This window comes from Semicossyphus pulcher, unplaced genomic scaffold (assembly GCF_022749685.1).
Source record: "Semicossyphus pulcher isolate SPU_LCO1_2020_fin unplaced genomic scaffold, fSemPul1.0.p SCAF_5, whole genome shotgun sequence".
NCBI classification, from domain to species: Eukaryota; Metazoa; Chordata; class Actinopteri; order Labriformes; family Labridae; genus Semicossyphus; species Semicossyphus pulcher.
The window spans coordinates 11,566,026-11,706,982 of NW_027211726.1; the positions used below are offsets into that span (position 1 = coordinate 11,566,026).

At 43.3% G+C, this 140,957-nt stretch overlaps 9 protein-coding genes, 1 long non-coding RNA gene and 1 other non-coding gene across 14 annotated transcripts; 7 read left to right on the forward strand and 4 right to left on the reverse strand.

Moving 5' to 3' along the window:
- The first annotated feature begins 405 nt into the window (after positions 1-405).
- On the forward strand, positions 406-32,579 carry ash1l (ash1 (absent, small, or homeotic)-like (Drosophila)). Of its 3 annotated transcripts, none has more exons than XM_069680899.1 (27): positions 406-620; positions 1,520-1,616; positions 4,766-5,544; positions 6,431-10,841; positions 14,017-14,680; positions 14,852-15,025; positions 15,142-15,236; positions 15,630-15,703; positions 15,853-15,898; positions 16,131-16,239; positions 16,431-16,637; positions 16,779-16,925; positions 20,244-20,352; positions 20,451-20,600; positions 21,096-21,163; positions 22,286-22,452; positions 22,611-22,763; positions 22,967-23,021; positions 23,372-23,504; positions 25,204-25,476; positions 25,879-25,965; positions 26,051-26,141; positions 26,446-26,584; positions 26,688-26,860; positions 26,974-27,140; positions 27,699-28,185; positions 30,102-32,579. In XM_069680899.1, the coding sequence occupies exons 3-27, from the start codon at positions 4,960-4,962 to the stop codon at positions 30,191-30,193; spliced, it is 8,856 nt and encodes a 2,951-aa protein (XP_069537000.1). In that variant the 5' UTR covers positions 406-620; positions 1,520-1,616; positions 4,766-4,959; the 3' UTR covers positions 30,194-32,579. The 3 variants fall into 3 exon arrangements, with proteins under 3 accessions (XP_069537000.1, XP_069537002.1, XP_069537001.1); XM_069680901.1 differs by having other exon boundaries at positions 27,699-28,158; XM_069680900.1 differs by having other exon boundaries at positions 406-524.
- An 832-nt stretch (positions 32,580-33,411) lies between these two features.
- Positions 33,412-38,902, forward strand: lrrc71 (leucine rich repeat containing 71). The gene is made up of 16 exons (XM_069682171.1): positions 33,412-33,481; positions 34,074-34,208; positions 34,476-34,583; positions 34,675-34,750; positions 34,831-34,917; positions 35,060-35,128; positions 36,009-36,168; positions 36,247-36,330; positions 36,473-36,547; positions 36,742-36,810; positions 36,895-36,958; positions 37,046-37,119; positions 37,224-37,250; positions 37,353-37,458; positions 38,468-38,559; positions 38,783-38,902. Exons 1-16 carry the CDS (start codon positions 33,412-33,414, stop codon positions 38,900-38,902), a joined length of 1,416 nt encoding a protein of 471 aa, XP_069538272.1.
- Positions 38,903-39,956: 1,054 nt separating this feature from the next.
- Positions 39,957-42,420, forward strand: rps27.1 (ribosomal protein S27, isoform 1). The gene is made up of 4 exons (XM_069681815.1): positions 39,957-39,997; positions 40,639-40,747; positions 40,874-40,984; positions 42,182-42,420. Exons 1-4 carry the CDS (start codon positions 39,992-39,994, stop codon positions 42,208-42,210), a joined length of 255 nt encoding a protein of 84 aa, XP_069537916.1. The 5' UTR covers positions 39,957-39,991; the 3' UTR covers positions 42,211-42,420.
- On the forward strand, positions 41,755-41,884 carry LOC138609571 (small nucleolar RNA SNORA35). Its single transcript, XR_011309496.1, has one exon. It is a non-coding gene; the product is annotated as a small nucleolar RNA SNORA35 (small nucleolar RNA).
- Positions 42,421-44,048: 1,628 nt separating the features above from the next.
- LOC138608807 (small conductance calcium-activated potassium channel protein 1-like) lies at positions 44,049-51,639 on the reverse strand. Its single transcript, XM_069681381.1, has 8 exons — positions 50,770-51,639; positions 50,349-50,444; positions 48,436-48,735; positions 47,440-47,561; positions 47,157-47,298; positions 46,961-47,071; positions 46,540-46,667; positions 44,049-44,187 (listed from the first exon to the last, which is right to left on the reverse strand). The coding sequence occupies exons 1-8, from the start codon at positions 51,637-51,639 to the stop codon at positions 44,049-44,051; spliced, it is 1,908 nt and encodes a 635-aa protein (XP_069537482.1).
- Positions 51,640-57,238: 5,599 nt separating this feature from the next.
- Positions 57,239-72,974, forward strand: chrna11 (cholinergic receptor, nicotinic, alpha 11). The gene is made up of 10 exons (XM_069681317.1): positions 57,239-57,290; positions 58,963-59,102; positions 59,555-59,599; positions 60,480-60,589; positions 60,685-60,764; positions 62,889-63,056; positions 63,134-63,328; positions 67,093-67,179; positions 69,169-69,278; positions 70,756-72,974. The coding sequence occupies exons 1-10, from the start codon at positions 57,239-57,241 to the stop codon at positions 71,491-71,493; spliced, it is 1,725 nt and encodes a 574-aa protein (XP_069537418.1). The 3' UTR covers positions 71,494-72,974.
- An 11,349-nt stretch (positions 72,975-84,323) lies between these two features.
- snx27a (sorting nexin 27a) lies at positions 84,324-99,726 on the reverse strand. Its single transcript, XM_069681464.1, has 13 exons — positions 99,318-99,726; positions 95,865-96,090; positions 95,505-95,697; positions 95,184-95,248; positions 94,365-94,469; positions 94,060-94,138; positions 93,594-93,757; positions 91,850-91,939; positions 90,969-91,118; positions 89,723-89,851; positions 89,479-89,538; positions 89,288-89,336; positions 84,324-88,412 (listed from the first exon to the last, which is right to left on the reverse strand). Exons 1-13 carry the CDS (start codon positions 99,626-99,628, stop codon positions 88,342-88,344), a joined length of 1,692 nt encoding a protein of 563 aa, XP_069537565.1. The 5' UTR covers positions 99,629-99,726; the 3' UTR covers positions 84,324-88,341.
- Positions 99,727-102,080: 2,354 nt separating this feature from the next.
- LOC138608816 (ictacalcin-like) lies at positions 102,081-104,116 on the reverse strand. The gene is made up of 3 exons (XM_069681393.1): positions 104,037-104,116; positions 102,584-102,729; positions 102,081-102,406 (listed from the first exon to the last, which is right to left on the reverse strand). The coding sequence occupies exons 2-3, from the start codon at positions 102,719-102,721 to the stop codon at positions 102,263-102,265; spliced, it is 282 nt and encodes a 93-aa protein (XP_069537494.1). The 5' UTR covers positions 102,722-102,729; positions 104,037-104,116; the 3' UTR covers positions 102,081-102,262.
- A 3,892-nt stretch (positions 104,117-108,008) lies between these two features.
- Positions 108,009-109,802, reverse strand: LOC138608520 (protein S100-Z-like). The gene is made up of 3 exons (XM_069681126.1): positions 109,718-109,802; positions 108,456-108,617; positions 108,009-108,248 (listed from the first exon to the last, which is right to left on the reverse strand). Exons 2-3 carry the CDS (start codon positions 108,594-108,596, stop codon positions 108,087-108,089), a joined length of 303 nt encoding a protein of 100 aa, XP_069537227.1. The 5' UTR covers positions 108,597-108,617; positions 109,718-109,802; the 3' UTR covers positions 108,009-108,086.
- A 7,943-nt stretch (positions 109,803-117,745) lies between these two features.
- LOC138608870 (uncharacterized) lies at positions 117,746-118,709 on the forward strand. The gene is made up of 4 exons (XR_011309458.1): positions 117,746-117,785; positions 117,930-117,966; positions 118,058-118,221; positions 118,456-118,709. It is a non-coding gene; the product is annotated as an uncharacterized lncRNA (long non-coding RNA).
- A 3,271-nt stretch (positions 118,710-121,980) lies between these two features.
- On the forward strand, positions 121,981-135,566 carry trim46b (tripartite motif containing 46b). 2 transcript variants are annotated; one of them, XM_069681453.1, is made up of 12 exons: positions 121,981-122,320; positions 124,540-124,801; positions 125,010-125,199; positions 125,660-125,858; positions 126,379-126,525; positions 126,791-126,886; positions 128,625-128,878; positions 129,426-129,547; positions 129,774-130,112; positions 132,881-133,110; positions 133,859-133,926; positions 134,174-135,566. In XM_069681453.1, the coding sequence occupies exons 1-12, from the start codon at positions 122,228-122,230 to the stop codon at positions 134,616-134,618; spliced, it is 2,445 nt and encodes an 814-aa protein (XP_069537554.1). In that variant the 5' UTR covers positions 121,981-122,227; the 3' UTR covers positions 134,619-135,566. The 2 variants fall into 2 exon arrangements, with proteins under 2 accessions (XP_069537554.1, XP_069537555.1); XM_069681454.1 differs by lacking the exon at positions 121,981-122,320 and adding an exon at positions 123,106-123,153.
- The last annotated feature ends 5,391 nt before the right edge of the window (positions 135,567-140,957 follow it).

Below are 140,957 nucleotides of genomic sequence, written 5' to 3' on the forward strand. Positions count from 1 at the left end.
TTATAGGTTAAAGGGCTCCCGTTGCCTGCTGCTGTCTCTACTGTTCCTGTACTGTAACGTTATGTTGACACTGGTCTCTGTAGCAGCTGAACGCAGGCAGCACCGGCGGTTTGACAGTTGACCGTTGCATACCAGTGAACACACCCTCGACCTGCCTTAAACACAGCTTTCAACGGCTAACGAAAATGGTAAAACAATGAAACACAGTCATTTATTTCAACGACGAGCGACCGCAACAAACGCGTACAACCGACATTTGCTCTCCTCTGCTCTCCCCTCTTCTCTCCTCCTCTCCCTTCCGCCCTCCTCCCCTCCCTCCTCTCCTCTGCTCTCCTCTCCTCTCCCTCCCCTCCTCTCTGGGACTGAGAATGCCCGTGTTGTACTGACACAGTAGCGATACGGGCTGAGCAGACATGGAGGCCCGATTAACGAGCGAGGCCCGTGCTGACACATCCAGGCCCAGCTAACGGTGTCTCGGAACGGATTTCGGAGAGTCTTGGGAGATATTACGGATACCAGTTGCTGTAAGGAAAAAAGGATTTAAGCACCGAAGAAGAAGAAATAGAGGGAGATCCATTTCGGGTCTCTGTTGATTCAACGCAGCCGCCATTTTGTTGACAGTTAGTGTTTTTTTTAATAACCTACACGGCGCTGCATCTGTTATTCTATACCACTGGAATATATTTCGCCACATTTTTTTGCGCGTGTATCTCAGTCGATTTAAATTGCGCGTTTGCAGTTGAACCGACCGTTGGAATATTTTCCTGGTTTAGCTGACTTGCTCGCGCATCGTTAGCCGTTGTAGCTGAGATGTAGTAACACGAGCGCCTACGAGAATGTGACGGAGATGTAAGATTATGTGCATCACTTGTCCGGGGTTGTCTCATATATTCACTCGGTTTACACAAATAGTTTAAAAGGTGTAGGTGTTTGCTAATGTTTTGCTGCCTAAATGCGGTATAAGGAAGATGAAATTAGCCTGAAATCGTCCTCAAACTGGCTCCTGATAGATGCTAGTTAGCCGCTGCCAGTGCCATTGATACAAAATGTTACGTTAGCAGAAGCTGTCTATTATTGGACAAATGGTAGCTTGTTACAAAATAAACAAAACCCCTTTGCAATGTATGGGTTATATTAAGCGCCAACTCCTTCCCCATTACTTTGTAGTTAACCTTACACAACAGAAGTATAATTTGGGGGATGCTTTATATGCTGGCATTTCGCTTACACCATTGCAACTTAGTGTTTTGGTTGTGGCAAGGTTACCAATCACATGTTATCTGTAGTCAAAAGCTGCGCGTGCATTCACACTGATTTCTGTAACGCTGCGTTCAAGATTATTACCTTGTCACAACAGCTCAAATATTTGTTATGTAATTTGAATACTAGGGATTGACTATTCTTTTCAGATTGACGCTCAAGCTAATGGCACATGCACTGTATTTGTATCTTATATCAACAATGTTAATACAGTCCGAGTTTGACATTTTCCCCTCATGTTTTGGTTTTGGCAATCCAGCGCTTGGAAGATAAAAAAAATGTGGCCACCACGTTGATACACACGCAGGGAGGACCCAGCCAAATAATGTGAGCACCGTTTCTGGACATTTACAGAGGTGAGTGAATAGGATATAAATAGATTTCTTGTTGCTGTTGACATATCAGTGTAGACTCACTGAATCAGTTTGCTCACTGCCGATTTGTCAGTCCCTTCAGGAAATGTTTACACACGAGTACATGCTTGAAAAATTATTTATCGACTGCACGCATTGCCGTTTAGAAACTGCAAGCATGTCTCTGAAGGCCGGATTTCCTTTCGATTTAGACATGACTAAACAACAGGGATGAATTTGCTGACTCAATTTGAACACTTGAAGTGAAAATTAAAGGTGATGCGTTCACAGACTCATGAGTTATTCCCATGAGGGGCAGTGTTGACTGTACAGGAAACCGAAAGCAGACAACGTTATTTGGTTTGTTCAGCCATCCGTTAGTCAACCACTTTTTTCTGCATAACTTGAGGGAAAGTGTACTTAATTAAAACTGTATATTCAAATTGTGTGTACTGTATTTAAGGCGGTTAAAAACACTTCCCTGGTCTGCTGCAGAATGAGGATGTTTGCATGGTACTACTGGTCTGAATGACACCTGTCGTTCCCGTCCGGTCTATTGCACTCCTCTCCTGCAGTTCGTTAAATCTTCGGGGTTTAAACATTACAGCCTCTTTCGTTTAAAGACGCTGTTATATTTCAGTACTTCCGCTATTGGATGATACTACTACTAAAGGAATTTGGCTGCTACCCCCCGATCACGGCTCCACACTAATACCGATGGAGTAAAAGCCCTGGAAATGACACGGTGCTCATAGGGCAGACGCCAGCCCTCATGTGAATGAGGGGGGGGTGGGCGGGTTGGATAGTATTGCTATGGCCAAGGGGAAATCAGCAGTTATGAACAACGTGTGCAAAAGTGAGGAGGGAGTGAAAGGAGGGAGGGAGTAAGGGGAAAGAAATGGGAGGGGGCGCGGGAAGTTGTTTACTACGTTCCTGCCTGCTCTGCCTCGTCTTAGCTCGCTGGCCTGATATTGATTATTGATTTCTCTGTTTTTCATTTTAATTTCTAACATTTGCTCTCACTTTATATACCTGTCTCTTTGGTTTAACTCTTAGTTATCACTCTGAAAGTAAAAGCAATGAACAGGAATGACTGATAGCTGTCTACGACACCTTAAGTGCTCTTATTCTGTTTTGCAATATGACTTTAAAACTTAAATGACTGCAGTGTAGGGTGCTGTTTAAGAAAAGTATCTCAACTTATACAAACACATTTAAAAATGAGAATAATAATGAAAAATAAAAGGCACACTGTGTAGGATTGTCTTGAAAAATTATGTATAAACTGATACAACAATAATCCCTGTCAACTATCACTGATGACCCACAAGATGTGTGTACCTGCAGATAATCGGTTCTCTGTCTCTATTGTCGTAAAGCTTTATTACTTTTGGAAACTATTTAATGTAAAATGAACAGAGATTTTATGGTTTTTAAAGACCTGGAATCAAAACAAAGTAGGAGAAGATGTATCGATAGATGGTCGTTTTAACTGCTTGGTTAATGAATTACTTCAAAACAGAACATGAAAATGATATTCTTAAGTGATAAGGCTTTTCAAGCACAAATCATAAAGCAATTCCCGGATCATTTACAAGAGAACAAGTGTCAGTAAATGAGCTGGCTTCACTTGTTAGAGTTGAGAGGAATGTTTTGACACTCCAGGAGGTTTTTCTCTAGACTTGTGTCAGCAGCCTCTAACAGAGTTAGGTACTACAGTGGCTTATTTTTGGCATAGCTGCTGTCAGGCAGCGGAAGCGGCTTGTGTATCTGTAAGTGTTTAGTATAAAAGAATGAGGGGAACATTTGTCACCGCGAGAGAAGGACACAGGGAGCAGAGTTGGGGGGGTGGCGGTGGATGAAATGTGTTTTGGATTAAAGCAGGAACACAGTGACTTTAGTTTGTGTGCTGTTACTACTGCTTTCCAAGTTTGCGAAATAGAGACAGGAAGAGGACGGAAAAGCTCTAAGAAAATGGTGAAAGCACACAGAGATTGATGGAGTGTTAAAGAAAAGAGGGAGGTGTGATTTGAGTGTGGTATGTGTAGCGAGGGGGAGTCTGCAGTTTTGAGGCGAAATGGAGTGAGTAATTGAAGTAAACATGGAGAAGAGGGCGTGGGGGAATGACGGTCCAGACTCCAAAAATCAGGCTGTGATTATTGTGTGGTTCAACAAAAAATCTCTACTACTGTTTTCCAGAGTCATAATCCAAAACAAACATGGTCTAAGACTCTGTGCAGGGCAGATATGTTTTTTTCTCTTCCTCCGACACTTTACTGATGTGACGACTTGTATGACTTTCCTGAGGCTCCATTAAGTGGCTCCTTTAGTGCTCTCCGCTAATGTAGGGCGCAGAGAAACCGCCGGCACGTTGACGCTCTATCACTCACTCTCAGTTGCTGCTGGCGGAGGCTGGGAAAGGCAGTCGGATCCTCTGTCTACTCCCAGAGGGCCCAATGTGCTGAGGTCACAGTTCTGAATTGCCTCCAAATGACTTCACCCGGAGAAAGCACCTGCTTGGGGGCGAATCCGCATTAAATCACTCAGTGGCCACGGGGAGCTGTAGACAACTTCATTGAATCGGGGTTGTCCTCTAAGGAGCACAATTAAGAAACATGCTGCTCTCGGCTGCTGTGCAAACGTCAAGTACGAGCAGTCTGCCACTATCACAGGTTGCACTGCAACTAATGAGGGAAGTTAAGGGATTGCTCATTTGGCATCTTATCCCGTAACACCTCGGAAGGATGTGGCTGCACTGTGGGATTAACTATTGATTCTGGACTTTGTGGGCTTTGTAGTTCTCAGGTGGACAATTCAGAGTCCTTGAGCCTAAGGTTACTTTTCTCGGGCAGAAGATCCTTGGCTGTGTAAATAGGTCACACATTGTTATAGCCAGTGAGGACGAACACACCATAAAAAGTCACCCAGACAGAATGAAGGACAGCCTCTAACCAAATAGATGATAAAAATTGTTGCCCTCTGTCTGCTTTCCACCATCATTCATTAAAAGACATTTTTACACTTCTCAGTTGCGGGGTACTCTTTAAAACTGTCAATGTATGGTTGATGTTCTGTGTGGAGGTGACTAATGTGGAATTGTTTGCCCTCTCCTCTCCTCTCTCCTTTTCTTTACTCTCTCTTTACTCCTACAGTTGAAGGACGGAGAAAGAGGGCTGGACAGCCGAGGAAGGGACAGAAGCCACCTGAACACAAGGAGAGCTTCACCCACACCGTTATCCCCCTCCCCCTTTTCCCCCTTCACCCCCAACCCATCCCCTTACAAAAACTCTACCTGGTATCCACAACTCCATCGCTCAAATAAACCTGCACACCCCCTACATTTCTGATGGATCCGAAGATTCAGGGGGGGACTGCAACTCCACCCCCTCTTCTCTCAAGTAACCCCACAGGGGAGCGAGAGAAGGAGGGAGGGGGTGGCAAGAAAGATGAAGAGGAGGAAAAGAAGAGGGACAGAGAGAAGGAAGGAGCTGCCGCCGTTTCTGCTGGTGCAGGAGCGAATGGGCCAGCAGAAGGCGGTGACCAGTCCCATTTCTCCATCAAAGAGAGCAGCCTGTCTGAGGGCAACGTCAAGCTTAGAATTGGCCTTCAGGCAAAACGCATGAAGAAGCCCCCTAAGATCTTGGAGAATTACGTGTGTCCACCAGCCATCAGGGCCACTGTGAGGCACACGGGGCGCGGAGGAGGCGGTGCCCGTGGCAACCGGACAGGAGCTACAGGTGATGGGCCGGGCATTCAGAGCCAGAGTCCATCACAAGGCAGGGAAAAAGAGAAGGAGAAGAGTCCCAGCATCAACAAACCAGCCCCATCAACCCCCTCTGCTAAAGCTCCTACACCACCTCCTTCTGCTCCTCCTCCCAACAGCACTACTACCACACCATCACAAGTGAATGGGAGCACTCCATCAAAAAGGGTAAGGAGGAAAACATGGTCAATTTATGTATTTTTACAGCCGGCATGTTTACAATTTTATTAGTTTGTATTATTTTAGTTTGTGTTCATACTCGAGTCATCTACCTCAGTTCTTCAAAATGTTATTAGTCTTTCATCAGTAATGACATGGTCCACTAACGTTAACCCAGTAATCACCATGTTATTGCTCAGATAAAGAGCAGAGCATAAATTGTTTTTTGTCTTTGTGCTCTGTGTTGGCCTGTCTCTATTCATCATGCACCGCCCCCTGCAATCTCCCTCTGTCTGTGTCATCTATCCTCTGTCTTCGCTCGGCCATATCCTCTCCATCCCCCTCCCCTGCACAACCTCCCTCTCTCTCTCGCTCTCCCGCTCTGTCCCCAATCTGACCCTGATCTGAAGTGTTATTGAGTTGAAAGTAACTTCCCCCATGGGCATGGCCAGGAGGCAGCATTGAACAGAAAATCCCATCAATGAATTGCAGTTTATAAAGGGGAATAAAAACCCATTTCTGATTGATTGTTTGTACTTTTAGCTGGGGCTGTCTCTGGTCTGTTGTTGTAGTGGTAAGGTTCAGTGGCATTAGCACTGCACTGTTGCTGCTCTTAATTTTGTCACATTTCATTTTCAAATGCGTGTTAATATCAATGTATGACTTTAATACAAACCTTAAAATTTGCTTTGTCAGAAACTGAGCTATATGCGTGATTTAGAATTAAAGCTGCATTGATTAATTGATCGAAAGAAAAGGAATCCAAATATTTTGATCTTAGATTAGATCATTTTTAAGCAAGAATGCTGGCAGTGTGTGGCTTAAACCTAATGATAAATTTTTGTTACTACCCATCAGGTCTTATTAATAACTTGGCTTCTTTTTTTTTTTGCAGGGTCCACCAAAGACAGATAGCAAGTCTGATACAAAGTCAGACACAAAAGCATCCACAAACACATCTGAGAGACCCCTCAACCTTCACCGCCCTCCACCAGACAGCAAAACGCATGCCTCTGGGAAGAAAACACCAACTCCACAACCCAACCCCCGGACGTCGTCTCCACCGCTACCTGCGTCAAAGGAACCCAGCTTTGACGGTCTAAAACCTCCTCAATACACCTACAACGCTGAGAGTCAGAGAGACAAGGACAAGGGTGTACAAAATTGGGGCGCACCCACAGTCACTGAGAAATTAGCTCAACTCATAGCAATTTGTCCACCTTCAAAGACCCCTAAACCAGCCAAATCTGCAAAGATTGACCCTGCTCCTCCTCTCCCAAACTCAGGCTTTATGGCACCCACGGCCAAGCAACGAGACAGGGCTATGGCCAATAGGAATACATACTCAAGAATGGTACACCTGTCTCCTCCACCTCCTGTATCAAGACCACCTGGTCGGCCCTATGGCTCTAGGAACAAAGACAGTCTTATGGAAAATTCACCCAACATGACTCCACTGAGGAAGGAGGAAACAGAAGGGTCAGGGAAAGCAAGTAGCAGCAGCGGTAATAACATCAGCAACAACACAAACAGCAGCAACAGCAACAGCAGTAGTCGCAGCAGCAGCCCCGCACTAACCTTTGGCAATAATCGCCTGTCAGCAATGTCAAAGGACAGCAGCAGCGACAACAGTAGCATTTCTAAGACACAGTCACGTCATTGCCCGCCCCATACCACATCTTCATCATCATGTCCCATTTTATCCAGTTCCACCGCCTCAGCTGAGCAGAGGACGGTGAGTGCAGTAAGTCACATGGGCTCCCCTGCTCCATCACTAGGACACCATGCACGAGAGAGTCCAGCCTTGGCAGACGAAAGCAGTGCGAGTGAGGTGGAGCAGGACAGAGACAGCCCCAGAGACTTAACCAAATGTCCCCCTCCAACAGGAACTGGAAAGTCAGAGGGAAAAGACAAGGGGGGCAGTACTCAGTCAATGAGAGGAGAGAGGGGGAAGAGCTCTAGTCCCAGTAAGCGCAGTCCCAACCAGGATGGTAGTCGACCTGGTCGGACTAGCAGCCCCCCTGAACCTGTAAGACAAAGGGCGTCGTCTTCACCAGAGCCAGATGGTGAAGAAGGCCCAGCAACGCCTCTAAGAGATGATTCTCCTGATTCATCCTTGGACTCTCCAGAAGAGCAGGACAGCAAACCCCTTAAAAAACGAAGGGGAAGGAAACCCCGCTGGTCCCGTGTTATGAAGGCGCAGAGTCAAAGAACAGGTCAAGACAGTCCCTTTGACCAGAGCAATACCATCTTGCCTTTATCTTCAAGCTTGGAAACGCCATCGCTGCCAGTTAAAAGACCTGTTGGCAGGCCTCCCAACCCAAATAAGGTCAAACCAAATCCTGTGCCACAAAGTCCAGCGTCACAGCTTTTCCCACCCCAGCCTCGGAAAAGGGGAAGGCCAAAGTCTAAAATGCCAACACTTGACGCCCCAGCCCGTGGGTGCCTACCTAATAAGCTTGCCCCCTCAAAGGTCTTTTCATCTTTAATGAAGTCCAAAGAAGAGCAGGACCCCCCTGTTCTTCACCCAGAGGTGGACCTGAACCCCCCTAAACCTATGCCTAGAAAACGCGGACGTCCCAAGCGCCTTCCTCCTACTTTGCCCCAGGAGGGTCAACCTCCCACGTTGGCTCCAGAGGCGGGAGACATGGGAGACAAACGATTTCGCAACAGAGGAAATGGGCAGCTTATCATGAAAACTATTATAGGCAAGATCAATAAGATGAAGAGTGTGAAAAGGAAGCGTATTCTCAGTCAAATCTTGTTAGGCCCGGCAAGAGAGGAACCCCCTAAAAGCACCTCCAGTGGGGTTGTTGGCCCTTCAGAAGCTGCAACCCAATCATTATCCTCCTTGGCTGCTTCTTTTGGGGGAAAATTAGGGCCTCAAATAAACGTCAGTAAAAAGGGCACAATATATATGGGTAAAAGGAGAGGCCGTAAGCCAAAATCAACTAGTGCTACAACACCACCACCTGACCCCTTTCTATCCCCAAACACCACGTCCCCTCTCCATCATCATCAGTTACAGTCCCAGCAACACCACCAGCTCTCCTCCTCGGAGGTATTTCCCTCCCCCTCCCTCTCTCAGTCTAGTGGAGGCCATAGTCCCATCAGCGATGCCAGCTTTGTGGAGCCCGGCTCAGTGCACTTTGCAGGTCACTCTCACTATTCTAACCCCCATCATGGCCACAACACATTCTCCTTCCCTCCCCCAACGTTTTCGGCCCCTAATCCTCGCAACCACGGACTGGGCTCAACATCATCGTCTATGGCCGCAGCAGCTTCCCAGAAAAAGTCATCTTGCCGTGGATACCATCACCACCACCATCATTACAGGCAGCACTACCATTATCATAAGCTCTCCCCTCCCAGGCCACTCCATCCCACCTCCCCTGCCCCCCTCAGTGAGCTTAAAGAAGCCACTCCGTCACCAGTCAGTGAGTCACACAGTGAGGAGACTGTGCCCAGCGACAGCGGTATTGGAACGGACAATAACAGCACCTCTGACCGTGGTGAGAAAGCTGGAGGTGCAGGTGGCTTGGGCGCAATCGGGATGCCACACGGGATGGGCAGTGGGTTATTAATGCCAGGGGTCATCGGTTCAGCCATGGGTCCAGGGGTGGGCCTTAATTCCAGAGGCAGGCGGCGACACTCTGCTGTGCTCTTGGAACATCCCTCACCCTCTCCATCACCACATGGGGCAAGGTCATCACCTGATCCTCGGAGACCTCACCCAGCAGCCCCCGCCTCCTCCTTACTGGGACACAAGGAGAAACATAAGCACAAGTGTAAACGCCGCAGCCATGGGTGTCCCGGCTACGACAAACTAAAGAGACAGAAAAGGAAACGCAAGAAGAAGTACTTGCAACTGCGTTCCCGGCGGCTTGACCCCGACTTTCTCGCAGAGCTGGATGAGATTGTTGTGAGACTAAGTGAAATACGGATAGCGCACCGTACCACAGGGCACCGGCTCGGCAGCGGAATAGGCATAGCAGGAACAAGTAGAGTGCCAGGGGTTGGAAGTAGGGCTGGTGGTGGCATAGGTGGCACAGGTGGCCCTCCTCCGCATCATTATGTACACAGGGACCTCCTGCCTACAATCTTCAGGGTTAACTTTGGCAGCTTCTACTCCCACCCTGCTTACTCCTGTGACCCATTGCACTATGTTCGTAAGCCAGACATGAAGAAGAAACGGGGGCGGCCTCCCAAACTGAGGGAGTCCATGTCTGAGGTTCCTTTTGTACCTGGGCTTGGATTCCCACTCCCAAGTGGAGGCTTCTACCACCCCTCCTACGGCGTTCCCTACTCCTCTGGGCCCCTGGGGTTGGGCTATTACAGAGGCTTTCCTCCAGCTAGTGCTCTTTATCCCCATCCACACCACCAGTCACCCCACACAGCCCCATCTCACCACTCTCATCACTCACCCTCTTTTCCCCCTCCTCCCCCCACGTCTTACATGCATCATCACCACCCTTCACATCTCCTTCTGAACCCCTCCAAATTTCACAAGAAAAAACACAAGCTGCTCAGACAGGAGTATTTGGGAGGAGGAAGGTCGCCTGTCTTGTTCCCACCCATGTCCTCTGAGCTTTCCTTCAACTGGCACCACAAACACAAACACAGACACAAACATAGAGAGCGTTGTGCCGAGGAAGACAGGGAGGAAGCAGCTAGAGGAGCATCAGGGAGCCGGTCTACTGCAGGGATTTCTGACAGCGGAGCACCAGGGAAAGGAGAACGAGTGGGCAGTTTAGGAATGGCAGAGTCTTTACAACGATGCCGCTTTGGACGAGATAACTCCAGCGCCAGTGCCAGCAAGCCACCGGCTACCACTTCTGCCAACTCCCCTTCTTCTTCCTCCTCCTCGTCTGCAGAAAGGTACAAGCGCAAAGAGAGCTCCATGTCCTGTCTAGGCCCCTCCAGGCTCGCACTGGGTAGCAGCTCAAAAGGCCACCACCCAGTAGAGTCCTGGTTCAGGATGGGAAGCTCTAAGGCAGACTACTCTAAGCTTTCACGGGGTCATGTTGCACCTGGCCAGGGTCCCTTCACAGATGGACGGGCAGAAGACCCAGCAGGCTGCTCAGACAGTGAGGATGAGGAGCCTCTCACACCCACGGACGATGTAGAGCCCGGAGCCCACGATACTCCGAATCTTACAAATCTTTTTGCCTCGGCTCTTACACGCACTACGCTGAAGGGGGGCAGGAGCAGAAAGACTGAGGTAGTCGCAGAAAGCTCCAACTTCTCCCGCATAGACAGACCAATGAGGAAGGACCGCTCAACATCAGCTGAAAGGAGAGAATTAGGTAAGTCAAATGTGTTTGAGTTAAATTAAGAATTGATCTGTGTGAATGGGCTACCCACGGCATTGATTGCAGTGATATTTAGATTAAGAGAGGAACTGCATAGTTTATTTCTATCTGACTTTATCGTAACGAGTTACAATAGCAGCATGTAGCTCTATAAGCTTTTAAGATTGATGTGCTACTCATCACAGAAACCCAAATCAAGCATTTGTAAAGGTTATTGGAGTCAATTGTGCACCAAATTCATTTTCTAAAAATAGTTCTGATGCAGTTTCATCCAAAACCCTGTAGCTCAGTATGATTGGCTGATGTCTGATGAGCTTTATGGCTCGGCACAGTTTTGGTGAAACTGGCACAGTGTGCAATCAATTAGATCCAGCACTGAATCCAGGACTATGTATTTGAGCGATAACTCTTTTCGACATTGCCATGTGGCACAGCGAGGGAGCTCTCAAATCTTGTTTGATCTCTGCTCAGTGAAGCCTGTTAGAAATCCCTCATAGTTCTCAGAAATGGTGAAGTGGTGACTGAACTAACTGAAACCATCTACACCTCAGTTGTAGATGGATCAAAAACACTTGAAAGTGATCTGTTCTGTCTTTGTAGCCCTCTCAGCTATCCCTCCTCTGTACAAAGAAAATACTAAGTGGAACGGGCTACTCGTTTTATTGAAAAAAGTCCTCTTGATGCACACGCTGTCTGACATTTGGTAGCTCTTACTAGTGGTTATGGGCTTGGCAAAAAAAGCATGTGTAATGATTTAAACTGGCTGCTGTGTGAGTGTGGATGGCTGCAGTTTGCCACAGTTGATATAGCATTCCTGCCAGAGCCAAAGGGGTGGAGTGTTTTGTTAACATGCTATATTTAGTAGACCTTTCCCTCAAAAGCCCACAATGTGAGGCCTAGTCCTCTCCTTCAGTACACCCTGCACCTGGGCTGAGCTAACGATGCTGATGTAAGAAGCAGTGCCCAGCAGTGGTGTTGCTTTGTCTGTATGAGGGGAACGAAATGACCAACCTGTGCATGTGCTGGTCACTGGAGTCACTTGACTCAGACAAACACATCTGTGATAAAAGACATAATTTGCCCTCTGTCTCTGATTTTTAATTTTCTTATGCTTTTGCTCTGATTTGTACATTTCTGGGCGTCAATCATTGGGCAGATGTGTGTAGCCCAAAGCGAACAGAAAGCCTAGCGCCACACAAAACAGAACGGCCACACAATGCAGGCAGGATGAAGTGCGGCTTTGGCTGCATGCAAACAAATTTCTGCACCTTCCTGCAGGGTTGTGTGGTAGTGTGTGTTTTGAAGTGTTCCTTAGAACATAATCACTGTGAAACAATCAGAAAATAACCTGTTACTTCTCGGATTAACAGAATTTGTGGTACCAAGCGCCACTTGTTATCTTCACTTCTTCTTTAGGGCAACCGACCACTGCTGCTCTCGCTCTCTAAGTCACGCCAGCTTTGGGTTTAAAATCAGATTGCAGATCTGTTTTTTAAGCTTTGGTAATTTTGGATATAATCAAATGTAAAATCGACTGTAATTTTTAAACACATGGTATCAAAGCCTCGATACTTTTGACCACCTTGCTATCTAATATTTATGTGCAGCATGTTACTAAGTGAGACAGGAGGCTGTAAGGTCCCTGTTGAGGCATCATGGTGCAGTTCAAACAACGCCAGGGTAATCCTGGATTAGAGCTCAGGACATGGGGTCACCCAGCGGTCACAGACAGCACCATTAAGGTAGAGGAGGCCAAGGGTGGGGACTGGGCTCCCACACAAGACAAGTGGGGACTGATGGAAGTAGATGTATGCATGCTGACAGAGGAGTAAAAGAGAGTGATGGAAAGGGGAGCAAAGTAGGCCAAAGATAAGTTGTAACATAAAAGAGAAGGTGTAGTACAAGCAAAGAAAATACAGTTTGTTTCTGTTACTTGCGTAAGCCATGTTCACACACCATGTATGATACTCCATCATGTACATGTATCAACCTGTTCACACACGGGACTAGGAATATGGAAGGGCAATGATTAAATCAGTTGCCCTCACTGATTAGCTACTTAATTAGTTTAATTGTCCCACTCTGACACTGTGACTCAGGTTACATGTGTGGCTCCCTCATCTCACTGTGGCTAGTCTTTGGACATGAGGCCACCCTGTTTTTACTGAGCCTGGACTCATGTCGGACATATAAGTAGGTTGTTGGTCGACTTTGTACAGTTATAAAACTAGTTTTTAAAACAAAGAATATAATTTTTAATTAAAACTCTCTTAATTAGTACCAAAGAAAGTGTAATATTTAACAGTAGGGTTAAGGAATAACACTTCCTTTATCAACTGAAAGCGGAGCAAATTGAAGGATGATCAATGCAGCCTAAATTAAGTGAAATCACAAGTTTTCATTTAGTTGGTCAAGGTTCTGAGAACACTGGGATGCGTATGAGATGACTTAAAAGAGATCGGAATCCAGAGGGAAGATGAGGGTTTCTGAGGACGGGTGAATGGAGGAAGGAGGGAGAGGATGAGGAGGAGGGATGAAAAGGCACAGGATAACAATTTTAATGAGGAAAAAAGACAGGCGGAAGAGAGAGTAAGATTTGTGGAAAGTGAAGCAGAGAATCGTGGTGTCACAGGATAGGGAGTAGGGAGGGGAACGTATGGAAGACGAGGGTGAAATGTAGGTTTAAGAATAATGTGGAAGAGGAAAATGGAGAGGTTAGAAGATGTTTGAGAATTGACTGTGTTTAAATAGCAAAGAGACTTACAAATACATGCATTCAAGGGATATTATTGTGTGTTAACTAAATACTTATTGTTAGAGGGGTGAAGCTGAGGGGAGACCCTGCCTGATTCATCAGCTTGTGTTCTTCACTGTATGCTTACCTCTTCCTGCCTACAGTGTTTTTGAAGATTGATACAGTATCGCAGTACTCAAGTGTATCGATATTGTCTTACACCCCTAATGTCTACCTGTGGACCTGTCTTTGCCTCAGCTCTAAAGTGTAATTTGCCACTGATGTTATTGAACTACAGACTACGACTACTACTTTAGACATTCATGTTAATATTTGGAATGAATTATCAAAAAGATAGCAGGTTCACATGTCTCATTATCTTACCAAACAGTGTCTGTGTGATTTGATACTTAGCATTCATTTTTCTTTGACTAGGGTCATCAGGTATCCAGACGAGAGGTGTCGCCCTCTCGACCCCTGAAGGGCCTGAGGGATCCCTTCACCATCGACAGCAGCACCATCACCAACCTTCCCTGTTTCACTCCCACGGCTCTGCCTCCTCCTGCCTCTCCCCCTCGCTGGACTGTGTCCTCGATGCTTCCCTGCCCCATCACTCCCACCGGGCACAGCCATCCAAGCACAGCCTGCACCACGTCAACAAAATCCTGCGTGCCAAGAAGCTGCAGAGACAGGCCCGCACAGGAAACAACGTGGTGAAGAAGAGGGGCCCCGGACGTCCCAGGAAACACCCTTTACCTTCCCCGCCGCCATCCCCACCACCAGTGGTCGAGTTGAATCCAACCCGGCACAAGGACAGAGGGGGAGAGCGGCCAGCGGGGGGCAGAGGTTGGGAGGGGGACACTGTAACGGATGCTATTGAGTCGGTAGTCCAGGGCCAGCGTAGAAAAGGTCAGAAGAGGAAGCACTGGGAGAGAGATGGGGAAGAGGAAGAGGAGGAGGAAGAAGAGGACGGGGAGGTAGAGGAGACTGAGGAGCGATTGCCGGACAGAGAGGAGAACCTGGGCAACCTGCCGGCCAGGCCCAAAGCTGCGACAGGAAGAATCTGGCTTACCCAGGACGAGCTCCAGCAATTTCACGGGTAAGCACATTTTCACTACACTATTACAGTCAGTCTTGTCACAGGTCTCAGGTGTAGAACACCGACAAACATTAATTGGGAATATTAATTTTAGTATTCAATGCTGATATATAAAGGTATATTTATTAAGTCCAGTCCTCAGGAAAAACCAAATCATGCTTCTATTTTTAGCTCGATGGAAAGCAAGCCAGATGGCCACTGCTCCCCTGAACTCCCAGGCACCGCCCCCCGGGAAGAAGCCCCGCCCATGCCCATACCAAGCCAACGGGAGAAGAGACCAGCTAGACCTCCAAAGAAGAAGTTTCAGAAGGCGGGACTTTACTCTGATGTGTACAAGACTGAAGAGTAAGTCCCAAAGAAAATGTTGTGTTGTTTGTGTTTACCTCAGACAATAATGCATCACATACATCTGGTGTGCTTGTACATTAACTTTTTACCATTTCTGTGCCCCCCCTTTGTAGCCCCAGGAGTCAGCTTCTGCAGCTAAAGAAAGAGAAGCTTGAATACATCCCTGGGGAACATGAGTATGGATTGTTTCCAGCTCCGATACATGTCGGTGAGTCTTTATTTTGCACCTTATATATTTAAAACAAAGAATTTAAACAGGCATTCATTGACCAGTCACAAGTTTATTAACATGGGGAAAGTTTCTTTAGCGTGGCAGCCCCAGTTTCTATTTGATATCAGCCACTTCAGTCTGACTTGAAGGGCTCCTGGGTTTACTCATCAAAATTATCCAGATAACTCAGTCAGCCTGTTTCTAGGAACAGGACCCTTGTTTTTTCAGTTACCACAAGCGTTTTATTTTCAGCTATGACAAGCTGATAAACACTAATTGAGTCATCAAGAGCTCCAACTTCTCATCTACAGCTATTAAATAACTGATGAATGAAAAAGTACATCTTTCTTATAACTGTGTGTGTTTCCCCCTGCATTGTTTTCTTTTCAGGGAAGTACCTGAGACAGAAGCGCATTGATTTCCAGTTGCCTTACGACATCTTATGGCTGTGGAAACACGATCAGGTGATCGATCATATTGACCACTATGTGTTTGTACACCTTTTCAATACTTAAGTAGTAAATTACTGTGGGTAATTAGAAAAAGTACAACCCCAGTGGAGGCTCACATTAGCATTTGTTTATGTATTTACCATTGTGTTTATGTGTTTCAGCTTTACAAGAGGCCTGATGTCCCCCTTTATAAAAAGATCAGATCAAGTAAGTATCAAGCCTTGTCCCATTGGTCCAGCCGTTCATTTGAAGCCGGATTAATAAATGTGCTTTCATTTCTTTGTTTTTTTTTGGTTGCCTGGACTGTTGTAGACTTTATTGTAGCTTAAATGCAAAAGGGAATTAAAAATATGTCCTGCTCTCACTGCTGGTCACACTTTATATGAGTTTCAAGAACTGGAAATGTAAAACGGTAATCCCCCCCGTGTGTGTTTCACAGATGTCTACGTGGATGTGAAGCCTCTCTCTGGTTATGAAACAACTACATGCAACTGTAGACCTCGTGAGGACCAGACTGAAAAACGCTGCCTGGATGATTGCCTGAATAGGTAAAGACAAATCACAAGTTTTTACATTCAAGAATAAAAGGTTATTATACTTAAAAAATCAGTAGGTTTAGGCTTGTATAAGAATGTTGTTCATTTAGTAATGAAACTCTTGTATATAAAAGGTAATTATGGTGTCAAGAGAAAAGTATAGCAGCCTCATGTTACATTGTTTTGATCGTTTGTTTACCTAGGATGAGTTTTGCTGAATGCTCTCCAAGCACCTGCCCCTGTGGTGATCACTGTGACAACCAGCACATCCAGAGACATGAGTGGGTCCAGTGTCTGGAGCGGTTCCGTGCTGAGGGAAAGGGCTGGGGCATCCGCACCAAGGAGTCGCTACGCTCTGGACAGTTCATCATCGAGTACCTAGGAGAGGTGGTTAGCGAGCAGGAGTTTAGGTAAGTCAGTTGGGTCAAGTATTATGAAGGAAGTGCATGGATGTCAGAAAATTAAGAACATGCCTCTTGCCGTCCTAAGTTCAGGACTGTATCTTGAAATGGAAATTAAATGTTCCCCTCCCTTTCTCTTACCACGTTTAGGAGCCGTATGATGGAGCAGTACTTCTCCCACAGTGGCCACTACTGTCTCAACCTGGATAGCGGCATGGTGATTGACAGCTACCGAATGGGCAATGAGGCACGCTTCATAAACCACAGCTGCGAACCCAACTGTGAGATGCAGAAGTGGTGGGTGTCATGGCAGCTTTAAACCTCCTAATGTCCTTGTGTGGCTTTTGGGTTCTCACCAAAGCCCAGATTTGGCTAAGCCCTCTCAGGCGCGAGCCTGAGCAGTTTCCACAAGTTGTCAGGGAGGGATAGTTGAGCCAGACACAATTAGAAGTACAACAGGAGATGGTTTCACATTTACAGGGGCGCCTCTCAGGTTTGGTTTGTTTACAAACAAACATAATTAGTGTTATTAAACAAATCGCATTATGTGTCTCCTTGAGGTTTTCATGTTTCAACATGTAAAAGTCTATTTATGAACTGAAATCAAATTATTAACCTTTTATAGCCCTTTAAGGGAAACATGTCAATGACTTTTAATGCATTGTTAATAGTTACTTATGATTTAAATAGTAAGTAAGTAAGATATGCTTTATTTATAGAGCACTTTTTTAAAACACCAGGTTACAAAGTGCTTCACAAACACAGGAATAAAAGCATACAAACAAAAGGCAAAAAATCACAAAATCAAACAAGGCAAAAAAACAAAAAACAAATAAGCAAAACGAGAACAAACTTAAACACAACAAATGTGTCTATACAAATTAATTTTTAGCAACTTCTTGAGACTGTCCAAATATTCAGCTGATCTGATGGATTACGGAAGATGGTTCCAGAGAGTCGGGCTAAAACAGCAAATGCACGATCACCTTTTGTGGGATTGATAGCAGGCTGGGATTAGAGGACATACACTGGTCAAATATGATTCAGAGGTTCTTAGCGGTAGGTTTGATATTCGTGGATATTAAATTGGGCCAATAAACTGCAGAGTTTAAGTTATCAGGTGCGATTAAAAGTATTTCAGTTTTTTCAGGATTTAAATGGAGAAAATTTAGAGAGACATCCACTCATGTATAGTGGCTGTGAAGGGAAGACAGTTGGTTTCGCAGAGAAGTAGATTTGTGTATCATCAGCATAACAGTGGTAAGATATATCATGAAATCGGCTAAACAAGTTAAAAAGAGGTAGCATGTGTAGTGAAAAAAGGATTGGTCCAAGGACTGAACCCTGTGGAACTCCACACAGCAGAGGAGCAGGGGATGACACATGGTTTTTGATGCAGACTTTAAAATATCAGAGCAAAAAAGTTTTTTGTGGGAAATATCAGGAATGCTACGTTTTGTCTCAGCTGGCTGCACAGACAGTATCAGCCACTGACTGTTACAACATAGTGAACAAGACACAAAGTAAACAAAGTTGTAACCAATAAATGGAGTTGCTAAATAGTCGCCTAACCTGTAAATTGATGTTAGCAGTGCACTTTTCCAAAGTAAATGTTTGTCTGGTTGCTTGTTCAACATGCTATGGTTGCTGACGAAGCGTTTGTTCATGTCTGTTAGTAAGATAAAAAGGAGGCCTAAGCAGGAAAGCTAATGCGGTTGTTGTCGAAAGTTTGTGGCTCTTGTGTTGTGTAGCAGGCTGCTGTCTGTGTTCTCTGCCTATGACTCAACGCTATCATTACTTTTAAAAGCAAGGGTTGATTGGCTGTATGGAAATAGGTTAAGTGATTATCAGAGGAGTATGTATGCTCAGACTGTTTAGCTTCCAGCCTTCTTCTACCTCATCTTTGTTGGCGCATTGCAGCATATTTTGGTGTGTTACCGCCACCTGTAGATCAGTGGAATAGTGTGACACAAATGGTAGAGGCGGGTATCGTATCATCTGCATGCGCTCCCGTGTATGTGTGTCCTCTAAAAAAACTCCTCAGGGAGCCTTAAAGGACTGTCGGGTAAATTGACAGTCAGAGTTTATTAAAGAGGCAGACAGTTTTAAACAACTAAAGCTGGGAGTCTCACCGGATTGTTGCGAGAGGAGAGTGGGAGAAGCTGATTGGAAAATGTTCCAGCTAGATAATTCGGTATTTTGTTTTCTAAATGCTTCCGTCATTTATGCTTAACGAACTGGAAAATACCAGCCTATTACCGAAATGGTTTCAGTTAATTGCTATCTCTTTGTGCGCCTGACGATTGGGGTGGGCTGGGTAATGTCTTGCTCGCTCTCTAAGAGGCAAACTGGGTACAATAAAAGTACCAGAAAGGAGAGGAAGATTTTCAGCTTATATTGAATTTGATATGGTGCGATATGAAGCGAGACACAAGGCCAGACGAGCCTCAAAAAGAGCTGCTATTGCTGTTTAATTAATGACTCCTTACGCATGTTATCACCACACTAGTGGTGACCACACGTTGTTATAAATGTTGTAGCCGTAAGCCACTCTGTGTTTCCTTTAATTCCTGTAAATGTGTGATTGATTGTAGTAGATTATTTAGTCATAGTTATATTTAGAAGTTTTTGAGGTAGTACTCACACAGCACAGTTTTTTCAGCGGTATTGTCTTGCCCTAATTTGGGTATTAAAGCGACACATTGTAGCAGGTGCACTTCATTGTAAATGAGAAAGCTCTGCGTCCAAACCCCAGCCTCCTTAATGTGGTTGTGTGGTGGTAATCTGATGAGATCACCTCAGTCAGTCCCTGCCAGTGTTCAGAGACCTAAATGGCTTAAAGGCCTTGCACCACGCCAAAAACAATTCACTGGTTTCCTGGGGGACTGTTCTCACAGCATGCCTAAATCCGATGCAACGGGAGACTTGGCCTGAGCTGGCCTCGCTGTGCCAGACTTATATCATTGAACACTTTCTTTAATTTTCATTCGTCACCACAGTTTAACCCTGCGAAAAACCTGATGAGAGTGGACCGTCAAACAGCCCTACCCTCTGCCCTCCAGCTCATAATCTAGGGCACTGGACGGGGCGTACGTGTGTGTGTGTGTGTGTGTATAATATAGAGCGGCTGGACTGAAATAAAAGACTCTGCAAGGATGGAGGATTTTCAGCACAAAGCCTGACGAGTCATCCATCTTGTCACAGAAGAGAGATTACATGCAGCCGGGCCTTAGATACAGCTGTAGTGGCTGAAGACAATGCGCTGAACCAGCTTTTTACCCCTATAGAAGGAATAAATTATCAAGCGGCTGGCAAACAGAATAGAGCGCTTTATTCTTAGAAGAATGGTGAAAAGCTGGAGCACTGCTTCGCTTGGAGCGGGGAGAGAAAGGAGTGACAACGTGTAAAAAAACAGGACGTTTTTTCTTGTCTTAATTTAAATTCTAAAAGGGCTTGTTGCACATTGTTTTCAGTCAAATTGGATCATCATTTATCCTTTAACTTTACCTTTACTTTTAGTCACTTTTAAAAAATGTGCTTTGTTATCAAAAGTAATATTCCTCTTGTGAATTCTGCACATGCTCACTCCTCCTCCCTGTGACTTCTCTCTCTCAGGTCGGTGAATGGGGTTTACAGAATCGGTCTCTTTGCTCTAAAGGAGATCAGCAGCGGCACTGAGCTCACCTATGACTACAACTTCCATTCCTTCAACACAGAAGAGCAGGTGAAGCGCCAGCGACCATGTTTGATCTCCTCATTGAATAGCACCTTTAATATAAATAACTTTGATAACTGTACTTTCTGTTTCTCCACTCTCTACAGCAAGTGTGTAAATGTGGCTCCGAGAGCTGCCGGGGCATCATCGGAGGGAAGAGCCAGCGTATCAACGGTCTGCCCGGGAAGACGGGAGGGACTCGGCGGCTGGGTCGACTCAAGGAGAAGAGGAAGTCCAAACACCAGCTCAAGAAACGAGTGAGTGATGCATGCGGATAACAATACAAAGAACTTATGTTAGCATCAGTTCACTCATACTTTTTATCGCATGATATATTTGTCAGAGAAATGCTTTTTTTTTTTTTTTTAGAAAATACACTGCAGAAAATGAGTCCTTGAGCTTTTTCTTCTTGTTTTTGAATAGATAACATGATGTTTTGTTTATGGTTTACTTGTAATGAAAAGTAAAGCTGGTTGTTATCTAGCAGAAGCTGTTGATCAAAGATGTGTCCCACTCTGTCAGGCTCTTATTAAATATCAGGTGCAGTGTCTATGTAGGGCATGAACGTATCTGTGTCTCTGAGGTACTCTTTAGTGGGCCACAAAGTGCCTAAAAAAGTAACTCAGAATACCTTAAAGCGTGTACTCTTAAATGACCTTGTCTGTTATTGTATATTTTTGATAAAGGCTCGCACAATATACAGAAGTGTTTTCGGAGGCTCTTTTGATAAATTCTGATTGATTTATCTTTAGGAGGAGGAGTCGAGTGACAGCAACAAGTTTTACCCTCATCTCATGAAGCCCATGTCCAACAGGGAGAGGTAAAAACACGCACCCACACACACACGGGCAATACACCAAACTATCAGAGCAATTGATGAAGCATTTTTAAAACACATAATGATTATCACACTCTGCAAACTTTGTACTGCAACAAATTAAAGTAAATATAAAACTGATTATATATATAATATAAAACAGCATCATTTAAAGAACCAGCTTTGTCAAGTTTGTGTAAACGTAAAATGGTAAACAAGTACTCGCTAAATGAATCATAATCAGTAACAAAAAAAAAAATTGTTTTGTAGTCCTATATTTTTTCTACATTTTATCCCTGTAAGTTCCCTGTGTCATGTAGGCCTATAATTGGTATTTAAAGAGCGATAATTTTTGTTGCTGTCTGTGTTTTAAAAATAATCCCCATGGCAACTCATAATTCAGCAATGATGTCATAGGAACCGCTTGCAGCCGGCTGTAGCTAAAGACTCCTGTGAAGACTTAGCTCAAAGCTACTGGTGAAACCATGGCTGATAGCGGCAAAGAAAGCTTCACATTGCAATAGTCAGGAGTCTGTCAGCTGCTTGGCCCACACGCTCCAGCTGCCCATCAATGATGGTTTCAAGGCTGTCCCTAATCTAGAGCGCATCGGGCGCTGGTTTAGCTCAGTTGGTGGAGCAGGCGCCCCGTGTACAGAGGCTACAGTCCTTGACGCACTGATCGCAGGTCCTGGTCTGCCAATCATTTGGTGCATGTCATCCCCCACTCTCTGCTCCCCACATTTCCTGTCTCTCTCCTGGTAGAAGCCTAAAAAATAATCTTTAAAAAGAAAAAAACCTAGAGCAGCACCCTATCGATGCAGGCTCTCCACCTAAAGCAGGATCAGATGGCCCTCCCAAAGCACAGCCTTATCCAGTGTTGTAAAACACGCTGGAACTCCATCTATGAAATGTTTGTACGCCTTGTTGAACAGAGGTGAGCAATCGTTGCTGTCCTCTCTGACCGCTTTTTCATCAGCCATAGCAACACGCGCACACTGCAGCTCCGGGGGAAAAACTAAAAACTACAGTGATTACCCGAGTAATAAAAAGAAGTGTACGGTTTGAGCTGATGTTTCGTCCCACACACTGTTTTCACACACGTGTCCTCTCCCTCTCAACCATCAGGAACTTTGTGCTGAAGCACCGAGTGTTTCTCCTGAGGAACTGGGAGAAGATGAGGGAGAAACAGGAGCTGCTGAAGAGAGAGGGTGAGAGGGAGCGGGACACCAGCAGCCTGTCGATATACACGCGCTGGGGCGGAGTCATCCGAGACGACGGGAACATTAAGTCAGGTGAGTCTGAAAGCTGAGACACTGTGGCATGTATATGCAGTAGTTGTGATTTTATCATTGTAGCTGCAAACTATTTGCTGAGCATGTAAGTAAAATGTAATGGATTTTAAATAGAAGTGTGTAAAACGTGATGCTTAATACTCGTGCCCTGTTTCCAGATGTGTTCCTGACGCAGTTCTCGGCCCTGCAGACGTCACGGTCGGTTCGCACACGGAGACTCGCTGCTGCTGAGGAGAACACAGAAGTCACACGCACTGCTCGCCTGGCACACATCTTCAAGGAGATTTGTGACATGATCACCAGCTACAAGGGTTCGTGTCTTTACGCAGAAATACAGAGCAGGGGTTAACATCAATAGAACGTGTACCATACCAGTATTTTCTCATTAGTATGACCTCTAGGCCTGTAACACACATCTGTCAGTGTTCTCTGATACTATCTAATATTCACTGAGTGATAAAGCCCTGTGATTGAGACATGATGACAGCAATGTTGTTCTTGTGTCTCACTTCAGATTCAGCTGGCCAGACACTCGCTGCTCCGCTGGTGAACCTCCCGTCGAGGAAGAGGTAAGCATTCTGGTTCATTCATAATGTTTGCACTGTACAGTGTTATCTGCTCTATCAGCGTAGAGCACCCACATAGAGTAACAGTTTTATCTCATTCCGCACTTCTCAGCCGTGACAGCCTTTGTATTGATAGTAACCGCTTTGCATCAAAACAATAACAACTCATTATTGTCATCGGCTACATTCGACTCGCAGTTTCATTGTTGAGAGTTTCCAGCTGGCAGCCCTTAACATCTATAGACTCATAATTTATAATCACCAAATGTTTTTATTTAATCATGGTTGTGGATGTTCTCCGACTTCAAACCAGTTTTGCAGAGACTAATCCTCCTGTTTTTGTGTGCAATCAGGAACAGCCAGTACTATGAGAAGGTGTCTGACCCTCTGGACTTGAGCACCATCGAGAAGCAAATCCTCACCGGCCACTACAAGACGGTTGAAGCGTTCGACACCGACATGCTCAAAGTGTTTCGCAATGCTGAGGTAGGCAGATGTCCCATTGATGATCAGCTGCTATTCACAAAGGATGAACTGTAGTAGGTAGTCATTAAAACTGAACAATAGTAGTTGTGGTCTTGTAAGCATTGCAAAGCCACTGTCAGTCAAGGCTGGTGTTCTCTGTAATCAATAGAAGCAATAATATTTGAAATTGGCGCCATAGCTGTGGAGAAAGTTGTACAAACAGTTTGTGGTTTTGCCCATTCTACATTTCTACAACAGCCAGCATGCATTGCGCCCCTCCCTCTGAAAGGAACGGCCGAGCGAGAGACGCTGGAGTGAAATACTACCGTTTTCGATGCAGGCAATGGCTCAGAGCGGTACAGAATCCGAAATACAACGAGAATATACCGGTGGATCGTCTAAAAAATCTTCAGGTCCACAGTCTACATTTAGAACCTGATGGTTTTGAACGAGGCATGACATCAGAGGCGGGCGTCCTAGATGAGGAAGTGTAGATTACGCGTTTTACGTAGTCTGGCGGAGGTTTTCCAGGGCCCATTGGAGAAGTGGATAGCGTCCTCCAAAGGCACAGAGTGAAATAGCATTTTTTTTCTACCACAATGGCATTAGCTCCCCATAATAGCATGAAAGGACTGAGGTTGAAAACTGGCCCTTTGAAGAGGGGCTGTTTATTTATGAATGTAACTTTTGTGCTGGTCAGGACCTAAATTTAGTCCTTGTTTCCTCCGGTTCTAACACAGGTTTAGATCCCTATTTTTTAAAGGCTTCTTGGTCCCTCGGGAAGCTTACCTCAGTGGAAACGCCCTTTTAGCTGGTGTTGAAGGATAAACCCACTACAAAGAGAGTCAGCTCTGCTTTAGAAAGAATTTTTGCCAGCATCATTATATTAGTCAGAGGTTTAACATCCATCATATTCAAGTTATCTTTCTATCAAACAAAATTCTCATTGGATGTCGCAGATCTTCTCTGCCTGTCAGATTTATGTCAAAAACCATTAGAAAAAGCCGCATGAGGATTGCACGGAGGCTAAGGCAGCTGTAGTATCTGGTCTCTATCATTTAATAACACTGATAACAAGGACACATGAGTCTCTTGTGTTTGATCAAAGCATCTTAGAGCTCAATCAATATCAAAAAGCCTCATCAAAATAATCACCTAAGCTGTTCCTCTGCAGCTCTCCTTCCCTCTCAGTCAGCTCCTTTCCTTTTCGCTGTCTCACATACAAACACCTCCCCAGTGGGGTATAACTTAATGACTGCTGATCCTCTGCACACACATTTCAGGCCCTTTTGATTTACATCTGTATAGCTTAGCAGTTTAAGCAAGTGCCACTTGAAACCTCTCACAGGAGCTTACTATTCCAGTCGAAGAAGTTTGAAGTGGACATCTCAATTAGATTCAGTCTGTGGTCCCAAGACCCTTTTTGTCAGACTGAATAAAAGAGCGTGAGGGGAATGTGGTTATTGTTAAATGGAGAGCTGTTTGGTGTGCGGCATATTCAGCTGCAAAAAAACAAGTTTGGAATGAAATCTGCCTCTTTCAGTGACCTTTGTTCTGCCGCTCAGCGTCTCGTCTGAGTAACTGAATGATGAGGGCATAAATCTGTCGTCAAACCTCCATATATGATGTCTGTCTTGTTGTCCTTGTCCTGCAACTTTATTGTTTTTGGCAAAATAACAAAGCAGCTGATTTTACAACCGTCCTGTTTCTCCCCTACCAGAAATATTACGGCAGGAAGTCATCGGTAGGCAGGGACGTGTGTCGGCTGCGGAAAGCCTACTACAGCGCCCGTCACGAAGCCGCCGTCCAGATTGATGAGATCGTGGGCGAAACCGCCAGCGAGGCCGACAGCTCGGACTCGCTGGAGCGCGACCACGGCCACCACCACGGAGGAGGAGGGCCGGGGTCCCACGACAAGGACGACGATGTCATCCGTTGCATCTGTGGAATGTACAAGGACGAAGGCCTGATGATCCAGTGTGAGAAGTGCATGGTAAGGAGCGAGCCGTCGAACACAAACAAGCGTGAACAAGCAGGTGAAGAGGAGGGAAGATGCTTCTTCCATCACTGGCTGATAGGTTACACCTGTTTTTAGAGAGCGCTTTCTCTGGAGACTTCACCCAACTAAGGAGCACTTTGTCAAGGAGAGCGTACAGACAATTCTTTGTGTATTTTTAGACAAAGAAACAAAGAAGGTTAGAATATTGATTTAAACCTCCACGATAGTGAATGCAGGGGTGTGTCACCGACGTGTTAGTGCGAGTAAAACCGACTCAGAACATCCCTGTTAATCTTTGAAGAATGAGTCACTGTCAATTCTAAATGGGTAGTAATTGATTCAATCCTTTTTCTATTTTGCCTTCCTGTGATTCAACAATTGTTTTTGTCTCTCCAGGTCTGGCAGCACTTTGACTGCATGCGGCTGGAGACGGAGGTGGAGCACTACCTGTGCGAGCAGTGTGACCCTCGGCCTGTAGAGAGGGTACGTCTATCCCCTCAGGTTTATGTCCCCTTAGTTAGCCACTAACTTCTTCTGTCTAGTCTCACTCACACTTTGTTTTTTACAGGAAGTTCCCATGATACCCCAGCCTAGCTACGCCCAGGCTGGCTCCGTCTACTACATCTGCCTACTCAGAGACGACCTGCTGCTACATCAAGGTAAAGAAAGGAGAGAAAACCTGCAGTTGTGAGCTTGCAAAAGCTTGGAAAGGTCCCATTTATGTCCTGAAAACATCAACAATAGTAATGTGAATATTATTACAAAATGTCAGACTTTGACTTGAAGCTTTTCTTTGAACATCAAAAGGCTTATTGTATCACAGGTTGAAGTATGTTGAGACTCAAAAGTGCTCCTGTTCAAAGATGTTATACTCCACCTGTCAGATGACTTTTGTATCACGCTGCCAGTTTCTTGTAAAATGTGTAAAATGTGTAAAATGTCACCATTGTTTCTCGTGTGCAGGCGACTGTGTGTATCTGATGAGAGACAGCAGGCGCACGCCTGAGGGCCAGCCGATCAGACAGTCGTACCGTCTCTTGTCTCACGTCAACCGAGACAAATTGGACATCTTCCGAATTGAGAAACTCTGGAAGAATGAAAAGTAAGTTAATCAGATGTAGTATTTTGAAAAAACGATACTCTGTTCTCTTTAAGTGTCATTGTTTGACTTTCTGCTGATATCTGTATCCGCCTTATCTCCAAAGGGGTGAGAGGTTTGCCTTTGGCCACCATTACTTCCGTCCTCACGAGACGCATCATTCTCCATCACGGCGCTTCTACCAGAACGAGTTATTCCGAATGCCGCTCTACGAGATCATCCCGCTGGAGGCAGTGGTGGGAACCTGCTGTGTCCTCGATCTCTACACTTTCTGCAAAGGTGAGGGAAAGCTCACATGCAAACTCTTAATGAATATGAAGCAGCACAAAGCTAATAAATGAAAGTTGATGATACTTTCAGTTGGCTAATAATAAATGTGTTCCCTCCTCCAGGACGGCCGAAGAACGTTAAAGAGCAGGACGTGTACATCTGTGATTACCGCTTGGACAAGTCTGCTCACCTGTTCTACAAGATCCACCGTAACCGCTACCCAGTCTGCACCAAGCCATATGCCTTCAACCACTTCCCCAAGCGGCTCACGCCCAAAAGGGACTTCTCGGTGAGAGCGATGGGGGTCCTGACAGGGAGGGGGGGTTGCCATGCTCTGGATCTGTTACTGATTTATAAACAGTGAAAGATATTTTAAGAGCGGAGGTTAGATTACAGCCCAGGGAACATTTTGCCTCAGCACCTTGTTGTGCTCACAGCGTTTAGGCAGCCTGCCGCACAATCACAGGTGAAGTCGGGGCTGCACCTGTTGTTTGTCGCTGATTTGAACCACATCCAATTATGTGCTTTCTGATTTGGTCATTGGTGTTAGCCACTATGTATTTGTGTTGCTAATTACCCATGTTGCAATGCTAGATTTGAAGAGAGATCACAATCAGAAGCGTGCCAAGTAGGTTTACATACTCAAGGAATATTTTAAGCCCAAAGGGAATGTAAAAAGCGATTTTCTAGTCGGTTCTTTCTTAGGTTTAAAAGTCTTTCACAGAAACTTAAATTAAGACAATTTTCCAAAACTTTCTAAACTGTGTTGCACCTATTTTATTGTCCATTTACATCCATCAGAAACACTATTGCAAAACACTATCTGAGCCCGGTCTTATTTTTGCAGCCTCACTACGTTCCGGACAACTACAAAAGGAACGGCGGCCGCTCTGCCTGGAAAAGCGAACAACCCAAAGGAGCCGGAGGCTGCGACGACGACGGCTCCTCCTGCGAACGGGGTGACGACTTCCCACCAGAGGGAGAAGACGGGAGAGGAGCCGAGGACGACATGGACATGGCGTCGGAGGATCCCGAACTTCTTTTAGCCAAACCCCGAAGAGCGGAACGGGAAGGGGAAGGAGACGAGGACGAAGACGAGGAGGAGGACGAAGAAGACGGGCAGGACACTGAGGAGCGGAAGGAGCTGGAGGAGAGTTCCGCAGATAGGATAGGGGAAATGCTGGAACTCCCGTCATCCTCTGCCTCCTCGCCGCTACACCACCCGGTGCTGGGCAGGAGGGAAGCCCAGAGGGAACGGCTCAACAAAATCCTGCTGGATCTGCTGCACAGAACTCCAAACAAGAATGGTGAGGGACCGGGAACAAAGCAGGGGGGTAGGTCAACAGATATACATGGGTTAACTATCAGAACACTTGCTCTGACACACACTCAAACATGCTGGATGACATATTGTTTTTATTTCTGAACAGCTTGTTTAAAGATAGAAGATGGGAACATTTCCATTAAAGTTAAATGAAAGAAAAATCTGCTTATCAGTTTTTGTTCTCATTCTCAGTCATCTCCTTTTAGCATCCAACAGATGGAGTCTGCAGTTTTCAGATCTGTTGCTTTGTCCAAGTTACTTCCTCCCATGCAGCGTTACAATCTGTTGTTTCAATTCTTCAATCTGTGACAGTATTACAAATTAGTGTCTAAATCTGGACCAACTTTTTAACACTAACATTCAGTGGCTAAATTCAATGAATTGATCCTACTAATGATTGTTGCCTGTGTAGCCAAATAGCAAATTCAGTCCCCCTCTCCAGTCTCCTTCATCTCGGTTTAACCCGTTTGCATCAGGTTAAATTAACACTTTAATTTCAGCAGATCATCCATACAGTAAATGACCGATGAAGACATCGCTTCTCATTCAAACAGTCTGACTGAAGCAGAAAGCCTGAGTTAACAGAGAAAGTTCACAGCCACCTTCATGTTGCATGTTATCTCCAACCGGGTTACCGAGTTCCAGGAATGAATTGCTTGTATTTTGACAGACAGATTAGGCATTTTAAGTCCGACAGCCACCACTAACATTTTAGTCCCGCCTCGTCTCGTTAACGAAAACAAAACATACCTGTCGTCACAGTTTTTATTATCCAAGATTTTAGCTCGTCATCGTCTCGTCTTCGTCGTGGTTGTTGACGAACATTTTTTGTCATATTTTTGTTAGTTAATGAAATGAACACTGCATGACAATAATGTGTTGATGTGTTTGATAGCGTGCCCAGCTGTTTGAGGAAAGTTACTCAGGTTGTTTTATAGGTAAAAATTTTTGAGAGACAGACTAAGACAGTGGTTCTCAACTGGTCTAGCCTCAGGACCCACCACCCCCTCTTAATGACAAATCGCGACACACATTTCTGAAATTTTTTAACCACTTACTTTTTAAAAAATGGTGCAGTTTTGACGTGGACATCACAAAACACAACAGTATTTTAGTTGCGCAAAATGAAGAGCAAGTGGCAGTGCATAAGAGGAAAATATTTCATCTACAATTTATTCAATAAGCAGCCTTTTTTCAACAGAAACAAACTAAAGTGCAGAATAAATGCTGCTACATTAGTGCTCATTAAACTTTCAAGAATGTAAATGTAACTGTAGCTGGGATTACCCAGATAGTGAATACATGGAGTGTTAATAAACTACAGTTCTACTGCACGCACGTCATGGGAACCCATGTCCTTCAAAAAAAAGCACAGCTTAGACTTTTTGCCACAACTTTGTTTTATTCAAGCACACATCTGCGACCCACTGAAACAGCCCCGCGACCCACTTTTGGGTCCCGACCCACCAGTTGAGAACCATTGGTCTAAGACACAGTTGGTTTTTGTCTCTTTATTGGATTTGTTGACAAATACAGTACTATAGAATATTGCAGGCCTTATCCTGCAGCTGGCTTACAGTTCAATCCCTCCAAAAACACCACCACGTGTTGTCTTAAAGAGCAAACTTAACTTTTTTATCGTGAATTACTAGTAAGAAAAAGAATAAAGGGACTTTAAATGATGTCTCTTAAAAAGGATTGACTTAATTTCCTGCCCAAAGCGCCTCCTCAACACACCTGCAGATGCTTTCAGAGAGCTGCACACACTTTTTCACTCATAAAGGAGCTCTCCTTTTTAACACTTAATTCATCAGGAACAGATGACCTTGCTAACATTTACCGTTGCTGTTTCTTTGATATATCTTTGTCAGCTGTTTCCTTCTAAGCTCCTAACTCCCCCTCTTTCTCTTTGTGTTCTTCTAACAGCCATAGATGTCACTTATCTCCTGGAGGAGGGCGCAGGGCGGCGGCTACGACGGCGGACGCTCGGGTTCGGGGATTTTGTCGGCAGAAAATAACGTCGCCTTGTGCCTGTCAAGCACACCGCCTTTCACTCTTGCGAGCGAGGGGCAGAAAATGGAGAGACAGCAAGAAGGGAAACGAGCATTGTCGGGTATCCGACCATTAAGGACCGCAATGCATCCCTCGGGGTCTCTTCCAGTTTACCTCTTCCAAGACTGGCATCTCAACTGAGAGGGTGGAGGGGGTTTGGAAGCGCTGACTCCATGAAAATTTCAGCTTTCAAGAGTTCTCAAGGAGCACTAGGAGAGAGCTGACCCAGACTTTTTGCTTATTTAAGTAGTATGATGCAAAACCGTTTTTTTTTTTTAAACGAACATAGGAGAAATAACCCATGCACTTAAATGCATTGAATTTTACAGACATGGGCAGATGAATCCCACTAGCAAGCACCAGATATGAAACAAGTGGTACTGAATAGGGACAGGGATGGTTTCAGTCAATGGGGATGTGAATGCTGGAGAACTGCTCCCCCTAGTGGGACCTAGCTGCAATGACAAAATATATGAGATGAGAGAAGAGCTGCGCCGAGAGACCGCTGGGGGAAACAGGCATAGGAGAAATGTAAGTTGAGCAGTGTGCGTGCTCAGATGCTGCTCATTAGAGAGAGAGGACGAGGGCGGTGAACTGCACTTTTGGTACCATGGATATTGTGAAGCTCTGTGTAATGTATCTATTATGAAAACACACTAACACTCTCACAGTATTGGATGATGCAGTCTGAAAAAAGCAAGTTAAAAAGTCTATTATCTTTTTTCCTGTTATACTGTAGTAACTCATGTAGGAACAGAGGAGGATTGGGGTGTGTTTGTTTTAGAGTAAAGGGAGGGGAGGGAAGATTAAGTGTGCGCTTTTTGTCAGTCAAAGTGTCTTGTTGAGGTTTTAATTTAGATTTTTTTTTTCCTCGTGAGGCAGTCAGCTTCGCCCCTCTTTTTTGAAGTAACATGATTCACCAGCTTAACTAAATCAGGCGAGCGGGGGGGGACAGCGGCTTTAACTGTAACGCCTTACGCAGCCGTGCTCTCCTGACTGCCTTGTGTGCGAGTGTGTGCGACGTGCGTACACACTTCTTGTGTGTCTGCCAGATTTCTTGAAGATATACCTTTTTAAAAAAAAATTGAAAAAAAATTAAGGGCTCGATGGCAATTAACAGTTTTAAGAAAACTATGGAAAAACAATACTTAACATGAAATGTATCGTGATGGTCATATTTTCTTATATTCTGTGAGACGGGTGGGGGAGGTGTATACTGTATATCGGGAGGGGGAAGATCTCTTTTTTTGTCTTTAGACGATGTTCCTGGTTGCCATGGAGAATGTTAAAAAAAAAAAAAAAAGAAATTGTGATATTTGATGAGATTTCTTGTTTTTTTTCCCCAAATGCCTCTGCTAAGAAGGGGCAGCCTGCAATGTCCCGGTGTGGTAAACTGACAGAAAAGGAAACGAGACGAGAATGAGACACTGACAGACGGAGAGAAGAAGAGGAGGGGGGGGGGACAGGAAGCTGTACAGTGCCAAGTTATGTAAATATACACACTTTACATTGAGGAGTGTCTCCAAAAGCAATATCTTGAAAAATGGATTTTGTTTATTATTGTACTGTACAGGACTCAGCCCTAAATGTATTATGATTATTATAATAATGATAATATTATAATTTCTTCCGTTTGTATTACTATAATGAAGACACTTAAGCTCGGAGGAAAATGATTTTTTTAATGTCCTTAAAATCTCACCTTAATGTCCTGATGACAGAAAAACTTAAGCTGAGTTTTTCGTTGCCTATAAATGAAATTCATCTATGTACTGCATGAGCGAGAAGAATGTCAAACGGACACAGAAGGCATCGGGACATGACAGTGACTCAGCAACGACACCTTTTGTCACTGAATATTGTTAATAATATAACTTTTAAAGGAGAAATGTACTCCTTGTTTTTTGCTGCAAAGTGTTGAACACTAAAAAAACAAACCAACATAAAAATGTTATGATATTTTTAAACTGCGACAGAAGCAAAAGTCAAGCTGTCGGCCCGATATCATGTTCTTATTTTTTTTTGTTTTTTTTTTCAAATAGGAAATGGTTCCGTTTTGTGATAGCAGTCATTGTATGATGCTTGTACTTGTATTTGTGTGTTTTTTGTGTGATTTGTTTAGTTATTTTTAGACAATCACAAAATAAGATGCAAGCATTGTAAATGGCAGACTGGCGGACATTTTGTGATGTGTACAGTTTGTCAAAAAAAAACTTCTTCCACTCGTTCAAAGTTTGTAATTATGATTCTTAAGTCATGAAAAATGCTGTTGGTTTTTACTTTTTTGTTTTATATTTGTTTTTGTTTGTTTGTTTGTTTGTTTTTTTAATAAAAAGCACTACATTATTGTGAATACAATCTGTGTTGTTATGCTTTCAATATTCCTGAGATAGTTTATAATAATAAGCTTGTCTTCTGCTAGTTTATCACTGATGTGGTTTAAGTCCTTGTGAGATAAGATAGAAAGGCTAAAATCTATCATAGCAGCTATGAAGCTCCAATTTCTCTGCATTGCTTAGCTTATATATAACTACAAGTAATTGAAGGCAGAATGGAATCATATCTTTATATATTGTAGCTGTGTGAACTCTATTAACAGTTCAGGGCTGTGCTAACCTGAAATTACTGTGATGAATGAGTTAACATCCCACTGCGTTATCTCTCAGCTCCCTTTGCAGCTTAAATTTCTTGTGCAAGAGCCTCTTAGAAGAAATCATTTCGGATTCTGACCACCATTAACGTGAATTTAAAATACGGATTAAAATGAGACATCTCACCTTCACATTCATAGTTTCTTGTCTAAAATCAGCAGTTTCACATTTTGTTTCACTTAGTTCAGTAATGTTGAAACTCTCGCGATATTAAGTAAGTCCGATGTTAATAGGTTAAATGATAGCTTACCTTTAATGTTGGTATACTCAGTACATCACATAGGTCACGTACAATGTTAAGATTGGTTCCAATAAATCCTCACTAACGCCAATTTTCTAAAATATCATGAAAAGCGGAAAGGGTCTCTCCTAGTGTCTATCCAGAAGTCTCGCGATAAACACACAGGTTGGACTCGGAGCTGGTTACCATAGTAGCGCCAATGACGCCTAGCCGTGGTATAGTTGGCAGTACATCGTCGTCCAACTCACTTATTGGATTGTTTAACCAAGTAGTTAGGCCTAAAAACACAACAATGTTTAGAAAGAGGCAAAAGGAGAAAACAGAGAAGGCAAATATTGAGGAAGAAACCTCGAAAAACACAGGTTAGATGATGCGTCATAATTCAACATCTCGAAAAAAAACAACGTTAACCCCCACGGCCCCGCCACTGTTTGTAATGCTAACGTTAGCTCACATTGATGAGACTTTTTGTGTTTTATTTATCTGTGAGTAATACGGTGTAGAATGTATAGAACCATATATAACAATAGAAAAGTACTTTACATTTCTTTTACAACTAATTTCTGTAAATATTTAATGTTAGCACTAGGATCTTGACAGCTGTTAATACACACCTTATGCACTACGGTTTGGCTGAAGAAATATTGAGAAAAGTTACCAACACTATAATATACTTTTTTACATATAGGTTACACTATATGTAAAAGTAATTAATAACCACTATAGTACAGAAAAAAGAGTGAGCAAGGAAATGTACTTACGCTATGTTAAAAGTAAACCTCAGTATCAAAAGTATAGTTCTAATAAGTGTTTGCTGTGGCCTATCCTCTGTTTTTAGGTCAGACTCCAAGTGAGAAACTGCCAGTTCAGACCTTTGGTAAGTAACATTATCAGGCTGTCTGTGGTAAGAGATGAGAGTGGTATGGTCAATGCTTTAAACCCTCTATCCCACAGATGAATATCAGTGCACGGGCAACGTCAAGATTGATTTTCCTGGACTTTGTGCTCTCCTGGACATGAAGGATATTCCAGCTGTCAGCACAAAGCAACCAGCCGCAACCAACACTGAAACTGAAGGAGCGGACACGGGTAAGCAAGATCTGCTCCTGATCTGAACAGCTTTGCACTGACAAAGTCTTAATGATTTCATATGTATTAAGACGCCTGAATGACTAATTTAAAGAATAGAAATCAGAGAAAATCTGAAGAACTTAGAGCATTCGGTAAGCTGGAAACATAATTTATGGTACTTTAAAGATCCTTATACAGGAAGTCTGAATGTAAAATAATTTTCTTTTATGTCTTCTCAGCCTGGGTTCACTTATAATTACCCTATATTGTATCTTCTTTTACCAGAGAACAGCCAGACACAGATAAATGCTGAACCTCTCTGGTCTAAGCCCTGCCTCCAAGTGGAGCTGGAGAATGTAGACCCCCTCAGCGCCAAGAGTCTGAAAGTTTCAGGTAGGAAGAAAGACTGTAGCTGTATTTGTTTCTGGCTTGACATTTTTATCTTTTGGAAACTGTCATTTGCCTGAGTCTTAAATATACACAGGATGGAAGATGGATGAGCAGATTGCCAGAGTGCTACAGAAGATGCTTCCCTCCCTGACCAAGCTGCAGAGCCTTCAGTGAGTGAAGATATACAGAGCACATGGAACGGCATTACAGCTTTCACTGTTTTGTTCCCGTATGTTTGTGCAATCTCCCCTTTGTGTTGCAGGTTTTGGCAGGCTGGGCTGACAGATCCAACTGTAAACTCCCTCATGAACACAATATCACTCTGCTCCAACCTCAGGTGAGAGGATTCTGCTGTCATTCACACTTTGAGTCTTTGTTTTGTGGAGAAAATGCTCTAAAGCTGCAGAGAAAATGACACCAAAATATATTGAACTCTGAACATTACTGATCCTTTCCCTCCTTTTTTTGTTTTACATTAGTTCTGTGACATTGGAGGGCAACCCTCTTCCAGAGCGGAGCTATCACCTTCTTCTCTCTGAAGACAGCGCGTGAGTCCCCCAGCAGCTACATGTCTCTCATAGTCTTAGAGAGCACTACACTTCCTCACATCATGCTCGAAACACCAGGCTTTGAGTGTGAATATTTTCAGGAAATATTAAAAATACACTCTAAATTTCGCCAATTATCTGTGCCAATGTTTGGCATTTTGACGCATATCGGCAAAAAAAAATAATAATAATTTTTTATCCGACAGCCGATAAGAGTGCAGAGTGCTCACACACACGGCGGAAGTTCATTTCTTTGCAAATTTTATTTAACTTTGTTTTATTTACTTTATAAAACTTCAGGAAGTTATTTATTTATTTATTTAAATTTTCAGTTAACTTTATAATAGATGCTGCTGACCCTGGGAACTCCCTGCGCTTTTTGTTTGTTTGTTTGATGAACATATGCTTAAAGGCATTTAAACAAAGTTAAGTGTTGGAGTTTGTATTATTCAAAATTTTGGCGCCAATATTTTCACTTTTACTGCAAATGAATATCGGCTCCAAATATCGGTTATCGGCCTCCTTGACTACTAATAATCGGTATCGGCCCTGAAAAAACCATATCGGTCTATCTCTAATATTAACTATGAAAAAAATGTAAGTTTATAGAACAATATTTCTCCCCTCTTGGCATGACCTGAGGACAGCCAGAGGAACCTAAAAAACACACAAACACACCCTAGAAAATGTCACATACACAAAATCAACACTAATATAAACATGTGCCCACACAGTCTCAATATAACTTGACACTTTTTCACGTTAATCAAGCATACTGAATTGAATTGAATCAGAGCTTGTTTAAATAAACCTTAATATACATTCAAACAAAAATAGAAGCACACACATCTGATTGCTGACGTGTGTATCTTTGTTCCAGCCTCACTCACTTGTCCCTGAGAAATAATCGCATCGGAGACGAGGGCGCTCGCCTAATTGGGTCGGCTCTCTCTACAACCACATCTTCCAACAGGAACCTCCTGTCACTCAACCTGTCATTCAATTCTATCGGTGACACAGGTGCAAAACACATCGCACAGGTATAACCAAGCACTGACGCCATATTCCCCCTTTTATATTCCCTTCATGGACACTGAGGTGTTGTCTTTATCTCTCAGGGCCTGCGCTTGAACCGTGCTCTGCTCTTCCTCTCGCTGTCCAACAATCAGATTGGAGACGCAGGAGCTGCTCATCTGGCTGCTGTATCCTTTTACATCATACACTTAAAACTTGGGGGATAATGTGTCTAAATGAGTGGTTGAGTTGTTTTAAATTATATTCTGCTTATTGCATTACATTTTGTGATTTAATAAGGCTCTAACCCTTAACCACGATCATTTACAGATACTCACTGAGTTTGCTTTAAGTCATGAAGAAGTTGTGGAGAGGAGGAAGCTGCTTCTGGAGAGAGCGCAGCCTGTAAATAACACGTTAAAATTTATACTAATCTTAAGCATCAAAGTGTTTTGTTCATCAAGTAAAGACTGACTTACATTACTCTGCAAAAATAACCCAATTTATATGTTTCTAAGATAGATATGAGACAAATATTACACATTGTGGATCTTCTTGCTCAGATTTTGCACTCATCTTTTGTGGTTGATTCTGACCAGTCGCCTGCCGACCCACTTCCCTCAGTGCCCAGCAGCTCTTCGCTGAGCAGCAGCAAAGGCAAGAAAAAGGTAACATACCAAAACACATTGTGAAATGTGCAACAAAAGTTAAACTATGATGTAACTCCAGTGGCATGTGTTGTTTTGTGGCAGGAAACACACAGAAAAGGAGAGAAGCCAGCGGCCACAAAAGAGGCCATGAAGTCAAACAAGAAGTGTAACTGCTTCCACTACAGAAGAGCACTGCCCTTTGACTGAAAGGAATGTTTATCCTTATATTGTTGTCTCTTTGAATCTCTTCTAGCTTCTGATACAAAGGTGCCTCAAAGTAAAGGCAGTAAGCAGGGGGGGAAAGAGAAACATGTAACTGCACAGGAGGTACAAGAGACATGCTTTCTGAATCAGTGTACCATACAGATATAAACATGCACAGAAGAGTGTATTACTTTAAAACACTAAGTTTGCTTGACTTTTTCCTGCAGGATAAATCTAGTACCGCCCTCAGTGAGGTTTGTTTCATACATTTTTTTTATATTTGTGTTAAAGAAATGTTGACCTCCATGATGACCCTGATTGAACATGTGCTTCACTCTTCTCTCCTGCTCCACCAGCAGGCAGAGGAGGCAGTGAGCCCCCTGCTGGACCAGTCAGTGCACTACAGGGACGGAGAGCTTCTTCTGCCTGGAAACACGACTCTCACTTCCCTCAACCTGGCAGGTCAGTAACTGTCGGGGCAGCAGGAATGTAACTAAGTACATTTACTCAAGTGCTGCACTTAAAGTGCCAGGTTGAGGTAGTTTTACTTTACTTGTGGGGCGGCTGTAGCTCAGTGGTAGAGTCGGTCGTCTCTCAATCAGAAGGTTGGGGGTTCGATCCCTGACTGCTACAGTCACATGTCGAGGCAAGACCTAGGGCAAGACACTGAACCCAGAATTGCTCCTAGTGGCATAGCCATCAGGTATGAATGGGCATAGATCTGATTGGAGATTGGCATTTAGGCCTCTGCCATCAGTGTGTGTGAATGGGTGAATGAGACAGTAGTGAAAAGCAGCTTGGCAGTGGTCGTTAAGACTAGAAAGGCAGTACAGTCCATTTACCATTTGTGGTACATGCTACTTTAAAATGTAACTTGGGAATATTTCAGAGGGAAATATTGGGCTTTTTAGTCCACTATAGGACAACTGGAGTTCCTAGTTACTCTACAGATTAAGATTTTTCACCAAAACTTTTATTTTAGTTTTAAAATATGAAATATAGAGGCGCTGGTCTGCGGTTAAATCGCTCATCCCATATACAGAGGCTAAAGTCCTCGATGCGGCGGCCCCGGGCTTGACCCCCTGCTACGTGTCTTCCGCACTCTCTCTTCCCCTGTTCCCGACACGATCCACTGTCCTCTCTCTCTCTCTCTCTCTCTCTTAATAAAGGCATTAAAAGACCCCCAAAAAATTTCAACACACAAACATTGAATTGGAAATATCAAATATTCTGCCAAACATACTAGCTACATATAATAACTGTACCTTCTCTTACTGTCATTAGTTTTATTCAAAGGAGACGCAACCCAAGTCCCATTACATTAATATAATCACTATTTATCCCTCTGCTTCATACAAGCTGTTTGCTAATAACCAGCTCCATCCCTGCGGCTCTTCATGAAACATATAATGAAAGCTTTTAAGGACGATAGAAGATTTAAAAGCAATGTCTTTGTTGTGTGTTCGTGCAGGAAACAGAATCACAGAGAAGTCGCTGCCTCTGTTCCTGAGGTCACTGGAGATGCAGGGTGAGGGAGGAGGCCTGCTTCGTCTCTGTCTGCAGGTGTGATTCTCTCATCACTCACTCAAGCCAACACCCTTAGTGTGTGTATCTGTGTGCGTGTGTGTCCCAGAGTTTGTGTTATTTTAATTGTTCAGTGGTCTTAAATAATTTATTTTTTCTGGTATGTTTAAGCTTATTTTAAATTCCGTTACCATAGATACCATCTTTTGATGAAATCTACAGGGTTGATGATGATGATTATGATTTCTGCTCTCTCTTTCAGAGAAACCGCTTCCCACCAGATTCTGAGTGTTATGTGAAGATTCAGGAGCTGATGAAACTTGCAGATCCACTTGAAAAAAGCAACTCTGATCAGACGGAGGAGGAGGGGCAGGGGGCATAGTGTTGAGAGAATTGGCCTCTGCTTCAACAGACTTTAAATTTTGTATATAACAATAAATATGCACATGCTTTTTCCTCCGTCTTGATTTTTCCAACACGTTAAAAAGGATGTAAAAACATTAAAAGTGTTGCATTACATAAAAGGTTAGTGTCTGAAGAGGAGGAAACATTAAAATCCAGATGCTTTGCACAGGTCCTTTAATTAAAGCCCTGTGTATGGATCAGTTTTACTGCTTTGCTGCAGTCAGGAGGTATACCAAGGACTCCATCTAGATGTAACATACTCATAATATTTAACTGTTGTTAAATATTTAAGTAGTTTTTCAAATTTGGCAGGGCTTTAAAGCATATACATGTCAAAGAAGCTTCTGTCTTTTCATCGTAAAGGCCCCGTTTTGTGTTTTACAGGGTTTCTTTGCTGAGCTGCAGTGAAGGAGTAGTAGCACAAAGAGGGAATTTCATACCCAGATGACCATGACTTCTGACGATATTCAAGTCATTTTTCATATTCAGGCTACTGAAGCCGAATATTGGCTTCAGTTGAATTGAAGAAATAATATTTTCAAAGAAATAGAGATTTTGTCACCCATCTCTTTCTTTGGAGTTCGGCTGTATAGCCAAGTTTAAGAACAAGGAGAAGAATTACATTGAACAAGTACTCTTTCAATACACATATCAGCATCTCTTGAGGAACAATATGGACACATCTTGTATTTTATTTATTCATTTTCTCAAACACTCTATGTACCATAATATGTTTTTGTAATATTTAGGTGTTGTTAATAAAGTTTTTTACATAAAACATTTTGTAACCTTTTTTGTTTGTTTAAAGTGTGTAAAAATCGACACAATATATATATATATATGCAATACGTAATTATTGGAAGTGTGATAACATATTACCTTATTTACCTTATTTAAAAACAAAAGAGTTTGCTTGGTAGTGGGCGCAGGAGTTTGGACCTCTCCAATATGGCCGCCAGTTTGTGTAGAATTCGTCACGTCCGGCTCGTGCTCAAAGGAACAACCGATATGAACCCCTCGCTTCCGGTAATGCCTCCTTTTCGGCAGCGGCTATTTCCTCGCCAACATGCCAGTGAGTATTCGGAGGCCTTTGTAAAATGACATTTTAAACATTTAATCGAGTGTTGGAGAGCCAACACACGGCTCAATATTTACGTAAGAAGTTAGCGATTCGACTCGTATCAGTTTAAGTTGCTTTCGTTGAGGTTTGGTCCCAGTTTAACACAAATAATTGTGCACATTTGAGCGCATTGCGAGCGCATTGTGACACAAGATGGCTGCGCACACACCGCAAACATGGAGCCAGTTTAACGGCGGAGCTGAGCTGATAACTCTTATAACATAACCTAAACAGTTCTAACGTCCTCTTAATTTACATTGAGAGATTGATGACCAAGTTACGTTATCTATTTCCATCATATATAAGAAGAATCGCCCTTGATTGATGGAAATGCGTAGTTACCTAATCCAAGAAATGTAGGCCAGCCGGGAAGCCTGAACGTATAAACGTAGGAGTCGTTAAGCAGAACAAAATGATGCTAACACAACAGCTAACTGATGTGCTTTTTAGACAAATTGTGCATTTGATTGACCACAGTCCAGAATTATATCTTTATTGGAATACGTAGTGCGTTGTCTTTAATCTGATTTTTTGTTGGCGAGTTGAATTATTTCAGAAGTCTATTTTTAATTTCCTCTTTTTTTCTATCTCAGCTCGCAAAAGACTTGTTGCATCCATCCCCTGAGGAGGAGAAGAGGAGGCACAAGAAGAAGCGTCTTGTTCAGAGTCCCAACTCTTACTTTATGGATGTGAAATGTCCAGGTACTATGTGGTTTTTACACTCAAATGCTACCCATCACATGGGCGGAAACTGTCTGCCTTTTAGCATATTTTACCTCAGCTTATGCGTGTCAGTGTGTTAACTGATGTCTTGTGTGTCTTTTCCAGGATGCTACAAGATCACAACAGTGTTCAGCCACGCTCAGACAGTTGTGCTGTGTGTTGGTTGCTCTACAGTCTTGTGTCAGCCCACTGGAGGCAAAGCACGTCTCACAGAGGGTCAGTATGAACAAACGATAAACCCATTATTAGTTAAATTTTGATTCTACGCCAAAGAACTCTTACTAACAGGGTTATCATGTTATGTGCAGCTGTTTCAACTATTGAAACTGGTTTACAAATGAACTCCAGGAAATGTTCTTAACATTGAATTATCAAACTGCAACAGAATCCTCAACATCAAAGCACTCACGGTGGATACAGAACCATTTTGATTGCTAAAATTTAAACTTTAAATTTGCTCAAAGACGACACCAAATTCTCTGCACTAGATTAACCAATAAGTAACTGATGTTTGAAGCCATTCTTGCACTGGAAAGGGTCATTTTTACTAATGGCTTTCAAAATCGGTGAAAAATGTAATGCAGTTTGGTGGCTTACGCTCAAATTAGTGTTTTGCTGGATCTACATGGGACTTAAATGCCTGATTTTTACAGGTATTTTGTGGCATTTTCTGCTGTGAGAATTCAGTAGCCGTAAAATTGCGTAGCACTAAATATCAACCAGTAATTGATTTAATTCACTGTCTTAGCCATAGCAGTGTGAGACGACTAAAAGCGGCTATAAAATGCTGTGCATCAAAATCCAGATGCGTCAACATTTTGCCGAGTAATTTTTTAACTTTGTGCTCGTGATTAGATATTCTAAAAGGAACATAACGTAGACTAAGTTACTGAACCAGCATCTTAACTCGTTATATAATCGAGCTAATGTTCACCTGATTATTTGTGTCTTTTATTGTTCATATGTGAGACATTTAAAGTTGTTGGCCGCACTGCCAAGTGACTGGACTTCCTCTATCGTGGTCTTCCAATCTCATTCCAGTGCCAGATCGACCTCAGTTTGCAGAAGGGTTGAGCTAGACCACTGGCTCCCTCCTTTCGAAGGCTGAGAACAATCATATCTGCTGTATATACAGAACAGTTCAGCTCATTCTGCTTGTAGTGTAGCTCGTTTAATCTCTTTAATTGAGTCAATTTTGCTGTCAAAGTCTCCGATTTTGAGCTGGTGTTGAATTGGCTTCACTTCTTGACTTGCACATTAAAGGAAAGCTGTTGAATCAGTCACACGATGGAAAGAGTCTCCTGTATCAGCACTGTGTAGGACAATAGCCGTGTGCAGCGCCGGCAGTATTTCTGTACTGTAAGGCTTCTGTTTTGTCAGCAGCGCTCTGACTGTCATTGTCTCCTCCGGCAGGGTGCTCATTCAGGAGGAAGCAGCACTAGCTGCCCTCCCCGGAGCTGAAGGGGAGAGGAGGGGATGGACCGGTTGATATCAGCGTCTTCTGCCTCCGGCACGGCGGTCTGATCTGGGAACGAGACCTGAAGACGGACCGGACAGCAGGTGGATGTCCACTGTTCATGTCGGCAGATTGGTTATTGCTGTAACTCCACCCTCCAACCCTGTCTCTCTTAATAAATATTGTTTTGGCTAAATGAATGGTTAGTGTGGTCATTTTGCAGCTTTAGGTTAAGACTTTTCTTTACTTTGAAGGATCCACCAGACATGTTGTACAAAGGTAGTGGGCATATTTTTATTAGAAAATACTACAGGTGAACGTCACAATTCTGCAGGATGGAGGTTTAATACTACAATACCAAACAAAGATTTATGCATTTTAATTTGTCAGCTCAGTGAGGACAGGTGAAGCTTCTCACTGTCATGTGATAAAGGCTCTCAAAACCTTGTTCAGTGTTCATTAGGAGTGTGACTAAACACTATTCACATTATCAACGATTATTTTCTCCTTTAAGAATAAGTTGGTCCAAGGTTAGGAAACCATCATGTTGGTCTAATATACAAATTATATCTGACAAATATGAAATGTACAATAAAGATATAAAGATTTTAGTTTCGTTCTCTTTGGCAGCACCTATGGTGAAAAACGGTGATGGTGGGGGTACACTTCCTGCATATGCAGGCGTCTACGGTTGGATCCGTTTGTTACGGTTGGGTTTTTCCTCACTCTGAGCGTTGAATTTGTTTATTTTTCTTTATATTTTCACTTATTTTTGAAGTTGTATCTGTAGTCATCCATCTTTTCTTTGTTTGTTCAGCCATAGATTACTGTTTACTCGCAACACGGGAAAGCAGCCGCTTAGCTCCGCCTACCCTCTCTGGCAGACCAACCGCTGCTGGGTGATGGAAAACGCGTCACTAACTGGGCACCGCTTGAGATTTTTCCATGAATGTCGCCTAGTAATGCTATATACTGCAAATGCAAAGGCTTTCATCAGTGGGCCATAGGCTCAATCACCGTTGTGTTGCCTCATTTGGCGATGGATAGTGATTTAACAGACATTTATTTACATGAAAATCTTCAAGATTATTACTTAAACTCTGAAAAAACTAAAATTACGTGAACCTTCAAATATTGCATAAAATTGTTAAAAATATAATTCAAAATAGTTCAATACAAATTTCTCAACTGTGCGATCTGCAGCTCCACTACTGACAAATGTTTACAGTGTATTTTTCTCAATCCAGGAAAGATGCAAAAAACCTTCTTTAGTACAGAATTCTGAATTTATATTCTACATTAGTTTTTTGGTATTTCAGTGATAGAAGCTGGTGATTCCTACATTTGAATACAGTTTCACACACTTCTGTACAGCCGCACTTTGTCATTAACTTGTATCTCTCCTGTCCTGTAAGAAAAAAGTCCCAACTTGTTTGTTTTACTGCATTATACTCCTGCTAACTCCTCCAGAAGCACCTGAGAAACCTCCATCTTCTTCCTCGGCCTCCCTCTACCTGTCCACGCTCCCTCCAGCAGCCTCCGACTTCACCTCCCGCTCCCTGAGCAGGTGTCGGATGGAGGAGTTCTGCGTGGACAGGGTGTTGGACAGGAGCGGCATCAGGCTCTTGAAGCCGTCGCTCAGCTCTTCCACGTGCTTCTCCAGGCTGAGGATGTGCGAGTCCAGCTCCCCCCTGCAGCCCTGCACCTCGTACAGCACGTCGTACATCAGGGTCTGCATCTGCGTTGGGGTCCCGCCGTGGAGTACGTGTGTACAGTGTGTAAGTGCGTGCCGAGAGGAGGAAGAGGAAAAGGCATCAGGGTATTTTAGATGCTACTTTGTTGGAGTGTTGTTAGGATGTGGTGTAAAATGATGCGTTTACTTGCCTCTCTCACCTTGCAGAGGTCAACGAGTGTGTTAGCCTGGTCTGCAAGTGTTCTCTTCTCCATCTTCACTCGCCGCAGCCTGAAGTTCAACATGATGAACAGTAAGTCACACGCAAACACAACACAACAGTTGTTAGAGACTAAAAAGACTAGAAAAACACATTAGGTAAAATTTTCCTGTTTTTTGCAAACAAATTGTTCCCATTGTCTCCATGATAGAGGATCCTAAATTACATAAAGTCGATGTTATTGTTGCTAACTGTAGGAAAATGTATACACCTCATACCAGACCAATGCTACGTCCCAACTCCAACTAAAAGCAGGTTTTTATGAAGTCAAACCATTCAGTATGCACTCTTGATAAAGTCCCACAATGCATTGCACAAAGGAAATAGAGGGCTGGAAAACTGATATATAAATAAAAAATCTGAGACCCCCCCCAAAATTAACAACAGACAAGAAAAAACATTGTGATCTCTCTGTGTTAAGTTTACTTGGCGGTTGCTAAGGTAACAGTTCGTGCACAATGATAATTACTCTGTAGTCGATCACCAAGCCAAGGATTTAGATTAAAATGCCTTTTTTTGAATCGGAGCAAAGAAATAAACCGCGACCGGTTTCGCCCCTCATGGGTCTTCCTCAGGGTGTGGATAGGTAGAGTCATGAAACAGAAAGTAAGGTGAGGTTCACTTATATATTGTCGAGTGGCCTGGAGGCTGAGCTACACCAGCATATGAATAAATACATATATTTTAAATAGTCAAAATGAAAAAGTATTACCATAAATAGTAGAACAATGTTACCATAAATATTTGATCTGAGTAGTTATTATGTAAAACAAGTGTTGCTATAAATAGGAAAAAATCCAGATCTGAACCTCATTGAAAACCTCCTGAATGTGATCTAGAGGAAGATGGATGGTCACAAGCCATCGAACAAACAAGAGCTGCTTTAATTTAAGGCGTGATGCAGGGCTTCTCAAAGTTTTTGGGGCCAGGGCCAAGATTTACCAAGGACCGCCTCATAATCGTAACACCGATAACGCATATGCTTCCTACCATTTGTACTCTTAGATGCCAGTGGAACTATTTGTGTTGTAAAACCTGTTGTGTTGAACAGAGAAACATTTCAAATTGAATCATGTTAATACCACTTTAAAACAGACGGTCATTTTACTCAAACTGCTTGTGGACTCAACCTGACAGCATTTAGACTTTTCAACTGATCGATTTTAAAAGCTGTCAGAAAATGAACAGCAGCAAGACGGGCGCAGGAGCGGTTCACTGCGACCTGAGTGAGCTGAGTGATTCATGACAAATTGAAGTGATGTGTCACAATCATGTCAGTTTCTTATTTTTTTTTTTAAGATTATTTTTTTTGGCCTTTTTGCCTTTATTAGATAGTACAGCCGAAGAGAGACAGGAAACATGGGGAGCAGAGAGGGGGATGACATGCACCAAATGACCGGCAGACCGGGAGTCGAGCCTGCGATCAGTGCGTCGAGGACTGTGGCCTCTGTATATGGGGCGCCTGCTCTACCAACTGAGCCAAACCAGCACCCCATCATGTCAGTTTCTATTGGTCCAAAGCAAACGTGGGCGGGAGTAATGGACACAATATGCTTGTTTCATTGGCACAAATGGTCCTCATCAGTTTTTAATGATACAGCACAATTTTATAATTTATTATAAATTTATTATGATTATTTTGCGGACCCCCAGGCTATGGTTTGCGGACCCCCATGGTTCCCCACTTTGAGAACCACTGGCATAATGTCACCCAACAGCACTATGAAAGACTGGTGGAGAGCATGCGACGCATTGAACCTGGTTATTCCCTCAAATATTGATTTCTAAACTCTTCCTACATTAAAACATTTTCATTCTGTTGTTTAAACATGAACGTGATGTTTTCTTTGCATTATTCGAAGTCGTACCAGTCGTCATTTTCTGCAGATAAAAGACCTTAATGACAATGATATGGAAGTAGGAAGAAATATTGTTTACAATAAAACAAACACAAAACCTATAAATAGCAGAACCAGAGAAAAACATAGTTTTGCAGTGATCTCTTAATTTTGTCCTGAGCTGTATGTTTGGTTAAATAGCTTATGAGTTCAACTTTATATTAATAAGAGGAAGAATGAGTTATTTCTTCTCCCTGAAATATCATACTCCAAAAGAAAAGAAAAACAAAATGTTTGGCTACATACTGAAACACTTTAGAGGTCGTTCAATGTTTTTTGGGTGAACTGACCCTTTAAAAGCTTTGAAAAACATACACATAAATATATTTCTTTTCATCATTCAAAAATCATAAATCAATCAAATGTCATCAGATATCAATAAGAAGGAAGTAGGCTAGTACTGCGTGATGTACTGGGGCTACACTGTACACAGAAGCAGCTGTGTCAGAGGACTGAGTGTCTTACTGGTGGATGGCCAGCAGCAGCTTCCTCTGGTGCATGCGGACTCTGGTGTCGTCTCTTTCTCTTGACAGCTTAGTGTGTTTGTAGATAAGCCAAGTCTCTCTCAGCACATTTGCTGCTGCGATTTTTATCTAGTGAAAGGACGGAGATTATCACCCCGGAGAGTTATTTTATGTTCATGCACACAACCAGGAAATAAAAGTTGTTTACCGCCCAGATAAATAACAACATAATGCATTATGAACTTTTTTTTTTTTTACAAGCAAATCCAGATACTTTGAACATATTTGGACACGACTGTCTGCATATTGTTGTCTCTAAGGAGTTGATATTTTTGTCTGATATATGCTGTGCAGAGCCTCACTTACTTTTTATTTTATTAACATGTCAATAAAGAAACACTGAGGGATGTTTTGTTGTTTACCCTCTTGGTGATGTGCGAGTCCATCATGAAGGTGTGAACGTGTTTCTCTGCTCGGGTCAACTCCAGCTTCCTGGCGACCACGGCAACCACCAGGACGGTGCAGCCCGCTCCCTGCAAGAGACATTTTTATAAGTGAGATCTGAACTAATCCTCCTTTCTTTAGAGGGAACTATGAATCAACTCTGCTCTGTCTCACCATTATCCCAGTGAGGAGGCAGATGCTGCGACCGCAGTAGGTGTGAGGCACCACGTCTCCGTAACCGATGGACAAGAAGGTGACGGAGACCATCCACAGGGCCTCCATGTAGTTGCTGCTCAAGTCGCGGTAATTGTGGTGTCTGCGGGGATTTGAAGGCCTCGTTTATCTCTCTGATTTTGTGTGTAGTTTAAGTTTAAGTTGAATTGTTTCACATGAAAATACAACATGCAAAACAACCTAAATATCAGTGTTAAAAAACTCTTTGAAAATCACCACCTACCGCTCGCACACATGTAAGCCCCACGCTGCCACGATCCACAGAGAGACGCTGAATATCATCAGCACCGTCCCGGGGTAAGTGGTCATCAGTGTTTTCCCCACGAACCGGGTGTTGAAGTGAATCTAAAGACCACAAACAGGACGCATTCATACCATAACGTTGACAGTCGGGGCCGACTGAGCCGGTATATTTAGGATAGCACCTGTCAGATTACAGTTATATAATGCAGAGGACATGAGGGATAAGAAAAGTTGTTCTCAATCTGGCTTGATACATGGATAGTAGGTTTGGCATTGCAGAGGGGAGGCAAAGGTCATTTTCGTCACTCTTAAATAGCGTTTATGAGGGAAGGGATTAGCCGCACGGATATTATCGGCTGCGGAAAAGAAAGCAGACAAGCAGAGGAGAGCCAGCAGAGGGACATACACTCACCGGCCACTTCATTAGGTACACCTGAAACATCTAATGCAGTTCAATACAACAGCACCGCCATGGATTCTGCTTGTTGACTTTTGTTTTGTTGAGAGTTGGAAGTGTGTAAATTCAATGATAGTTATTACTGAGGCCGCAGTTAAAGGTTAAATGAGGGTTACCTCTACGACAGCTTAGAGAAGGCCTGTACATTACAGGCAACATAAAAGCAGATCTAATGGCTGAGCTGGTGTATTGGATTACATTCGATTTTTCAGGTGTACCTAATGAAGTGACCGGTGAGTGTACATCAGCATGTGAAACCACTGGGATTCATAAGATTGAAACTGTGATAGTCACACCTCAAGAGTCACACCTTTACAGAACTCTCGGCCCACCTAGACGTGAAACATAAACAGATGTGCATGAAAGAGGAAGCCCAAACCGCTGCCCCAAATAGACTTTCCCATTGTGACAGTTTTAAAAATCATATCAAGCTTAAATGCCACTTTTTGTGAGTGTTGAATGATCTCATCACAGTCCTATCCAAGCCCTAAGCCAGATTCTGTAAGCGTCACCTCCCACCTTGTTGAGCGCGCCGATGCTGCGGGACGCCGTGTCCGTGAAGAGCCGGCTGTGTAGCATCATGGCCCGGCCCAGCAGGTAGAGCCGCAGGAACATGGGCAGGGCCAGGACGATCTCCAGCTCCGTCTCAGACAGCGACAGGCGCGGCGTGATGTGCTGTAAGGTCTGCTGGTAGTACGCCAGCAGACCCACCGGGTAGGGATGGATGGCCACCACCGCCAGCTCCAGGGCGATCAGGGCCACGCGGTCGCTCGTCAGCGCAATCCGCCAATCCTCGGCACCGATATCGTGAACGTAGAGCTGTGAAGAGGTGGGAAGAGTTCATAAAATGTAGCAACTAAGCTAAAGAAAAAGATGATTAAAAGTTAGATCCAACAATTTTACACGTTATGCAGAGCCTGACCGATATGAGGTTTTTGAACCGGGGGAAATATGACAGATTACCGATATGGAGGTTGATATTTTAAGCTGGATTGAAAATACACCTTTTGTAAAGCGTTGTTTTCTGTATGATATGTTAATATGGATGCATTCCCAAAAACAACAGTGTGCAACAGTGCAATATTTGTCATAGGCCCTTATCATAATATCGGCCAAAGATATATCAGTCTTTGGGCGATATGTATATGCTCATGCTACTAGCCTTGGAGAGTCCTCTAGCAAAAGTGTAGTGGAGAACACTCTTGAATTGTGAATTGTGCGACTTAATTCGAGTCAATGTCAGTGGAGATAAGGATAACAATTTTGATAAAGATTAATTTGGTGCTGTGTTGTAAGAAGGACGTGAGTTAACTAGGTCTCTGTAGCCTCCTTCTCATCTGTGCTAGAGGCTAGCAGCTTGAGGCTACATTAGCCGCTACTATTTTGTTGTTTTTGTGTCTTTATTGACAAATGTTGTACACAGTTAAATAAGTATCAAACAAGGAACAGCAATGGCAGGGGGTTTACAAACAGTCACAAGTAAAGCAAATAATGATAAGAAAGAGGTCACAATTTCAGTACATGCATATTTTAAACATTGTGCATAGATTGGAAGCTATCCTTAATAGTTAAGGAGTAGCCAATTGAAGAAATCTAGTGTTTGAATTCATTTTTAAAGCATAAAAAGGATGGTTTATGGTTTGAAAACTTCGATTTGTGGATATGAGATTTTGCAAATAGTAGGATTAGGTTGATAATATAGTATTGATTTGTTTTAGAGGGTGGATAATTAAAAAAAGCCAAACAATACATTTTCATATGAGAGTGAAAAATCTGATTCAACATGTTGACATATGAAAAAGGAGATCTCTTTCCAAAAGAGACAGGAGTGGGAACCACTGTCCAGAATAAATGTTTTAAATCTTCCTGAACGATCAATATCCTTCTTGAATCTTTGTAAGAATGACATTAGCCGCTACTAGCATAACAACAGCCCAATCTCAGGCTGACCTGCTAGTGGTCTAGTTGCATCGTGGGTAATTTTCCCCCCATGTTTTGGAAAGGAATTGATTTTGATACTTCATACTTTTGTTTTAACTCCCACTCTGAGCCAGACAATGAGACCGTAATGCTAAATGCGGGGATTCCACTTTGAAAGGACGTAAGAGGGTTATTTCTGTGAATTGTCTTTTGATTTAATTTCCTCCTGGTAAGATAACGACTTTTAAGTCCTTTCTAATGAAAAGCCTGAGAAGGAAAATCTAAACTCTCTGGTTGAATTGCTGATGTTGCCGGGGCTGGCTGATCACAAGTGGAGATTTTAAACAGGCCGTAATACTTAAAGGTTGGGATCCTCTGATTCAGAAAGTTCCCTTCCTTTTAATAGAACGCGTTTCAACTCCCCGTGGAGTCACTATCAAAGCCACAGATTTCAAGAGAAACCTTTAAATGTGAGAGAATTCTGCCGAGGACATTGCGAAGAGGTGACTCACCTGCACCTCACAGTAGTGGTATGCTATGATGAGGCCCAGCAGGATGATCGTAGACAAACTGATGACCGACTTGAACGCGAGGGAGTAGATGGAGCTCTGTGAGACACACACACACATACACACAGCAGTGTCAGTGATTACAAAGCTCAATCTATATTATGACATCAGTGATCCTTTGTAACCCTATAATCTTACATACATTTACATAATCCACTTCAATGATGTAATGATGACAACGATCTTATGGGTGTACTGTGCATTTTCCTGCAGTCTATGGTGGATCATTAACAGAGAGTGAGATGTGTGCTTTGTTTTAACTATAACATATGATTACACTAGGGTGAAAAACACTCTTATAAGGTTGAATCCAATAGTAATGTTACATTCCTCAAAGTGTGTTGAAGCCTGTTCTCTTTCTGACCTTGCTGTAGACGCTCCAGGAGAGCTCTGTCTCCATCACCATCATCACCACCCCGAATATCCCCACCGCCAGGGCGCAGTCGTTCAGCCGCTGCCTCCTCAGAAACAGAGACCTCCTGCGCAGCAGCCGCCAGCCGATGTTGTGGGTCTTCCAGTATGACTCGTCCTTATCGTCCTTATCGTCCTTATCGTCCTTATCGTCCTCCTTGTGTTTCGGGCTGGTTGGGGGGCTGGGGCTCTGACTGGAGCGCTCTGCTTGGGGCAGCAGGTTCTTGGCCTCCTGCAGCCCCTGGTGATATTGAGTCGCCTCATTGTGTGGCTGGAAGTCGTCGTCTTTGTTTGTGATGATGATCTCTGGGAGGGTCTGCCGATCGAGCATCTCCAAAGAAACGTTGCTGGGCTTGCGGTGCATCCTGCCCCCATCATTAATCTCCAGGTGAGACCTGAAGGGGCCCTTAAAGGGGGACCCGCAGGGAGACATGGGGATGTCAGTGAAAGAGGTGATTTTCTCCTGCAGTCTGTGAGCGCCTGCGTTCCTGCCTTTGCACTGATGATTGTGCTGTTCTGGATTCTGTCTACTCTTCCCTGATTTCTTCTCACACTTCTTCAATTTGCCCTTGTCTCCTCGTTTGCTGGAGCGAGGGGAACACGTGACGTAAATGTGGCCGTTGTACAAAGGTGTGGTGGCCATGGCCTGCGTTCTGTCCAGCCACACGGGCTGATTGGACAATGTTTGGAGGTTTTGGTGGATCCCACATTGTGGAGAGCAGGCCTGAGCTGGAGGGACCATCCTCTGTGGGAGGAGGGGGTGGTGGTCCTCCGCTTCATCGCCATCCACCACAGACAGGTTAATGGAGGGGGAGTGGTCCATGGTGAAATAGGATTCACCAAATCTCTAAAGAAGTTTGGATGGAGAAGGCGAGAGAAAGACGATATGAGACAACTTGAAAGCAGGATACAGCTGGAGAGCTTCAGAAGTCATCAAAGAAGAATTCTCAAATGTTTCCACTCGTAAAGTTTTTATTCTTTAGTGTATTTTGTATAAATCTGTCTATGAAATGGCTTCAAAATGAGAGAATATGTTGGTTTTAATTCACAGTAATCAGGATTTAATCACCGATGTGTCAGCGCAAAAATCCAAACTTTAATCCGAACACAGATTTTCACACAGGTCTCTTTTTTCTTACCTTTTCCGCCACTTTTTCAGTCTACGAGGAAGAAAAGAAGGCCCTCAGTCTTACAACTGCTTTAAATCTGGTAAGCTCAATCTCCTTATGGTCCCTGAAGGTCACATCTGCCTGAATCACAAAAAGATCCTCCAAATAAAATCCTGTTGCGGACTCAAACGCACCACGTTCACTGAGAAGACGTTAACAATACGAAGTTAAACATTAAAAACTGATCCAGCTCCAACACCAACGAGCTCCGGCGTGATCAGATGAAAATATTCCTCCTCACTCTGCATGCATGAACTTCCAGCAATCCATTAGCATCCACAGCCCCTCCCATAGATCCAAGCAGAGGTCATGAACTTTCTCCTGCATATAACGACATATGAGGCAAATACCCGTCGATATCCATTACATTCTCCGGCGTTTGTTCCCCTGTTTGTCCGTGGCTTCTGCTGCACGAATGTCCACCATCTTCCTTAAGGCTGCAGGGGCTTAATGACCGAAGACTTCAAGTTGCAGATGTTGCACCGAGCAAAGGCAAAGAATCATCTGAGAGTCATCTGTCAGAGTTTTTATAGCCCGGATTGGCAGATTTCCTCCTCCCTATATGTGCAGAAGTGCTGGTGAGGACATCTGCTTATACACGGTGTCAAAAATCAGCCTGAAATGATTCTCATACTTTCACTTTTAATTTGAAAATTCACCAATCTGAGTCATTAATGTCACAGGAATATAAACTAGGTTTTTTTTATGAATAAATCTAATCTTCAAAAGAGAATAAAGGTCCTGAATATCAACTCCGCAGATTAGTATGGCAGATTAATCAAGCGAAACAGAGATCTGATACTTATAAGCTTATGAAATATCAAATATGTCACCTCTTAACCAAACAATATGCGCAGAGCGGGGTGGAGTATTAAGCATTAAAGTCATAACAATGACATTCAGCATCATTTATTCATCTAAATCCTTGTGACAGATGGGTCTGCAGATAATAGAGCCCCCTCCGAACGCGCAGACCTAAAGAGGAAGGCAGGGCAGGCGGGCGGGGTGGATCCGGATAGTAGCAGGATAAAGAAAGGCATTATCTAATCTGAAGACAACATGTATTTAAAGGGAGATAGAGGCAGAAGGAAGGCTGTGAGTGTGCACGGGGAGAGCACAAACAGACTGATTTATAAATGTCCCTCCAGATGTAAAATATACTAATTATGCTAAAACTACTGTGCAGTACTCGGAGACTCGGAGCCAGATGCTGCTGTCTGGATTTGTTTGTTTTGACATTCTGCAGACAGGAGGCTCCCGACTGTCTGCGTCTTAGTGCACAACTGTCAACACCAAATCCATGTGGATAAAACCTGGAAAATAAATAAATATCTCACATCTCTGCGGAGACATAGATCCTCAAATATGACTATTTGGTTTTCAGACACAGAGCAAACCCACTCACTCCTCTGCAGTGATAGAGACTTCAAATGTTTTTAAATGATGTTGGCCTTTTGCTAACAAGATGCTGATAGGATATACGCACATCTGCAGGGCTTCAAATTAATTCAAGCCTCCGGCCAAGTGCTTGTAAATCCCGACTGCTATAGCTGCTAGCTAAGTATGTCAATTCGTCTTGCCCCTGTGGCCCGTCTCCAGCAGGTCTTCAATTTGGACTCCTCTATTGCAAATCATCCTTTGGCTGCTAAGAAAGTGAAATTAAACTGGGAGATGTTGAGTCCACTAATTGCTGTGGCTGGTAAATGGCATATCTGCCTCATGGCCTGAATCTTTAGTGAGTGCCAGTTGATCATCTGCTCGGGATTTTAATTGCTTCAGTCCGATCTGTAGGGATGCAGTGGTTAAGAGATAAAGAAGTCCTATTAGGAAGCAAACAGCACAAAGTAATTATTGTGTTTTAAAGGTCAAAAGTCACAGTTAGGGTTAAAGAACATCGGGGAAGCCGGCTTATTTGCTTTCTCATTCAAGATGTTTGTATGAAAACGCTAAATAAAAGAAGGTATCATCAATATAGAGATAATATTGTACTTCACGTTTGGATTAACAGAAATGTCATAACTTGGATAAGTTTTATTGTGGAGAATTCAAGTTTTTTGTAGCCAGAGTCTCAACAACAGACTTGAAGTATTCTGGAAATTCAGTTTGAAGCTTCCTTCAGCACACCATGTTTTATTCACCAAGCTGTTTTGGCTGTTGCTTTCACCAGGGAGGTATCTGGCGCCATTTATAAAAATACATACAAAATTTTCCATTTAAATAATATTAATACTGTTAATAAGTGCATACATTTTTGCATCAAATTAGAATGCCAATAAATAAAGGAATACAGTATTCTCATGCAAACAACACTTTTTCGCTATACGTCATTCATTCTTTAGTAACACCTTTGCTTTTGCAAATAAACACAAATGACAAAGTAGCCTGCAAATAACGTGCAAATAATTAGAAATTATTTGTTAGCTTAGCTTGGCATAAAGCCTAGCCTAGCTCTGCTCAAAGGTAACCAAAACTACAACATTTTAAGCTAATTTATTAACACCTTATATCTAGTTTGGGGTACAACATGTCTTTTCTACACTTTACTTTGAAGCAAACAAGACGGAACACTTGCTCTGTTAGATAAATGCAGAGCAAGGCTAGCTGTTTCCCCATGTTTCAAATATTAATGCTAAACTTAGCTACAGTAGGCTAATCATCTGCTAGCTGTATCTTCAGAGTGAATGTGAACAGGCATGAGAACTATTCCGTTAGCTGCTACTAGCACAGTATAACCCAATTGCTGACCAAACTGTCGGTGGTCAAATTGCATTGTGGGTAATTTAAGGTGCAGGTTTTAAGCAGGAAGAAAAGAAGTTGGAAAAACAAAGAAGCAGCGCAGAGATCGAAAAGTAGCCGTTGAACTGCCACGGCACGTGCCACTGTGTGTGCCAGTATTTGAATGGCATGTGTTGTTCCCACAAGGGGGCCAGCGGCATGTTAACGATTGGCACACGCCGCTGGCCCCCTGGTGGCATACCATAGGCCACTTTTCGATCTCGCTGTCACTCAAAAAAGTTCTGTTTCTGCCTAATTGTCTGTTTTCCAGCAAGGTGAGCAACGCTACATGAGAGAGAGTGAAGTTTTATTGGTAAACTCTGCTTTTCTCGCGTGCTTGACAGGTTGAATAAAGTTGTCTATTAAAAAAAAAACACGTCATGTACTCCACTCCATTCAAGACAGAGAAGGGGCCACGTCACAGGCGAGTGGATGTATGTGCAGGTTTTTGTCGATAACACCCTATTAAGCGGAGGGGACGTGTCAGCGTAGGAGAGGGCCTAATCCAATCAGCAGAGTAATTAAAAACACACAGCACAGCAGCCCGCATGGCTGATGGCTGCATTGTCAGGGCTGGTGTTCAGCAGTTAGCACAGAGAGAGGAGAGCTGTAGCAATGCCAGGTCGGAGCGATGGCCACCACAGCTGCTGAGCAATTACAACCAGGATCTACAACATTATTATGCACAGTAAGCGCTATTCATTCACTGTTTATAATCCTCATACTCTTCCTCCAACCATAAACATATGGTTTCATTCCACTCCCTCCTTTTCGTCCACCTGCCTGTAATTGTTTCCTAATTAGCTTTCTCTTTCTAGCGTTAGCTCCCATCTTTTTCTCATTCCCTTTAGCTCAGTTTCTTCCTCGTTAATTAACACCCTTCAAATAAGACTCCCAGGGTTGCTGAGCTCCAGCCAGCATGCAGTTGGACAACAAACCACCAGATGTCACCCACGCCTCAGCGCCCCCGATCTGTATTTTTATGAGGCGTAATGAATTTTGGTTTTGGCACAGTGTCACACTAGTGCTTGGTGCATAACAGCACAAGGGGCTCTTTTTTAAGAGAAGAACCCAAAGTCAATTTCGCACACATTAAAGCAGCTGAATTGCAGAGACGCAGCAGCAGAGGCAGCAACAGGATGCTCTTCTTCAGATGATACATTGCCGGAGCATATTGTACGTCCTCGCTCCACGCTTGGTGCAGTTTGATCTGGTTGAACCGGTGACTTAGCCATCCTTCTTTCCGCCTCCGAGGGCCACTCTCCATCCTCTGTGTGCAGCCGAGCGTGAGTGTGCAGCTCGGGGAGCGCTCGGGATGTGTGACAGGCTGCCTAGGAGAGGGGGTAATTCCGAAGGGCAGTAGAAGTAATAGGGTAATCTATTATACAGTCCAACTCTTTCTTCCTCCCCTCCTCCCTTCCTCCCCTTCTCAGTCTTACGCTTTCTCGCTGCCTCTGCCCTTGCATCAGCATTTCGTGAGGACAAATGAGAAGAAGAGTTTAACTATGCACATTCCCGCTGCCCTCCTGCAGAGCCCAGCACTTTCTCAATTAAACTGGAGTCCGTCTGCCGCCATGATTCAAAGCTCGCCCCCTGCAGAGCGCACACACACACACACGCACACACACAGCTCCAGTCTAGCAGTGTGTGACTATATATATGTCATATATTTTTTGACACATGTCGTGCTCCACATGTTAACCACCTATATCACACACAGTGACAGACAGGGGATCAGCAGGAAGTGAGGGAGGTTTTAAGGAGTACTTCTTCTTCTACACTTTTTTTTAAGCATAGAAATAAGGAAGGCAGATGGAGGAGGTATATTTTTGTCGCTAATATGCCTGTTTTATTTGTGCACAAATATTTGCACAAAAAGGAAATTGAAGTCACATTTTTGTCCCTCTTTTTTTAAAGCACCTATTCCCTCCTTTTAAAGCCTTGTTTTCCACTTTTCCGTGCGCATTTCTCCTCCTTATCTCACATATCCTTTTCCAATCAATCCCCATAGATTTTAAATCTATGCATCATCTGTTTCTATTGTTCCTTCAAAAGGTCCACTCATGCCGACGGACCAATTAAAACCTCTCCCTCCTCCGCCCCCTGCTCTATCTCCAACCCTTTCACCCCCATCTCTGACATTTTCCTCTCCATTTTAGTCCCACCTCCCAGAGAGACAGGGAGAGAGAGGGTGAGAGAGAGAGAGAGAGAGCTCACAGCCACCATCTCCTCTTCCTCCTCCTCTTCCTCCTCTCTCAGCTCCCCTTCTCCTCCCGCACACGCTCACTCTCCCTTCCCTCTGATGCCGACTGGATGCAGACGGGGGGATTTCCAGCAGCTTCCTGAGTCTGTCCTCCCTCTCCTCCTCTCCTCCCCTCCTCCTCCTCCTCCTCCTCCACCACCTCTTCTTCTTCCTTCAACCATCCGGAGCTTCTCCTCTTCTTCCTCCTCTTTTTCCTCCTGCTCCTGACCACCAGGATGTGGCACTCGGTGGCTCTGCTCCTCTCTGGATTCTGCGCTTTGATCCACGGTGAGCCTGCACGCTTGTCTGTCTTTCATTCTGGTTTGAGGAATCAGATTGCAGCAGCAGCCGCACTTTAGAAAGTGTGATTTTTAGAGGGATTCAAGTGTTTGAGTCGGTAGTTTTGATGATCAGTCTGTGAAATATGCAGCAGAATGAGAATTGGAAGTAGAAAAAAAAAGACCAGAGAAGACGAAAAGTGAGAATCTGGCTCACCTGTTTGCTTGCTTGCTGACTATTCTGCTATTTTTATCCGCTTTCTCATTCTTGTCACTGGATGCACAACAGACAGAGTTGACCTAAAGGTTAGACGCCTCTATTCGAGCTCTTTTAACAGGCTGATTGATCCGTGCAGCGAGGCACATGACAGAAGAAGAGCCAGAGCAGTCACAACGAATCATCGCTTTTTCCCCGTCCTCCTTCCACATGCCCGTACTCGTCCAAATCTGCATGTACGTCAGGGGATCTAACCCCCCCAGAAAACAGGTCACAGATCAATTCACTCGCACGTATAGATCGGGCTCTTCCATCTCGCCTCCCTTTTTTGTGATGTGATGTGATTCTGCGGGCCGAGCTGATGGAGCTCCGGGGCAGCAGAATGTAAAAAGCATGACAGTGGATGCCAGAGCTGAGAGGTGGAAGTTTCCCTGCAGGCGGTGACATGCTTTTTCTGTTTGTTTGCGTTTGCGAGACGAGAAAAGAGAAGTCCGATAAAATAAGAGAAAAGAGGCAGAAGTTTCAGACTGTATTTCTGCAGACGAAAACCTCTCGAACTCTGAGATTACTTATTCTAAAAGCCGAGAAATACAATCCCTCCGCAGGCCCTCTGGTCTGCATCTGCTTTCTTAGCGCTGTATTGATGTTGCATAACAACACACTGAGTGACATCTTCAAACACAAAGCCATATTTTAATTGCTTCGCTATAGCAACAAACACAGAAATCCTGCAGCCTATTATTGAATTCCCTGAGCGACAGCCTGGCATGACTGCGAGATTTAGACAACTGGAATACAAACACAGGACATTAATGAGTTTGGGTGAAGCCTGACTGTTTAATGGACCCACTGAGAAGAAGTAACCTGATGACATTTACATTTAAAATAGCTCTGACATTTCTGCACAGCCTGTTTACACTCTAATTTGTCGTGTCCATTGAAATCTCTGTTCAACATTTAGCGTGTGAAACCTCTGAGCATCGTTCTACATTCATTAAAGCCAGTTATCCCGAATATGTATTCCCTCTGTTTCTAATTAGATAACTTATTTGTTTACCGACTTTTCCGCACACTTCTTCTGCATCTTTCTCATCAAAGGTTAGCCCATAAAATCCAGGATAAGTGTGACTAACTGTATCAAAAACAGCAGTTATCATTTCTGCTAATTTCATCATTAAATCTCCCTCTACAACTTTTCCTCTGGATAAACTCACAGATAAGGAAGTTCAGTTCCTGAGGGCGTTAAGTCCTGATTTAATCAGCAATTTTAAAAATCTATTTTCAGCATATTTTTGCAGCCTGACTGTGCTCGCACCGAAAAGTGTATCTGATTCTGCTGTAGGGTCGTGCGGCCATTTTTATTTCTCTGACACAGGACTTCATCTTTTGATCAGGGCTTTGAAGGTGACCTCGGACGGTTCATTGTGGAGTGGTGTGCGATGTAATTGTTTTCCTGCCTCTCCAGTGTCTCTGCAGGGCCCCCACCAGAGGAACCTGCTCAAGAACCTCCTGAAGGACTACAACCGGATGGAGCGGCCGGTGGGCAACGACTCGCACCCGCTCACCGTCGTCTTCTCCCTCAGTCTGATTCAGATCATGGACGTGGTACGTGTCTGACAGCTGAAGAGAGACGGGAAACGTGGGGAGTAGAGAGTGGAGGATGACATCCACCAAACGCGATCGAGGACTGTAGGCTCTGTACATGGGGCGCCTGCTCCACCTACTGAGCTAAACCAGTTCATCTTAAACTGCATGTTCATCATCCAGCATGATGTCAGAGCACTCACATGAATTATTGAGTCATTTGCAGCCTCTAGTTTTGCTTTGTTAATAATTATGGAAATTTATTGAAATTATAATTTGCTGCCTAATTAGTGATTCATTATTTCACACGCCTGAAACTGTCATTTTAAGAACAATGTTACTGATAACAGCAGACTTTAAAAAGAAAGCTGTGGATTTATCGAAAAAGGAAACTTTTCTGATCTCTTGTGAGAACACAGTGAACAATTTCTAAGAACCGAGCCGTGCAACATTTTCTTTCTAATGTTTTGCAGGATGAGAAGAACCAGGTGCTCACCACTAACATATGGCTACGGATGGTAAGGACCCCTGAGTGAATATGCTGCTATTATAGGTTGAGCAATCTGGGAACCCATCGGCCATAGTCTGACGACGATTTAGCCTCTGGGGACAGCGATGAACGTGTCGGGCGCGTCCGGTTTCGCCAGCAGGTAGCGATAAACGACTTCCATTCAAGACTTCCTTTTGCTGCTGCATTGTTCACAGTCCAGTGTGCAACTTGAGAAGCGGCCGTGTGTTCAAATCAAAAGTGAAGCAAATTTCGCCCCTCTGGATATGTCAGCACAATAAATGCTGTCATTTCTTGGTTCATTAAATCCTCCGCAGGAGCGCCCGCTCATCTGCTCATCTGTTCTAGTGAATCTCAATTTCAATGTAAATAGTGACGGCGTCAGGGAATTTGATCTAGAACAGATTGTTAGCTTGACTTGCTGCAGATGTCTGTTGATAGAGATTAATAAGAAGTTAAATCGTCGTCAGATAGACGCTGATGGGAGCCGGGATGTCATTACGGCGGTTACGATCCACACGGACTGTTTTTCCGCATACGCTGCAGCCGGCTGATACGTGATTTGTGCGTGAAGCGCAGTGCAAACGGAAACCACACTTTCACTTGCTATCCCTGAAATCCACGTCCCTGCAGATTCTACATTTCTATGTGGAATCTGTAAATGTATATTACAAGTTTAGGGACTACTTTATGTGGTCTTTAACATTCCTGCACTCTATGAATCCTGTTCCAGAAGTATCTCTCTCTGACAGTTTAGACATACACAAAAGTCAAATGTTTCAGATCTATTATTCATGTGAGTTCTGTTAGATCTAAAGTGAGCAGCAGAGCAGCTCGCCTGTAGTCCTCTGGGATTCACTTTCTGTGTGTGTGTGTGTGTGTGTGTTTAGAGTTGGTTCGACCACTACCTCCAGTGGAACCAGAGCGAACACCCCGGCGTGAAAAACCTCCGCTTCACCACGGATCAGGTGTGGACGCCGGACATCCTGCTGTACAACAGGTAAAACACGCAGAAACACTCAAACGCACACGCCTCATACATCCACATTATATTCCAACAAGTCGTGTCACCCCCTCCCCCCTGTCCTTCCTCAGTGCAGATGACGACTTTGACTCCACCTTTAAGACCAACGTCCTGGTGAACTCCAGCGGCTACGCCGAGTATCTCCCTCCAGGTGAGTCACTCCTCTGCTCCCTCTCTCCCTCTTCCTATCACTCTATCATCTCCCCGCGGTGAAACGGCAGCCTCTCATTCTGCAGGCTCTGCACGTCGCCCTTGTTTGTACATTGACATTAATATTTTATTAGAATAAAACAGCATCCCTGGTTACTCGCTGGTTACAGATTCCCAGAGCTACCTATAAATAGGAGACGCCTCCGTTTCCTGTCTTAGCACAAACGCAAGACCTGTGCAAGCCTGTGAAAGGAGCATCTCCAGGGTTACCGCGGGTCTTTTGTACTTCCCCAGTCGCTTCTTTTAACGTCAGATTACAGCAGGTTGAGATTGAATGCCTGATGTCAGCAGGGGGTTGAGTTGAATGGCCTTCTGATGTAAAAGTCAAGGACTGCGAGCGCAGAAGCATCCCTATTAATTCTATTCAGCGGCCATGTTTATTAATAGGCTGCTGCTGAATGTAAATACAGCTCCTTATTGCTGTGATTTGGACCCGTTCCAATTAGGGGGAATATAAAAAGATAGCGCAGAGGAGGAGAGGGTTTAACACGGAAGAGATGAGAAAGAAATAAGAGAAGAATGAGCAGCTTTTTCTGACTCCCGCGCACATGCCAGGTTGCAATTCCTGAGGTCTTTTTCCGGGCCGTTTTCTGTCAGTAAATAAAAGGCAACAGGTCTGTGGGTGGCAGGTTTCGGAGCGGGAGCTTGACACACAGTAAATAATTCAAAGGCGGAGGATGCCAGGTGTCTGCTGCATACCATCATTTGAAGAACGCCTCTCGTAGCTGCAGATGATGTTCTGTTTCTGCTGCGTTTGGGGCTTAATGGCAAAACAGGAGATAAGGTGTAACAGGTTTTTAGCTCCAATCTGGACGAGGCGACATTTGCAAACAGGGAATTCTTGTCTGTGGGCGTCGTAATGCCTTCGTAGGAAGCGGGTTTCAGGATGATGGAGTTTTATTTAGGTAAATATGCTTCGAGGAAAAAGAGGGAGAGAGGGAGGCGGAGGTTGTTCCAAGCTGCAGAAAAATCCAGGTGTCTTGTTTGCGTTGCTTCGAGGATATCTGCGAAAAGCAGATTGCGTGAACGTGCACAGATCAGTGGACTGCAAAGGGAAGTGCTTTTACCCTACCCAGAGTAATTTACAGCCTCAGGAGCTCATAACCGGAGCAATTATGAAGACATCATCCCTTATGAAGCAAAGGGAACCTAGTGTCAGTAACCTGATCTGAGAGGGCAGAGAGAGTGCATTAACTTTGTCATTTCTCCTTTGAATCCAACCTGCTCACCTCCTTCCTCTCCTCCAAACTCAGCTCTGATTCCCCTCCGAGGCCTGATTTGCATGTCGGCGGCCTCATAATGAGCGTCTTTGAGGGCTGTGAGGCTTCATTGACATTTCAGTTCTGTGTTCGTCTGAACGTCTCAGCCGACTTGATTCGTTTATTTCAGTAATTACTCCGAGGGCTGGAGTCTGCCAGCGACCACTGCGAGGATCATTGCGACTCTTTGTTTGGGGGCGGATGTCTAGCTGCAAGTGTGTCTTCTATGATTTTTGCGCCTGCCTACGCGTGCATTTACTCCGTATAATAAAAGTGGTCATCTGATTAGGGCACAGAGCACAATCTCTCTTTCCTCAGTGTCACTGTTGATGCTTCCTTCTGTGTGTACAACCAGCATGTTTGTGCAGAAGAGAATATATGAAGCCTGTGAATGACGACGCTGCTGCCAGGTTTCTTTGATGGGAGCTTGTTTCTAATCTAGTGTACTTCTCCAGCCTCCAAACTCAATTTCAGAACTCTCTGTAGACTTGCACAATGTTTATATAAAAAATCCTTTGGCAGCGTGCTCTCTTTTTTTTGGAATGCAGCGTTTCTGTATGAAATTGTGTTTGAGTTACTGCTCTATAGAGCTGCCGAGATATGAATGAGCGGCGCATTCTGACAGGCGACTTGATATTCAGCGCAGGTTTTTCCTGCACATCACAAGTGCTCCTCTGACACTTCCCTCTCTTGTCACCTCTGTGCCGGGAACTTGCAGGGGTCAATGTTGTCATTTAGTCGATTTAATGTGAAGCTTTGACTCTTTGCTCTTTTTGTTTCCCTTTGTCTGTCTCTCTCTCTCTCAGGAATCTTTATGAGCACATGCAACGTGGACGTCCGCTGGTTCCCTTTTGACATCCAGAGGTGCGAGCTGAAGTTCGGCTCCTGGACGTACGACGGCTGGCTGCTCGACCTCCAAATGAACGAGGCTGACGTCTCAGGCTACATGCCCAACGGAGAGTGGGACCTGATAGGTGAGGAGGGTGGAAGCATCAAAAACATCCAGCTACAGAGCTTGTGGGTTAAATTCTCTCTGTCCATGTTCTTGCAGGAGTTCCAGGCGCCAGAAACGAGGCCTTCTACGACTGCTGTAAGGAGCCGTACCCGGATGTGACGTTTGTCGTGACGATACGGAGGCGGACGCTCTACTACGCCCTGAACCTGCTCATCCCCTGCGTGCTGCTGTCCTCGATGACGCTGCTCATCTTTGTGCTGCCGGCCGACTCTGGGGAGAAGATCTCACTGGGTGAGTGGATCAAAAAGAGCAATGATGGAGGAAATATTCGGAGAAAAGGCAGCTGCATGCAGATAACCCATGAAGCAGCAGCAGAGCGCTTGGGAGGTCTATGTGTCGTTATAGTTCCGACTGGTAATCTGATTGGATGAGAGGCATTCCATGAGTGCTGATATAGAGAACAACACCACTGGGACTTTTCACTCTGTGTGTCACTCCGCCTCAGCCAGGTGTATTGTTAATTAACATTACAGCTATCAGACAAAGTAGCTTGTACAGACAAGCTACTTTGTCTGATAGCTGTAATGTAAATTAGATTCAAAGTAGCGGGAGAATGTTTGGGTTGCTTGGCAACAGTCAAGCTTCAGTTGACGTGTGGATCTAGTTGACTCAATCTGTTGTTTGATTATTACTGTTTACTACTATTTAGCATCACTCACTCTCATGTGATAGTGCTTAATTTATATCTTTAAAGAATATTTAAAGCTCCTGTGAGGAGCCTTCAGTTTGTGTTGATTCCGGCGCCCCCTGTGGACAAAGCCGTACCTCTCATCTCTTTGCGGATTTTGTCCTGTACATGCTTTTAAGTGTTTTTTTTTAAGCAAAAAATCTTATCCTGCTTTCTTTAACAGTCATATGTATCACTCACTTTAAATGTTTGCCCTGGAAAATGCAAAGGCAGCGTGCAGTTAATCGCTTCGCCAGACACCAGCAGTTTCAGGCATTAAAAATAACTATATAGAAATAATCAATCTCGTTGCTGATGGTCTCTTTTGCTTTTGTAAATCATATAGAGTCATCAGAATTAATTTCAGTGTGTTTCATAACCAGCAAAAAACTCGTCACAGGAGCTTTAAAAACAATATTCACTCATGTCAGTGACGCGATACACATTCCTCCCACTGGTTTCCTACTATTCTACTAATCTATATGTGGCGGTATCACACAGAAATGAAGCAATGAAGGCAGAATAGAAAACACAACTCAAAGATCTGAATCCACTTTGAGTACAAGGGGTCTTCAGATGAAGAAAACTAACCAATGGAAACTAAGAACAACCGTGGACCACTGACTGTATAAAACAGGAGAATATAGCCCCCGTTGGTTACCGTTGGTAACAACCATGGTTGTTTGGCCTGCTGTTTCCAACCTTTCAATTTAGCATTTTCACCTACATGTGCACTATCATGTTTTTTTGCGGGGCAGTGGTGAGGATGTTTGAACCAGAGAGGTTGAGTTCAGGGACTCTAATCCGCTGAGGTGACACCCAAACACCCAAATGTACCTCAAAGCGATCACCTGTAGAGATCAATCCCCTGTACAGTTTTCAAGAATGGGGAAATCAAGAAATGTTAGGGTGATTAAACAATGAGTCCAACAGAGATGCAACATGTTTTCATTTTGATTGGATCGCACCAATGACCAGCTGGAACATCTACATTAAAAATGACGCACCACTCCCTTCCCTTAACTTCCAGTCTACCCATGAAGCGTCCGTAAACACATCAAATCTGAGACTCCATGCTCCGGGGTGTGAATGAAGAAGTGTATCTCGCATGGCTGCCACAAACTAAACTTTCATCTTCCTTTAACGAAGGCAAAAATAAAATGAAAGGGTGTCACTGAAGACGTAGGGACGGGATGAAAGAGGCAAAGGAAGAAGGTGTGGAGCTGAGAGGGAGGAGAGGGATTACAGGATGAAATAGAAAGACGATAAATGCGAGCAGCCGGAGGAACAGAGACGGATGGGTGTGGGTTGGGTGTAGTGAAAGTGGAGCTCAGACAGGAGAAGAATTCAGGAGGGATGAGAGAGGACGACACGAAGAGAGAGGGAGGAATGATGAGGAGGAGAAGGTGGGAGACAATCAAATCAAACTATAATAGGCTGGAAAGAGCGGGAGGAAGTGGAGCTGCGAGCTAACAGCAGCCGCTAATACATTTTAATATCTGCTTGGACCTGTTTGGAGCACAAGATGGATGATGTTTTCCTCAACAGCACGGTTAAAACTCCAGAAAACACGGACTCTAGACGGTCCTGAGCTAAAGGATAAGTCCATTTATTGAACAGAGGATTAATGGAAAAGTCTTTTGCAATCTTGATAATGGATCTTCTGTTTCTGCCAATTGTAGAGCAAAAAAACGTTAGATTTTATGGCTCTTTTAAAGAGGGGCTATCATGCTAATTTCAAGCTTCATATTTCACTATGTGATACCTGTGGAGTAGCTTAGCATAATTTACACAAAAAAAAACTCTCTCACACTGGTGCTCGGTGCAGGCCCTCATACAGCCTCTGCCTGAAATGACTCAGTCAGCTCTGTCCCTTTAAGAAACCCCGCCCCTACCTGCCCCCTTTCCTCTGATTGGCCAGCTTTCCGAAGCCTGCCGAGGGGCAGAAATCAGTGTTTGAGGCACCCTCCTATCCTGTGGCCGTGTTAAAGAGTTGTCGGCAAAGAGTTCATTTTTCTGATTTGAAATGAAAGTCTGCTGCTCTTGTCTTGACTGATGTCTTTCCTTCACAGCCAAATAAACACTTTCTCCAACACATTCTTAACCAACTTGACGAGCAGAGCCGTTGCGCAGAGTGGTGGGGTGTAAAAAAAATTCAGAGGCAGACTGAGCTGCTGGGTGGGCGTGTCTGTGAACTGTGGCAAGAGCAGGAAGTTCTGCTGCGTCTCGAGCAGATGCCCAAATATAGAGTCTCCCCAATTTGTGACATCACAGAGTGAAGAATCTGGAGAAGTCTGTCTAAAACCTGGCGTTCACAGCAGCCTGCAGGCTGAGACTTTTTTAGCAGGGGATTACGCCAACATACTTTCACCTACAGATCTGAAACTTCACCCACGTTTAGTCTGGACATATTTGATAGACAAAGATTAATCAAGACAACAGTCACTAGACTATTAGAATAAAACTACTCATTAATTGCAGCCTAATTTCTGACATATCATCATTGTAATGTCTTTGTTCCAGGCTGATTTTCCCCAATATAAATGGAGATAAATGCTTCTTTGACGCGGGTGGGAGGGAACTCGGAGAGAAGCAGCGACAGCTTTGTCAAAGAATATCCCTAACCTCAATACAGGATGCATTACGCAGCATTTCTCCACAGGGAAAAAAAATGCAAAGCCTTACACACACGGCCAATTAACCTATTGATGTAATTAAGGCTAGTGAATTGATTAGGAGGAGAGAGCTTACACACTGCCTTCCAGGAAAATACTCCGTCACTCCCCCCCCCGATGGAGGAGGCACGGGGACAAAGTGGCCGAGCCTTCCGGGTCAGAGGACGCTGCTTTTAAAGGGAATAAGTGTCATTTCTGAGAACAATGACATAATAAAAGCAACATTTTTAATTCCCTTAATATCCTTCGTTCATAATTTATCACAGGACCTGGGAGTTTTAATTGAATGCTTCTGAGTTATGCCAGCAAAGCACTCCTTAGATTCTCTGTTTGAGAAGGGAGACAGATAGTGTGGAGGTGGATAAATGAAGATGGAGATGAGGCTCAGAGCGGGAGTGACTGAGGCGTGTGTGTGTGTGTGTGGGCTGTTTGCTGTGCGGAAGTGCTTTTTGCAGCTGGGGTACAGAATGTCAAGATGTAATTCACTGTATGAGCATTAGCTGCCCATTTACATAAATCGAAACGTGGTCTCATCCTGAGTGTGACCATTTATCAAAATACCCAAACACACTCATTTAGTTCCTCCAAGCAAAGTACCGCTACTCAGACAGGGAACTAACCTGAACCACGATGTTGTCTCTGTCCATCTGCAGGTATCACCGTGTTGCTGTCTCTCACTGTTTTCATGCTGCTGGTTGCAGAGATCATGCCGGCCACGTCTGACTCCGTCCCTCTCATAGGTATGTGTTCACATGGTTCCTAATGAGCACGTTGTCTAACTGGACTTACTGTATGTCATCCAATGAAAACATATTTCTGTTGTCAATGTGAAATCAAAACGTCCTAGTTTCCAATTTCTATCAGACAGTGACGATCGATATTTGCTCTCTCGTGTTAAAACTTTCAGTCGTGCTTCCTCGTGGTGAAATGTAGGAACGAGCCACTAATGAGCTTCTGTAGTTTAAAATAAAGTCAGTTTTATTCATAAGGCTTTAATTCGGCAATGTTGTGCTTTGAGCTGAATGCTAACGCCAGCATGCTAACACTAACAATTCTGACGAGCTGATATTTATCAGGTATAACGCTTTTTTTAACACGTGCTGTTTAGCACGTAACACAAAGCTCATGAGAACGTCATAACTTTGCAAATATTTGGTCATAAACAAAAGTATTGGATGATAATGATGCTACATTCACGTATGTGGTCCGATTCTTTTCAATGGCTCTTTGGTACAAACGAAGGGTACCGAGTTGTACTTGATAGTTATTCTTTGTATCATTGCGGCCCAACTTTCACTGCTTGCCCTGAATCCACTGCCCTTGTTCCAACCCCCGTACCGTTGGTGTCACTAACCGTCATAGCTGGTTAGCCAACTGCAAATGAATGCTAAAAGAAGACAAACCCCACTCTCCTTTTGTTTACATTTACATAAGTCCCTTTTACACTGCCAGTTCAAGTCGGGATTATTACACCTGTTACACCTCTGTCGTTCCACCTCTGAGCCGGCATCAGAGGTAGTAACGGAGACGAAATGGCGTCAGTGTTGAGCTGGCAGGGCGGAACAGTGCTGTGTGTGTATGTGAAGCTAGCGCAGTTTTTTTACACCTCGCACATGTTTGGCTTCGGCAACGCCGGAATGCTGTAAAAACACACAGTGGGCGGCTTTACGCCGGAGTTGCTTGGTCCAATGTAAAATGGCAAAGGCGGCATGACGGCGGAGCTTAGTTACGGCGCTGTGGAGGAACCGCTAGCTAGTCACAAGATGTAGACGTGTTGAGGGTAAAAATTAGCTAAACATGAAAATACAGCAGAAAAGATTAAAACAAAAGGATTGGAGCCATTCCTATCCTAATTGAGAATTCTAGAGGAAAAGTTTTTCATCCTGAAGGCAACGTGAACATCTGTACCAAATTTCATGCCAATGGTTGCTGACAAATTAAACTCAAAACACAGATGTCGACATCTTGGTGGGGCTGTGAGGATCACCAAAGTCATTTGTATTCTTCAACCGGGATCATGAAATCTTCATGGCAAACTATCCAAGAGTCTGATCCAAAGTCGTAGCCTGATCCACATCACACATCTTTGCAATCTGTCCTGAACATCAACAGTTTGGATTCGTAGAAACAGCACGAAATAAAGAAAACAATACACAGCTACACTTTACTACACAGTGGCAGAGCTACAACATGCCAAAAAACTCAGAGCAACTGAATTTATTTTAGCCATCTGCTCGCCTTACAACTTAATTGGCTAAATTGATTGCGGGCGCACCGCCGGAAATTATGTTTAGTGAGCTTAAATTTGCAGTCAGAGACAGATGCACGGCCATCTTTGCCTAAAGACACAAATCCTGGTCATTAAAAAATTAGAATAAAAAATTGGAGTCATAATCACCAGAGCGCTGCCTTCAGCATATTTTGTAGAGTAAATAACTCCCCTGATGCAGCCTTGATATGTTCAATGATTTAACAAACATAATGTTGGTACTAGCAGGCAGTAGAGTCAGAGGCCGGTCCGTTACATTGAAATTAATGGTAATATTCAGTTATTTCTTTGGAGGAGCTTCTCTCACTGGAATGGTGATTTCATATATTCTACATGGTCAGAGAATACTGGTGAAAAGCATAGAGGTGTATTATCTGATAACCCTGCAGAAAGTAGTAAGAAATTGCAGTGCATTGAAAATGGTGTACTATATCACGGCTCCTTTCTCCCCTCCGCCCAGGTCAGTACTTTGCCAGTATAATGATCATCGTTGGGATGTCAGTCATCGCCACGGTAATCGTCCTGCAGTATCATCACCACGATCCAAACGGAGGAAACATGCCCAAATGGGTGAGGCTGAGCTCAAGCTCTTCATCATAACACCACGTGCATTATGGCTTACATGCATCATGCTTACAGCTTGTTAAACCCTGTAAACGCCCCATTTCAGATATGAGCTATAGCTACTGTTAATCTCTTTTTCAGCGTTAGCTTCACACTTCGAATCTCATCCATCTGCTTGCGCTACCTGTGCTCCCATATGACAGTTTCCTTTCTCCCTCTCGTTCTCTGACTTCCTTGGCTATGACTCATCCGGCAGTGTCAGTCTGTCTGAGCGTGCTCATCAGATGCTTCACCACAGACTTCAACAGGAGAGTGTTTCAAAGAGCTCTGGATATGTGGGCGGATTCGATTTGACTCCCTCGTCTTATTTCCCTTGCCTTCTTTTTCGTGCTTAAAAAATGCATCAGGCCTTTTTGGGAAAAAGTTTTGCTCCAAACTGAATACATGAAAAAGTAAAACGTGGGAAAAGGGGACTAAAATAACAGCATGAAATATAAAAATGATATTCAGTTGGTTAAGAAGATGGCTGCTCTTTCCTGTTAGAACATTTTCCTCCTATTTAAATGAATACATGACAAGAATTGGCAGGTCTACATTTATCAATGCATGTACAAATATAGCTGGGCTGCATAAGCGTGCAGATGCTCCATCTATTGATACACTACAAGGACGCTCTGTTGATGGATGGCCTCTTCATACGCTCGATGGCCAATTAACAAGATAATTGATGTGGTTCAGATGAGTGCATCGAACCAGCGCAGTTCATAATCGCAGCTACGGACAAACACAACATAAACAGCAACAACAAGGAGCGTTACCTGGCCGGTTAACAAACACTCGGTGGAGACTAATTGAGCGGTCATCTGGACATTAGCTTCTCATTAGGTGCCAGACACCCATCTGGAGGCTGTTGGGCCGATGTGCCCTTTCAGGGGACATGTAGGGAGGGTTTTTGTAAGAGAGACAGAAGGAGAGCAAGGGGGAAAAAAAGAGAAGAATTGAATTTTATAACAGCGGCTAATTTTCTCTTTATCTGAATACTGCTGAGCATTATTGCACGCTCATTACAGTCAAGAGACACTAATCTTACAGTCAATCTCACTGATTCCACTGTTTAAATTTAATGCTGTCTTTTTAAGTCTCCTCTCTGCTGGAAATTCATTTATAACTAAAAATCTTCTTCGCCTCAGGCACTTTAACAAGGCGTCCCTGAGGAGCACGTACGTCTACTTATACAAGTGCAGCTGCATTTTGAACAAGACGCAGAAGGTTGAAAACAGCACTAGCGTCAATCCGACAATCAAATGAGGCTGTTCACTACGCTTAACTGTTGCCATGTGAAGGTCAAGATGTGTGGGTGGCGATTAGCACTTTAAAGCTTTCTTGTTGTTTCTTTGCCTCCTCGTGTGCTTTTGTTCTCTGCTGCTTCCTGTCCCCCGCTCTCATCTTTACATATCCTTGGTCTTTGTATTCCTCTCTACAGGTGCAGCTCGTCTTGCTGCAGTGGGTGGCTTGGTTCCTGCGCATGAAGCGTCCAGGAGAGAACGACGACCCAGAGCGCCCCCCATGTGCCCCCCACCTGCGGCGCTGCTCCTCGGGCTCCCAGAGCGGCAGCATCCCGAACCCTCCGGACCCCACCCTGCATCCGCTGCACCCACAGAACCTGGCTCCTCTCCAAACGGGGCCCCTCCACGCGGGGCACCCTCACCTCCACGCCCAGTCCAGCGCCAACAACAACGGGAACCTTCTCTACATGGGCTTCCAGAGCATGGACGACCCTTCGATGCTCTCGGAGTCTCTCCAGAGGAATAACCTCTCCTCAGGGCCTCCGCGGGTAGCAGGAAGCCCACCCCCGCATCTGCCGTCTCAGTTCTGCAGCTCCCCACCCCCTCCTACACCCAATATGGATACTGTAGGCTGCCCAAGCACTGTCTCCAGCGGAGGGGGCTTTGGAGGTGGACCTGGAGGGCTTGGAGGCTGCTCATCTTCAGGGATAGGAGACCCACAACTACAGGCGATTTTGGAGGAGGTGCGTTACATGGCGGACCGTTTCCGGGAGCAGGACGAGACCGAGAGCATGGCCGACCAGTGGAAATTTGCAGGCGCTGTTATCGACCGCCTTTGTCTGGTGGCGTTCAGCGTTTTCAACATCATATGCACCATCTCTATCCTCATGTCCGCTCCAAACTTTGTAGAGGCTATTTCGAAGGATTTTGTTTGAACAAAAAGGGGGAGAAAAAAAGAAGGAGAAGCGTGAAGGAAAGGATGAGGGGAATTAAGTATAGGATGAAGGATGGAGTGGGCCCGGATCCAAGGAAACACAATTTCCAGTGGACTGTGGGCTCTGTGATTTGTGATCGCGAGAGAACTTGGAAATAGAAAAAAACAAATGGTTTTCTTTGCAATACATCCTGTTTTGTAACTGAAATATAAGATGAGGAAGGGGTGAACTTAAATGAGATTAGGATGAGCCGGATGCTTTATCAGATTGTCGACAAGGTGGAAAGGATTTTTGTGGTTAACTCAAAGACCTTCCCCCAAAATTAGGAGAAAGATACGTCAGGAAGAGGAAAAGAAAGAGAAGATGATGAGTCCAATGTTACCTCTAGAGGGAAAGCTCTTAAAGCAAGGGAGAGATTGAGAGAGTAAGAGGGGGAAAGAGACAGGCATTAGACAGGGCCAGATAAATAAGACAGACATCTGGCTGCTTTATTTTCTCGAGCAGGGAAGACGGTCCTTCACTCCCACATGTTGAGAAAAGACTGCATCGTTTAAAGTGATGTGAGCAGGAGCGTTTGGGCAGAAGAGAAAGAGACTTTTACAAGGACAGACAACAAAGAGCGGTTGTGAAGGAACACTTCATCCCTCTTGACATTGGTTAGAGTTGGGGCGGAGTAAGCAGACTGACGCTCGGGTATTTAAAAGCAGACTGAAGATCAGCGACGCTGCGGCAGAGAGAGAAAGAAGAGGATCTCATCTATCATTCAATCACAATCATCTAATGACCGTCAAATTGAAAGACCTTGGATAATCTTTAAGACTAATCAGCTTTTAAAAGATGGAGTCCCCTCTCTGCTCACAAACCACTTTAAATTTTCAAGGCCTTATCTGTTTGAGATGATTGCCAATCTGCAACAATCAGCAGAGATCAAAAGCTGCACAGCGGCGGGCACAGTGAGCTGTGCTTATCCCGACAGGAAACTGAATTAACGGGTCATCAACGATGCAATGGCCAGTAGCTGCACCACAGTGGAGGCTTGAACCAATTATGACTCATTTAGCAGTTACCTAACTGTATCCGGCAGGTCCTAATACACAGAGGAATCTCATTGGATTGAACGCGAAAGGTTTAAAACTAAAATGGGAAGTCTTTAAAAGAACACGAGAGGCACAAAAAAGAGATATGACCAGTAAAAATGCCCAAATTTGTCACATCAGATTCCCGTCAGATGCCTTCTGGGTTTTACAGCTTCATGAGTGATTTTGCATCTATCTAAAATGAGAAATGAGAGTTACATAGAGCTGTTTTTCATGAGTTTGACTCCAGTCGCTAAGGGGTGATTTAAAAGGTTTCAATTTAAAGTCCGACCTTCAGTGAGAGAGCATCTGTAGAAAATTGCAACCATTAAATATAACGGGTCGTAAATTAGTTTGGGTTGGATGGAATTGAACTCTTTCTTCCACTATTTGCTGCGAGTCAGACACCCCTAATTAACTTCCTTGCGTCTCTGCTACCAGCTCTTTATGAATGCAAGGTTAGCCTAGCTCAGCTCAATTTATAGCTATGTCTATCAGTTTAAATGTAAAATGTTCCCAAGGTTGACTGTTTGACCTTACCAAATTACAAGTTGTGTTATGCATAAAATGAGTGAGGAAATAAGATCTACTTTTCATTACCTATTAGGTACTTTAGACAAGAGCTAGCGTTAGGATTCGACCACTTAGAAGCAGAAACAATACCGTTTGATAGTGCCACATAATATGAGACGCAACTTCCTAGCTTTTGGTAGTCTAAGCACATTAACAAAAATGTGAGCAAGAAGTTGGTTGAGTGCTAATGTTACCTGTTGTGACTTAGCCGTAGCTAATGAGTCATTAAAACAACATATTTTTAAATTAGTCACAACAGCTAACGTTAGCATTCTGCCAGTTCTTAGCTGACATAACCTTAACTAACATTACCCTAGCTAATAGGTATGCACCGATACCAATATCGGGTATCGGGCAGTATTGGAGCTTAAGTACTCGTAAAACTATGCTGATACAACAGCGCCCGATACCACTTTACGGCTTGACGTTAGCCTCCCATTAGTTAAGCAGGGTGGAGAAGGGGCAAAATACATTTTCAGAGAAAGGCTTAGTCCTCACAGACAGCACTAACATATACACTCATGGCCAAACTGAACATAAACACTAAGGCAAACTAACTTACATATACATGGACGCACACACGAATAAAAGAGTCCGTCGGCGATGTCTCCGTAGTAGGTGCAGCAAACAAGTCCGGGCATGTCTCCCTCACTGGTGCTTCTGGGGGGGATGCCTGTGTAGTGCTGTGTTCAGATGCGCTCAGAAATGGGAGTGCTCATCATGTGACCCTTTTTACACTATATGTGGTATGTTGTGTTATACTGACATCCACTGAATGTGTTATAGGTTACACAAAAGTGAAATTTGTGGCAGTGCAATGTTTGTTTGGTAAAAGTTGAGTGTTAAAATGTCAGCAACAGTTGCATCATTCTGTCGATTTACTTTGTTACAGTCAGAAAGTGGAACATCTGATGGAAATGAAACATGCTGTTAAAGTCATTATGAGAACTAATGATATTATTAAGCACTCATATCGGTACTTGGTATTAGCAAGTACCCAAATGTAAGTACTTGTACTTGGTCAGAGAAAAAGTGGTATCAGTGCATCCCAAATAGCTCGGGTTTAACACCTTTCCTCTTGTATTGTGTAACACTATCAAACGGTGATGTTAGCTAGGCAGTGGTTTAATGCTTACATTAGCTTTTGTCTGACAGTAGCTAAGGTTAAGCATTGGTGAATATGTTGATTTGACTTAAAGCTTCGATACCCAGATGTCCCTCCAGGTTTTCACTAGCATTGTGTTTTTCTATGAAATGATAAACGTTTGTACATTTATATGATTTGTAAATGTGGAACACAGCGGGAAAAAACTGTAACAGCATTTGACCTTCCTAATCTGAGCAATGATGGCAGATAAAAAATGGCCACCATGTGATGGATGTCAAATTTTACATTTCTGCAAACAATCCCATGATGCAAAATGTCACATTTGATGATGATTCATGCGTGTCTGAAGCAGAGTAAACGATTGAGTGTCTATTATCAGGCGAATAGTGAAAGCGCTAAAGACTGAGGGAGTGATTTTGGACACAGCCCAATATTATAAGAGAAGGATGAGTCATTCAAAACCGCTCTAAGCAACAGGAATCCAGCTGCAGGAGTACCTTTAACATCTCTTCTCTGTATAATTTCTGAGTCTCCCAGAGCGTCACTGATTCCAAGATAGTGTCGTTTTCTCTTCAATATCAGTTATCATGTGGATACAGCTATGGGGCACAGCTACTGACAAGACGAGTACAGATGTATCAGAAGAAATAGTTCCAGCACTAGGATTTTTCTCTGTTTGGGAATCAGTGCTGTTAGTATAAATAGTACTTTATTGTGTCATGCCTATAACGCCCTCATTGTTCTTTTTTAAAGAGAAGAACATGACCGATGAAAACAAATGTTTTAGTGTTAACCTCTAGATAAAGTGTGTTTCCCTGCATTTAAATGTCCTGTGAATTGAGCTATGCTAAGCTTAGCATTCAACCATGAATTCAAATAGTAAGCAGAGACATAAAGAAGACAAACTACCCTTTAACGGATAAGACTAGAGTTACTCTATATATTTTTGTATTGTCAGAAATCTAATGAAAAAACCTAAACCTACAATATGTTTAGTCTGTTTCTCAGTACTTTCCTACACTGTCTGTGACACAGCCCCACGCACAGTTATCCCAATAAAGACAACTACAAATTTAATTGTTTTTTTTTTTTTAAAAGAAGGCATTTTTTCTTAACACAGGTGGGCGTTGTAGTTTTTAGCAAACGCTAGTCAACATGAGAAAGTATCGCATTTGTTGGGGACTATTTTCAGCTGTGGATTAATACGCATTTGGCGCTCTAGGAATTATTTATAGTAAGAGAACGGTGTACATGGGATTGACTTTAAATTAACTACTTTGAACAATTTATAAGAAAGAACATGCTGACCCCATGCAACATTTTGCCGCATTGCTAGTTGAGGTTGAGGGCTTAAGGGCCTGTGTCCACTAACGGCGTTCCTAAGTGCAAAAACGCCCTCTACATCAGCTGTTTTTTTGTCACTGGGCTCACAGCGCTCTCAGTTGAAAATAGTTCAACTTTTGTGCTCGTCAATGTCACTTCTCCCTCACTGACCAATCAAAATAAAGAAGGGGCAGGATATCAACTTTGTCACCAACAATGGTGAAAGAGAAGCTAGTCCTTTTTGTTTTTATGAGGGTACAATTCCCAGGTGTAGAGCTGCTGCTAACGCCAGGACACAATTCCTTTCCATTGTTTTAATGTGTTCTATGTAAAATTAGCTTGAATAAAAGCAAATATTATGCTGCGTTCACAGGGATTCAGGCAGACGGTAGACAGCAAGCCAGATGTGGTGCGGCCGGCAGGGATTGCTGGCAACGGTAACAGTAGACAGCATTTGGTTTTGCAGGCCTGTCATTCCGTCTGAGTGTTTGTTTGCTTTTCCCGTGCTGTCCAAAAGGTGTTTGTCCGTCTGCCGTCTGCCTGAATCCATGTGAACGCAGCATTAATCACACAGAGAAATTTAACACAGATTTAATGGTCACTACTGAAAGTGGAAGTGCCTACATTTTTGTCCCCTAGCAACAGTGAGCGCCGGTGAGAAGCGCTCTGAAATTGATGCCATTGGCGCTGCCAGCGCAAAAAAACACAGTTAGTGGACACAGGCCTTAATGCTAACTGCGTGTTAGGATTTTAAGAATCACCTCTGAGCTAGCAATGGAAACACTAAAAAATAGAAAGATTTGATTAAGTTTTGCACCATTCAATAAGATGTGGTCTTAGATCTTTAATCCTTACTTTGTGTACTTTTTTTGAGGTTGTATACTGAGGTTTCTTTTGCAGAGATGTATCCAGCCCGGGCTGGCTTCCCTACATGCAAATGAGTTCCCTCTTGACACGGCAACATAGCTGCATTAGCATAGTCGGGGGCATTTATGTTTGGTTTGATGAAAAACAAACTAGTGCGGAGTCATGATGGGTTCAGCCCCTTGTCCAGTGCAGGCACAGCACAGTGTGGGGACGTGTCTGGCCATGCAAGACTAAAAGCACAGAGGAGTAAACGCAGGCAATTATGGGATAAATGTGTTGTTGGTTTTGGTCTTTTCATGTGATTTAATGGCTTGAAGAAACATATAGAATTGCAGCAGCCTTATTGTTTAAGCATTAGCTTAAACACAAGGATCCAAAATGTTTACCACATTCCTGACCAACACTGTCTTAAGTGACTGTACATGTATCCTCTCACTGTGACCTGCTACATAGAGTGAAGAGACAGGTGTTCAATTTATCTCAGTACCTGTCTTCATCTTCTGTCTCCTCTCTCTTCCTCTCTAAAGTCAACTCTCCTGGCAGGCGGAAAGCAAACTTCCTGCCGGGGGGATTTGCAGAAGGATGCTCTCCTTCCAGCACATTCTGACAACCTAAACACTCACATCTGTACAGAGCATTTGTCATCCTGAAAATAAAGGATTCTCTCTTTTTTTTTTAATACAACCTCTGGTCTGCGCGCTATCTCTCTCCATGTTGTCTGGCCCGACACCCAAAAAGAAGAGAAAAATGACAGAGCGAGGGGGTAAGAGGAGGAGAGAAAGTGCTGACGCGCAGTGGGAGCTGGACAGGGCCTTAATTGATCACTCGTTCAGGAAGGAGAGACGAGGGAGGAGGGGGATGGGATGGGAGGAGAGGAAGAGAAGGGGAGAGTAAATGGAGGAAAGAGGGGGGCATACTGGGTAATTCATCGGATTTATGAGGGACAGAGGCAGGGGAGATGGGGGCTCAGACAAGTATAACTCAGTCACAGACATCAAATGAAAGGCCACTGCAGTATATCACACGGCAAGGAAAATATATACTCCAGAAATAAACAGAAATTAGAGACATATTTTCATGAAAGTCCATCAAGCGTGTGTGTGTGGCCTTCGCTGTGTCACCCAGTCAGTATGTCAGACTGAGTACAGAGTCGGGGGTGTATTTATAGTAGAAGGTAGTCCTTATTCAGCCTGGGCAAAGGCTCCCTGTTAACTCTCTTTCTCTCCGAGGTTGAAAAATGTGCAGCGCTAGCAATCTAGCAGCACTTAGATTTACTGTGTTCACTCAGATGGAATAAAAGAAGAGAGAGAATGTGTGTGTGTGTGCGCGCGAGTGTGTAGTCCATGGAGAAGATGAGCTCCAGGGTTTGCGTATGCACAGAATCAATACATTGTTTTTGTTTGTTTTCAACCAGAAAATCTCATTTAGTAAGAGTGCGCCCGGACATATTACCATATGGGTAATTCAGCTGAAGCTCACTGGAGGCACATTAGGGCCTCACACGGCTCTGAGACTGTGTGAATGGGTTGGTGATACGTAAGCTGAGAAGATGCAATCACTGCAAAGCATATGAATGAACCAGAAAGAAGCCTACGAAACAACCTCCAAATACAAAGCCTACAAAAACACAGCCAGGGATACACAGGGTAAGTGTTCATAATGTATTTAAACCAACATGCTGATTACATACATGTTGAGACACATATTCAAATGCACACCTGTTTTCTCGAAGGGTCCCACTGTGCTCTGCTGCATGATCGCATCCCAACATCTTGCGGCTGAGGCCGATCAATGCCTTTTAATTACCAAGGGCCCAAAGCGCTGGTCGATACGGCTGACGAGAAGCAGAGAGAGAGAGAGAGAGGGAGAGAGAGGGAGATGCTCCGCACAGTGATTGATGCTCCCTCCTCCCCAGCAGCCTCCCTACAGATGTGTCGTTAGGCTTGATTAATCCTGCCAAGCCACATTCAGTCACTTTACAGACCGCTGTTTAACCAGCGCGGTCACAAGGTTAAGTGGCGACGAGGCGTCCGCCCTGAGGAACAAAGGCCTCTTAACCAATAAGTCAAGGGTGGCTGCCTGCTCCCTACAGTGCTGGCTACTGTTATCCTCTGATTATGAGTGGACTGAGTCTTACTTGACTGGTAGAAGATGATAGTATGAAATGGATCCAACCTGCCAAGGTGAGCTGCAAATTACTTCATTCATTCATCCTCTCAGCAGATTCCTGCTCAGGGACCCACAAGTATTGGCAGAGGTGTAAAATTACTTCCATCACTAAGTAACTTATTTTCCAACCCCAGGAAGTCAATACATTTTTTATCTATGTCACTTTCACAGTGAGTAATGAACTAAGCTTTTTCTGGTCATATATTTTTAGAGGGGTAGGCCAGCGACCTTTATTGCTCTCATAAAATCGGGGGACTCCAAAAAGACAGATTAAAAACAGATTGATCAGCAGCAGAAGTCAAAATATCCTGATTTTTGCTGTAACAATCAAACAGTTACGCTAGAAGTCGATCCAAAGAACATTATATGCCATTATTTGGATAATTGATTCATCTTTTCAGTACGATTTCAAGCAAAAATGTCTCTCTGGAACCGTAGTGACCTTTTTAAATCTTTATATTTGTCATTTAATAGACTTAAAGACCAGCTGCAGTCCTGTTTTAAGACATGTAAAATGCTCTGCTTGAAATAATAAATTGTGTCTATGTTTTTTCAAAAGACGTTTAATTACCTTGTAAAAATCCTCCCGAGGCTTCTTCTTCCTTCTCCCTGCTGAATCTGCATAGGCCCCGCCCACTATGCAAATTTCCAACCGCCCCAACAAAACACGTCTCTGCCATCGTTTAGTGGCAACTTGTTGAAACTTAGCTAGCTTGAAATGTGGTAATTTGTAACGTTAGTAGTCAGCAGTGAGTTTGCAAAAATTACGATCACGGTTACAGCTGGTTCGCACATCGCTGAAGTGGTTGCCATAGGTTACACATAATGATATGCATAGCGTCACCCCGTCCATTAACGGGATTGGCTCCTTAGGTTTGTGACGCCTCAAACCTGCCAATCTGAAAACGTGTTGTTCAGCCTGTCCTTGGTACGCTGCAGTTTAAAAGCAGACAGGCCCAGCCGTGGAGATGACTGCTGATGTTGTCCCTGATATGTCTTGTAGCACATGAAGAACACCACATGGAGATGTTTACAAGGTTAAACACTTGATTCTCACTGGAGGGGGCCTTTAATAAATATTATCAACTGGTTAGTCCATAATAAAAATACCTGTTAAGTCGTTAAACACTACATTGCCCATAACGCAGCTTGATAGCATCTTTAATTAGTCACCCAAACCTCTTAACACCGACTTCTTTTTAATCCTACACCTCGAGCTTGTGATGTTCTTTCTGTTAAAAACATTACACCTCATAACCCACGCTGAGACATCTTCAGTTGTTTTTCTTTAGGTAACAAGGGCCCAAAGCGCTGGTCGAATAATGTCAGAAGAATCAGGATGACTGCAGAAATTAACATGCTTTTAAAGAGGGGGTATTATGCTGTTTCACATTTTAAGACATATATATAATGTTGCAATGTTGGATGTCCAGACTAAACATGGGTGAAGTTTCAAATCTGTAGGTAAAAGTATGTTGGAGTAATCCCCAGGCGTCTCGGCTCAGTCTGCAGGCTGCTGTGAACGCCAGGTTTCACACAGTTTTTTCTACACGCTGCAATTTGTGATGTCACAAAGTGCAGCCTCGGCAGGCTTCGGAGAGCTGGCCAGTCAGAAGAAAGCGGGCTTGTAGGGGCGGGGTTTCTTAAAGGGACAGAGCTGACTGAGTCGTTTCAGGCCGAGGCTGTATGAGGGCCTGCACAGAGCACCAGCGTGAGAAAAATGAGGAGTTTCTTTAACTGTGAATTACGCTAAGCTACTCCACAGGTATCACAGAGTGAAAGCTTGAAATTAGCAGAATACCCCCACTTTAATGTGATGAATCTGCCTTAATGACATGAGGTTGAAACCAACATACTGCATTATCCAGACGCTGATTATTTTAGACAGCTCTTATTTTCCTCACCTTTATAGAGCTCCAATAAATTGTACTGAAAATGCAAAAAGAGAGACTAAAAGTACTTGACACAGCAGAAGTGCACTTTGGGTGGAACTGTCGTGTGATGTTATTCAATAAATTAACTCTCTCTTCTTTAAGAAATAATAAGCATAAAAGGTCTTTAGTTTCTCTGGAGAATGTTGCAATTCAGTGCAACTCAAAGTGCTTCACAGAGACGGGATAATCTAGGACTTCCATGCATTAACAGCGTTAGGAGTCTTGATTTGAAGCTGTTACTTTGTTTTCCTTTTTTTTTTCGTTATGTAACATTGTTTGAAATTCCAAATCCATCCGTCTATTCTGAGAGGCAGACAAGGAACAGCAATCTGCTTGGCACGGTGGCTAAACACACAACAAAAGAACGACGAGGAATAAATCCAACAGCTTAAGACCACCGCGGCTGCCTCTGTGTGAAAGTAAGAATGGCACGTTGGAGAGACTCCCGAACTGTTTTCACTGAAGCCTCAACTCAAGTGGACGTAAAGTGGACTTAACTCATTTTCCCTGAGGTGTGACCAATGAGTAAGCAGCCACTTTGTGTGTCTGAGGACATTATTCCAAGTCGACAGTAAAAATCAGTCGAGTGTTTAGAACAGAGTCACTTTCACCTCCTCACTGAACGTCTCAATGTTGTACCTGTTTCTGTTGATCCATCTTAGGCCTTATTACTCAGGTATCACTTCATTTAGACAGTTTATGGATTTGGTAATCTGAGATTAAAAACATTTAGACAAGCTTATTTAAACGGTTACAGTTGAAGCAGCACACCTTCACATATCATTAAATAAGGGATAGTGAGCAGGTGGCATACTGTCAGATGTGGCAGTATGAGGTAGAAGCATAAACACAGCAATTCTTTTTATGTTTAAGACATTTTCTACAGCATTTGATAACTATATTTCAGTGTGAAGCAGATCTAATTTTTACTTACTACACATATACTCCTTTCCCACTAAAATTAGCGTGTTAACGAGGGTTTTTGAGACGCAGGAAGACCCGCTTATAGATGCCGATTGTCTCTTTTCCCATTGCCAGTGGAGTATCCTCCTGTCGGTCTCTTCTCTGCTGCGTCACCTTCTGACGTCACAAACGTGCCAGAGACAGGGTTAGTAAACATTGAAGATTTTATAGTGGTTAGGTCTTTATTCTATCTATGACTCATTCAGTCTGTTTATCAAACTCGGTTCGACAAATTTGGAACGATGTTCGAGCGCTGCTCGGACGGAGAAGGGCGGAATTTGTAGCTGAGATGACAAGGAGTCGCAGAAGTTACCAACGGAGCATAGCATCACCCCGGAAAGGGGGCGGAGATTAGCGTGTCAACATGGGTTTTGCGTTCCCATTAAAGCCAATCGGAGTCAAGGCGATAATTACCCGGGTCTACTGCAGAGTCATTGACCTGGGTCTGAATGCCGATTGTAGCCTTTCCCAGTAAGCAAAAAAGACAGGATAGCAGTTTTTTTGACCAGTGGGAAAGTGGCTTTAGAGTCACTTATATACTGTTTCACGTATAAACCAAATTAAACCCACTTTCAACTCAGATGTCTGATCTTACTATGACCTGAAAAACATCAGATCAGTATTAACTGGTGTCAACGGAGTCTTAACTTACTCACCAATGACTGTATATAAACACGCGTCTCCATCTGCTCTCATTTTACAAAACCCACACGTCCCACAGCAGAACAGCTTCTTGTGTTGGTCTGAAGCAGACATTCACAGGTATGGACACTTCAATGACTGTAGTGATTGTTTTAGTTGTTTAGTTACGTCGCCGTTCCTCCTCTACTCTGCTAATCAGGAACAGATCGGCTGCAGGAGCCGGATTTGTCAACAGAGCTGTCAATCATCCTTTTTACAGCATCAAATAACTGATCAAAAATAAACTTGGACGTCAATCAGCATGATAAGAACTAAGTATAATGTTTGAGAAAAACTTATTTTGATTTTATAGTTTGACTCATGTCCCATCTGTTAACATGGAGGAGGCGGGCTTTATGACTTATACTGCAGCCAGTCAGCAGGGGGTGCTAAAAATGTTTTGGCTTCACTTTTAGGGCGCTGTCATGTCATCCATCTTTTTACACAGTCTATGTTACTAACTAATAAATAATAATCAGTAAAATGGACTGCACTTATACGGCGCTTTTTTAGCTTTTCAGGATTATCCATATGTCGACGGCTACACATTCGGAGGCAGTTTGGGTTCAGTGTCTTGCCCAAGGACACTTCGACATGCCGACTGCAGGAGCCGGGGATCAAACCGCCAAACTTCCGATTGGGAGATGACCGACTCTTTGACTGATCCACAGCTGCGAGCCCCAGTTGAGCTGTAATATAAAAACGGGGAATCTTCTCGGGGTTAGAGGTGGCAGCGCTGTGGCTATTGTTGCTTAGTGACCAGCACAGCTGCTATTGTAGCCTACAGACAGTCATTTAATATGTATGAAGATTATATATGGGGCTTAGTTTGAGTTTAAATAGTCTTAGTAAGGATTTATAGGGATTAGCACTAAGTCAGAAGTAACACCTGATAGATAATGAGTCTTCACAGTGGAGAGTTTTCATTCTCTGAGTCGTACAGGAGAAGAATGCAAAGTGAGGGCAGGTGGTGAAGTCCGGTGTCAGCCTGCAGTCAGCACATAGAGCCCACGTGAGGCAGCTCTAATGAGATGAGTATTTTCACCTCGGCGCTGCCAATGCACACAACATTTTATGGGCTGGGTTCCACTGGGTGCATTAAGAGGCTCTGTGTTTTTGGTTTAAATAACGCCACCACAGCTCCGGTGATCTGTGCAGTATGTGACCATCAAAATGCCACTGTTCTCGTTCCTCCGCCAGAATAATGTGCTTGCGATGACCTTTTATTAGCCACTGTGATCCCTGCCGTGGGAGCTGTTAAGGACTGTATAGTAGATCTACCAGTCCTGCAGAGCTCGGGCAGGAAATGTGCTTTTTTAAATACAGAATGGACAATAAACTATGCAGACAAGCACTCCAGCGAAGCAAACAGGTCCTGAATGAGCTCTGCTGATCAAGGACGGCGTTCTGTTGTTGCTTTATCTCCCAAAAAAAAAGTAGTGACATTCTACTTTTCTTTTCATCCTCGCCCACTTAAAGCCTCTGAAATGTTTCCCGCCAGCAAACTGTCACATCTGTTCCTTGTCATGATCAGCGCTCCTTCACTTCTCATCCAGCACGCCGCGGCTTGAAGAGTCGGGGAAAAACAAAAACATCGCTGTCAGATTGACTTCAGCCCCCTTCGCGCTGAACTTGACATTCACCACCAGCGTTTCAATAAGAACCCCATTTGCATAAATGCCTCCCACACACGCACGATTTACAGGACTTTTGTCTCAGAGAGCGAGGCGTTTAAAGTCAACTCGAGGCTGAATGAGGCGCCGTCGTCACCTTGCTTGGCAGCGCACAAAAGAAAACTCTCACTAAAGCGATTTATTCAGCACTGCTGGATGACTAATTCAAATTTAAAGACATTAAAAACTTATTATGTGCGCCTGTCTTTTCCCCTCAATAAGATAATTGGTCCCAGGTGAGCGCTGCTGTGCTCTCTCTCTTTATGTCTTTAAAGGAGGACAGTCTTGACATTGGCGAGATCCCTCTGGAATGAAAGAGAATCCATACATTGATAAAAGCGACCTGAGTGCTTTATCATTTAACAGCCTGCAGGAAGCTAATTCAGATTCCTGCCAGCATAAAGATAACGAGCCCGCAGTTCATTTTATGTCCTGCAGAGAGTAAATAAACACACCGGCAGCGTTTTTTCCCAATATATAACTTTATTTAAAATATTGTTACAATTTATTACTCTACACAACATTTTCAAACTTTTTTTTCCTTTTTCTTATATTGGTTAGTAAACCTTCATGTGTGTGTTTTTTTTTAGATATAAAACTCTCCATTTTTGTAGTCTAGTTCTGCATCAGGTGTTAATCAACGTCTTTAAACAGCTTGTCTCATTGTGTAGTTAGATAATCCTCCATACAGCTGTCCCACGCACAACATGATCAGAGGTGGCTCCAGCCGTGTACACTATCATTTCCCCAATCTTTATAATTTCTGTTTAAATAAATAAAAGTTTGGAGTTGGAGAAACAAGAGTGCATTTTGTCCAAGAGATATTCTCTTCTTCTTTTTAAAACAACTATTTACAGGTTATGCTGAAGACAAACCAGGCTTAGGTTTTTAATAAATGTCGCTGCCTACTTGCCGTGAAAAAGCCCTGTGTTTCTAAGCAATGAACAGAAATTAAATGACACGAAGGCTAACACTTTTTAAACACTTACATCCGACCCTCTGTTTAGTCACAGGTAGGACATGTCAGCTGAAATGGGAGAGCCAGCAGCTGATGCCCTCCCAGCTTGTTCCAGAGGTGGACGAACATCAATTCCACACGAAAAAGCGCAGCAGATGAGACAAACGTAGCGGCTCTGACGGAACCAACAGACTCAAAGGAAAGAGACTCACAATGCTGCTTTGAACACTGAAGAAATCTTAGATAATATCTGCCACTGAGTGATGTCGGGGGAAATCAGTGCCAATTTGGCACAAGACTCAGAACATGTATATGTTGCTTTAGCAACGGCTTGATTCGGACAAGCTTTTCGGTGGCGGCCGTGATGAACACGAACTTTCCGACGTGCGGTCCACACGTGCACATCTGTGTGCTGCACCATCCAACATTCTTTGATCTGTTAAGTCTCGTGTGAAATTAAATCCTCTTTTTTTTATATAATCATTCACTTACAAGCCAAGAGCGTCCAGCATCTCGAACATTAAACACAGGTGGCCCACAGCACAGCGTACACTGACAAACAAATACTGGCCGACCGTACAAAGACGTGCTTTTTAACATTCCTGTCATCTCTCCTCTTTCACCTCGACACTGTTACTATGACATTTATCTCAGCGATGGCCGAAAAGGGACGACATCTGACAGTGAGTGCACACCTGCCTGTTTCTGGGACTGAGCATACAATGGCACCTGCTGCAGACAATACAAACCGAGACACAGAAATATGTATAATGAAAAAAAGAAAAAAAGAAAGCAGCTTTCTATAAGCCTATTCACAGCAGCATGAGCCACGGGGACAGAGAACAAACATCAAACAGTAAAAAACACTGCTTTGAATACATTATTGGGAGGAGTGAGTCAGTCGGCTGACAGGAATAAAAAGGAACAGAGGCTGAGCGTGTTGAGCCAACGTGGTGCTGCCACGGCAACCGCATCCCCCTGTGATGATGGGGAGACCAACCTGGAGAGAGTAAGAGCAGAGGACAGAAAAAGCAGACGCACACAAACACACAACCTCTGCCTCCCAGCTCCAAAAAAGACAAAATTACTACATCATGGTTGAACGGCTCCAATTCTGATGTCATCCATCTCTGAATTGGCCATTACTTTGGCTGTCAGAATGACCGTCCAGCAATCTGCACACTGCAGTTTCTTTCTCAATCCAGCTTTCTGTGTGTGTGCGTGTGTGTGTGAGAGAGGAACACACAAGATGCTACTACTGTTTAGTATGTATTGCTATGATTGTATGACTTTGCCCTGTGCACAGAGGCAACTACAGGTTGACAAATAACTCTTTTGATGATTCATTTAGCAATCTTGTCAAGCCATAAACACAGACCAGCAGGGAGACAGCTGCGTGTGTGTGTGTGTGTGTGTGTGTGTGCTGAAGAAGCATGCGAGGGGCTGTAAATGTTTGCGAGACAATAGGAGACACCTCCCATTTGTCTCCATCTGTCTGGCATCTCTGCTGTCGTTCAGACACAAAAACCCCATCTTCATTTGCAGGCTCTCACACCGACAGCTCATCAGACACGACCAATCACAGCCTAAAAGCTTATCAGCAATGTCAATGATAAACACAGAGGACACACACGCACACACACATACGCACACACGAGCTAGCTCCAAGGTAGAAAAAGCGAATGATGACTACACCTCGGTGTGAATTAAACATGTTATTGAACGCAGAGCCGCGCTAAACTGTAAGAAAAATCCTTTAACAATGTGAAACTTGAACTCGTGCTCTCCAAGTCAGTCTGAATAAAAGATAAACCTGCATCACTCTCGGTTTCAGGTTTTAGGTCGATGCCAGGAGGCGAGTGGAGCACGAGAATGAGTCAGTAATGAATCTGCTGAGATACACTTGTAGCCCTTGGTGGGGTAAAAACAACTGTATTGCATTCGGGTGAAAACAAGACGCACAATGTCTCATGTCAGGAGCCGTTTCTGTCAGCTTGTTAAACTCTGCTCTATTTAAAGTGAAACTTAAATGATGTCACCTTTCAGTGAAATAACTGAAATGCTGTCAGATCATCATGTCGCGTGCATACACACAACTAATACTGTACTTATGTAGATGTAGTAACTCGCAGACAGCTGCCTGCATTGCTATGTCTGCTGATGTTTGTGGTTGCAGTCACAAAACTTTATGCACCACCGACTCTCTGTACACACACGCGCACACACACGCACCATCTGTCCTCCTGAAGTGGTTAATGGACAACCTGCAGAGGAGTGATACTTTGGGGTGAGTTACAGAGCCCGGGGGATCACTCTTTAAGAAGCTCAGAGAGGATTTCGACTTCCACTCTAAACTCTGTCTTACCCTCTGCTGCTCTCTGCTGCCCGTTCAGGAGACTGCACCTCAACACTCGGAACGCTCTCCTGTCCTTACATCCACAATCTGTCAGCCAGATTACCCATGTGTGCCATTTGAAAATCATTAACGCTTTGGCCCATCAACCTTTTTCTTAAAGAGATCATCCCTGCGCAGCTTTAAGACTGAAAAAAAGCCTCCTCCTCTCGACTTCCGAGCTCTGCAAAATCACCACAATAAAACACTTGCGAGGGGGATAAATACACATACTGACATTAATGGCAGACCGCCAAGAGACGCCGCTCTGAAGCTTGCGTGGGTTGGACCAGAAGACAAGGTGAAAAATGGAGATCGGTTAGAGCTGCTTGGATGCAATTCAGTTAGTGTTTCACTGTGTTAGATCAAGAAACCAATTATAATAGCTCTTATATTAATCTAGATTTTATCTGAAGTAATAATGTTAAACAGAATTATGAACACTCCCCCCCCACACAGCAGTTTTCAGTACGTTACACATTTGTCGCCCTGACTAAGACAGAACACTTCTGGCCTCACAGAGAACGTTTCAGAAACAATTATTTTTGCGTTAATGTCCATCGCCGGCGCTTCATCCTTCATCGTGAACTGTTTAAGAAGTGAAATGCTTATTTATCTGTCGCCCTCCGATCTTATCTTCATCGCCTTCCGCTCAGTTCAGACCATCCCGAAGGCTTCGGACCGAGCGCATCGCGTCGGGAAACCCGGCCGTCATCATCCTCTCCGGCACTGCAGCTCCTCTTCGTCGAGAAGCTCCCTTTACGCAATCATTGCCTCAGCTCCGCGGTGACCCTGACCGCTCACACACTGTGTATGCGTGAGCTACATCTCAACCAGAGGCGAGACCTTGCTCGTGTCCTGCCCCACGTCACGGGGCGAAAACAACAGACGCTATGGAGATCTAGTAAATGACATGGAAGTTGTTTGTTTTCCTTCTTGCTGTGTGTATCCCTGGGGTCGGTTAAAGTGTGACTACTCCGGTTTCCAAAGTCGGTCACTTCCAGTTTGCTTTTCTGGGGCGTGGATCGCCTCAGTCCGTCACTCAGTTCCGTGTTTGTCGATGGGCGCTCTCTGGGGGTGGCTGTGATGATGCGAGTGGACCAGTTCTAGTTTGAGTGATGAGAAATGGTTTTAGGAAGTTGCGATCTCCCCCCCTAGGTGGCGCCATCCCTTCTGCTGCGTCTCCAGAGGAGGCAGATACTCTGGAACACAGAGAGACGGTTCAGAGGACATGTCTGAAGAACGATGGGCTTTTTTTCCCCCTCCGCGTGTCATGTGACTTACAACAAAACAGATCATTTAGTGTCTCAGCAGCCGAAACTTCCCTGAACTGTGCTTCAATTAAGATTCTCCTCATCTGTTCTTTATCTGTCTCTCTCCTGTTGCTCCAAAAGCCGCTCGTTCACCCTCATGCCGCGCACTCGCTCGTCCACATACTTGCACAGCTGGTCTCGTGTTGTCTCACATGGGGCGAACAGTTTCAACTTCCCTCTTGGAGATGGCTCTGATAGCGAGTCACATGTCTATCTATGCTTTCTCTCTTTGTATACCTCTTCTCACTAGAGGAGAATTGACTCTCTCCTTAGCTGTTAAGCACACGGAGAAGCTCTAGTGAATCGTCTATAAAATGCAGCTTCTCCCCCTCGACTATGTTCAGTTCCTTAAAATGCAATAGGAGCTGCACTAAAGGGATAATAAAACAATACAAGCGTATCTGAATGCATCAGTTTTAGAGCTGGATGTAATTTAATGACACTGAACTAAACTTACGAACGAGCCAAACGCTCACATTTAATTTAAAGTTTACTACACAGATGTAAAGACGGTAGATCACTTGAAATCCTCTCCCTGCCCTTGCCCTTTCAGTTCCTGTCAGATCGGGAATTTGCATAATTCATGGTGCTTGATAGGTGCTGTCATTCAAAGCAGCACTCAGCACCTCATCTGAATACATATTTCTGTATGATGTGTCCTAGATAAGAATCTCGCCACCTGCTATTCGGTGCTTGTTTCTAACCACTGTGACATAAACAATATTATCACTCTGTGTTCATGATGAGAAATGCTCTCTGCTCACCATTGTTGCTGCAGTTTTTGTTGTCCTTGTCAGATGCCTCTTCCTCCACCTGACAGAAAAGACACGCAGGAAATATATAAATAAAATTACAGCCTAAAGAAAACATGCTAGGTGCTTATTGTATTGTATTTCAAAACTTGGCATGGCGTCATGTGCTTCCCAGAATGAAAGAGGAAAGGAGTGGTCCTTACCTGTTTCCTCCACTTCAGCTCACAAAAGACCCGCTCGAAGCACTCGTGCATGTAGTTAAACTGGGAGAAAAACAGCAAAGAGGGTTGTTATTCAGCCGTGCAGCTCAGCACAGCAAGAGAGTGCAAAGTCACCGTGACGAGTTTGGTCGTCTTTGCATCTTCTCGCTGCTGCTTTTATGACATGTAACCATCGAATGTATGTTAGATACATTAAAAACAGCTTGTGCTTTAAAAAGTTCCTCACGTATGGAGTGAAGATCTTGACCCAGCGAGGTTTCTTCTCTCCTCTGGCGTATTCAAAACAGAAAGCCATCCCCTCCTCATCGGTGTCCCAGCGCTGCATCTCCGCCCACTCAAAAGCGATCACCTGGTTCTGAGGGAAAGAGCGATTGATTTGATTAACAGAAAAGCCAAAAATTCTACATCCATTAAATAATTGTTACATTAAAAAAAGTAAAACTTTGCTATTTTAAAGAGCTAATCTCGAAGATTTCAGTTTTGTTGTCTTTGGCGACACATATGGCGATAAATGGTAATTGCGGGAGCACACTTCCCAGAAATCCACGGTGGTAACTCTTGATTTTCCTCGCTGACGGTCGCTTTCCTTTTTAGACTGTTTGCCTTCATCTGAGCGTCCAATTTGTTTCTTTGGATTTTCACTTATTTTTATTAAGTTGTATCTGTAGTCATCGATCTTTTCTTTGTTTGTTCAGCCATAGAAGATTACTGTTTACTCGCAACACAGACCGGAAAAGCAACCGCTTAGGTCCGCCTACCCTCTCTGGCAGACCAATCACTGCTGGGTGATGGAAAACGCGTCACTAACTGGGCCTGCTTATGATTTTTTCCCCGCAAAAGTCGCACCAGACACCCAGTCCATGTCTACATGTACATGGGTAGTATTGAAAATGGAGTTTTTGCCTCCTTCGTTTCCCCCCCAAAAAACCCCCGTCCACACAAGCACGGTAATAAAAAATTCCCAGCAACGAAAAACAGAACAGAAACGGCGTCATGAGAATGCCACACCAACAGCCGGCGATATAACCCGGTCATGCAAAGAAGAAGAAGACGTGTAGTAGACGAGTAAGGGTACATATATGTGTAAACATGTAAAAATTCCTGTTGAGCAACACTGCTCATTTTGCAAGGAATGTCGCCTCCTTTGTGACGCCTCACAGCCTGACGTCACGAGCCAAAAACACTGTTTAACCCATCTACACGTCTCCGCGGAAACGTAAAAGTCTTCAGCCTGGCCGGAGTTTTACAAAAGTTCCTTTTTCAGTGACCTAAAACGCTGTTTGTGTGGACGAAAGGCCAAAACACAGAGAAAAAGCTACGTTTCGACAAATACCCGTATATAGCGATAGATAGTGACTTAACAGACATTTATTTAAAAGAAAATCTTATTACTTTAACTAAATAATATAAAAAAAAACTCGCCTTAAAGGAATCAAGTTGCTTTTGTCATATTAGAACAGACAGACACTCACCTCCAGCGTGCCGTCCTCGGTACAAGCGTGCAGCTTGAAGTGATGGATGCTGATGGCCGTGATAACGTGTCCCTTCCTCCTGGAGTCACAGGAGCAGTGCGGGAACGCCACCTCGTTGTAGCCCTCACACGTCCGCAACAGACTCAAATACTAACAAGTAAAATAGACAACACACATCAGTCACTATTACTGTAAGAAACAAAGTTACTTCTTTAAAGTTAGACTAATAAAACCCCAGTTTGACCCCTCATTTTATTTACTCACCAAAAATGGCATTTTATTTTTATAATAATATTGCAACAGAAATAAACCACTTGGACACTTTTCTTAATTCTTTGCAATTGGAGCACCTCTTATTTAAACTACACTCCAAGCAGCAGCATGACAAGCTGCTTGGTATCTATTCTGCCCTGAGCTCTGAATGTATTGCATTCTTTCCTGTTCCTCGTGAGTCGAAACAAGTTCAGCTTGAGGTTAAACGCTGCACTCGTCACTCTCACTTCTACCATTACCCCGCATTGCCAATATTATTACTCCTGCAGATATTCGCCGTCATAGAAACCAAACAAAAGCTTCAGAGCTGATAAAACGACGCGCCTCCTTTTGTAGCTTGAACTTACACACAGAAACTCTCACACTCACACACGCCACTTTCAGTTAATGTTCCACAAACATCAATACAACCTCAGTGGCTTTATCTCGAGCGAAAGCAGGCCTCTGTGGTTAACACCATAGAGGCCTGTATTTTGTAGCGTGAAAGGGTTTCTGACTGTTCTGTCCATTTTTGTTTGGTCGTGTTTTGGTGACGGCTCTGGTCAGCAGGCAAAAAGTGTAGTCACCCAAATCCCCTCCCCGAACAAAGACGGGTCTGTGGGACTGACCGTGGCCATCTTGCGCTGCTCTGCCAGCTTCTGCAGCTGGTAGGATTTGTCCTCTGTTTTTATGAATCCCTTCTTCACATCTTCCAATGCCTAGACAGACGGAGGGTGGTGTGGACGGGGGGTTGGGGTGACAAGAAGAGATACAACACCATTTATTATGAGTGAGGTTACTGAACAAAAAGGATTATCCATTAAAACACTAAGCAAGAGTATGTCCTGCTCCAGTAACAAAGCTCAAACAAAGACAGCAGTGACCTGTTTTTGATTCTACAATTGATGACTTCATACATACGATGTAAGTGGGGTCACTTTTGGTGATGGACCTTCAAAGAATGTAAGAAATCTGCAGCTTTACGGAGCTTTATAGCTTTTCAGCTCATTTTAGGCTGTTTTATTGGCTAATATTAGTGAATTCGCATTAGAGGATTATTTTTTCCAGTTCAATTTTTATACTTCGACCTTTGTGGAAAGTTGCCCAATCTTGCAGAATATCAAGTTTCTCTTGTTTCTTGATTAAACACGTAAGCTCTGACATTTCAGAGCACCAGACTCTTTGTTTCACATCCAGGGCACCATTTGTAGGACTTCCTGATTGGTAGGAGCTTGAAACTTTGCTTAGGATTTGATTTCAGTGAGGATGTCAGATGCAGGTGAAGGCCAGTTCAGACCAAAGATTTGCAATGAGATTAACTTTTAGTAACGCTTCAGTGTGCAGTTATCTGGAAAAAAGAGGGTTCATCTATTTTATAGAAACGACTCTCTGTACTTTAGTTTAAACTGCTGGCTTTTGATTATAATATTTTGAAGAGGGATATAACTTGGAGTGCCTTAAAATATGAAAGAGGGACATTATAGTAATTTGCTTGCTACAGTTTTCTTGTATTGACGAAAAAGGCAAACACGCCGATATAATTAACCGATAAAATAATGGGCTGCTGCATACTTGATTAAATGCCCGACCTCGGCACAATGTCCCCGGCGCGAAGAAGACCTGCACGGCGCAGCGTGATGATGTCACGTGTGTCTACCTGCAGCATGAGAGAGTTAGAAGCCAATATATCGGTATCGGTAATCGGCTAAATGAGTTGTAAAATATCGGCATATCGGATATCCGCAAAAAATCCAATATCGTGCATCCCTACCACATGGAGATGTTTACAAGGTTAAACACTTGATTTTCACTGGTGGGGGTCTTTAAGGGCAACCCTCTCATCTGAGACTAGTGTAGGTAGTTAGAGACAAGCCTCTTTTACACTGCCTGTTCAAGGCGGGATTATTACAACTGTTACGTTTGCTCTTCTATGTGAATAGTACGGATTCAGAACGGTGGAGCGAAGTCGTTCCGCCTCTGAGCCGGCAATGGAGGTAGTAAAAGGGGGCAAGCAGTGCGGAACAGCTGTGTGTGTGTGTGTGTGTGTGTGTGTGTGTGTGTGTGTGTGTGTATTTGAAACACACGCTGTTTGTTTACAGCTCACGCATGTTTAGCTTCAGCAACGCCGGAACGCTGTGTAAAAAACACACACTGGGGCGGCTTTACGCGAGAATTGCTTGGTTCAATGTAAAATGGCAAGGGCGGCGTGACGGCGGAGCTTTGTTACAGCGCTGAAGCAGAACCGAAGCGTAAAAAGGGCTCAAGATTACAGTTCAGTACAGTAGATTTCCCTGATTACTGAAAAAAAACAATGACATTTTATGCTGAGTTCTCTTAAGTCCAGAGCAAAGGGGATTCAATTATTGTTATTACCTGGTGAAAGCAGTAGTGCAGCGCCAGCGGGTTGTCTCTTAGCAACTCCTCCTCCTGGAAGCTGAACAACCATTTGCGGAGCGCCAAGCAAGTCCCCGGCACCGCCGACGTGTAGTTCTGCACATAGAGCTTGTGGGGAAACTCATTAGGCGCCAGCTTCCGCACTGAAAATTATCAGAGAAAGAAAGAGAGGGATGAGAAGAGGGATGAAAAGCAGGGCAAGTGTGTGTTTAGTCATTAAAACAATTCCAGCCTGTACCAAATTACCTGCCCTAGTCCAGAACTGCACACAAACACCCCAAGGCCCAATGAACTAAACTCAGCAGTTGTGTGACACAGGACTTTATTTAGAAAATTAGTAGTCATCTGATGAAGTCCCCAAAAACAAGGCTTTCAGATTAAACACACAAGTGTGAGTGAAAATGCTCTGGGAATTTTCAGGGGAAAGTACACACACAGTCCTTACCGAAGGAGTGGTTGATGACTTCGAAAAGGGCAAAGTAGCTCGCCATAATGCTGTCCATCCCAACCTTCATCACTAATGCCTGCAGGAGAAGCGTGACACAGTCAGTCAGGTAAGAAAGGTGTGTTTATATTTCCAGTGCATACTTTTAACATTCTGCAACTTTGGAATATTGCGTCTTCATTCGGGGGAAAGATTATACTTTGCAATCTTCAGTGTTCATCACACATCAATCATACATCCAAACAATAAGGCAATAAAATGTACATATAGCTAAATGACAGTATCATCCCAGCGTGTGTTCATACCTGGTACACCTGGTCTGTGGTGCTGTTCTTGCGTACTCTGACAGAGATGGTGGTCTTGTCTGGCAGGGCTATCCGCAGCTCTACATCTGTCACTCCATTGTAGTTCTGCACAATGAAGGAACACATAATGAGAACGGCTTTAGGGCTGCATTAACTCCTGTGTTAACAAGGGCGCGTGTCCAGCTTGTATGCGTTTGCTCTGAACTACTGGTAAATACGAGTGGGTTAAAAAGAAACAAGACGTAAGTAAGCCTGAACTCCTATCTGTTCGGAATCCTAATCCTCCTCAAGTGCTGGATTAATTCACCAGTATTTGTGTCTGCTACTGTCATTCCTGAAAACACTAAAAAGGCAATATAAATAAATGTTTGATTGTTTTTGGCTCTCCCGTTTAAACTCCATTCTGGCAGACATGACAGGCCTCCAGCTTTAGTCAAGTAATTAAATTCAACTGCAACAACTGCTGATGCTTGTTTATGGCAAACAGCCTGCTTTTTACACTCAGGAAGCTAAATGGACATAGTCATTATTTCATCATAAGATCTATAATTCACCCAGATTTTGTAGCTTGAATGTGCTCAAAATCAGATACAAAATAGCAGATGAATGCATCCCTTCTAATTTGTTCTAACAATTGAAAGCATAGTAGACGATATAATAAACAAGCGACTGTGCTGCTGCAGGGAGTCCCCGTCTTAGAAGACAAAGGTTGACAGAGAAGCAACAACAAGGCTCAGAGTGACACTTCACAGAGAAAAGGCTCCAGATATCTCATTACAGTACAGTTCATATCAGAACAGCAGTGAATGAGATGCATACCTCATCTGATTCAGAGAGAAACTCCTGCATGATGTCACTCTCCCCGATCACCCGCACGGAGCAAACTAGAGACGATACAGAACAAAGACAGATGCAGCGTTAGAGGGGGGTGGGGTGGTTGAAGTTAATCAAATAAACAAAAGGACAGCTAAATGTCACGTTGCCTGTATTTTCAGTGTATGGTTGAAAGTTGTTCCCAACCAGTGCTTGGTCTATTTTGTACTCTAACTCCATGATTTCTCCACATTAACATTTTTGCCCATATTGAAAATCTACACACAAGCGGGTGTGTACGTCAGTGACCGCTCCTCATCAGCCTACCTCGCTCGAGATATTCCTCCAGTCCTCTACGCCGAGCATCCAGCTGCTGCTCAGACAGGGAGAAGGGCCATTTACCGGGAAGCTTCGGGAAGTTGAAGTTGGAAAACTCCCTCTTTAGGTTCTGGTGCAGGATGGCAAACTCTCTGTAGCGCTTTGAGCACAGCTGTCTGCCTGACATGTACACGTTGTACACCTAAAGCCATCGAGGCAAAAACAGGACAAACACCTTAGGGCATTGCACATATACATATACAACAGAAACCGCCGTGGAAAAGAATCCTGTTTGTGTGTTCGAGAAAAAATCCGTAAAAGGCTGTTTTGAGATGGACAAATGTAAGGTAGTTTCAAAACGGCACTTACCACAAACCTCTCGGAGTGCTGCTCTACGTGTTTGTACGTGGGGATAGAAATGGGCACTGCCTGCTTGTCACTGTAGTCGTAGTTGGGTTGGACTTCCTCTCCTCCTTCCAGTCCTTCAGCTTCCTGAGCTGGAACAGACAGCACAGCGAGAACCAGCTCCTTCTCCCCTGCACGGATCAGGTCCACCACCTGCTTATGGGTGGCACCTTCCACACTCACGCCATTACTGGAGAGAGAGAGAGATAGAAAGAAAGTGAAAAAGAGTTTTTTTTGACACATTGTTGTACACATGATTAAATCTAGTTTCATGGCACATAATTAAACGCTCGACAAACAAAAGGGAACAGATCAAGTAGTGCGCTCTGATCAGAGCAGGATATCATGCTCATATCAAGCGTGGTTTAGCGAGGCAACTTTTACAACATTTTCAAACGGCTCTGCTTGTGAAAATGATAATTAGGGATGCAGCGATCCATATATTTCTCTGGAGACAGATCTTCAAAAAACACAATTCAGGATCTCTTGTACCCCTTTCCCACCAAAATTAGCATGTTGACGTGGGTTTTTCAGACCCGGGAAGACCCACTTATAGATACCGATTGTCTCTGTGTTCACTGCCAGTAGAGTATTCTCCTCTCAGTCTCTTTTCTGCTGCGTCACCGTCTGACGTCACAAACGTGCCAGTGAAGATGTTACAGTGGTTAGGTCTTTATTGTATCTATTACTCATTCAATCTTTTTAGCAAACTCGGCGGCGACAATTTGGAACGATGTTTGAGACGGGAGGAATTTGTAGCTGAGATGACAAGGAGTCGCAGAAGTTACCGACGGAGCATAGCATTGCGCCGGATTGAGGGGAGATTAGCGTGTTGACACGGGTTTTGTGTTCCCATCAATGCAGATCGGAGCCGAGGCGATAATTACCCGGGTCTACTGCAGAGTAATTTGACCCGGGTCTGAATGCTGATTGTAGCCTTTCCCACTAAGCAAAACAGTCAGGTGTTAGTGGGTTTTTTGACCAGTGGGAAAGTGGCTCTAGATATCAAACCAGTCTCCCTTTTCACCCCAATTCAAATCCAAAAAATAACAACTTTTATCCTGCTCATTTTACTATAATGGTGTTTGGATCCTCTATCTATGAACACAATTTTGGGGGTGCCGAGTGTAACCACGTCAGCTCTGATGTCTCCCTTCCCTTTCATGCTGTGACACACCTCCCTTCTTGGCCTTGCTGAGGCCAGATGGCACCAGCATCAGGTGTCTCTGCTAATCTTCCTATGTGAAACAGCGGGACAGACACGGGGAGAGGAGGGAGCCAGCAAGAGTGCGAGCATACTGTAGGTCTGTCCACTATATGCCATGTGTCCATCTGTGATCTATATGCGTGTCATGTCATGGATCAAATTGTGAATCACTTGAAAGAATGAGTTTTGGTGTCACCGCTATTCTGATCCCATTACACTCTTATAAGAATAAACAGAAACAAAGCCAGATATGCGTTTAAGGTGCTGATCAGCAACAAAGAAGGTTTTTTAGAATAGAATGGCTCAGAAAGAAATCAACACCAAACTTAGGCTGCTACTCTTTCATTATAACCCATCAATTAATGCACTGAACCTGTTTTGATGACATAGTCTATACAAGATCACAAAGATTCAGATATGTTATCAGATAATTGCACAACATAAAAGCCTAACAAAACCTCTTGACAGCGCAAGTTCATTCCTTCATTCAATTTCTTTCTAATGCTGACCTTGAGAAATCTGATATTCTTAACAAAACTAAGGCAGTGGGTTCATTAAAGAAATACCTCCCTGACCTCCCTATGAGTTGTTGCAATATGGTCAAGCTGGTTAGTAAGTCACATGATAAGCATTGGTCCTGTCATATGACCAGAGAAAAATGCAACAGTGTGTAAACACAGGTTGGGTAAAACCTTTTTGATGCCTCAGCAGGCTCGTGTTCCTTGTTTCTCTACTTTCTCTTCTCCCTTATTGCAATTTAACCTAAAATTCACTGTCATACATAACCTTATCTGCCCACATACTGAATATACAGCAAAGCTTATGCTTGGCCCTGAATAGCCTATACATGGAGATTTACATTTACCTTTTAGTTCCTCATATAATTCCCAGCATTTACCATTTATGCTGACTAGGGTTGCAACCATGGTTGGGAAATCATTGACAGCTACTTAACCCATGGACGCTGACAGTATTCGAAATCTACCAGCGATAAGACTGAAGGAAGTTTTTTGGAGACGTCATTGCCTGATACAAGTCGGCTAAAAGTTAAAGCTAGAGTAGACTTTGACTATCAAGATATTTTCATGAAAATCTCCTCCTGGGGAAAAGACTGAATGTTAATTTGCATCTTACTTTTCCTAGCATGACATGAGTTTGAGTAAACACTTTCTGCAGGGTGTCTCCAGAATTAAGCGCTGTAAAAACACTCAAGTACACTAAAAGGGATTAAAGGGAAAAACAACTAACAGCACCTAAAACTGTCCCATGTTAAAGCTCATGTGAGGAACTTTTGGTTTGTGATGATTTTGGTGCCTCCTGTGGACTAAGACATACCTCTTATCAATTTGCTCATTTTGTCCTGTACATGCTTAAGTGTTGGATTTTAACAAAACATCTCATCCTGCTTTCTTTAACAGTCATATGTATCACTCACTTTCAAATTTGCCCTGGAGAATATAAACAAAGGCAGGGTGCAGTTAACCACTTCATCTAACACTTACCCCCCTCCAACAGTTTCAGGCATTAAAAATAACTATATAGAAATAATCAATCTTGGTGCTGATGGTCTGGTTGGCTTTTGTGGGTCATATAGAGGCATCAGAATTAATTTCAGTCTGTTTCATAACCAGTGAAAAACTCCTCAAAGGAGCTTTAACAGTCCGTGAAACTGCCTGTCTTCAAGGAAAGAAAAGCTCATATGATGTTGAATGTGAGTGACAACACTGCCATCCACTGTCTTTGGGTAGGGTCAAAACACACCCCTACTATTATGTGTAGGACAATGCAATGTCAACAAGCCTGTCAATTAAATTTCGTCTTCACACAACCATGCAGAGGCAGTCACTGCGCAAAGAGCTAGCTTAACAACACGTTAGCTACCTGGCTCGCTAGCAAGCTAAAGCTAATCAACATGCACAGCCTGTAGTCCAACTTATGTAAGCTGTTGGTTAGCCCTCTAGTTAACTCACTAGCGTTAGCTTCATGTAGCTACATTAACAAATGTTCGGTTAGGTACAAATGCTCGAAAACTTAACAAATAACTAGTTAGCTAAGTCAACGGCCACTTTTGTTGTGATAAAGAACGGGTGACGTAGTGTTATACCTTGAAGACAGCTAATGTTAGAACATGCTTTTAATAGCATCATAACCGGGTAGCTAGCCTTACATGCTAACTACCTGGCTTACTGAACGGATAGAGGCTGACTTACACCTCCAGGATCCTGTCACCCTTTGATATCCCAGCTCGGTCTGCGGCACCTCCGGGCAAAACAGCACTGACATGCTGGAGAGGAGCGTACAGTTCCCCGTTGATGCTCCGAAGCTGTCCTCCTTCGCTTACTTGACCGCGAACATTGAAACCGTAACCGGACTCCGACTTAACGATCCTAACCGTCCGCGGACCCGACGTTACCACAGCCGCGCTCTGGCCCGCGGAGCCCGCAGACGAGCCGACCACAGGACCATTACGGGACGCCGGAGGGATAGTGGACCGAGTTTCATCGTCTCCTACATCCGCCATCTTATCCACAGGCCCTAGCCCCCCTTCCAGTCGGTGTCTTCTAGCAAATTCAAAACAACACTCGAGCTCTGTCCCTCAGTAACGTTAGCTCCACAGACCGACTCTGTTGTTGATAACCCGCCCCTCGGTAGCGTCACGAGACACGGCCTCACAACGTGACCTGCCGGAGGCGTCACCGAGAGTCTGGTCTGTTTACTTCCTCTCATCTTTTCATCTTTCAGTGCGAAGTGACTCATTACTAAAGCATTATGATGAGTAAACCATTTATTGATCTGATTATATTGTACATTCCGTGCACATGTTTAAAACTACAAGCAACTTTCTGTTTTAAACTTGCAAGCAGCCTCTCAAGAGAGTACAGACTTGCGTAATATGTATCATACATTCCAACAGAGTTGAATTTCATGTAAATATGCCTGTACATAATAGAAATATAGATAAAGTCTCTTTGAAAAATACATATTAATTTACTTTCTCTTACACATTTGGCTTTTTAAAGTATTATTTGCTGTCTTCTTTTTTAAACCAGATTTTAAATTGGTCATTTAAAATAATGATTGTATAAATCATACTGATCTTTTATAACATAAACATCTGCAGACAGTGAGTGTAAGCTTTTAGAGTTATTTCCTCTTACAAATTTCAGTCGTCTTAAAGCTCCTGTGAGGAACTCGGTTTGTGTTGACTTTGGCGCCCCCTGTGGACAAAGCCGTGCCTCTTATCTCTGCTGATTGTGTACTAAAGTGGTGGTTTTTAACAAAAAGTGTTGTCCTGCTTTCTTTAACGTATCACTCACTTTAAAATTTTGCCCTGGACAATGTAGACAAAGGCAGCTTTGTCTGACACCTACCCCCTGCCAGCAGTTTCAGGCATTAAAAAACAACATAGAAATGATCAATCTTGTCGCTGATGGTCTGGTTTGCTTTTGTAGCTTATATAGAGTAATAAGAATTAATTTTAGTTTGTTTCATAACCAGCGAAAAACTCGTCACAGGAGCTTTAAGTATCTTTAACCCTGCAAAGCAAGCTTGTAATACTATAAAATGATTCTTATAGGTGGTAGTTTCTCCAGAGGTTTTTTCTCTGCCTTTCGACACTGTGTAAAACTGATTCCAAGCATTCATATTATTGTCCTTTGTTTCATGTTATCATGTGTTATCCAGCTAAACAAGCATGGGCAATCATGTGCAACAGAGGTGCTGGTTACACATTGGAAACGGGAGAAGTGATCTGTGATGTCTCCTGCTGCATGAACCGTTTTTTAGCCTTCAAAACACATTATTTATCTATAATTAATCCTGGACTAGAGAATATTTTAGAATGAGCAAAAAGGTACTGATGTACTCCAAATAAAAGTAATCATTTTTTACACAATTTAAAAGTAATACTACAATTATTACATGTAGTAATATATATAGTCAGTGGGTTTAACTTTTCATTCACTTATTAAAGCAGCCTGTGTATTCTGATGGGTGTTGGGTGAGGAGTAGGTTAACAAGGATGGGTCTTGTATCTCTCACAGGGAAACACATACAGACAACTGCATTGATAGTCACACCTAAAGGCATTTTAGAATCCATAGTTGTTATGTGCACTTGTCTTAAGACCTGCATCATCCACAGGAACCACACACTGAATAGCATGCAGACCTCCATATTGAAAAGCCCACATTGCCACAATGGTTTGAACCAAGGCCCTTTATGTTTGCTTCTTATATATTCATTATTTAATGTGTTGCATGAAAAACCCAATTTTTTAATGGATTGTAACAAAACACCAATATTCAGTACTTAAATGTATAGTTCCACAAGGCCATCCCATCCATTATCTATACCGCTTATCCTGTTCAGAGTAGCGGGGGGCTGGAGCCTATCCCAGCTGTCATTGGGCGAGAGCCGGGGTACACCCTGGACTGATCGCCAGCCAATCACAGGGCTAACCTTTCACGCTCACACTCACACCTAAGTGCATTTAGAGTCACCAATGAACCTTAACGAGCACATCTTTGGACTGTGGGAGGAAGCCGGAGTACCCTGATGGAACCCACGCGTGCACAGGGAGAACATGCAAACTCCACACAGACAGGCCCACTTAGTCCAAACTGGGGTTCGAAACTAAGAACCTACCAGCTGTGAGGCAACAGCGCAAACCACTGCACCACCATGCATTTAGAATTAAAAGTTAGCCATTTATAGCCGGCAGCTAATGGTCATACAGGACCAAGTAAGGCTATAACAGAAAATTGATTGGGTATATTAAGTCCAACATGGACGTGCTTTATTACTTTTTAAAATAACATTATATTTTAAGGGTAATGTTATGTTATTTCTCCCTTCTAAAGTACTTTAGTCTTGCTTTAATAGAGAGCTTTTGCAAATGTGTTTTGTCACTCCACATATTAACTATGTAAAGTATCATGAGCTCATGGCGCTGATATGCAGTAACACACAAATGAAAACAAGTCCAAAACAGTTTATTTCATCTTATAATGTTACAACATATATTTTTGTGACTTTGTGGTAATTCAGTAAATAGTAATTTTTTCTTCCTTCTTCAGATCAGCTGTCATTGGACACTCTTCTCTTTCACAGGGAGGCAGTTCCCTAAGTTGGCCCCAAGGTGGCGCTTGGATCCCTATTTTTTGCTAGCGAAGAACTCGTGGCACATCACAGTCAGGCTGCAGATCATCGTAACAAACTCCTGGAAGTCCACGCTGTTGTTCTTGTCCCTGTCCAGCTCGTTGAAGATGCGGTCCACTGCGGTCTTGTCGCCGGCTTTCTGCAGGTGAGACAAGTGTGAGCAAACATGTAGACATGAAGGCGCTTAGTTTGTTATAGGTACCATCTCAGCATGTACAAGCTGTTATGATGAACAAATTACACCAAAAGCATTCATAACACACGCACTGTTACTGTTTCCCTTCTTTGAGATTGAGAGAGGTCAAAGGTCACTCACCCCCAGCATTTCTCCAAGTTCAATTTTAAGCAGCTCCTTCAGCTCCGCCTTGTTCAGGGTGTGTTTGTCCCCGTCTTTGCCAGCGTATTTGTCGAAGGAGGTGATGAGGAGGGCCATGGCTTTCTGGATATCAGACATGATGTTAGCTGAGGACAGGAAGGAAAAAGGGTTTAAAAGTGACTCAGACTTTTTCCCCAACATTGGTCGCCCCGTCATCAGAGAGTTTATACACAATAAAAGCACAGGATTGGGTCATGTTGGCCATGTTTTTTCTTCATAAATCCTCATATTAATAACTGCAGAAGTTGCTTAAGGAGGATGCTTTCATTTAACGCTGCTGCAACTCCAACTTTCACTGATGCACACTACAACAGATCACGGGGCATTGTGGTCAGATTTGAAAAGTTAACTAAGGAATGCATTTAAATGAAGAGCTTGCAGAAACGGCTGCAGGGGAAGACAAGGAAACAGTTGAATGTAAGGGGTGTTTGGTAAGGGATTAAACTGATTAATCTAGAGGTAATTTTCACTGTTTTTAAGACAGAACGTTGCTCTTCAAAATCAGACTTTCTGGTTTTAAGTTTGCTCTATTCATGTAGTGTAACTATAGGAGAATTATATGAATAAAGTAGCAAATATAGACATAAAATCTTCCTTAAGAGTTCTTAAGCATTACGCTGTGGCTGACATCACTGCTGTCGTCCCTGCCTGTGTTTTTCTCTCAGTTTTCCGTGCAGCTGAAGATAAAAATAAACCCTGGGTTTCCACCGGGGCCCAGCCGCTCGTATTTCCCTCTGTCACCGGTCTCTAACACAGAGTCTCTCTGCCGATGACACAGGACGTTGTTGTGGCAACAGCCTAATCTCTCCAGGTAACTCAGCTGAACTAGGTAAAGAAGCGGGTCACGACTTGACTAGAGTCCCAGTAGTGACGTTTGCTCTCTGTATTTTTGAAAAGTGTTATTTATTTTTTCCATCGACTCCATGAACCCAAGAGAGTCCGTTCTGGTTCACATTCTGACTCACGTGGTGCGACTTTCTCTGTTTGGGGTGTGGTGAGCTGAGGAAACGGTGGCATCAGTGGGTTTGCAACAGATGGTAATTGAGGAGGAAGAGAGGAAAACACACGCACTGTTTTAACGTCCAGATGTTTAAATACGTTTGAATTAAAAGTAAGAAGGAAAGCTTGATGCTAAATGTGCAATGCATCTGAAAGAAAAGGGGAACATTCCAGGCTAAACTGGGCAAAATAGCTGGCACTGGAGCTAAATGAGCAATGTCTGTTGCAACGTTCAGTTTCACAAGAAAGGAAGAGAAGTCAAAGTTACAATGCACACAGATGCATTTTACACAAATAAAACTCACTGAAATGACACAAACATTTTTGCATTCTAAGTTACTTTCTATTAGAAAAAAGTTTTTTAATGAAATCCAGCAATAGATTTTCCACTCACCGACGCTGACTTGCAGAAATTGAAGGAGCTGGGAGAGTGAAAGTCGATCTTAGAGCAGCCGCACTGATGGAGAAATGGATGCTAAGGATGCTTTATACATCACCACACCCTTCATCCCGCCCTCCATAATGCTCCTTTCATCTTCAACCACTCCTACCTCTCCCCCCGTGACTCCTCTCTAACAGTCAACATGTTATGCTCTTAAGACTGCATTTGAGTCTGATTTATTATTATTAAGACTGCAAATTATATGTAAAGCAAGTTTAGTAGTGTGCTGTATCTTTAAAGCTGTCTTTTTATGATGCAAAAATGACTACTTCCTGCTTGTAACAGCCACAGCAAAATAATTGAACACGCATCCAAAACGGCGTTCGATTTTCTGATGTTCATTGAAGATTAAAAAAGATGTTTAGCGAGCTGATGAAAGGAGCGATAGAGCAGTTTGGACTGAATCCCTTTTCATTTTGATGCAGGCACGAACAGTTGCTCCATTTAGAGTCACTTTTGTTAATCCTGCAACGGACAAATGTCTGCAGACACTCAACTGCAGAGTCAAGAGACAAATGCTGGAGCTTTTTTGATAAGAAGAAACTTAATCTGTACATTTTTGCACGTGCATTTTGATTAAAATTAACCTCTTCCCCTCTCTGTTTGAGTTTTTAAGCTCACCACACTTCCCAGATACATTTTGATAATTGTTCTAAATGTAAATAGCGTCATTGATTAGTCTTCTGCTGCGGTACCCTCCTCTAAAAGCCTGCAGCCACAGGACCAAAGCAATGCACAATGTGTTCTAAGTTAAACATGGACTTTCCCTCCTTCCACAAGCATGTATCAGAGGGTGTTTTAATTGCGTGTTTTACTTTTAATTTGTGGTGTTATTTGTGTATGTAATGAACTTTTTCTTTTCTTATTTAATTGTCTGAGATGCACATGATTCTAAAACGAAAACCTCGGGTGCAGCGACTCACTGAGCGCTGATTGTTACGCTCCTGAGTGGCTCCTCTCTTCTTTGGAATTTTGTGGTGGAGGCTGTGACTCAGAGTCATGTCCCTGAAGCAGTCATGAGTCATTCTGCAGAGACCAGAAATCAGGGACTTAAAAAATTGTGCACCGTTTTGTCTGTTTCTTTGTGTTTCTGTGTGGTCCGGTGTGAGACTTTGAGTCTGATATCAAAGGTCTTCTCCTGCCCGACCTCTGTGGTCGGGCTGCAACTGTTTCACTCTTTAATTAACAACTTCAAGCAGAGTCCAGTATCGTGCAGATCATAGGTTACAAGTCAAGTGTGAATTCACTAACATTTGTCTATATATGGCAACTGATTTGTTTTGTTTTTTTAACACTGATACATTTCTTTTTAGCATTGGAAAGTCCCTTTTCGGTGTGTGGAAAAAATGAGTCACACTTTGTCTTTTCAGTTCCTCTATCTTACTCAGATTTACCAAATAAGGGAGGCTGTAATAATGAAAACCACATTGTATTATATGTACATGTATTATATCCAGCTGTGACTCTGATTTGAAACTATTGGCAGTACAGCTAGAGCGGTTTCATTTGTCAAATACTCAACCCCAACATGATTACAGTTATACTCTTCTGCAATCTAGTGGACAAGCAGAAGAATACAGAACAGCACCTACGAACAGCACTTTCAAGCTAACATCCACCCAGGCCCGTACAGCCACACCTCCTTCAGAGAACTGTAACCGGAAACCAAAATAAATGTTTACTCATTTTAAGAAATGAGGGAAAAAAAGGGTATTTTGTTGCTTCATTGGAAAGAAACAAAAGGGGTCCATGACTCGACATGAACTGCAGACACTGCAGTTTATACTTGACATCTTAATCCCAAGGCCAACAGGTCGTCCAAGATTTCTATCCATCCATCCATTATCTATACCACTTGTCACGCTCACATTCACATCTACGGGCAATTTTAGAGTCACCTAACGAGCATGTCTTTGGACTGTGGGAGGAAGCTGGACGCATGCACAGGGAGGAACATGCTCACACAAAAGGCCCAGTTCTTCCAAACTGGGATTCAAACTAGGAACCTTCTAGCTGTGGGACAAAAGCGCCGACCAGTGCACCACCGTGCAGCCCATCCACATCACATTCCTCATTGCTAAATTAAATTATGGAAGAGAAATTTAGCTCGTCAAAGAGAAGTTAAGTAATGTAAAAACCCTGCAGATTTCCCTCTGTATTACGGCCCTTTTTCCACAGCAGGCATTCTGACGTGTCCCAGCAGGAAGAGCACAGGTGTTAAACATGTGAACAATGTTTCAGTTCGTTTCAATCACCTCTTTAAACCATGTCAGTGTGACAGTCAGCCAGGATGCACAATAGGACCCGGACACTGAAGCAACTAAACGGAATTGCTTTTCTTGCCCGACAAGACCGTTTATCGAGGGAGAGAGGTCTATGGTTAGGGAGGTAGCTTCAACCGTGTATCCACAAGATGGGGCCAAGCCAGGGTGGGATACACTGAAAACACAGTAACGCTCTAAGTGAAGAGTTTGGTTTGCTGTTTCACTGTTGCATGGTGGGTAAAAACCTTACTAAGCAATGACTTCAAAACAAGAAACAAACACAGACATTAAGTAGCCTAACGTTTCTTATGAGCGACATCATCCGCTATAACAAGATCACAATAGTTTGATGTTGTTTCTCCATGGCAACGGCTGCAAACAGGAAGTGGGAGGGAAGGGTTCGCAGAGTCAGAGGAAGGAGTGGCGTGAAGCAGGAGTCAGAAGTCACACTAATGCACACATCCACTGTGCAACAACTTAGACACCTTCTTTGACAAAATATGATGATGTCAGTATTAGTAAGTCTCCTTACTGAGGGAACAAGCTTTGGCGTGTTCACTGACCTCACAGATCTGATCTGTTGCTTCACCTCTTTGAGAGAGTTGTTAATCCTATCTCTGATCATTTCGACTACATGATAAACTTACAGCATGTTTATATCTATGAACTCTTTGATGGCTCCTTTTACCAGACAATACATCAACTACACAATAAAAGGCACGAGGAGAAAACAGTCTGGAAGCAGGAATTCGCAGCTCTCAACTCAGCTGTGGATCACATGGGCGCGGCGCTTGTGTAAACTGAGGGCTGAGTATGAACTCGAGCTCCATGCCCACACACACACACACACACTGAGCGTCATAACTTAGCAACTTGATTGTTTGCTCTGTTACCATGAACACTGGTAGGCCACAGAGCAAGGCCCTGCCCAAGGAGGTGTGTGCAGGGTTTACAAGGCTCATCATGAGACTTTTCTCGCCCTGAGTTTAGCCTAACAGGCAAGCCTTTCTCAGGCGGCTAAAGTTCTGGCTACTTTCCCGGGAATGTCAGACCCGGACTGCAAACGTGGCGAAAACAATATTACAGATATTGGGTCTTACTTTTTAATGCTAAAACATTTTTGTTAGACTTCGTCCCAGCCTGAGGAGGAGTTCTGCCTGGGAGACTTCACAGAGTTAGAAGGAGGGGTTTTCCTGTCCGTCTCGCTGGTGTTATCCAACTTTCACCAGGCGTTGAAAAAAATGAAAAGAACTTCCTGTTAAAACAGAATGTTCTGACCCACTGTGCCCTGCATTTCTCCACAGTATTCATCTAATCAAACTGACAAGAAGGAAACCAACTTCATGCATCACTTTTATCTCTATATGGATGCGACATAATTTACAGAGTTGCAACATCAGCCTGGCAGAGAGGCGGGTTCGTACATTCTGCAGATTCCTCAGTGCGGCGATAAGTCAGACCTTATCAAAGACACAGGGAGAGGCTGCTCTGCCCTTTCACACCCAGGTAGAATGAAGTACAGGTGGGAATTACATCAGAGCACTACGTGTTGCCAAGGTATTCAAGTACAGTATGATCACTGGAATAAGCTTCACCAGACTGTGACTGGAAGATACTTATATAGTTAGAAGACGCACATTAACCACCACACACAACATGATTGAAATTCTTCAGGGTTTTTTATTGAGCACAAGTTTCTTTACAAAAATTGAAATGGTTTTGGTTCCGCTGTCGTCTCTCACTTCTTGGCAGTCTTCTTCATGTGCATCTGATAGCACTGCTCACAGGCAATGGAAAGTCCAACAACCAGAGAAACAAATTCTTCAAAGTCCACCTGGCCGTCGCCGTTGGTGTCCAGGTCCTTCATGATTTTGTCTACAGCAGCAGGGTCCTTCTGGGACTGGGATAAAAAAAAAAAAAGGTGTGAGAGGACATCAAGAAGAAAACCTTGGGTTACGTTGTACCGACACCAGTATCAGGCAAGAATGCATTATCGGCATGTACGCCTGTCAATGCATCCGATACCATAATTTATTAGCCTACTGCCAAAATCAACTATCTTCAGATGTATATTTTTTATTGACTCTGTGATTTTATACTTTCTCACCCTTAGGAAGTTGCTCAGCTCGTTCTCCATCAACTCCCGGAGCTCTCGCCGGCTCAGCGTGCCGCTCCGGCCGTCCTTAGACGCGTATTTGTGGAACACCGTGATGAGTGACTCCATGGCTCCCTCGAGTTGTGAAGGCATGGTTGCTGGAGTGAGTTTGGTCTGAAAAAAAAATCCAATGAAACAAGCAAATTAGACTCTCGACTGATGACTTTATCTACGGATTTAAAGCGGAATGGTGGGTTCAAAAGCCAAGTTGTTGATCCTCTCAGTGGAAACAGAAGCCTTTCTTTGCATTAAACAAATGCTGGATTGACATTTCAGCAATCTGCAACCACCTCCAGTGAGACCTAGCTCCATCTTAGAGAGTTAAGAACGAAGTTTTCCATGTCTGATAGAAATAAAAGTCAACCTCGGGTTCTGCAAAAGAGATTAGCTCGATTGCTTTGTAGGAGGAAGTCATGCAGCTCAATGAATGGGAAGCAACACTTTGCTATTTGCCCCAGCGCCCTGCCCAGCTATGAGTAATGCTCATGAGAAGTGAGACAGTCTGTTATTACGTTGTTTGCGAGAGCTTAGCTAAAGTAACCACTGCACACACTGGCATGATTTTAAAAAAAAACACCCTGAACACTGTGTCCAAGCCGTGACTGTAGAGTTACAGTGGTTAAACAAAGGAGGAGTGGGAGGGGAAAAAAGGGGGTTGTGAGTTTTTTGTTAGAGGGGATGGAAAAGTTCAGCTGAATGAGGAAAAGAAATGCGCAGGAGCATAATGGTGGAATTCAATGCAGATGATGAAGCAAGACTTTATAGCAGCAGAGCACATGTGTGTTCATGCACTCAGTCTAACCACACCCTTTTTTTTAGATTTCTACCTGGTAATATAATGTTTTAACTCCACAATAAAGAGTATACAGTAGAAGATAAGTGCTTCTCAAACTTCTTCCAAGTCTTACATAAAGTTAATCCTTATTGGTTATAAAAATGCAGCATAGTTTTTCCAAATAATCTAGGCTAAATTAAAATTACAGTGCACTTCTTAACAACGTAAATTCAGTAAGACTGAAAAAAAATACGTGAAATCGTGAAATATCGACATATTTTCCTCCAGGAAGTCTTTGAGTGGCAGGTGAATGAAAGAAATAATCCAATACAATCCTACCACACCCAAACTGTAAACTATAGCTGCAGGCGTTATTTAGTTTGTAAAGTTGCTAACAAAGCTAAAGCAGTGATACCAGAGCAGGACCGTTAGCTCTTACCGTGCGGAGCCGGGACGAGTGTTGGCGCAGGAGAGATAGGAATGTTCAGAGGTCGGGAATAAGACGGACTTTATAGTCAGGCGCCGCCCAGGCTGCAGTGCGTTATGAGTCAAACTGTGATATCGACGGTGGACCCTTTTTAACTGCGGCTGGACACGCTGTGATAGGCGGTGACGCAGCTGTAATAACCTTACATTAAGTTTAGAAGCCGTTGAAAATACTATTATTTCTATTCTATAAATTAAAATATACACTTTTTTTTACGACTACAATAATAGTAGTAGAAGTTATAAGTATGAAAAATCATCAACAGTTTTCTGATAGTTGCACAAAGAGACCAGACTAATATTGAATATTATACAACAGTTAGTTTCGACCAAACAATTTGAGTGGACAGCAAGCATTCCACAAGTGCTGATATACAGTACAACCACACTGGGACTTTTAACTATAAGTATCACTCCACCTCAGAGGTTCTGAATACTGTTAATTAACATTACAGCTCTTATTTCATTGCCTACATGATGGACAGAAACATATAGATAAATGTACATAATACAAATAAGTGGTTCTGCTGAAACGTGTGGACACACAGAGTAGCAAGGGCGCAAAAAAAATGTCCGGGTTGCTTGTCAAATTCTGGAACTGGTTTTGTTGGTGGAGAAAAAATGGATGAATACATTTAACAAAAACAATAATCTGTCATTGCTTATCACTGTTTACAATATGCAGCTTTAAAAACTGTTGTATAAAAACAACATCAAACTCATGTTTTTTGTATCGAGATAAACAAAGCCGTGCTGATATTCAGTACAACAGCACTCCCTCTCGTGTGATATTGTCAAGTAATGTACAGGCTGTAGAGAACAACACGTGATTAATCATACTTTTAATCTAAATATTACAGCACTAGGCCAGTTCCTTCAGCTGTTGTCTCTCTTCCTTTGATGACTAATGCCGGATGACATCATTATAAAAAGGAAACTAATGAGCAGAACAAGCAAAGAAGAGAGCCTGCTGGACTGCCAACAATAAGGATGGGATGAATGAATGGAGTTCAGTGTTTTCAGCAACAAAGCCAATCACATGATATTGATCACACACTACAAGATAAGGTTGCTCAACAATATGTATAGCCCCTCAGTGACTGTGACTGATAACACTTATGATTGAATTAAGGCTAAACCAGCAAAACACACTGTTTAGATTTGTGTGAGTTTTCCCATAAGAAACCCACATAGTGTGCAATAATCAATGTTTCATCTAAGTGTTGCCCGATCTTTACTGCTGCTGCTCAAGCACAAACAATTCCCAAATACCGATCATAACTGAACCAGAATAAAAGAACTTTTTGTGAACCAAAATAATTTTTCAGAAAAACTTGCTCTGACACTACATTCATTTGATTACTTTAGTTACGAGTTACTTTTACAGCTGCAGGTTGATGCTACAAAATGTTCTCTCTAAATAAACTGTGGTATTATAATGTATACAATATCAATAGGACTCTATTGATTACATGGAAGAAACTCTCAAACCCAGGAGTATGTAAATGAATACTTGAAAATAAATTCTATATAAATATATAAAATAAAGGCTCTCACATAAGGCCCTCAATTACCAGCTGCAATATCCAAGTTTATTTTGATGCTAATATGTACATTTTTACTTATTCGAATAGTAAAATAACCTTTAAACAAGTATTTCTACACTGTTGTTTTACTACTTCAATTGAATTTAAAGATCTGAGCACTTATTCCATCTCTGTGTGAAGCTCTTTGGACTGAAGTGTGCTTTAATTAATGAACTGTGCGCCCTCTTGTGGTGAGATTTTGTAGTGCATTTTTTAACTTCAAAAAGACAGTTACCAGTGTTCCCCATTAAAAAGGTCCATTTATGCTTTTGTTAAATTCTAATAAAACCTGACTTAAGTAAAAGCACAAAAGAAGCCTTTAACTGTTAAATGTATTTATTATAAGGAATGGGCCCTGTCAGTGTTGGGTTACTATGGATAATAAAGTTTATTTATTATTTATATATCATTTCTTAGGCTTTTTTTTGTCTTTTTAATTGAGTCTCTTTATACATCTTACTATAATCTATCTTATCCCATATTTGTCTTCTTAAAAACTCGGACTATAGGGTTGAATTTGAGATGCCATAACTACGGTGGCCCAGAAGTGCAAAACACTACAGCAAACACAAAACGCGCCAGCATTTCACAAAAAACTACAGCATTTCACAAAACACGCCAGCATTTCTGAAAAAATCGCGCCAGCATTTAACAAAACACTACAGCATTTCTGAAAAAAACATGCCAGCATTTCACAAAACACTACAACAAATCACAAAACACTACAGCATTTCACCAAACACTACAGCATTTCACAAAACACGCCAGCATTTCACAAAACACGCCAGCATTTCTGGGAAAAACGCGCCAGCATTTTACAAAACACTACAGCATTTCTGAAAAAAACATGCCAGCATTTCACAAAACACTACAACAAATCACAAAACACTACAGCATTTCACCAAACACTACAGCATTTCTGAAAAAAATGCGCCAGCAAATCACAAAACACTACAGCATTTTACAAAACACGCCAGCATTTCTGAAAAAAACATGCCAGCATTTCACCAAACACTACAGCATTTCACCAAACACTACAGCATTTCTGAAAAAAACGCGCCAGCAAATCACAAAACACGGCAGCATTTCAGCAGCATATCAGAAAACACTGCAGCAAATCACAAAATGTGCCAGCATTTCACAAAACACTACAGCATTTCTGGAAAAAACGCAACAGCATTTTACAAAAAATGTGTGAAATGCTGTGATGTTTTGTGGTTTGCTGTAGTGTTTTGCACTTCAGGGCCACTGTACAAAACCAATACATTCCGCTGCACAGAAGCCTGGGCAGAGCTCTCTGGCACCATCTTGTGGAAGTAAGTGGTCATGCCACTAAGTGCTTACATACAGTACTTAATACCAACAACTGTCCATCCATTATCTATACTGCTTACCCTGTTCAGGGTCGCCAGGGGGCTGGAGCTGATCCCTGCTGTCATTGGGCGAGAGGCGGGGTGGACTGATCGCCAGTCAGTCACAGGGGTGGCACATAGAGACAGACAACCTTTCACGCTCACACTCACACCTACGGGCAATTTTAAAGTCACCAATTAATCTAACAAACATGTCTTTGGACTGTGGGAGGAAGCCGGAGTACCCGGAGGGAACCCATCCATGGACGGGGACAACAACTCCACACAGAAAGGCCATATTTGTCTGAATCGGGATTCGAACCAGGAACCTTCTGGGAGGTGACAGTGATAACCACTGCACCACCATGCAGCCCTTAATACCATGATAATGAACAATGAACTGAAATTTGTTTGTTCCCCCATTGAAAACTCAAATACCCTGAGCCTACGTCCACCAGGCCGCAACAACTACGACTTCCTATTGTTGTCTTTTGCTATGTAGACCGAAGTGGTGGGAAGAGTAGGATTGACTCATTCATAACACTGTGTGTATCTGTGTGCATTGAGTTCAGCATAGATGTGTTTTATTGCTCATGAATCTAAGATTTTTAAGAGGGAGATTGAAAAGTTAAAAAAGTATCTTGCTTTAAAAAAGGTGTTTTTTTCTCTTTGACTTCAACCTTATTCACCTGTTGGAAACAAGCAACATTATCCTTCCTGTCATAACTTGTAATTACTTTGTGCATCAGCTGAAAGATGTAAAGTATTAAAAACCTAACCCCTTCAAGTGTCATGAGCTTATTTGATCTCTGAAAGGCAGCTCTCCATGCGGCCTCTAGGTGGCACTTGTACCCTAGATGGAAGACTACTGGTTGCACATCCAAGCACCCAGAGGAAGCATGTTTTAAGACTTGCATGAGTGTAATCCATTGTCCTGTTTCATGGCCAGGCCTTCAGAGATGCCTCCCAACACTGTCTTGCATTGGCTCCTGTAGCTGAGGAAGGTTTTTCGCAAATATAGGTGCTTTTCGACCAAAAGTACCAGGAACGTTTAGTTCCAGGAACTTCTTTTCAAGAAGCTAAACGGTTCCTGTGGCCCGTTGTTGTCTGCGTTTCCACAGCGGCCTAAAGTCTTGGGAAGATTATGCAAGTCAGTCTAATGACGAATGGAGAAGCAGGAAAACACCATCCGTGATGATAACAGTGAGCTTGCAGCTAGTCAGAAACAATCAGCACTGCAGGCCCTGCCCTGAAAGTTCCTGGACCTTTGGAAAGTACTACCCCCAGAGCAGGGACTTTTCAGGGGGTAAATCAATTACCCCACAACTAAATGTAGACCCATTACAAAAGAGTACCACAGACTGTGTAGATATACAATTTATGCCAACAAAAAACACACATATAGTGTATGTATAGTGAACAGTGTGCCGTTTGCCCTGGTAACTTTTGCAACTCCAGCACTTTAGTGAAGCTTGTTGCTTTTTAAAATGTGCTACATAAATAAAGTGGACTGTGTTCGATAACTTCTTGAACCAGTTGAACAAGAAAGAAACAGAACACAAAAGGTCTGTTCTCTTTCCGCAGGGCATTTAACAACTGCATAACAGGCTACAGTTTGCCAAATAACTTTTGCAAGGGCAAAACGAGCAATACCTGTTGCAACGTTAAGATTTGAATTGCTCATTAGCAAACAGCACACAGAGCATGCAACTCTATAGCTGTATTTAAGACAAAGCAAACCACTGAATAGACATTAGATGTGTTGCATTCAGATCAATTTTCTTTTTTTAAAAGTCAGGTCATGCTGTGTCGGTGTTATTGTCTGAGGTGAATTTCGGCCTATTTGTACCTAATGTTGGCATCCTGGGCAAAGGAGCATATTCAGCACAATCAAGACAGCTGGGGAGTGTAGGGACCAAAGCAATGAACAGTTATGTATGTTGTGGTGATGGCCAAAATTCTAAGGTGGTGCAAAATGCATGGGGAAAGTTTGATTTTGAATTCTTTTTTTTTACCACTTTTGCTAGATTTTCCAGGCTCGATGTCTTTGGGCCGTCCTTTGCACAAGCAGTGCTGGAAGCGAACGCACCAGGCTCCATGTGAGAGTCTGCACCCAGCTTAACACTGCTTAAGGCAATACATGAGTGGTCCATAACAACAAAGGTTGTGATAAAAAAGCTTATTCACTTGTCAACTCACTTAACTTGTGATTAAGGGTGTTACCTGAAAACACAGCACTTTTCTCGCCTAACCAGCTCTGTGTTCTTTCAATGCACCACACCCAATAGGTAATTACAAAATATTTTGTGTCTGTGTCAATCAAATCCAACACTAGTTTTCTAGAACATTTTGTAACGTGAGATGAAGTTTTGTTTCATGTTATTTTGGTAATGTAATACACTAAAACTATACATGCTCATGTCCATACATTAGGGCTGCACAACGTTGGGAAAAAACAAGACAGACATTGCGATAGCTTTTTGCTCTGTGAGTGACACCCGCATGAAAAAGTAGTAATTTCAGCGGGAGCGACGTTTCCTTATAAAATAGATACGAACAGACTTGTGGGCTGCAGTTGTGTTATTTTTACGGTTTGTCATCTAAGGTTTGTGATAGTGTTTTTTTTTGGCATTTGGCTTTATTTATAGGACAGTTGAAGATAGACGGGAAACGTTGGGAGTAGAGAGTGGGGGATGACATGCACCAAATGATCGGCAGACCAGGAGTCGAACCCGCGATCAGTGCGACGACGAATGCAGCCTCTATACATGGGGTGCCCGCTCCACCGACTAACAGCGCCCTTGGCTTCACTTTTTGGGGAGCTGGCATGTCATGTCATGAGTTCCCACCTTGCAGCGAGTTCAGAGTGGAAGAGTAAACAACAGAGACCGGTGTTTCGGTTCAACGAGTGACCATGTTAACTGGCAACCTTTGCCAAATGCGTCTGTGGCTGTCGTAGTTACAGCAGGGGTCCGTTTCACAAAGCAGGTTTATTGAAAACTCTGAGTCTGTTAACCCTGAAATGAGGGAAACTCTGAGTTTTCCGTTTCACAAAGGGAGGTAACTTAAGCTCTCGGTCAGTTACCGTAGTAACAGACCCTATGAACCTAACCTGGTCGCGAGCAGGTTTTCTTCAGGAAACTCCGAGTTTCGCTGTGTCTCCTCCCTCTAGAATATAAAACCCTCATTCTACTTCCTCATTCGTGCAGCCTGTCTCACGCGTGTGTTTGAGCGGTTACCGAATTAAAAGAAGAAACGTTACGTCTCTGTGCTGCTCTGACCCCTTTGCAAAAGTCTTTTATAATTATGATTAAAAAAATCAAGAGACAAATCTGTGTCAAAGTCATCATTTTTAGATTTTCCACCACCACTGCCGAGAGCACTCAAATAAGACGCCGTAAGTTATTGGATTTTTTTTTTTTTTAACTAACACATTAAGTTTAATCAACATGAAATATAATATATGTGAAGTCAGCATCATGTTAGGGATAAAGCTAATGCACATTAAAACTGCCACTGAATGATATTTCATTAGTTTAATATTTAAAATATGATTGAAGTGCTTCCATGTATGTTTTTTTCTCCCGCTGCATTGCTCCTTATTTAATATAAATTTTAGCTTCCGGTCGTGATTAAGTATTAAATAAATAGACCAGTTCAAACTTGCGCATTTACTCGAGCAGCAGTTTCTTCCCACGCCGCTTCTCTCTCTTTTGCAGCTGCAGCCGTGTTACTTTATTTTTCTAAAAACATGCTCGTATTCGCTGAACGTCCGCATGAGGATTTCGAGCTCCACTGGTGTGACGTAGGAGGACCGCTTTTTGTGTACCGTTGCCATGGTGACTCGTGGTATCAGGGTTCCATTAATGCTGGCTTTTTACAGTCAGCGTGCACGCACTTAACTCCGGCTGAACCTACTCAGAGTTGATTGAACTAACTCTGATCAGCTGTTCTTGAACCGAAAACTCAGAGTTTCCTATCTCAGAGTAGATCAACTCAGAGTTCAGGGTTAGACTCAGAGTTTGTTGAACCTTCTTTGTGAAACGGACCCCTGCTGTTGAAAATGGGAAGAGAATACGTAGCTGTCCTTGTGAATGCCTCTTTGTTGTTTTTCATTACGATCTCAAAATATCTGTTACTTCTTTGAAGTGTTGTTTATGCAAACGTGTCATGAAGGCAACCAACACTCAGTCCGTTTTGAATGCTCCTTGCTGTTACGCTATCACAGGAAGAGAGCGGGTCACTCGAAACACTGGTCCCCCAAAATGGCTTGCCACTGGCTGTTTGGAGGCATTTTGGGTTTAGTAGGTACAAGTGATGTTTAGCAAAAAAGAATAATACACAAAGAGCGCATGAAACCTGTGTCTGTGCTGTAAAGCAACACAACAAACGCTACTCCCCGCACTTGTCCAGCGTCAAGTCATCCATAACAGCCACACTGTACTGCACGACATCCTATCCACCCAACTCCCAAAAACTGAAATTACCTATGATGCACTAATGCAAAAGTGCAACAACTTCAGGTAAAGAACCTGATTTTAAGTGATAATTTGATGCTACAATTGTACATGAGTCGGAATGCAGCACAAAATGCAACTGAAAGCATTTATTTGTTCATTCAAATGTGAAAGTACATTAAAAGATTGTTGTTCCTAAAATTAATAATCGTGATCTCAACATTGATCAAAATAATCGGGATTATCATTTTAGCCATAATCATGCAGCACTATGCCCAACAAAACTAAAAGCCTGCCTGGATCATCCCACTGACGGTGTCTGTGACAGCAGCAGCATCACACACAGACTCTGCAGCTCAGCGGTCAGTTTACTCTCATGAAGGGCTGCACTAAAGTGCCATCAGATTGACTTTTGTTCGAGATGGAAAACGACAAAATGGCGAGTAGTCATTTTTTATAAAGCAACAACCAAGTGGCAGCTTGACATGTTGTGCAGCCCCGCCTTACATGCTCCCTTGTTTGCAGTGTCAGGTGGTGTCAGAGCCAGGGAGTGTCTTGTTGATGTCCCTGTATTTAAACCCTCGCAGGCTGTCTTCTTTTCACTGCACCTCATCTTCTGAGCACTGGTAGGAACAGAGTGGAACACAGATTTCTGTCAAATACAATTTCTTTGTATATTGTATGTATGTGGTATATTGGCTATAGCGTTTTAAACTGCTGGCAGCAGGGTTGTGATACAAATGCTTTAATTGTATGATTTCTGATTACAGGTACTTGCTTCAGTAAGGCTTCCTTACCTCCTGACAGGTGTGTAAACATTTTTAAGAGAAAGGAGAAAACATTAACATGTACTGCCTATTCAGTTTACAGTCTGACTATGTCTGTTATATCTGTTTAGATATCTACACTCTTAAAATGGATGGCAGCGCCGAAGTAACTTCTTTGGAAGCGTGTGTGTGTGGCATCTTCTCCGTCTACGAAAAGTGTCGAGGGGAAAATGAAAAAGCACCAATAAAAGATTGCTTAAAGGAACTGCAGGAACAACTGCCTCATTTATGCAATGTAAGGAAAATCATTATAATCGGCAACACTGCAACAAACTACAGTAAATGAAGATACGTTTGAGGGATCGCTGATGAAGTGCAAAAGCAAAGTGCTGGGAGTAATACACACAGAAAACTGAGGCCTTTTGGAAAGTTGGGCTCCAGAATGAATTAAAGTATGACATGCATTACAAAGTTTTACACATTGAGTTTAAGCATTCTTCAATGTTGTGTTTGTATTCTATTCCTTCAGGAGGATAGTAAAAACCAGTTGGCATCGCTATTGGACCAGGACCAGGACAAGCATGTGGACTTTGCAGAGTTCATGTCATTTGTTGCCGTTTTTGCCATTGCATGTCATGCGGCCCTTAACAACATGCGAAGGACTATGGAGCAAGCACGTCAATAGTCTGAAATGATCCTGTAAAACACAATGGATGGTAAATAAACAAATACCATCTAATGTATGTGGTTTCCCATCTTGAAAATAAAGTTGGTTAAATGCAATCCTACTTGTTTGAGTTTTCTTTCCAATGAGTTTGTGTAAGAAACGGACATAGAGGCTTTTTATTCTCCTATATCCAAGCACATGATCTAGCTTAGACTTTTGAATCAATATAAAACTCAAGTTAATACATTTTTATAATCAAACAGGCCACAGGAAGAATTGTGGGGAACAAATACAAACTACAATCTATATCTAGGGAATCTAGATGTTTTTGTTAGAGACCTGCCGATCAAGGTGCAAGGTCACAAAAAAGGATTGTGCAGTGAAATGCAGTTGCGTGCCCCGCCCTGATAGTTCTCATCTTTTCCTTGATTAGTCTCACCTGTGCCCGATTACCCTCACCTCCCCAGTGGATATTGCAAGAATACAAAGTTATATTTTCACGAGACAAATACAGTTACTTATGTGCATATATGTGTATGTATGTATCCGCTTATAGACATAAATAAAACCATACACTTAGGCTACAAATAATATATACAATGTGACAGTTTTATAATGTCTTACAAAGAGAAAGACTTGGTTATATTGAAGTGTAACCCTGCATAAAGGCTGTGAATTAAATGGATCACTAACGCTAGAGTGTTAGACCTCATGTGATTTAGAAATGACCCCCTCATGTCTGTGTTTCATGCGGCGCATTCGCACAGGATAAGCAGTGTCTGTATTTTACTACTATTTACAGGCATAAGACGGGCCTCAACCGGGGAAAGAGGCAGGAAAAAGGCCCGGAGAAAATATTTTACCCCAAATTACGGAGATGCAAATTTGCACGGGACTAATATTATTGAATGACCTCTGTTTCATTTTGTTCATATTGCATATCCTATAGGACAACATAGAAACACTAAAGAATACTAGAGGAAATGTCACTAATTTCTGCAGATGTGAATACTGGACAAAAAAGAAGCAATACACTATCAATCTGAATACAGTTTGTAAGAGTCAAGACTATGTGTGTATGAAGAACAATGAAGATGTGATTTGGCGCTGTTGCCTCATACTTTTGATTTGAAAAATTTAAATTGATTTGTTCTTAGCTCAGCTGATAATTTCAGTGCTGTAATCAATCAATCAATCATAAAAATTCCACTGTGGACATTAATGGGCTAATAATACATGATGAGAGTTCTCCTTCCTGTCTCAGTAAAGGGGGTCCCAACACTTTACAGGTTTTATCATTGGTTTCATGCAGGAGATGCATTTTGGTCTTATTGTATTATGGAGTATTCCGCATATCTCCTGTTTTTACCCTCAGCATGAGATGAGGAAAATTGGGGGCCACAACTGGAGTTACCTTGACATCACTTAACAAAACAGATGTGCACAGCAGCTAAGTTCATTTTCTCACGTAAAAAGAACTTTACATTAAAAATACTTTTACTTAACTTGGGTATTAGGCCTACCCTTATATGTCACTCAGCCTCTATAGGGAAACATTAGGTTTTAAGTACAAACCTTGTCATCATTTCATAGGATATAATGCACTGAAAACGCCATTGGGAAAGCATTGCTTTACAGGCTACAAATTACTGGAAAGAAGGTGAACTGCAGCAAAACTACCCGAGGCAGAAATCGTAAGTTTAGTACACTAAAGCTAATCGGAAAAGTAGTGCAGCTAGCTAGCTAGCAGCTACCTGCTAGCTGTAGCTAACATTAGTCTGAGGCCCACAGCACATGACAGAGGTAGCTTTCAGCTCACAACGCTAACTTACAGTATTAATGCAGCTCGTTCTTCCTCCTCCTCATCGTCCTTACTACTCTCCACGTGGGGCCTCACACTGACCTCACCACCTTAGGGATTAGCATCTTATATCTGGAATTAGCAGTCTGCAGTGATCGCCACTTCATATACTTTCATAATGCGGTGCATTATCTGCTGATTAGCACTAAATTAAGGTAAGGTGAAGTTTAGGTAAGGTGTCACCCAAACAATTCAACTCTTGAAGTCAACGATATATCGTTGTTTAAACCGTGTTTTTGTTGTCCCACACTTCAGTCGAACTTGGAACGAACCAACCAATCATATCAGGCAACAAGCATCACTCAGTGGCGTCACTAAAATGTCATTACGTAAATTAAAAATTTTGGATTAAATTTAGATCATTTTTATGTAGCTTAAGCCAGATCAGTGTTTGGCTGATCGACAGAGCCGTTTCTTGCTGTATGCAGACTATGAGGATGCATAGGGCCCCGCAGCCACTAGGGGGCCCGCAAGCTGCAAATTCAGCCTCAATATATTAGAGGAGAATTAAAGGACCTGTCTTTACATTAATTATATTATTTGTAGCCAGCCAAGCCCCCTTATGTGTTCAGTGAAGCACATATATACTTAGAATTATGTAGGATATAAACAAAACTAAGATGCAATGGTAGGGCAGCTGTGGCTTGTGTTGTGGGATAATCAAGTCAAAATCATCATGATCCTGTCGCGCAATGAGCAACTGCCGACAGGTATGATGGGACAGACAGCCGCGCGTCAGGTCAGTGAGGATGATTGAGTCAGATGCGCAGTTACGCGAGGCTGCTGTTCAGTGAATGTGTTCCTGTTGTTGGTGGAAACACGTCCCGGTGCTGTTTAACGCTGCGGGCACGTGAACGGACCGTTCGCGGAGCAGAGGTGTCACTTCTAGCAACTTCACCTGCTGCACACACACAGCATGAGGATTGCGTGTGCCTACAGGAGGTAGGATGCGTGAGCTTTCGGTCAATTATGTTTTGGTTAGAGTACCCCTTTTCATTTTTGTAATAACGCGATATAATACTGATACCGCGAAAAGGAAAAAAAATACTCCCACCTCAACGTTCAGTTATGTTTCATGTACAAGAACTTTGCTTTCAGGATTTAAAATAAACGTTTTTGAGGAAAATTCTGCATCTATTGCATTCATTTTTATTGTCATTTTCTATACGATACAGGGGCCCCAAACAACATTTTGCATAGGGCCCCCCAAAAAGCTAGAAACGGCCCTGCTGATCGATATGCATTATAGTCTTATTCCATATAAATCAGTAAGGGAGGGGAGCCTTTTTCAAGTTGGGGCTTCAGACCCTGCCAGCCTTCCCCTCCCTGTTGTAAGCTACACCTCCATTTTTTACTAATAGAGGATTCAGATCATTTTCCCTGCTATGACATTAAGCTTCAACCCTGCTGTGCTCCACATCATTTGAAGGCATCCGGTGCGGGATGGGAAGGGTGGGGGGAGGGACGTCTGCGTGAGGAATAAAAGCCACAGGCATCTGTTAGTATTCAGCGTGGATATACATTGTCAACAAATCTACAAATCGCCCTCCACATTTTGACGGTGATGATTTGTGCAGCATTTTTTGGTTTCGCGTGCGTCAAAATGTTGATATTAGATGTTTTTTGAAAAATAATTTTTAATATCAAAACGCGGAATTTCCACACGGAAAACCAGCTAAAAAATATCATCTGGACGGTTGAACATATATTACTTTTTTTTCCTAATATGCACTATATGGCGTGTGGCCTAGATTCATCGCGATTTATATTCAGATGATGAAAACAGGAGGGAGCTATTTTCTTAAAATGGCAGAGATGGATTTAAAAACAGCCACATCAACGATGGAAGCATTGGTTCGTATCAGTGTGAGTACTATAGCCTACTATATGTCTCTCTGTGTGTCTGTTGCTCGTGTATTTTCAAAGTAAGAGGTTATTTTAATGTGTTGCAATAACGACTACAGCCTGTATTTTAAAATGGAGACAATATTATAAGCAAGCCTCCTCCATGTCTATCGCCTAAAATAGGGCCTTCGTATATTTTCTCTGCAGGCAGATTTAAAGGGGGGCGAAATGACACGAAATATATTTAAATACAACAAGTAAAACATTGGCCTCCCCAAAGCTTGCTGTAAAAGCATATGGTTCGTTATGTTCCTTTGATGCTGCTGGAGGTGCTAAAATGGCTCGGAGCATCTGACTCCTTCTTAATACTGGAAGCAAACGTGCTCTTTCGTTGGGGAGACACAAGGGCATTTCAAACATTTTAAATGATAAAACAGCATGTGTGCACACTGAAATGGCACGTTCCTTATTTTCGGCTCTCTGGATGTTGGTTTCCATGGCGACGAGATGCAGGATTGGGCTGCTGCAGAGGCAGGAGGCAGAGGGAGTGTGAGTGTATGTGTGGCTGCTTGAAGCATCAGCTATAGGGTTAAAAGGATTCAGGTATATTCGCCGAGGTGGTTACAAAAAACCTCCCCAAAAAAAACATGGCGGAATGTCTCGTGCACACGTTCTGGTGGTGAATCAGCCACCACAGCCCCTTTTTCCTCCATGCAGACCCCATCTTACCGGCGCGAGGGACTCTTTGCTCGCGATGGAAAATTGCTTGAAACCCCTCCCCTCTTCTCTAGAGACGCTTGATGCAGGAAATATACACGTAGTCTGCTGCCATGGCGCCTAGATTCCAGGTGAAGGTAAGGATGCGCTGTCGCATCGCCTGTTTTACGCCTTCACCACGCCGGGCTCAGCGTTAGCAGTGCGCATTATGCATTATAGATGGATACAACAAAGCTGCTATTCGTCGAGGTGAACATAGCCTGCTGGTAAATTTCAATAGGCTAAATTGCTACAGGAGGAGACAGAGGCAGGCCGGAGTTGACATTGGGGAATGACACAGAGAGGGGGACTGAGGGAGAAAGTGGGTTATATTGGGTAATCCAATTATTCCAATTTAACGCTTCAGCATGTGTCTAGGTAATTTTTCTAGAAGCAGCCTAATTCTGGCTCATGTTGGTAACATGTCTGACGCTTTATACCTTTATATGACACCTAGCTGCCTTTTTAAAATCATGTAGGAATCTAATGCATACGATCACCTGATTACACATCCAGAATAAGGGGTTGAACAGAGGTTTAAGGTGTACTTTGGTAAACTGACCTGATACTGCATCTCATCTGTATCACAGTGACAAAGTCCCCAAAGCCCCGATGCAGCAGAGTCCGTCACTTTGTCCTGTCCTGGTTTTGAAGTTGACTCATAGTGTCAGTGATGTGGACGCACTGTAGCTGGCCCTGCAACAGTTTTAGGTCGAGGTTTTGTGTCAAGGGCGTCCACGAGACAAAAGAAATCACGGCAAACGTGAAAAGAAATACTGACTCAACACAAACAGTGAGTAATGATCACACATGGCCGGCTAGGGAAAGGATAACGGAACAGGTCCCTTTGAGCATGTCATAATTCATGAGGCAGGGGGAGAGCGAGTGTAGCTGTGAAGTCACAGGTTTCTGCAACAGCCGGTGTGTCCTTTTCTGTCAGATCAACGTCCTTGAGTCGGACTGTGACACACTATCTGTTCCAGAGGTGCAGCTTTAAATCTCCACCCCCTTCTCTATGTAGCCAGAGAGGTTCACTGTTGTAGCGGTCTCTTATAAACAAAGAAAAACAACTATAATATAGCAAAATGAATTCCATCTGAACACTTACACTCTATTTGCACTCTATATTAGGTCCTGTTTTCCTTTGTACCATCGCTGAAGGTGTTACAAACTGGTTAAGAGCTCATCTTCATATGCAGGGCTGCAATATAAGGGATGCACTCTGTACAGCGGGTTAATAATTAATGTCTGGTCTTTATCCATATTTAACAAGAGTGATGGCCTATGTCGCATGTAGCTTCTCCCATTGCCCCATCTTCTCAAAATGCTGTCAATCTCAGGTATTGTATCAGCATTAGTACGGAAGGATTTTCAATTTAACCATCTCTTCATGCAGGTTTTACTCTTCTGTAATCCCTTTAAAGGATCATGTTCATGCACATGTGTTCCTCCCTAATGTTCCTCACTTCTCTTGCCTTTGTCAGTCTAACATGAAGAGCCTGGAGCGTGAGCTGCACTGCTCTGTGTGTAAGGACATCGTCAAACAGCCCGTGGTCCTGCCGTGCCAGCACAGCGTCTGCCTCATGTGTGCCTCCGAGGTCTTAGTAGCAAACGGCTACCCGCCTCCAGAGCTCCCCCCCGAGCCGAACTCGCCAGCCTCCACGCCCAACACGCGCTCACCCCGCCAGGCCCGCAGGCCTACACCTAAACACGAGCAGAGACCTATTGACCGCGTGCTGCGGGCAGGTATCAGATATATTTAATCTGTTAAGGGGGGAGAGAAGAGGAAAATCGATGTCTTGTGTGGATAAAGATTCTTTTTTTTTAAAGATAAAAGAGACACAAAACATGTGATTAACCCTTACTTAACCTTTTTCTGATATTACATCTTCAATATGCTGTATTTTTGCAGTCTCTCTCTCGACTAATAACTGGTCTCTCTGCTCGGTTTGAGGTCCCCACCCGCCTTCCCCGTCCATGCCCCGGTCTCCGGGATATGGGTCGTATCCAGGGCGACGCCGCAAGGAGGCCCCCCCCCTGGTGATGCTGTTCCCTTGTGTCCCCTGCGGCAGAGATGTGGAGCTGGGAGAGAAGGGCCTTACTGACTGTCTGCGCAACCTCACCTTAGAGCGCATAGTGGAGAGGTAGGTACAACACACACTCATACATGCACATACACACAAACACTAGAGAAAAACACACACATTGGTTCTGCTCTTAAGTGTTTGGATGAAAAACAGAAGGTGTGGGAACAAGTCCAGTCCTGACTAATTATTCAGCAGCAGCTGAGCTGTTGAAGAATCCTGCAGAGCATGCACTGCAACTGTAGCGATCGCGGCTGACTGTGTGCTTCCTTTGTGTCGTAGCTTTTCCACCAACTCAGTATGCCTCACTCTTTTAAAGACCTCTTTTTGCCCTCTCATTTTGTACGTTTTCACATTTTGTCTGGCTTTTACATAAATATAGCTCCTCCCCCAAATGAATTGGTATTTGTAGGCAGATCTCTCATAATTTAATCACAATATAACAAGCCATGTAACTGCAAGCTTAGACAGCATCCCTGTTCTCTCTCCCCTTCGCTGTGCTCCCTCCACGCCGCCTCAGGTACAGACACACGGTGAGTCTGGGCAGTGTGGCCATCATGTGCCAGTTCTGCAAACCGCCTCAGGCTCTGGAGGCCACCAAAGGCTGCGCCGACTGCAGGTCCAATTTCTGTAACGAGTGTTTCAAGCTGTACCACCCGTGGGGGACGCCACGAGCACAACACGAGCATATCCTGCCCACACTCAACTTCAGACCAAAGGTAAGACGCGGGGACGCCGACTATTGATCTACACATTCAATCATGAGATGTCAAATAATATCATAACATTTTAAAAGCTGTCGTCAAACTGAAATAAGTCAGCCTTTGTAAAGAATGTCTGAGTTTTAACTAGTAGTAATATTTTAAACTAACGCTTTATAGATCAGTTAAAAGCGTTTTTTTAGTTTAATCACGCGCTCATAAATGTTAGTAAATACTATGCAAGTATTTGGCTAATACTGACTGATTATATAGTATTTACACCAGTGAATTCAACTTCGATATGATACTAGTAAATAAAAACAGCACTCAATTCCTGTTTCAATAACCATGGCAACAATAATAGAACTGTTAGGTACCAAAAACCAGCTTATTTGACATACTGTTTATGAGCAGGACCTGCTGATCATCTGGTGCATTTCATCACCTGTCTCTCTTCAGCTGTCCTATAAAATAAAGGCAAAAAGCCCCCAAAAAATAATCTATAAAAATAAAAGTGTAATTTGCTTCATGTCCACAGGTTCTGACTTGTCCGGAGCACGACCAGGAGAAACTACAGTTCTACTGTCGGTCGTGTCAGCGGCTGCTCTGCCCTCTCTGCAAACTGCGCCGCATCCACACCGGACACAAAGTCCTGCCTGTGGCTCAGGCGTACCAGGCCCTGAAGGTACGAGTCTGAATCTGACACGCTCTGGAATGGGTTTCTCTAAAAGTCCTGCAACTGTTCGTACTGTTAATAGCTGAAAATATCACATTTAAACATTAAGATTGAAAGATTTTTTCAAGAAAAACCGGAGTGAAGAGATGTTTTGACATTTAAAATCTGTATTATTCCAAAAGATCAACAAGCATCCTTCACCACATCAGAGAGAACGACAGGAGTATCATTTTGGCTATGTGCAACAATCAAGCTGTCTCTGTTTGTTTGACAGGAGAAGATTACGAAGGAGATGAACTACATTCTGTCCAACCAGGACACAGTCCTCGGTCAGATTACCCAGCTGGAGAGTTCCATCACACAGACCGAGGTGATTAATACTTTTTGGGCCGACGAAATGTTGCTGAACATGGAATTGACACGAGCCAGCAGCTTAACGCCAGAAACACTGTTCAGATTTCTGTCCGTTCATTTGTACGAGCGTCGCTGGAAGACAGCCAGCTGTCTGTTTGCTGACAAATTAGAAAGATTAACGGTAACACTAAACAGCCCTCTGTTTAGCCGTTATAAGCAGCATTTTAATATGGTAGTATAATAAAGTCTCAGTATTACATAGCTAATAATGTCTGTTAAAATTACGTGTCAGCCATTTTTGTAGTTTATAAATGTTTAAATGATAATTCCTCCTGGAGCTTTAAGCTGCATGTTACAGCCTTCGTCAGCTGATGGGTTTGCTCAGTGGTCATATAAAAACTCCTCTTTAACACATTAAATACAGGCACAATAATAATATGCAGTATGACTAAATATACTACCTTAAATAATTACAACTATGCTATATTATATTATTATTAGCAATTTATGTACTGTTTATTGATCATAATAAACAAGGACAGCGACTAGTTATAGTGTTATAACTCATTTATTAACTGTTTACAACAATTATGTTGTGTATATAACAAGCTGCAGTCACCTAAACAACTACTGTGTTATATGACAGCCGATCGCGTCATTATTAATGTGTTTAGTAATTTATTATCATGATCAAATTTTAAAAGACTTAGTCCACACAGACATAAAAGAAAGTGGAAACCAGCGAACACGCTATAAAGTAATCAGTCAAATTTAAAATCCTTTTTTAAGAGTTCGTTTTTTGTGTGCTTTGAACACTTCAGTAAGACTGATTGCACCATAATTTGCCCCCGCTATCTGCTCCGTCTCAAGGTCCGATTCACAAAGCAAGATGCACTGATGATATTCTGGTGCAGAAATGTCCATAAAGTTTTGTAGCTCCGTGCAGTTTGCTCTTGTTTTGTGTCTGATTGTGAAGAGGAGCTGTCTGCACCTCGTCTGTCGTGCATTAACTGAGCTCCTTATTGACGGAGCTCATCTCGATGATGAGCAGGGAGAGGAGGGGGCAGCCTTTTAAAACTTTATTCTAAAGCCCAGACTTGACAGCTGTTGTACTAGTTTCACTGTCAGTAACGCAGTTTCATTTCTTTAGCGAGCCCTCAGCTCATCCAGATAGTATAATATTATCTCCGCCCTGCTGAACGGCTCCACACGCCTCCACACGTTTGGACAAAGTGAGCCTGTGTGTGCTGGGGTTGAGCCTCGGTCAGCACCGGACTGATATGTCTCCCGATTATAATAATAATGCCAAAATATTACTCACAGATTGTTTTTACAGACAAATACATTTTTAGACTTCACACAAGGAGGAATTGTTGTCATGATAATGGAAACTCAGACCTTATAATACTGCGCTGTAGTTAACACCAGCTCCCTGCAGACGGTAATATTTTCACTCTTTCTGCGCGGTGCTGTTAACACTGGTGTTTGGGAATTAGGTGCTTTTTGCCACGAGGCTCATTTACATAGAAAGGGGCCAAATTTGCCCCGAATGTCTGCATAATGACTCATTTAAAAACGTGCAAGAATTAGAGTGTTTTTGAGTCATTTGCGCAGGTTTAGCAGGCGCAAAAGCTGCTCAATCCTTTGGTGAATCAGGCCTTTGGTATTTTGTGGTAAAACAGTGACCTAAAGGTGTTGTCAGCCTGGGCGTTTCTCAATGCTAAAACTGGTTTGATTGTGTTGTTCCTCACCAGGTAAACAGCGTGTCAGCCAGAGAGCAGCTGGCTCAGAGCATCAGGGATCTGACGGCGGCTCTGGCCGAGCGCCACGCTTCGCTCACCCAGGCTCTGGAGGGGGCGCGGCAGAAACGAGGCGAGGCATTGGCTGCTCAAGTGGCGGAGCGCCGCGGCCTGATGGAACACGCAGGGCTCATGGCGTTTACCCAGGAGCTGCTGAAAGAAACAGACCAGCCCTGTTTTGTTCAGGCTGCTCGGCAGACTCATAACAGGTTTCCTGTTTGTTTAAAACTCTCGGTTTCTTTAACAGGTTTTACTCACACCTAAAATAGCATTATGTAAGAGTGGTACTTGATCTCCCTGGGCAGCTTCTGTCTTAAAATGATGCTAAGAAGTTCAATGTCCAGTTGGAAATTATGCTGATTTTTTTCCTACTTATTTAATATTTTTCTTGCTGTCAACAAATCGTATAAAGAGACAAAAAGCTGGTAAGAATTCATCATACAAGTCACATGGCACATGTTCATTATGAGGAATGTGGTCACTGTAGTTCGGTTAGAGCCAATTCCACATACACTATCATATCTTCTTCTCATTATACTTACATGTACTCACATTGCGTATTAATCCGCAGCTGGAAATAGTCCCCAAGACATGCGCAATTTACATGTCTTTTCTACAAATTCTACAATAGATTTATAAATCACAATAAAACAAGATTTAGAAAAGCCCTCTCTCCCCTTTCAGTTGTAGCACAAAGTAAACACTGGTCCTCCTTTACTCCTCTAACACCGGCTTCCATGTGTGTGTCTGCACCAGGTTGAGCAAAGCGATCGAGAATCTGCAGCATTTCACTCTGGCGGCTGACCCGTCCTTCAGACACTTCCAGCTGGACGTCTCCAAAGAACTCAAACTCCTGACAGAGTTGAACTTCATCCAGGGTGAGAAGGGGGAGGATGGGGAGAATAGCGTAAGGGGGCGGAATGTTTTTGATGACTTTCTTATCTCCTTTATACCACAGACTGTATCAGATAAGTAGATGCAGCCACTATGACTTATACTGTCTAAATAAAGCGGAGATACCGTGACGTTTAGTAAGTGAAAGTAGCCAAGTTAAGATGTTAAACTTCTAATGTGAAGTTATTCACTGTACTTGAACCATCACAGCTCCCCTGGCTCCTGTGATCGATACCCAGCGTACCCTGGCCTACGACCAGCTCTTCCTGTGCTGGCGACTGCCCCCAGAATCCGCCCCCGCCTGGCACTTCTCGGTCGAGTACCGCCGCCGGGGCGTGGTACCAGGAGGGGCGTCCAGAGGCGGCATCAGAGGAGGGCTGGCGGCCGCCCGCTGGGGCTGGCAGCGGTTGGACGAAGTGAGCGGGAGCAGCGCTGTGATCGACAGGCTGGAGATGGACAGCGTGTACGTGCTGCGGGTGAGAGGCTGCAACAAGGCGGGCTACGGGGAGTACAGCGAGGAGGTGTACCTGCACACCCCGCCCGCGCCAGGTGAGACACGCAGAGGTTGCTCTGATTAACAAGTCGAGACTGTGACTTTGCTTTACTTTGCTACTTGCACCCAAATAACAGAGGTGCAGAAAGGGGTCAAACTCTGCCCCAGTTTGGTGATAACCCGGTTAAGAAGGTTTTAATTATACTTCACGGTTTGTAGGACAACACAGCGTGATTCAGGACTGTGAATCATGCAATACATAAAACATGAGGAGGAACGAAATAAAAAAAGAGCAGGTTAACTGAGGATAACTTAAGGGCGGAATAAACAACATGATGGACTATAAATAGTTAAAACAGGTCTACAAGGCAAGATTATTGTACAGTATGAAGACATAAAAGGTATTACAGCAAGTTAAAGGAAACAAGACAATATAAAAAATATAAATATGAATAGGATTAAAGAAGAAAACATAAAACAGAAGAAAGAAATTGGGCCTGACTTTAAACATAAACGATTGTACTCATTGAGCTGTAAGTGTGCTGGGGCTCGTGGGCTTGTGCTAAGTAATGCTGCTTAAGTCAATCTAGAAAACTGAAGTGGAGTAGAGGAGGCATTTTCTGTAACTGAATGCTTCACGTCACACGATTGGTATCAAATAAAGTAGCATAAAAATGGTAATTTTATACCCAGCTCTAGTCTGGGTGTGTCACCGGATCTCAGCACTTAAATAGCATTCTTATTTAAAGGTGTGTTATGCTGTTTCACATTTTAAGACATATATATATATATATACAGTTACAATGTTGGATGTTTCAGATCTGTAGGTAAAAGTATGTTGGAGTAATCCCCAGGCTTCCCAGCTCAGTCTGCAGGCTGCTGTGAACGCCAGGTTTCACACAGTTTTTTTCTCTGCAGGCTTCGGAGAGCTGGCCAATCAGAAGAAAGCGGGCTTGTAGGGGCGGGGTTTCTTAAAGGGACAGTGCAGACTGAGTGGTTTCAGGGTGAGGCTGTATGAGGGCCTGCACAGAACACCAGTGAGAGAAAAAGTTTTTTAAACTGTAAATTATGCTAAGCTACTCCACAGGTAGCACAGAGTGAAATATGAAGCTTTAAATGAGCATAATACCCCCCCTTCAGAGGAATGAAACGGAAGATGGCCAAAAATACGAAAATAAGACATAACAAGCCGTAATTCGGTACATCACAACCTTGAGTGTGATATTGCTTTTATACAACAGCTATACAAGCGGCAAATACTAATAAATATGAATCAGCAACAGATTAATTTTTGCTCCACCAACTCAACTAGTTCCACAACTTTTGATGATGAAGACATCGAGGATGTAGTTTATGCTGACTAGGATTTTCATGATGATGATGATGACTATACTGATCTTGTTGATGTTGCTGATGATGATGATTACACTGCCTGTTGGCACCAGTGTCCGATCGCACTTAAAGCTGACTTACTGACTGTTCCCTCCTGTCTTGATCGTTGCTTGCGTTGGATTAACTCTCAGATGTCTCACCACAGATCAGCTGTTTTTTATCATGTACATTTATCAGTGAAATAAGTCTGCTGTGTGATTCAGAGACACCAGCTTGATTAATGTAGACATACTCCGGTCTGTTGTGATGTTAATTAACAGTATTCAGAACACCTGGCTGAGGCGGAGTGATACACAGAGTGAAAAGTCCCAGTGATGTTGTACTCTACATTACTTGGTGGGAATTAGCTGTTGTATAAACTAGTCTCATCATCCCCCGCCTGCATGTGGTGTCTTTCTCTGTTATCCTCCACAGAACTATGCAAAATGTATCTCCTGCTTTGGTCAATGACTCACAGCCTCTTAAATCAAGTGTATGACAGCTACAAAAAGTTCTCTTTATGTCCACACAGCTGCTGGTCATCCATCTCTTCACACCTACTATTATTTATCAGCTCTATAAAAGCTTTAGGATGTTTGCCATGCTGACCACTTAATAATTCATCTTTTTTTCCTTTCTGCCCATTCCCATCTTCTTTTTTTCCCCATTTTTGTTCGTATCTTTCTCCACTTTAACACTTCCTCTTATTTCTACATCCTTTTCTCACATTTTATTCCCATTTCACAGCTTTGCACTTGTCATCCTCTTCCGCACCACTTCCACGCTGCCAACCTCCATGCCTCCTACGGAACGTAAGAAGTGCATTCATACCTCTTGACCACTTTGTACCTCCATGGTACATGGTTATCTCCTCTTTCTCTCTGTGGTCATCCCATGCGTCCTTTGTTCTTCCACCCACTCACCCCTCTGCCTCTCCGTAACGACATCTGTCCGAGCGCTGATGAGGTTTGCAGTTTGTTAAGACGCGAGGCTTAACAACATGGATCGGACTCCGATCCAGGGCTTTTTAATGGTCGAGTCCAGTGATTGGTGGATTCCTTGTGTCCCTGTAGGCTGTTTTTCCTTCCTGCTGTTGTCTCCCTGTAAAATGAACTTCCTTTAAAAAAAAAAAAGTCTGCATTCCCCACAGCCAGAGCTTCTTTGTGATACCTTCTGTATTTTAATCCCTGAGTCATCAATTTATAGATCTGTGTCCCTTTTTGATGCCAGTGCTGGTGGGAGGAGGTGCATGCCTGCTCTCTCTTCCTCTCCCCCTCCCTGCTGCTTTCTGACTGTAAATCTGCTGCCTCCAAAACTTCTCCTCTCGCTTCTAAAAAACCCTTTATCATTTTTAAATGCACCTGTCTCTTTGTCTTCCCTCTCCCCTCACGTCTTCTTCTTCTTCTCCTTTTCCTTTCCTCTGCTGTGTCCTCTCCCTTTTGTCTCTTCCCAGTGCTTAACTTCTACCTGGACTCTCGCTGGGGTCTCCACGCTGACCGGCTGGTGGTGAGCAAGGAGCAGCGCTGTGCTCGCAGCGTCCCTGGCCTCTCTCTGCTGCAGGCGGCTGACCACGCCCTCACTTCCTGTCACCTGACCTCGGACCTCCTGGTTGGGGATGTGGCTATTACACAGGGAAGGCACTACTGGGCATGCTCAGTGGAGCCGGGGTCATACCTAGTGAAGGTAGGAAAATTCTCATATTCATTGCAGTGAATCCTCCACACTTTAAGACGTGGGTAAAGTTTCAAATCTGTAAGTAAAAGTATGTTGGAGTAATCCCCCTCAGCGTCTCAGCTTTTCACACAGTTTTTTCTACACGCTGCACTTTGTGACATCATAAAGTGCAGCCTCAGCAGGCTTCGGATAGCAGGCCAATTAGTGGGCTTGTAGGGACGGGGTTTCTTAAAGGGACAGAGCTGACTGAGTCGATTCAGGCAGAGGCTGTATGAGGGCCTGCACAGAGCACCAGTTTTTTTAACTGTAAATTATGCTAAGCTACTCCACAGGTATCACACAGTGAAATATTGAGCTTGAAATTAGCATGATACCCCCCCTTTAAGTAAGTGGAATGCAGTATAAAGAGACAAAGTGAGCAACAATCATTGTTACATTTTAATAAATGATACCTTATATTTAAAACTTGAACAGAAAAAGCTAAACTGGGTCATCAGGATTGTGTGGGTGAGGCTTTTTCTGATCTCGCAGTTGACATCGCCCTGGCAACGTAAGCCAAGCAACCCAACTGTCATCTTATTTAATTAAAATGTTATGCAATCATGTGAAGAACACAAGATTAGGTTAAGATCCCATCACTCCTCAGATTTCTGATTTCAGAGTTCTGCTGTTGCTACATTTCACACTGTCACAAACGTGAGTTGTCGGAGAAATGTATAGTTAATTACAATTGTTTGCTTTGTTCTTGTTTTAAAAGGTTGGAGTCGGTTTGGAATCTAAGCTGCAGGAGTGGTTTCACCTTCCACAGGACATGGCGAGTCCCCGGTGAGTAGCTGGATACGATATCGGAAAATAATGGACAAAATTGAAAGAAATACTAGCAGTTATTCAAAAGTGGAAAGTCATTGTGAGCATTTACTGAAGTACAATTTTAAATACTTTACTGCAGTGCGGATTTGAGTATTCCATCTGCTTCTTGATGTAATAATAGATATAAATAAGAAAAACTAAATAAGGCGATGACTCATCCTCGCTTGTTTGCGTCCTTGTTTTTCAAACTCTCTCTCTCCAGCTACGACCCAGACAGCGGTCACGACAGCGGCGCAGAAGACGCCCTGGACTCCGCTCCCCCCTTCTGCTTCCTCACTATGGGCATGGGGAAGATCTACCTGCCCCAGCACAGCTACCACCACCACCACAACAACAACCACGGGAACGGCATCAGAGACCCCATCAGCAACGGCCCGTCCTCGCCCACAGGCGTCACCTACCCGCTGCCGCCGCGGCTCGGCGTGTGCCTTGACTTTGAGAAGGGTCGGGTCACCTTCTACGACGCCCACTCCCTGCGACCTCTGTGGGAAGGTCACGTGGATTGCTCCGGCCCCGTGTGCCCGGCTTTCTGTTTCATCGGCGGAGGAGCGCTGCAGCTGCAGGAGCTGGTAGCCAATCGCAACGCGGATCAGACCCCGGTTAGACGGGTGACCATCCAACCGCGTGTCTCTAACTTAAATAACTGACGGCTGATCGGAGCTCGTTTGGTAATCTGGAATGTAATTTGATGTATTTACTCAGCTAGAGCGAAAAGTTAGATATCTCAGCGATTTTGTTTGTATTTAATTTTATTTGTATGAAAAATGTTTCTATAGCAACAAATATGCAATGTAATTAAGTTTTTTACATTTTTGTTATATGCAGTTTTGCAGGACTTATTGCTTAAGTAGTGTCTGGTACATCCAGCACTTTACATGTAACTATACCTTTGATGCTTTGCACTTGTAGCCGCCTATATCGCATACATTTATAAAGCTAATGTAGACACAGCACCACACCATGTCGCCCGTCCTGTAGAAGCTTTTATTGTCATTTCATGCCCTTTCAAATTAAAAGCTTAACTTCTCTTACGTTTTAAAGATATAAAGAAGAAAAAAAAAAGAGGCCTCGACTATTTTATCGCTCCTATAGCTGAACTTTAACCACACAGATTTCACATACACTTTTCTGTAATTTTCACATTATGATCCCGACCAAAGTTATTGTTTTTCTGGGATGTAAATGTGCTAAATTAGAGCTAGAGAGGAACAATGAGGCAATACTGTAATTACAAGCTGAAATTATACCTCTGCTGCACAGCTAATTACTAGTTTCAGCAGTTCTGTTTGTGCTACTTTGTATTTCAAATAGTCTGATGCGTGTGTGCGTGTGTGTGTGTGTTCCCTACGTGCATGGGTACGTGTGTGGTGTGACTGATAACAGCATTGACTTTGTCTGTAAAAAGTTGTTTTCGCGCAAACAGTAGTTTTTTTTTTTAACCTCGCTTGATTGTAAGTTAACGAGCAGTGCTTCTAATGAAACGATTAGCAGATTAGATTCATGTAAACTTCACCTGCTGGCAGAACGTTTGCAGAAGAAAAATAGATGAAGGAAATGAACACTGAATAAATACAAATTGTTTAAATTACATTGAACACCTTCTGTTTCATTTTGTTGTTTTTTTGTTTCATCTACTCACAATGAGGATAAACTCTTCTGCTGTTTCACCACTAGGGGGCAGCAGAACATAGCAGAGCACCTCGCAGCTCTTCTTGGTAACACTGCAGCTATTGTAATGGTCAGAGTATTTGAAGTTGGAAAGATGAATAATTGGGCTCATTCTCCACACAAATAATCCTTTGTTAAAGGAAATTGGCAAGAAAAGATTTTGAAATGTGCCGTTAAAAATTGGAAACACGAAGATTTGGCATCATTTTCCTTCAGCTACAGATTGGCTTTTATGGATGTTTAACTTTTATGGATCTGTAAAATATATATCACCTGCATTTTTCTTATATGTTCCCAGTTAACAGCACAGTTTTTTTTCTTTTTATCTAAAACCATATACTATAATAAAGAACTATAACAGCACGCAAACCTTTGCACATGTTGGCTGATCTGGACATCCATCATAAAGTGAAACTACGCAATTCATGCCAAGTTTTGCAGAACAGCATTTCCTGCCAAATGGCCTCTTACATGTATGTGTATAAATCAAACTTAAATGTTTATACACATGTAATAAAAGGTTCACATAGACATTAAAGACTTGTCCTGATATACTATATACACCAATCAGCCATAACATTATGACCACCTGCCTAATATTGTGTCAGTCACCCTTTTGCCGCCAAAACGCCCTGACCCGTCGAGGCACGGACTCCACTAGACCTCTGAAGGTGCGCTGAAGTATCTGGCACCAAGACGTTAGCAGCAGATCCTTTAACTCATGTAAGTTCTGAGTCCAGCACATCTCGCAGATGCTCGATTGGATTGAGATCTGGGGAATCTGGAAGCCAAGTCAATGCCTTAAACTGGTCGTTGTGTTCCTCAAACCATTCCTGAACCATTGTTGCAGTGTGGCAGGGAGCATTATCCTGCTGAAAGAAGCCACTGCCATTAGGGCATACTGTTTCCATGACGTGGTGTGATTGGTGTGCAACAATCTTTAGATAGTGCGTGACAAAAGAGCATCCATATAAATGGTAGGACCAAAGGTTTCTTGCCCAAAGCATCACACTGCCTCCACCGGCTCGCCTTCTTCCCATAGTGCATCCTGGTGCCATGTCTTCCCCAGGTAAGTGACGCACACGCACCCGGCCATCCACATGATGTTAAAGAAAACGTGATTCATCAGAGCGGGCCACGTTCTTCCATTGCTCCTCGGTCCAGTTCTGATGCTCACATACCCATTGCCCGACACTTTCCAGGGTCAGCATGAGCACCCTGACCCTGTGTGTTCTGTGTGACACCTCTCTATCAGAACCAGCATCAACTTTTTCAGCAGGTTGAGCTACGGTAGCTCTTCTGTTGGATCGGACCACACAGGGCCAGCCATGTCGCCGGTTCACTGGTTGTCCTTCCTTGGACCACTTTTGGTAGATAGTGACCTCTGCAGACCGGGAACACCCCACAAGAGCTGCAGGTTTGGAGACGCTCTGACCCAGTCGTCTTGCCATCACAATTTGGCCCTTGTCAAAGTCGCTCACATCCTTATGCTTGCCCACTTTTCCTGCTTCCAACACATCAACTTTAAGGACAAAGGAATCACTTGCTGCCTAACATATCGCACCTACTGACAGGTGCCACTGCAACGAGATCATCCATACTGTCAGCGGTCATAATGTTTTGGCTGATCGCTGCATATCATCGGTAAAGTGCAAAGGGCGCCACCTGTTGGCTAATCACAATATAAAATAGAAAACACTCGAGAGATGACTCAATTTCCTCCAAATGTTCATATTTTCTCTTCCGGACAGGAAATGATAGATTACACGGATCAAAAATCCGGCCCGACTTGCTCAATGAAACACCTCGGGGTGAGAATAATGAACAGTGATGACCATCTGCTTCTGATAGACATATTAACGCCTCACATGTGTAGGTGCTTAGCATTCCTTATGTAAATGTAATGTAAATAGCTGGAGTTTTACCTTTTATGAGCTTCAATATGAAAATCCACATGTGTGTTTAATTGGAGCCACATTCAGGGGGAAACTGTAGGGGGATTTAACCACAGAGGGAAAATAAAAGAAAAGGAGTATTGAGGGAAAAAAAATATTAAAGTGCACGGCCTTGACACAAGCCAAGATTCTTTTTATACGTCTTAATACGCACAGATAAAAATACCGTCTCCAAAGGGAGGTTTAGCTCTGATCCCCTGTGATATAGAAGAAGTGGAATTTACTGTACAGCATGAATGCAGCACCCGCCCCCCTCCTTTGTGCGCGCTGCACCTCTCTTCTTTAGTCCAAATCTGTAACAGATTGGGTTTAGTCTGACTGGAGGTATGCAGCCACAACACCACATGTAGGGGTCTGCATAATCCCTCCGCTGAGTATTAAGCACACAGCATGGGCATTCTTCTAAAGACCTGGCAGGAATTAACCAATACATAATCTCCATGATCATCATTTAGCATAGTTCAGACGGGGAGGATGTGGGGGAGGGAATCATCTCAACTTATGAAGGATCTGAGGGCTAAATACAATCTGCGAGAGACAGCGTGCGGTGCCATCTGGAGAGCGGTATAGCACAGAGTCTGCTGGAATCCGCTAACCCCGACCGTCGCTAACGACATAAAGCTAAACCACATGTTCAAAAGACCTGAGTTGTTTGCTGAACCTGATTTGTGGTTTCTACAGCCTGGAGTTGGATATGTTGTTTATGGGGAACCTGCTGAAAACTATTGTGCTGAGTCAAAAGCATCATGGCGGACGTCTGTGATGGAGGCCTGTGGCGGGGCTGAAGCAGGCAAAGACGTGTATGCGTATGCTTTCCATTTAATTAAAGAAGTGTGTGAATTATTAATCTTCACAGCATCTTTATTACGACTCTAAGCTCGCTCGTCCTCCCCTCCCTCTCCGCGTGCAACAGGTTATTTCACACATTCACATCATTTGTTTCCACTGTTCACGCAGCTCTGCCGGTAGATTTAATAACGCCGCCTTGATATTATTCTTCCAAACGTGGCCACTGCTGAAACATTTATGTCTCCCTTTCTGTGTCCATCCATCCAACCCATGAGAGCGAGTAGCATTAATAATATAAAACTTCCTGCTTTTATCGCATTGATAATCTGAAAAGAGGAAGAAGAGGAGGGGGGGAATCAATCAGCTAAATGTTGGCTAAGAGGATTTGAGGGGCGTAGCAGGGCCATCCTGCCTCACTATAATAAATGAGGGGTGACAGTAATGCTAGACTGAGCCCATATGGCCACATACTGTAACCCAGTGCACTGTGAGAGGAGGCACAGGGCTAATTCACTTTAACATTACGCTCCGCCGACAGGTCCCACTCTATTGGATTTGTGCACTTTGATTTCTCTGTTTTGTGATGCAATGAGTATTATGTCATAATCTTGTAATTTATTGCATAAATCAGACAGGGTACCATTGGAGAATATAAGTGTCCCTTGACATCAAATGTAACATTACAGGAGGAGTTCAGGGAATGACGTTTATTTATTCTCATACGAGGAGTACGTTAAGACGATTAATGCCAACCGCAGGACTGCGAGGTCTGTTATGCAGGGCGGCTGTGGCTCAGTGGTAGTGTTGATCGCCTCTCAGTCGGAAGGTTAGAGAGCCCTGACCTCTACATGTTGGAGATTGGCCTTTGCCATCAGTGTATGAATGTGTGTGAAAAAAGCAACGTAAAAGAGTCACGTAAAAGCGCTTCGAGTGGTTGGAAGACTAGAAAAGTGCTAAATAAGTACAGTCCATTTACCTTGTTTAGCTTAGCTTAGCATAATGACTGTAAGAGGGGGGAATCAATGACGTGTTGTATTTCTAAACTATTTAAGTTTTAGGTTGTGTTAACTAAAATGTCTAATAATTTGTATTCAAGACAATAACATAATTAATTATTATTAATAAGTATCCTCTGAATCTGCTGCTCCCCCTTTTTTCTTTCACTGAAAAACCTCCATGAACTTCCTGCTTTGCACCAACCAGCAGACAGACAAGAGTTAAAGTCTAGCTGGTTAACATTACCGAGCTGAACTGGACGTCAACTGAACGTCAGAAATATGTTGGACTCCAACATTGAACAGACGTTAAATTGGGCTTGAAAAGGAATATCGTGTTGGCTTTGAAACCCAACGTTGGCATGATATCAACCAACAGCATTGAACAGATGCTGTAAATTTAGGTAAAAAAATCTGATGTCCATCAAAAACACTATGTTTGGTAGACATCAGTCACCAACGTTGGGCGGGGGCGCTGCACGGTGGTTAGCGCTGTTGCCTCACAGCGAGAAGGTTCCTCGTTCAAGTCATGGTTCGGACATGGTGGGCCTTTCTGTGTGGAGTTTGCATGTTCTCCCCATGCATGCACGGGTTCTCTCTGGGTACTCCGGCTTCCCCCCCATAGTCCAACGACATGCCCGTTAGGTTATTTGGTGACTCTAAAATTACCCGTAGGTGTGAGAGTGACAAGAAAGGTATACTGTCTTTATCTGTCAGCCCTGTGATTGTTGACCTGGTGACCTGTTCAGGGTGTACCCCACCTCTCGCCCCAATGACAGCTGGGATAGGCTCCAGACCCTGTGACCCTGAGCAAGATAAACGGTATACATAATGGATGGATGCATGTTATTGGATTCTGTTTACCACAGAGTAATAAAATACACAAAGTATCTACGTCCAGCAATGTTGTGCTGTGTTGGCGTTAACATGATGACATTACTTAATGGTGTTCCATACAAAGGTACTGTTGGCTTGAGACATTTGGAAGACTGGATTTTGGTCACCCAACAACACATCAAAGTCACATGTAGTCCCTATCCTATTTTAAATTGACGTCAGCAATAAACATCGTCCTGACATTTCATTCAGATCACCCAATGTCACAACACTCATGCAACCAAATATCAGGTCTAACAATGATGGTGGCCAGCTGGGTAATGAAGCAGTTAGCAGTTGGCTGATATATCCCTGTGGAGTTGGTAGAAGCAAAAGCTGGGCCAAAAGAGAGAGAATATTGGACTCCAATTCGTGTGGTAGTTGGAAACAAGACTCCAAATGAATGATAATGTGGCTGAATGTCTAAACAAGTTCGCCCTAACTGACTGTAAAGGTAAATGTCTATTTTGTGTTCATAAAAAGGAGTTATTGCAGGTTGTTAATCTGACAAGAATAACGTGGGAATCCTCGTGTCTTTCTGACCCCAGGTTTGAGCCATTATAATCCTGTCTCTTGGTTCGCATGTGTGAAGTGAACCAAACTTTATAACATAGCTTTTGGCCCTGAAGTGTAACTTTAAGTCTGGCGTAACTTCAGATATATCTTTACAGTCTGTCTGTAACCTAACAACCAGGATATTATT

What these genes read in the sequence shown, in the direction of transcription:
- ash1l (XM_069680899.1), top strand. Translation starts at nt 4,960, where the DNA reads ATGGATCCGAAGATTCAGGGGGGGACTGCAACTCCACCCCCTCTTCTC. An exon ending in AACTGTGAGATGCAGAAGTG is followed by an intron (nt 16,926 to 20,243) that starts GTGGGTGTCATG and finishes TCTCTCTCTCAG; the next exon opens with GTCGGTGAATGGGGTTTACA. An exon ending in ACCGGGAACAAAGCAGGGGG is followed by an intron (nt 28,186 to 30,101) that starts GTAGGTCAACAG and finishes TTCTTCTAACAG; the next exon opens with CCATAGATGTCACTTATCTC.
- lrrc71 (XM_069682171.1), top strand. Translation starts at nt 33,412, where the DNA reads ATGTTTAGAAAGAGGCAAAAGGAGAAAACAGAGAAGGCAAATATTGAG. An exon ending in GAGCTGCTCATCTGGCTGCT is followed by an intron (nt 36,331 to 36,472) that starts GTATCCTTTTAC and finishes GATCATTTACAG; the next exon opens with ATACTCACTGAGTTTGCTTT. An exon ending in TGCTTCGTCTCTGTCTGCAG is followed by an intron (nt 38,560 to 38,782) that starts GTGTGATTCTCT and finishes TCTCTCTTTCAG; the next exon opens with AGAAACCGCTTCCCACCAGA.
- rps27.1 (XM_069681815.1), top strand. An exon ending in TATGGATGTGAAATGTCCAG is followed by an intron (nt 40,748 to 40,873) that starts GTACTATGTGGT and finishes TGTCTTTTCCAG; the next exon opens with GATGCTACAAGATCACAACA. An exon ending in CAAAGCACGTCTCACAGAGG is followed by an intron (nt 40,985 to 42,181) that starts GTCAGTATGAAC and finishes CTCCTCCGGCAG; the next exon opens with GGTGCTCATTCAGGAGGAAG.
- LOC138608807 (XM_069681381.1), bottom strand. Translation starts at nt 51,639, where the DNA reads ATGGACCACTCCCCCTCCATTAACCTGTCTGTGGTGGATGGCGATGAA. An exon ending in ACCACTACTGTGAGGTGCAG is followed by an intron (nt 48,736 to 50,348) that starts GTGAGTCACCTC and finishes ACCTCTTCACAG; the next exon opens with CTCTACGTTCACGATATCGG. An exon ending in GGCTTACATGTGTGCGAGCG is followed by an intron (nt 47,299 to 47,439) that starts GTAGGTGGTGAT and finishes AAATCCCCGCAG; the next exon opens with ACACCACAATTACCGCGACT.
- chrna11 (XM_069681317.1), top strand. Translation starts at nt 57,239, where the DNA reads ATGTGGCACTCGGTGGCTCTGCTCCTCTCTGGATTCTGCGCTTTGATC. An exon ending in CTAACATATGGCTACGGATG is followed by an intron (nt 59,600 to 60,479) that starts GTAAGGACCCCT and finishes GTGTGTGTTTAG; the next exon opens with AGTTGGTTCGACCACTACCT. An exon ending in CGCCGAGTATCTCCCTCCAG is followed by an intron (nt 60,765 to 62,888) that starts GTGAGTCACTCC and finishes TCTCTCTCTCAG; the next exon opens with GAATCTTTATGAGCACATGC.
- snx27a (XM_069681464.1), bottom strand. Translation starts at nt 99,628, where the DNA reads ATGGCGGATGTAGGAGACGATGAAACTCGGTCCACTATCCCTCCGGCG. An exon ending in CCGAGGACGGCACGCTGGAG is followed by an intron (nt 89,852 to 90,968) that starts GTGAGTGTCTGT and finishes TCTTTCCCTCAG; the next exon opens with AACCAGGTGATCGCTTTTGA. An exon ending in TCAAGATCTTCACTCCATAC is followed by an intron (nt 89,539 to 89,722) that starts GTGAGGAACTTT and finishes TTTTTCTCCCAG; the next exon opens with TTTAACTACATGCACGAGTG.
- LOC138608816 (XM_069681393.1), bottom strand. Translation starts at nt 102,721, where the DNA reads ATGTCTGATATCCAGAAAGCCATGGCCCTCCTCATCACCTCCTTCGAC. An exon ending in AACTTGGAGAAATGCTGGGG is followed by an intron (nt 102,407 to 102,583) that starts GTGAGTGACCTT and finishes TCTCACCTGCAG; the next exon opens with AAAGCCGGCGACAAGACCGC.
- LOC138608520 (XM_069681126.1), bottom strand. Translation starts at nt 108,596, where the DNA reads ATGCCTTCACAACTCGAGGGAGCCATGGAGTCACTCATCACGGTGTTC. An exon ending in AGCTGAGCAACTTCCTAAGG is followed by an intron (nt 108,249 to 108,455) that starts GTGAGAAAGTAT and finishes TTTTTATCCCAG; the next exon opens with TCCCAGAAGGACCCTGCTGC.
- trim46b (XM_069681453.1), top strand. Translation starts at nt 122,228, where the DNA reads ATGATGAAAACAGGAGGGAGCTATTTTCTTAAAATGGCAGAGATGGAT. An exon ending in CGGGGTCATACCTAGTGAAG is followed by an intron (nt 133,111 to 133,858) that starts GTAGGAAAATTC and finishes TTGTTTTAAAAG; the next exon opens with GTTGGAGTCGGTTTGGAATC. An exon ending in CAGGACATGGCGAGTCCCCG is followed by an intron (nt 133,927 to 134,173) that starts GTGAGTAGCTGG and finishes CTCTCTCTCCAG; the next exon opens with CTACGACCCAGACAGCGGTC.